Genomic DNA, 132,754 nt, shown 5'->3' with positions numbered 1-132,754 from the left:
CTTCCTTCCTTCCTTCCTTCCTTCCTTCCTTCCTTCCTTCCTTCCTTTTTTAACTTGAACTTTCTATATTAAAAGGAAACAGTTTGCCTCTTGTGGCTCTACTTTAGTAAATATAAAAAAAGTACAGAAAGAAAAGTTCAAAATTAAATTGTTTCTTGACAACATTGTTGAAAGCAATGGGTCGTCATTTTGGTGTATGCAATTGTAACTGGGCAGCTGATGCAGTTTGTTTTTTGGGTTTGTTTTTTTTTTGGGGGGGGGAAATTAGCTGAGAGTTCCTAGCAATCTACCAGTCCTCTTACACTTAAAAAAAAAAGATATCTGTATATGAAAGTTGATCGATTGATAATTTTTTAGTTAGCTAACTCATGATTCTGCCTGCATCCAATCCAGCTGCCAGGCAGTGCATGTATTATAGAAATGTAACTGAAGGATTCTGCTGAGTAAATGTAGAAATAAAATATAATAGCATAAATATACATTCAATTATTGCAAAAAAGTATCCAGCTATGCATGTGATTATTTTTGCGCTTTTAACATTCATTGTAATCAATTTATAAATTGATTTTTTTAATGGGTCTTTGATCTCTAACAGAATGTTAAGAGTCAAATTTAGCTTTTTTTGTTACTGTAGGGAGTGCCATGTAATACACCATCCGTGTATGTGGTCCCATCTGTTGTTTTGTCTTGTACTTTCCTTTCAAAGACCTTCTGAGATATGTCTTCTAGGAGTCATGCTAAGAACTGGATTTTGACCAGCTATCATCTATAGCCTGTTTGGGCTTTCAAAGAAATCCACATAACAGAGCACTCCCTCAGGATGAGTGATGAGAGCTGCACAGTGTGTAACTAAGTCACAGAGACTTTCTAATGCAATGTGATGTTAAAATTATCCTCAGAGGAAAACCAAGGAAAATTTCTTGCTTATTAGTGCCTACTGAAGAAGGAGAATACTCTCTATGTAATTCCGCAGAGCACCTTTCAGGGATGTGGGTACCTGAATTTATTTTCCCTTTACTATTGTGAGTATTTTGGAAGTGAGAAGAGTGATTGACTTCATAAAAGCATGCATATTTAGCAGTCAAATTTTCAGGTGTGCAACACTATGGCACATTATAAAATGGCACGTTTATGAGTACATGGTACCTATGGGTGTTTATGGTATCTGTTGCAGACCATTAGGCTCTTTACTGGCAGTTCTGCATGGAGGGACTGATTTTAACTTTTCGTTTTGCTTATGTGTATTGTTCTAGTAGTGTCTAGCAAAGTGTTTAATGGTAAGATTTTGAAGACATAACAGAAGAGACAGAACTGATTTGATTTCAAAAAATGGAACAGAAATGGTAAAAAGCTTTTCACAGAAAAAAAAAAAAAAAACCAAAAAACCCACAACAGTTCTGCTCTCAAAACACTTCTGAGAAAATACTGATGAAAGACTGGGAAGAAAAATGATTCACCACTATTTGGGAAAGAGAAAAATGAACTAGACAACAAATATTTGGAACAGAAAAGTAAAATGAAGAAGAATATTATTAATAAAATTAATTGTAAATAGAAATTGGAGAAAAATTTCAAACAGATAGCTGAAGAAATAAAAATAAATTGAAAGAATTCGCTTATTATGGCATACATATTTGGTCTGTTATTTATTTACAAAGTGACCACAGAGAAAAAGCTCCATTTTTTGTAATCCACAAGCACAGCCAATCTGCTGGAGAGATCCAAGAACTGTATCTCATCTATGATATTAAATACAGCAAGATTTTAAACATTTTCACTTGTACCTATTGTTTCATTATTATACCTTCAAAGTGGGCTCACAGATAATTTCACTGCAAAGGAGAAAGAAGTCCTGAAGAGTTCCTTTGCTTTCTTGCCTCTTACCTGTAGAAAGTGCTGGTATAGAGCTTTGAAGGTCACTGATGATACCATGTGAGAGTGTGCACTGATTCTACACACGCCACATAAGAAAGCTCTCTGTTTGGCAAAGGGAGAAAAGAAAATGTGAATAAATGTACTTTGCAGTGCTGTGCAAAGAAAAGCTTTGAGTGTCCCAAGCAGCATTTGTAGAGGCTATTTCCAGCAATATCAACCCACTGCACAGTCAACCATACAAACTGCTGCTTCCCTTCCTCTACACATATTTGGTTGGACATGCCACCACTCTCCTTTTGGTTTCCCAGGCTTGAGCCAGTAAACCCCATCCTGAGAGTAGAAAAGGATCAGTCCTCGCAGTGTTAACACCCACCACTTGCCCTCCCTTGCAACATGTGGAAATCTGCTCCATGCAGCCCAAATAGGTAATACCAAATGAACAGCAAGTTCCCAACCTGCAGTAAAATGTCTGATGGCAGAAATGCTATTAAACATTCATGAATGCATCTGGAGTATTAAGCAGCATAGCTGTATGAAAATGTGATAAGAAGTTGCGTAAACGTGGGGTAGGTGATGTGGTCAGCCATACAAGGTGGGCCAGGCACAGCAGGAACTCTGTACACCAAGTGTACCTTGTCTCACTAAGTATACCAATTTCATTTGACAGATAAGTTTTTACATACATTTCCTGCAACAGTCATTTCTCATGTTTATAGGTATGTTTTTGTTTACAGTGAGTTAAACATACACCAGCATGGTAAGGGCCCTCTGGCCATGCCCATCAATGATTATAGCTGACTAAGATTCAGTAGTGTTTGAAATAAATTTTGTTCAATATCATAAAAGTCTTCTTAAAATAACTGATGCTATTACTTCAAAATATACTACTGGAGTAACTTACTATTCATGCAAATACAGTTCTGACTTTCCTTCCCGTGATATTCTCTGTATTGGGTATATCCAAATGTCCTACATAAATAGTGTTGTATACAACCCGTGCCTGTGGAATACTGTGGGATATGGAGGTAGTTTTTCAGCTTTCTGTCTTCTTTGCCTTGAGAACTTTTATTCACAGCCCCAGCCCAAGAAAGGGGAAAAAATATCTTTGTTCATGCATTGTTCATGGAAAAAACTCTGAAGTAAAACAATTAATCTGAAAAAAAAAAATAAAAAAATTATTATTAGTGCTCTCACAGACAAGTTATAACTATCACACAGCTTCAGTGGAAAGATTATCCAGTTATGCCATAAATTTTCACAAACAGACAAGCACTATAAATGGAAAGCCAAGATTAAAAAAAAAAAAAAAGAAGAAGAAGAAGAAGAAGAAGAAAAGTTGTCCTTGCAACCCCTTTGTTTTGGTCTATCATCTGTCCTTGGTATATCAGCCAGCAGAGACCTCTAGAGGCTGCTCATGGCTTCAACCTCCTGAACATTGGCATCCATCATACAAGAGATGCGTCTAAGTACTCCACCATCTGTGGGACAGCCATTTGTTCCCATGGTGTGTACATGAAAGCCCCACAGCTTTCCCATTTCAGGACCATATGCCGCTCTCATTTATATCCCATGGATTTGGAACTGAAGCATAATGTAAATGGGAAAGCCTAGTTATCAGGATCTGCTGTTTAATTTATGCAAAACTGGGGCACTGTCATCCTGCAAATCATATGGTGCACATTTTAGGAATTCATCATTTACATAAAGATGGGGGTGTCCTAAATATGATTCGGAACGTATGGAGGCACACATCTGAATCACAGAATTCATACTCAGTTTTCTATTACTACCTCATCTACTGTCTCTGTGATATTCTGATTCTAGCATTTAGGTCAGATCTTTGCAGTCACGAAGATGAAATCTGCATCTGCCTAGGTTTCCAAATGCCTTCTACATTTAGTTGCATCTGCACTTTTCAGTCAACCACTCTTTATTAGAGAAAAACAAACAAACAAACAAAAAAAAAAAAAAAAAAAACACTTATTTTCCTCAAAGTTTTATGAAGAATCTTCTTTATAGTTTTAAGAAGTGAATTTATGATTGCTTGGTTAAGGAAACACATGGCTGCCCATTCCAACTTGAGGTTAGCTATGCTGCGTATCTCATAAAGCTCCACTGTTGCTTCACTGTAGAAACTGGGAGTCCAATAGCATGTTGCTGTCTCATGACAGTGCAGAATTTAGTGTTAGGGCACAACTGGTTGTCATGGTTTTATGATTTTTGGTTTTCGGTATTCCACATCATAACATCATGTGGGGCACTGGGAGTTTAACTGTCAATGCTCAAGTCCTGGGTACCTGCCCAGAAGAGAAGAAGAGCTAAATTCCCCAGGGGACTTTGCAGTCACAGAGAGGAGATAGAACTCCTGACAAGGTCACCTGATGTGCTCTTTTTCGTCTGCTTTTCTTTGTCACTCTCCCCCATCTCCCTGCTGCTCAACTGGACTGCGCATCTCACCTCAGCTTTATGGTGAGGCCCATCCACCTTTTGGACATTCTTTCTCTCATTATATTTGATTTATTAGTTTCAATTCTAATTATATTGCATTATGGTGTGTTATCTTGCATTCCGATACTATACTTAGTAAATTAATTTGTTTATCCTCAGATTGTTGTCGCTGTTTTTAATTATTCTGAGGTCCACTGTTTCCCTTTTTTTTCTGGAGGCGCGGATTTTGTGAAATCCCTCCGCCCCGCTGGTCACGGAACTGGGCCGAACCAGCCCATAAACCATTGACACTGGTGCTTACTGAGTTTCTGGAAAGAAGTAAATAGAATGAAGGATGATCTAGGCAGGTTTCATTTGTTGTTTAGTGATGCCACCATCTGGTGAGCTATCATTTTTCACAGCAGATTGTCATGAGATTCTCCAATAGCTAAGCAACCACTTCAGTGGCTATGTCTGGAGCCCAGCTCAACCATGCCCCTCTGGTCAGGACAGATCTTGTAGGATCTACAAAGGTGTGTGAAGGAAAGGAGGTACTTCAGAGGCAAGCAGAAGAGCTGCATGCCAATTAGGCTCTGTCTAGGAGTGTTCAGTGCTTCTTTTCAGTTTTCTCTTAACCTGCTGGGGTCAATTTTGTGAGAGTGGATAGCCACCCAAGACTTAATACTGTATTGAAAGTTCTTGCATAGCATGAAGATCTTACTTATATGGAAAAAGGAATACAAAGGGAACACTCTGACAAATATTAGCCCAAATTATTATACAGCTATCTGAAGTACAAGTAAAATTCAGTGGCACTTAATGAAATATGACTCCAGAAAGTCTGTACTTGCTCTGTTTGTACTTGTTTCACACTTGTTGTGTGAAATGAACCTTCTGTACTGTGGTTGTATCTCTTTATCTCTCCCTCTAATAAGAGCTTGAGACCAAATTTTCCCTTCTATTTTGTTAAAATATCAAGGACTAATTTTTAAGCAATTTGATCTTCAGAGAGGAACAAACAGAAAGATTATCTTTTTTTTAACAGACAAGACCAGTCTCATAGAGTACCTATTGCTGTATGATAGATAAAAGAACTAGAGAAACGTTACAAAGCTTTTCCAGTGATACATATCATAGCCAATTTGCTTCTTGAGTCTTGTTGATTTTAAGAGGCTAGTACTTCCCTAATACCAAATATCTATTATTTTTTATTCTAATCACATTTCCCAGGCTGTATGTTATGCAGGACCTCCTAAATGCCTGATTTCTATTCTCTTCTTCTTCGTTCACATACTTGGTCAGAGAACTTAGCATCACTAGGCATATTCAAGTTCTGTAATCATCCACCTGCACTGTGTGTTACGAACTTTGCATATCTAAATGCCAGCTGTCAGGTAATGATCAACAATATGGGACTGATCATTGACTTTCATGAGAACTGTGAAGATTATAGATGATAAAATCTGTTAAATTTAATGATGAATGTTAGTCAAGAATAGACTTGATGCTGATTACAGTGGCCTTTTTGGAGTAATATGAAATGCTTAGAGTAAAATGAACCTCATTCTTTAAATATTTCATGAGTGCACAGAAAAGATACAGGTAGCAGGAATAAGTAGAAGGAGGCAAGACCTTGTGCCATGCTGAAATTCTTCAGTATCTGTGTTCTCCAATCTGTATTCCACCATGAAAATTCTCACATAAGTTTCTAAATCCTAAGGAAGTAATTTGCTCATAATGGCTTAACTTGATAACAAAATACTTGAGTTTCTTAAAACGATGTTGCTTAATAGTCATCTTTTCTTCTATTTACTTTTGTTTTGTTGGTTTTGGTTGCTGATATCAACTGCTTTCATCCTGAATGATGGTTGTCGACTTTATTTCTGGGAGTGAGTTTTGTGGTTCTCTGTCAGTAGCTAGTGACATCACTAACATTTAAATCATCATGAACAATCTAACCTCATTCTCTGCTTTAGATATTAGGACTAACAGCAGCTACTGCAGGAAATAATAAAGAATCACAATCCTGGCATATGAAAATGTAAAATAAGGACGAACAGCATCATCAGCTATTTAACTCTTTAATGTGATTACACTTGCTAATGTGATTATATATTATTTACCTGTTCAACATACTGGCTTCTGGCAATGTCACTGACTATATACACTTTTTGTTGTTGTTTTTGTTGTTGTTTTTGAGGTTGTGTGTGTGTAAAAATGAGTGAGAGGTGCACAGAAGCATAACAGGAATGTGAAGTATGTGGGGGTCAAACTAAAGCAAATTCTTTCTGCTTAGCTTGGACCTCATCGTTAACATGAATTCCTCCCTGAGAGAAAAGAAGGGCTTAGCCAGGCCTCCTGCAGCATTTGTTGTTTTTACCTCCAGTTTGTAAAACACTGCTTTTCTCGCATGACAAGGTATTGTGAGAGTAGATAGCTGGCAGAAACAGTTCAAATCCAGAGACAGAATTCAAATATTTTTATTTTCAATCTCACATTTTCAAATGGATCTTGTGGATCTGTTTGTCACCTGTATTAGGAGGGCTGAAAAGACAAAGTGTATTTGCAGGATTTGGAGGAATAGAGAAACCAGCCACTGCCGTACTTTAAGTGCTCTTTTCAACAGCTATTTCAAAATGTCACAAGGCAAACAGATATCTTAATAATCTAGAAGTCCCTTGGCAGGGAAGTTACAAGCATGTAAATCCAAAAGTCCACACCAGCATGAGAAGCCTTTCACAATGTTTCTTGATTAATATTTACCACTGGGAGAAAGAATGACACTATGTGAAAACAAGATCCTGTGCTCCCTCCTTGGCTTTCTTGCCCTTACTCTAGTCTATGGGCTGAGGCCTGACTCTGGGCTGGGTGCTGCCTGGGGATGCCCAGACACACACCATGCTCTCCTGTATTCCTCCCTGCCCCTCTGCTCCATGCCTTCCATAGAAGAAAAGCACAGACTGCAGCTGGAAGCCAGCTTAACCACAGCTTCCATTTCTTTGGAATTCCATGTGTGTCTCTTTGGAATGCGGTGAGGATAAGTGCGTCAACTGTGATAGGGCAATGTAATGGACATGAATGTAAGCTGCAATATGATACTCCGTAAAATAATATCTGGCTGTTTCAGATCAGTAACTGATTTGTCTAGGTATCTCTTGAAGGTTCCAACAAACATAAGGAAGAACTTCCTTATGGTAAGGGTGACAGAATACTGGAACAGGCTGCCAGAGAGTTTGTGGAGACTCCTGTGGAGATATTCAAGACCTGTCTGGATGCCTTCCAGTTTGACCTATTGTAGGGAACCTGCCTTGACAGAGGCACTGGATTCAGTGATCTCCTGAGATCCATTCTGACACCTGCAATTCTGTGATTTTGTGATTAGCAAGGATTTCATCTCAAGGGCCAAGACATTAAAATGGGAATGAAGAGAGGTAAAATAATATGAGAATATGCAGAAAAACAACCTTCCTAGACCAAAAATGACTATCTCAAGTTTTATTCAAACATTCCCGTCCCCTTGAAAAGGAAAGTCTTGCAATACAAGCTTGATGAAACATGAGTTATTGTCCTCTCGAGTCTGGCCTTGTGCTGCAAAAATTATTTTTTGATGAGGTGTAGCCAAGCCTCTGACTGGATTTCTAGTATCAAGTTTTGTTTTGAAAAAGTCTACGCCCAAAACTTATTTATTTAAATGCTACAAACTTGGAATGAAAATGGGAAATTACAGTTGCTGTTGAGCAAGTAAATAAGATGGCTGCAAAATGCCACTCAAATTCTGTATCATTGAAAATCTCTTCAAACACTTGTTACCATGAATCAATCTATTTTATAACACAGATTTTGTATGTTTTAAGAATGTAGAATTGTTTTATTATACAGTAAGTATCATCAGTATACCTTCACTTGGCTGCAGCAGTGAACGTGAAGAATATCCTCTACTATCCTTGTAGAGTTTAATGATTGTACTGACATCTACTGGTATGACAGTATTTATAACTAATATCTGTCATACATGTGGTAAGAAATAACAAACCCGTTAGTTGAGGTATAATACTTTCAGTCCCTGCAAGTCCCAGCTCACCCCTCCATCCCCTGCCTCTCCCTCCCTCCACACACACACACATACGCACACACACACACACACACACTTTTTTTGCACTAAAGAACTGTGCTAGTATGCAGGCTTCCTGCTACCAGTGAGGTGTGTTTTCAAGAGCTGCATTTTCACCGTAATGAAGTATACTATCATCAAGTTGCAGTTTGGGTATTTTCATTGTTATTTGGGTTGGTTGAAGAGACTGAGGATTTCGCAGGATAACTCATTACTAAACAGAAGTCACTGTAATGGCATAAAAAGGATAGACTATGAAATTAAAGACAGACAAAAGTTTTCTGTGTCAGGATTTAAATAACCCTACTATTATGTCAGAACTGCTGTGTTATCACTCTGACAGCACAGACATCCTGCAATACAACATTTGCATAAGCATAGAAAGACATCCATCTGTCATGCGTAGTCACCTCCCACTAAATCTATTTTGACAATTCTTGGAGGAATTTTTCATTTATAATGGGCCAAGAACATCATGAAATGAAGTAGAATCCTATCAGAAATTAAATGCTGATGGGCAGGGACTACACACGTGAATTACTGCCCTTCACAAATCGTGTATTTAAAAAAGAAAAAAAAAGAACAAGGTGGAACTTTTAAATGTAATAAAAGTTCAACTTAAATGTATTCTTAGCAATTTAACACCCTGGATGGAGACTACGTCAGTCTTTTTTTGAAACTTTGGACTGAAAGTTTATAATAGATGTCTTTTATGTTTTTCCTTAAAACAGGAGGAAGAGAAAGTAGGCAAAGTACTGCCTTAAAATATTGTTTCATCTTTACATAATGCTTTGTTGCTAGTTTTCAAGTTACATTTCACAAAAGATTCTATCCTAGAAATGTTCTCTCCAAATTTGACTAGGAGTGCACTGACTGCAGAATAAAGACATTTTTAATCTTGACAAACTAGAGAGATACAATAGGCAATGGGCATTATGCCAGGACTGGTGAAAAAAAAGAAAAAAGAAAAAAGAAAAACAAAAAGACTGAGAAATTAGATCGTCTAAGATTTAATATGAAATTTGCATATTTTCTCTTTCGAAGGGTATTTGAAATGCTTTGTAGAACAGTCCATTTAAAAATTTTGTTGCAAGGTATGCATAGCAGCTGTTCCTTTATTCTGGGCTATGATCATCATTAAATCTACTTCATTAACTTGTTGTGCAAAACATCAACACTACACACTAATGTTAAGATTTAACTGTGCAAACCTTGAAGATGATTTCTTTTTGTTTACCTGCAGTCAGACAGGAAACACAGTGTTATATATTTCTTAAATGCGATTGTATTTTTTATATCAGATTTGGGACTTTTCAAAACAGTGAAAAAATATGAAATTTGTATTGGAGGAGCATCAGTCATGATAAGTGATTAGTAAGTTAATGTGGAGGGTGAGAATACTGATGTGTATCTTGATTAGCAGTAGCTTTGGACACAAAGATATCTTGCAGATCTCTGATTTTTGTAAATTAAACATAAAAATTACATTATGTTAATCATTGTATCTATAAGGCATTATACAGAACTCACTGTAGTTTGCTAAGAAAAACTACTGAACAGTAGCTATGTTAAGTTCCTTTGCTTTACTGTTGTGATAAAAGCTTTCTAAAATACAAAATATCACAAGCATTTTGGCTCATGCTAACCACCTTGATGCGACATGTTCTCAGTGTGGCCTTACAGCAATTCATTTTAAATAAATGGTTTTTATTAAAAAATAATAAAGAGAATAATTAAAATAGTTTTTAAGGGCTATTTACTACAGAGAGTAACTATGGAAAGCAGATTTTAATTGAAGCCCTCCAACCACATACTCCACATAAGTTAGTTACAAAATATGGCTAGTTTGCAGTATTAATATTTGAGAAATAAATTATTTTTGCGAAACAAAATAATCTTTGCATACCATCTAATAAACACTAAGGTTGCAGTAATGGAAAATCTAAAGTGACACTGCAAGTAATGACTTCGTTTAAAATGCTGCTGTAACTTGTAAACCTAAATATTTGAAACAAGTACTTAAAAATATCCCTAAACAGGCTTAAAGCTTACCTTTTATTTTCAAACTGTCAGAACACTACAATAAAGTTTTCTTTTTGTAAAATGAGACAAAAGTGAGTGTGGGAATACAAAAAAAAAACTGTTCAGAGCAGAAGCTATGGAGCAAGATAAACAGCATGAGAACCAAGGACGCCTCTAGAAGAAGAAAGAACATCTCACGGGTCTGATAGGATAAGTGCCCGTGTGAACAGTTGAAGAGTGTTTTGTAGAATGCTCTGTTGGTATGTAAAGGTGGATGGGAAAGTTGTAGGGGTGGATGGGAAAGTTGTAGAGGTGGATGGGAAAGCTAGAAAAAGAAAACTTGTGAAGGTAGAGAAGTGATATGAGAACTTGTAATAAACAATTTCGATCATTCACATCCGAGCCCATGCACCAGACGCTGCAGATGAGGATACTGATAAAGTTGTTGCAGATGTTTTCAGAAACTTCGCATACAATGTGACATTATAGTTAAATATCTGTATGACTGAATTTTCAAGCTTCTGACTTACTGTAAAATTTTGCCACCTATGATATCTTGTTAAACTTGCTACATACTTCCTGGCAATAAACATGGCATCTACCTTAGAATGACTTGCCCTAAACTAAACAAGTATTCCAGAATGAACTTGTCAATTCACTGCTGTACTGATCATGAAGATAACCTCAGACAAGCCTGCTTACTTCCTCTGCAGTGTGGGTCATGAGGTTTTGCTTGCTTTTATCTTTAGCTAAGCTCATAGATATTGTAATGCTAGTCCACCTTCTACTTAGCTACTACACTTCTTCCAGGAAGGCATCCAAACGTTGACTGTTCCTAATGAAGATTATGAGAAAATTATGATTTTTTTATTTAATGAATATTTACTCTCTGTCTTACTGTTTCTCATATCTTCATATTTAAGTCTTAATTAGATTTTCTTCCATATATTTTTATAATATGATCATCTTCTATGATTCTATGATTCTATGATCTTTACATAACTCCATGTAAATTTCTATTATATAGATAAGAGTTCCACATGTTCTGAAAGATTTATCCCCTTCTGTTCTGATTAATACATTTTCGTTTAATTTGGGGTCTCTTAATTCTTATGCTAGGAGAAACTCTGAATATTTTTTTCCTTTTTCCTTCCTCTTTATATTTTCTGCTCTGTGGTGTGTCCCATGATCACTGCTGACTTCCTGCAAGCAAACAATGGGGTAGGTATTACTTCATCTATTGAAAGATAAAGTTTGGTGCTGCACAAGTGAACTAATTTCTGTCTTCTTGTCTAAAATGCTTGACTTCACTTTACCATATTGTAGGATAGTAGTGGCATATTAATTGTCTGCATGCAATATATTGATTATTCATTACAAGGATGCAGTTATTCCTTGTAATGCACTTTCAAAGTAATGTCTCCTATTACATTATGTTGACCCATGACATCACAAGCAGATGTTGGTGGTACGGCAGTAGAGGTTGAACCTTCCCATCACTACTCTGTTATATGTTGTTGCTGAGTGGCAGATGGCAACAGAGAAGCAGTCTGACAAAATGGCATCTGACGCAGGAGTGCGTATTGCTCATTGTTGGTGAAAATGCACAGCTTGTAGAGGTGACTGTGTTGAAACATAGCATTTTCTGGCTGACAGTTTGCTCTTTCAGGTACTGTTATTGTGCTCTTTGCAGCCGTTGTAGTCTCCATAGAAACTACACTTTTGGAGTGACCTATAATAATTCTGTGTGTCCACATGATGCAGTCACATGGGTTTCAAAAGCAGTATGGTCACACTAGCATAGTCCACCTGGGCTAATACGCTCTGCTTCCCATAACAAAAATCTGGATCACGCTATTTCACCAGTGCAGACTTTGTGTTTCTAGTATCCAAAACATTTCTGATCACCTGCGAGATATGTTGTCAATCTCTGCACAGCAGTGTATAATGCCACAGAGGCATACCTGAAGTAGCAATGACTGACAAAAAGTCAAGACTGGACTGCAGCTGCAGTCACCCTGGGGATCAGTTCTGCAGAGTAGCTACCAAAGACTAGCTGCCTTTCTTGATTTAAAAGCTAATAATAGGTTCAGCAAGTTGCAGTGATGAGGTACTGAGTTACACTGTATGCTTCTCTTCATCTAGCATTTGATAAAAATAGTCCTTAAATTTTTTACTTTCTCTAGGGTCTTCACCTGACTTATTTACAGTGCTGAAGAAAAATTAAGAAATTATTTTTAAGCTATATACTAAATTAATTTGAATTATAAATCTCCTTAGTTGATTCTCTCCAAGCTTCTACACTGGGGGTCTACCAGATTTAGCATTTTAATCTTTGGAGAAACACTTCTCGAATTTTAGCATGTGTTCTAATTCTTTAATCTCTAGTTTGCAATTCCTCTTCGGCCTTAATGTTTCCAGTACCTCTAGGTTACAAAACATTTATGTTCTCATAAAATATTTGATTTCTCAAATCTCACATCAGGGATGAACAATCATTTACCCCCTGCCAACTTTTAGGGAAAATAACCTTGTAAGAAATGTGTGACTGTTACTGCTGTATCTGGTACATACTCTCTTCTCTGACTGCTGACCAATGCTTTTGGCCTAATGGAAGCATGAGACAGCTGAAAGTTTTCAAGGTGAAATCGGTGTGTATATAGATATTTATATTTGTTGTTTTTTTTTCCCTCAAAATCTATTCATAGCTCAGTATAAACTTACTGTCCCTCAACCAGATTGCAGAGGCAAAGTAAGTCTTACTACACTGTTCTGAAAAGGAATTTGCCTGTTTTATGTATTTCAAGATTTTCTTATAATTCATACAAAAGGATTAAAATCAAGATGTTCCCAAATTCTAAGATTTAGGTTAATAAGAGACCTGTTTGGATCTTTTCTTGAGATAAAAACTAGAAGATAAGGAGTCTAAATCTCAGCTCAAAAACAGTGCGATTAGTCCAGCTTGGTACAGGCATGCAAATGTATTTTCATGCCCAATCCTTTTCATCGCTTTCAAGGCCTTGATGGAAGTACTGAGATAAGAGCAGAAAGTATTTGGAGTCTTACTGAAGGATGCTAGGCCAACAGCTGCCTTATCTATGAAGAATATAGACACGAGTATTTAAATTTTTCATCTTCTGGGATTGAGGTACTTTCTATCTTGTAAGATTTACAAATCATGAAGTACTCTGGATAGCTAACAGAAAAGCCTACTCAGTTTCATGTGTAGCAGAGATGCCATTTATGCATAGGACAATTCAGTGGGCAGACATTATAACCATTGTATAGCAGGCTTTAATCCAGTTTTCATTCCTCGAGTGTGTACTGAGCATTCTGGAGAAGAGAAAGCTTCAGGAAGACCTCACTGTGGCCTTTCAGTACTTGAAGGGAGCACATAAACAAGAGGGGGAATGGCTGTTTATGAGGGTGATAGTGATAGGACAAGGGAGAATGGTGTTAAACTGAGACAGGGGAGGTTTAGGTTAGATATTAGGAGGAAGTTTTTCACTCAGAGGGTGGTGACACACTGGAACAGGTTGCCCAAGCAGGCTGTGGAAGCCCCATCCCTGGATGCCTTCAATGCCAGTCTGCATGTGTCTCTGGGCAGCCTGGTCTAGTGGTTGGTGACCCTGCTTGTGGCAGGGGGGTTGAAACTAGATGATCATTATGCTCCTTTTCAACCCAGAACATTCTATGATTCTATGTTGATCTGCTTTCTTGACCAAAGACATTAGCGTGACATTGCTGGAGTGAGATAGATTAAAGACTACTGTTTCGAAATTTAAATAGTACTGTGTACGCAGACTGAAAATTGGAACAGTCTTAGTGTCAAAAGTCAGAATACACCTAACTCAGAATACTAATAGTTAGTACATTCTAGGTTACTTCTCTTTTGCAAGAAATGTGAGTTTAAATGCTTTCCAAGAGGAAAGCATTGACTGTTTTGACTAAATGCCTGATTCTCACTTTAAAACAGCTAAGGAGAAGCAGGATAATCCTTCGTCCACTCAGACATCTGGGAAAGAAGGTACATACTGGTTGAAAGTTCAGGATACTGTCCTCAAGGTTGGATAAAAATATGTTTGGTCTATGAATCCTAGCATGCCTTCCCAAGAGTGTACTATGAAACAGAACTATGTCTGTAAATGCAATGTCAAAACATAATGATGATGGATCTCAAGGTGTGAAGTCTCAAGAAAGAGATTTTGGAGAGACTGAGAGTTAGTTGTAAAATACCAGTACTCTTCTTCAAGTATTTGCATGTGTCTAGAGAAGAACATTTTGATCTCTCCAACTCCAGTACATTCTTTCGGTACTGATTCTCTCTAGTTTTCCTAGGATAGTTTCAATATCTAGTTCATAACAAAAGAATGAACAGTGGCATTATCAGAAAAAGCATCAACATAAGATTTCTGCAGTGAAGGGTGATTTTGTAAGAAAAGCTGCCTGAAGGCACCAGCAGGGCTTCTACAGTCTACAGTTTCAGGTCCCAGAGAGGAAGAAAAATGCAGTGACTTGGAGAAGGGAAGGAGAAAGACTTCTCGAAGCCACCTGAACTGGATGAGAGACTCTATATCGTTTGTTGGGAGGATTATATGACAGCTCATGGTCTAAGGAGAGACCCAGCTGATTTATGCAGAATGACACTTCAAACTACATGGGCTATTATGTTTCTATTGGTTTCCCTAAAGTTTTTCCTGTTGAAAAACATGCAAGGGGGAGAGGGAGAAATAGATTGTTCCTTTCTGCTGTTAAAGTAGCTTTGTATAAGGTAGATATTTTGGACCTTCAAAAATGTCTGTGTCTGTTAAAGTAATATAGAGCTATGAGATATAGCAGACTCAGTTTTTTCACGCCCTTTGCCTCTCCATGTTACTGGTGATACCTGGGCATTTATATTTGAAGCTTGAGCTCTCAAATGATATGAGTATGAAAAGAAGGCGGGAGGGAAAGGGTGATTTTTGTTTGGTTGTATTTTGTTTATTTTGTGAAATGATATTGTTATTTTTCATTCTTCCTGCATACAAATTAGATTCAAAGTTCAAATATTAGTAACAGCAGCTTTAAAATTCATTATTTTACAGTTGTTAAATCCATTTCCTCTTGGTTTGTCCCCTTGGCAACAAAAATTAAAAGGCAGCCATGTGATGAAAAAAAAAAAGGCAGTTCATCAGAGCCTGTCTTTGCATAACACACTGAGATTCTGACTGATTGCAGACTTGATGTTGGCTCATGCCAGAAGGGAGGAGGGAAGTTTATGAGTGCTTTGAGATCTTACTCTGTGGTATGGACAATATATTAATTCTTAAAAGTTGGAGGAAATGGAAGTATAGCTAATGGCAGTGTCAACACCATCTAGTTAGAAAATAAACAATTTTCTGCATGCAAAATTGAGAGTACTGAATGGCATTTTACTGCTGGAAGTGACGGTTTCAGCTTGCTACAGTTGTGTATTTCCACACTGAACATTCATTCTTATTGTTAATTATGATGTAGGTTCCTGGCACTTACTGAACAGCTAAGGGCAAAATTTCACATGCTACATATCAAAGTCTTGAGATCTCCTCTTAGCCATACCACTGTGAGAAGGGACCCTTACATATGAGAAGCAGATGACCAAACCAGAGAGGTGCACTTTAACAGAAGACAGGGATTTATGGAGTCAGCTTCATATAGTAACACAGCTTTTTTAATGCTACTGAGAGCACAGTTGGGCTAAATTCATATCCGCTTCATTTGCTAAAATGATTTTCACTTAACACGAAATTCCTACTTAAGAATGATGTAAAATTTACCTTCCAGTTCTCAGATACCCATATAGATGGGCCTATTCCAGAAACACCAACCTTTTAAAGTCTTTTAGTCAGTTAAAGTATCTTTCCATGTGGTGCTCTTTTTCATTTTTTCTTAGTACTTTTTTGGTAGTGTGCAGGAACCATTAACTTCCCTGCACTGAGTGTCCACAGGAAAGCAAGTCTGGTAAAAATCAAAGAAAACTCTACGAATTCTTACATCAACAAACCTGCCTCAGATCTTGAAAACTTACCCAGTAACAAACATGCTCTTTTATATGTGAGCAAAGTCTGCAACAATAGTTTCTTTTTCTCATCCTACTCACTGAATATGAGGTGCTTTCAACATGGGAAAGGTTCCCCACTCTGCTTGTCTTACAGGTGCTGATCTTGCTAGATAAATTAGCACAGGTATGTGATGACATGATAAGTGCTTTTGAACCCTTTTTCCGGGATATCCTCTTCAATGGACTATAACAATTTCCTTTGGAGATGTCAGCTGTCATCCTTAAACAATTGGGCTGATGTGAATGAGCAATATGCAGTTTTAAATTCCTAGGCAAGGGCATGTGAACTTAAAGTGTCTCAATTTTAAACTCTCCAAATCTCCATATCAACATCAACACTATTTTGGTATTTCCTGGTCTGTACTAGTCAGATATTCCATCCAACTAAGTATTAACAGCATTAGCTGCAGTTAATAATACCAGTAAAGATATTTTGGGTTAAACCAAAGTACAGCTACACTGAAAGCAAAATGAAAGAACATCAATGTATCTTTTGGCTTCTTCTCTGCATGTAACTTAAAACTGAGAAATTATGCAGAACCATGTGGAAAAATCCCTTTTGGAAAAGCACCCTCTGGAAGGACAGTTGTTTGCCAAGTTCCTCTGGCTTGGCTAGATGCAGAACTACTTGGCAAGCCTATCCACAAGTTCTATGGTCATTCATTGCCCGCCCTCATGCAAAGACTACAACACCAATGTTGGTTCTTGTCTCAGACCAGATGATCTCTTTTTGACAGTCCAGTAAGTAGAGAGCTCTTTATCCAAAATGAGTCATCATTGTTTCTGAGAACATAAGGCTCATGACTGAAAACGCAGACTTTCCCTGTGCCTTCAACTCTGAAAAATACTGAATTAAATCCAAACAGGAACACCTCTCCAAGTTCGCAGTTTGGATCAGAAGCAAAGAACTGCAGAAGACAAGTGCTAAAGTAGAATCTGAGACACTGATTATCTCAGCAGTCCATACAGAAGAGTATAGAAGCTGCTTAGGCAGTACCACATACAGGATGATCTTTCTGCATAGTAAACTGCAAGGGCATGTGATAAATCAATGTACTGCAATTGGTCAGCTTATATTAGTTCCACCTGTTCATCTTCAAGAGGATTTATTCCAAAAATAAACTAGCCACCAGGAGAAGTATTTTGTTATCTTCCTATAATAAGGATTCCCTCCCATCTAATATGCTGCAGTTTAGCTATCTGTAAAACTGGTTAATTTTGAAGCATTTTTTCAAAGAAATAAACTTTGTTGTTCTGATGCCCCAGTACTTAGTGAAGACAAACTACGATATTAGAGAATAATGTTAACATGATTAACTGAATACAAACTTCTAAACTGGTTAGGTCAGTTCTTCCCATTCTGATTTTAAAGCTCAAAGTATTCTCATATAATACATACCTATTTTTCTAATACACTTTTTTTTCAAAGATGTATCATCTTTTGTTTTCAAATACTGCATCAACTCTTGCATTAATGAGTACCGCTAGTGACAAGGTGCTCTGGAATTACAGAAACACAGAATTGTAGGGGTTGGAAGGGACCTCTAGAGATCATCAAGTCCAATCCCCTTGCCAAAGCAAGCTCCCTAGACTAGGTTGCACAGATGGTTGTCCAGATGAGCCCTGAACATCTCCAGAGAAAGAGACTACAAATTCTCTGGGCAGTCTGTTCCAGTGCTCTGTCACTTACTGTGCCCTTACTGTGAAGATGTTCTCATGCATATTTGTGTGGAACTTCCTATGCTCCAGTTTGTAGCCATTTCCCCTGGTCCTATCACCATGCACCACTGAAAAGAGTCTGGCCTCATCCTTTTGCTCCCCACACTTAGATATTTATTGTATTTGATCAGATCCCCTCTGCGTCTTCAATTCCCAATGCCGAACAGACCCAGGTTGCTCAGACTTTCCTCACATGAGAGGTGCTCCATGCCCTAGTAGCCATCTTTGTAACCCTCCACTGGACTCTTTCCAGCAGATCCTTGTCTTTTTTCTACCAGGGACCCCAGAACTGGACACAATACTCCAGGTGAGGTCTCACCAGAGCAGAGGAGGAGGGTTACCTCCATAGACTTGCTGGCCATTCTTTTTAATGCAACCCAGGATACCATTGGCCCTCCAGGGCACACTGCTGGCTCATGGGCAACCCATCATCTACCAGGACCCCCAGGTCCCTCTTCACAGAGCTCCTTTCCAGCAGTTCATCCCCCAACTTGTACTGGTGCATGCGGTTATTCTTCCCTAGAGGCAAGACTCTACACTTGCTCTTGTCAAAACTTATCTGGTTTCTCTCCACGCAACTGTCCAGTCTGTCCAGGTTTCACTGAATAGCAGGCAGCACAGCCTTCTGGTGTGTCAGCCATTCCTCCCAGCTTCATGCCATGAGCAAACCTGCAGAGGGTGGACACCATTCCCTCATTAAGATCATTGATGAAGATGTTGAACACAAGACCAGGCCCAGCACTGACCCCCAAGGAACGCCATAGACCTCCAACTGGACTCTGCATAGCTGATCACAGCCCTCTGAGCTCTGCTAGTCAGCCAGTACTCAACCTATCTCATCGACCACTCATCTATTCCACACTTCTTCAGCATTGTTATAAGGAGGCTGTGGGAGATAGTGCCAAATGCCTTGCTGAAATCAAGGTAGACTACGTGCACTGCTCAAACCGTGCTCCTTCAAGCATTTCTGAAAAAAGAAACTTCTAAGAAGTTACATTTTCTGCAAGTGGGGTCTGTCAAATACACAGTTACCACCTGCAGAACACATTAAACGAAAAAAAAAAACCACAAAAAAACCTTAATCTGAACAAACCAGACCCTCCTTATTGGTATTAAGTGTCTGAAAAATCTATGATAAGGCTAATATGCTTTGTCACTTACTTGGCTTAACTTCTCTGCTACGGGCAAGACCTGTGGTTTTAAACAATCCTGTTTGTGTGTAAATAAATGCTCTTTTAATTTGCCATAATTTCAAGTATTTTGTCTTGTAGTAATGAATAATTAGCATACCTTTTATGATTTTTTTTCACTCGGTGCTACCTTAAGGGGAATATTTTCTCTTCTATGCACATGTGTAACCTCCAATAGCAATAATAACAGTTATGAAGTATGGCCCCAAGGGAGACAATTTCCCTAAAACTTTTAAAATGTAAATCTATGCACCATTCTTGCCAGCATGCATGCTCCAGTAAGTGAAACTAATATTCTGTACTTGCCAGCATAATAATCCAAAAATTGAATAAATTCCAAGCACTAAACTTAAGAGAAAGTTCCTAATTTTAACTTTGCATAACAGCATGCTTGGTGTTACCTCCAACTGCTACTCACTTCTTGCTGTCTGGCTTCTGAAGTGGAAGTTTTATGTTGAGATGATGGAGGAGAAAAGTGTTAGGTTTAGTTCGATTGTGTACTTCTGCCAATATAATTTCTGGAAAATGTATTGTATTCTAGTCACCTCCATGAAAAATAACATTTATTTGGACAGATAAAGTTAGAAAGCATAACCACACACTTAATATATTTAGACTAGAAATTACAGCAATTGGGAACACAGTTACCTTTGATCTCATGATGGTTTTCTGCAGTCTAATTCTGTTTAATGCTACTGACTACTCTTGGTGTGCACATTTGGAAATAAGATTTGATCTATAATAATCCTTAACATTTTCTGACAAGAATGATTTTGAGTGGTGTTTAACCTAAATTTCATGTAAGTGCTCTGCTCAGAAGTGTAATATTGTGCCTGTGAATGAGTAAGTACATGTGCATAACCATTAACAAAAATATGCTGCAAGTACTGAAGACTAAGCATATAAAAGCAGAATGCATTCAACTCTTAATTAGGTTAGTGCTTATGAGAAAGATTTATCAGACTCTTGTCTATGTTTTAAGTTCAGAGTTGGAATTTTTCAAGCATAAGCAATTATAAATACATATATGAGTCCTCTTTCTCAGGAGAGACATATAGGCCCCTAAAATACGTGTTCTATGAATTCTGTAGGTAGGACATCCAACTGAAACTTCCATACAAAAATGCTGTGCAGTAAAAAAAAATACCCACATAGTATTCATACACAATTCAGTGTGATAAAACTATACAATTGCTTTCCTGAATACATTTTTTTTTTTTTTTTTTTTTGTGCTAGGAAATACATGAGTTGTGCCAAAAATGTTGTCAAAGAGGTTTTGTAGGAAATACCATTTTGCAGTGAAGTCAATGTTTATGACTGAGGTACAACAGGATCAGGAGCTTACTCTCATTTCATTTTTTAAATCCTGTATCCATTTCAGATTGGATTCTCAACAGTCCCCTAATGAGTGATTTAATGGACACAAAAAATGTCTTAGTTTTCTGTGAGGACTTTTCTTCTGAGTTTACTTCTCCTTCGTGTCTTCTAATAAATCTAAGCAGAGTCCTCTTAATTGCGCTAAAAGAATTCAGAGAGTAGACATCTCATGGAGTATTCACAATTCTACCAGCAGTATATTTTAGATTATCCTGAGAAATGAAGCACAGAATCGTAGGGGTTGTGTAGAATTGGAGGGAGCTCGAGATCACCAAGTCCAACCTCCTCCCTGATACAGCTGGCTCCCCACAGCAGGTCACACAGGAAAGTGTCCAGAAAGGTTTTGAGTATCTCCAAAGAAGGAGGCTCCACAACCTCCCTGGGCTGCCTGTTCCAGTACTCTTTCATTCTCATAATACATAAGTTAATATTACTGGAGACAATAATAGCAAGTGCTTGGCTGTGTTGTCACTGTTTTAAGGTCCCCTAAATCGTCTTTTTAATAAGTCTTCCTAACAGAATACAACATAATGGATTTTGTAGTAATGGTCTCTTGAGGAAGGCTTGCATTTTAAAAAGCTGTTTGCACTTTTATTTTAAAATCACGTGACAAATGTATGTAGATGTATGTAGATGTATGCATTCATTCAATAGCTTGCAAACTCATTTAAGCTTAAAATACGAGAGAGATTCTCTTCCTCCAGATTCTGAGGACAGCATCCACCAAAACTGCAAATATTAATGTTCTACTTATACTAACACAGCTACAATGCAATTTTAATGTTGTGCATTAGTCGCACAACATCAAGCCCATCCTGGGTACTTGTTAATAGCATAAGACCTCCTGTTTGCAGAAAAGTTCCAGAGAGGTAACATGGTTTCCTTACTGTGGAACCAGTAAAATTTATTTCTGGTAAAAACAAGAAACAAGTGAGTAATTATTGTTGCAATCTATCTAAAACTGTTAGCATGAATATGCTCCAGATCAGTAGTGTACTCCAAACCCAAACCCAGTTTTCTATGCTATTTGCTTGATCTGTTACTGGACAACTTGACTTCAATCATCAGCTATTGTAAGTGAAAACATTATTTTGCTGCAATGTATGTTTAAGGTATAGATGTGTTTTATGTTTACTGAGAAATCCACCTTTGCAAGTACAAGTATGTGAATACAACTAAGCCCACGCTAATACTTTCAGTACTGCCTATGGTAATGATCTGGAAGGTATATCCCACACAAACACAGGTTGTCCTGGGAGGGACTGTTACACAAGGGATATTGAGCATTAGGTGTAAAACACTATTACACCCAATTTTGACTTTTTAAACTCCAAATAAACTTCCTGACATCACCACATTTTATTTCAGTAAGCAATAGTTTAGAAAACAATTAAATATTTATATTGTTACATAAACAACTGTTTTATATATATACATATATGAATAAACAAAAAGAATAGCTATCTGACTTTGCATTTAGTGAATTCACTGTTGAATAATGACACACGCTGATGAATTTCTATTGAAGACTTTATTCTAGAGTCACTGAAGTCTGATGTAACATGGAATGCAGGTGACACAATTCATACAGTGTTCACAGCTCCAGATAAATCAAACACAACCTTAGTATTTGATTTGATGGGCAAGTGCTCATCAAAAGACATTGGATGGAATAGTGCAAACTGTGAGTTAAATACTGAAAATTATTAATTTTTTCAAAGTCATGAACTGGAAGAATGATTTTTAAACACTTGATTACACAACAGGTTTTAAAATGCAGCACAGTAAAAGGATCACTTGGAGTTCTGCTGGCTGTAATGAGAAATACTGCCTGGAGAGCCAGCTTTTTGCAAAGGGCGATCTATCAGATGGAATAACAAAAACACTAAATGTACAAAGAGGGGCGTTCCTTTAAATTTGCATGAAAAGTACTCGGCTTGTGAACGTGCAAGTACCCGGATCATTTTCACTGCAGGACAGCATTTCACCTCCAGCAGACATAGAATGGATCGGAAGAGGAAGACCGCAACCGCCCCCTCCCCGGGAGCCCCCCCACCGTCGCCTTGGGCAGGGCTCCCGCCCCCCAGCTCAGCTGCCAGCCGGGGCCCAGTCCAGCACGGACCTGAGCGCCTGCAGGGATGGGGCAACCAGAGCTTCTGTGGGCACAGAGAAACACATCAAACCTAAATCTCCCCTTCCCCAGTTTAAAACCGCTCCCTCTTGTCCTGTCGCTGACTCTTTAACCGTGCTGTTGTTTTCGTCTGAGGAACAGCTCTTTCCGAACGCATCCGCGCAACGGGCGAGCAAAGTAGAACAGCTCAGCCCACCCCGCCCCCCGAGATGCGCCGGGTGGTGCTGCAGGGCCGGCCCGGGGGGGCGGCGGGCAGGATTAGATTTCAGGCCGTCGGGGCGTGCCCGAGCGTGCTTCCCCGCGGCGCGGTGCCGTTACTCGGGGACGGGGAGGGCGACGGCGGAGAGCGGGGCCCGCGGAGCCGCCGGGTAAGCGGGGCGTAAGGGGCTGCGGGGAGAAGAGCTTGGAAAAGCGGCGCGCCGGCCGTGCGGAGTTGCGAGTCAGCTCTTTAAGTGTATTTATTCGCGAAGTTTTGTCGTCATGTTGTGGCTCGGCGGGCGGGGCGTTCTGGAGGAGGAGAAAGGCCGCGGGGGGGCGAGCCTGTTGCTCTCCGCTCCCGGGGCCGCGGCACGGCCTGCGGCGGGCGGGCTGCTGCGGGCCTGGTCGAGGCAGCCGTCCGCGCGTCACCGGCGGCCGCGGGAGGAAAGGTCCCTGAGCGCCTCCTTCTCTCGCTCTCCTTCCCCCCTTCCGGCGGGCAGTTCCCATCCCTGGAGGATGTCTCCTCCCCGCGGCCGCTCGCAGCCGCTGTGTTTCCCTTGAGTGGCCTCGTTCGAGGGGCGCGGTAGGCGCTCATGGGCTTCTCGGGGTCCTGCGCTTCCACTGCGGATACCGCTATCCGCGGGTGCCAGGCGCTTCTTGCAGTGCCGGAACCCGCTGCTGTTGGTCCCTGAGTGTGCGTTCGGGCACGGTCCTTTCAGCAGAGTGAGTGCGAGGCCTTAGTCTTGCCTTCTGATGTGTGAGGCTGTGTGAAGAAAAGGGTTTGCTGTATGGGATGCTTTCTGTCTAGGGTGGTTTTCCCTTCCGTTTCCAGTACGTTCCTGTGTTACTGGAAGGAATAATAGGCAAGAAAAGCTCTCGCAGAGCTGACCCTGTGAACTCTGTGTACTGCGTTTCATAAGATTGATTTGCAGCCTGGCTGAGCAGAGCTGCATATTTTTTCCCTTTCAGCTTCTAAAAACAGAATCTCATCATCCCTTTTGCTTCTTAGTACACGCAAGAGATTTTGTTAGCATAAGTTGCTGAAAAGAAAACGTTATTCCTAGCCATGGTACTGGAGGGGATAGGCGGAGTTCTTTGCCCAGCAGAGCAGCGGATGGGCCAAGTGAAAGGGCCTGGTTTCAGCTATTGTGGCAGCCTGTTGTGTAATGCCTTGTGGTTTCCATATCAGCAGGGCATTTTCCAAGGTAACAACTTTTAAGGAGCGAAGAGTCTAAACAAATACACGGAAAAGTAGTAAAATATGTCTGGGAAACGTCATTTCCCTACAAAAGTGGAAAGTAACATAGCACTAAGAGAACAAGAATGCAGAACAAAAATGCCTCAGGGCATATTGATGTAGGTGTTCAGTAGCAGTGCTTTAATGGCAGAGAACATCAGAGAAGCATTGTAGTTTTCAGCGTTCTACCCCAACAATGGGTAACAATTATTTCGTATCTCCATATTACACTAGCAGAGCACGTGTGTAACATTTACTGATTGCAGCCAATGTTTCTGATACAGCAGTGTTTCTGCTGGCTTCCTTTATGCTCTCAAGAAGCTTTTCTCTGGGAACTGGATACATTCTTTCTTCACGTAACAGTGCACTGGGAAAGCTAGATCAATTTCAGCACGGGAGAAAAAAAGAGCTGCGCTACTTACGTACTAATTGATGTTCTTTATTTTCAGTATGGCAGTGTCTGTGAATTCTGTGGAGCAATGAGTGCATTGAAAACCAAAATTAAAAATGTTTGAAATTATATGGTCTATATCTCATGCAAGAAAATTTTAAATTCTAAAGATGATATGCATTACACTCTCTAATTGGCTTTCCTGTGAACCACCCTACTGAAGCAGTTTCAGCAAATACGATTCCAAGCTGATAATGTAGTCTCTCATCATTGGTAAGGATATTTGTTTTGCCGTAGGCATTCTCAACGAGTCAGTGCATAAATATGTCATTTTGTTTTCAGTGCCCTCTTTTCACACAGAAATTGGTTTGGAGTATGGTTGGTTGGTGCTTGTGGAATAATGGCCTATATGGTTGCAGAGTGTTTCTTCAACTTTCTTTAACTGAGGCTTTTCAGACTCAGTTCTGGTATCCAAGCCACCTTGTATCATATTCTGGTTATGTGCTGTAATGACTTCCTGTGTGATTCTTCCATTATTTTCACAGTATATGATAGGAGTTCTGCAGCATTTTTGGTTTGTAAGAAAAATGATGACTCCTCATTGGCTTTACAGTGAGGCTTTTTTTCTTTCTTTTCTTTCTTTTTTTTTTTTTTTTTCTTTACCATTTACATATCCTGTTTTTACCTCTATGAGGAATCCAATGTATGTTAAGAGATGCAACTTCTGTGATGTAGAAACTGTGTTTAATTAAGTTCATCTAAATTTAATGAATTTGGTAATCAACTCTTTATATTGGAAAAGTGAGTAGGCAATATGAACCATGCCTAAGTTATTTAGAATGGCTTGGGATGTATAGTGTCACATATATTTTGTGTATGCTGAAAAGCTGCTTTTTTTTTAGTTTCTGAAGCTAATCCTGCATTTCTAATGTTTGAAGAAAATTATTTCAATTAATCTCAATTTATTTACTGCAATATTTCTTTTTTTTTGTGAACAGATCATCTGTTTATTATTTTCCCTAGTACACCAAAAAAAAAATTCCTCTGCCTTGTTGGCTTGTTTGTTTGTTCTTGTTTTGTTATGTTTGCAAAACTCTTTACCAGTCACTTGTAAATACTTTGCATCACGTATGTTTATCTGCAAATGAAAGTAATAGGTGTTGTTTAGGCCCACTTCTGGGTTACAGTTGTAACCTGCACATCAGCTAGCATAAAACATTCATGTAGAACTCTTGACTATTACAGAATATTATTAATTAAAGAGAAACAAAGAGATTGTACATTTATCTGAAAGCTTTGCAAGTTTTCTTAAAATGTTAGTGTGATGTGTGCAGAAGATAAAATAGTTGAATGTTCACAGTCTGGTTTTCATAGTTGTTTAGCTTTACTGCTATACTTTCCTCTGAGATACAGAGCTGCTGCTGTCACCTTTTACGAGTTTTTTATACGTTCAGTGTTTTTCTGAGTTTCAGGAGGCTAGCATTGTCAGTTTACAAACTGCTTATAGTCTCCATACAGCCTTTGTGTCAGTTTTGTGAACTGGCTTTTTGTTTCTGCCTTGAATGTTTTGGAACAGTTTTCCTTTAATATAGCTTTTACTAATCCTGTATTTCTAATGTTTTTCAGTGTATTTCAGACTTCTCATGCTTTCCTGTTACATTCCTGACAGTCAGTGGAGATCTTCTTTACTCTTTGTGGCACTTAATTTTGTTTATACGAAGCCCTCTCCAATAGATTTTACAGGTATTGTGTCAGTTCTCTTCTGTCATAGACAAGTGTGCAGTCCCTCTGCTGATGAAACAGGTGGATGAGGTTAATTCTGCCTATTCGTGTCTTGTGGAAACAAGCTAGCCTTTTTTTGTTATCTTAATTCTTTTCCACTGCTTGCTTCTTATTCCTCCTATTTTTCCCTTTTTTGTTTTCCTCCTCTGTGCTCAAGTATGTTTATCGCTGTCACTGTGAGTAGTGAAGGCTGTACTTGTCAGAATACAGTTGTTGAGCCTGTCTAATACTTCTGGGAGTCCTTGGAAGTGCTGTATGAACAGCAGAATTGCCTTTTGTAGCAGTGGAAAAATAGGAAGCATGAGATCTTTCAGATGAGCTTGAATGGTTTCAGATGTCTTTGTATTGCCAAGACGTTTTCCAGAAGTCCGAGGATCACTGTAATTTTCTTCAGGGATGTTATCCAGGGTGAGAGAGGTAGCTGGGTGAAACAGAAAAGCTCAGTGAAATTGAAAGCAATGCAGAAGGTCTCCTGGTAATCAGTGTCTTCTGTTTCCTATGTGGTTTGGTTTTCATTCTTCTGCCACGCAGAGCTAACACAGTATGCTGTTTGAGTGACAGCCAGAAAGCAGGGGAATAGAAAAGCATGGGATAAAAATAAAGTAAGAAAGGATACCTCTTTCCCAGCTAAATTCAGTCCTGGGTGCTGAAATTTAATTAGAATTTTTCAAATACTCTTCTTAGCATCTGCAGAGTATAAGCTTTGATTACCATGTTGCTATACTGAGTCAGATTTGATTTTAATCTCATGCAGCTCCTTGCCAAAGTTTGGACCTGGAGATTGCTTTTAGGATAGGCATTTCCTTTGTATTTTGAGCGCATATAAAGTAATGCAAGAGCTACAAGGCAAAGCCTATTACTCTGTTTTCTATCTTTGGAATCACATGTTTGCTAATCCAGTGCAGTGAGCATGAGTTTCCAAGGTATTATCTGAAATGGATTTGTGAAATTGTAGATGGAGCATGTGTAAATACAAAGGAGGAAGTTTGCTTGTGTAGGAATTACATGATCAGGTGTGAAAGAGCCATAACTAGAAGGAACTCATCTTTTCCTTTTTCACAAGTCTTCTGGGTATTCCGTTTAATAAGGTTTGCATGATTGCCATGAAAAGGAGGTATTGAGCATACATTTTGTGTCTATTTTTAAAATTCTTAAACCTATGGATTTGAGTGCTTTAGGCACGGGCACTACGAATCCAGGGCTGCAGCGTTTATCTGGCAGCTGTTCTATGAGAAGAGCAGCTGCAGTTGGGGAGAGATGCATATGAAACGCATTTTTGTGTGTTAGCACAGGAAGAGTCAAATTTTAGAAGTGCAAATGTATTAATGATTATATGATGAAGGGGATTATCTTTAGCTTTTGTGCAAGCTTAGTGGAAGATTAAGTTTCTCGTTGTGTATTTAGCTAAAACTACTTGTGAATTTTACTTTTTTTTTACTGTAAAACAGGAGTAAAGGGGTAAGGTGCCTATTTTTAAAAGTTATACCTGTGTCTTTGGAAACACTGAATTAATTTGCTGTTCATTTAGCAGTGTTTCTTCCAGTAGCGGATAAAAAAGTCTAAGTCAGTCAATGTTTTTATTACTGTGATGAGATTAGTGAACTTTAGCTCTAGAACACATAAATAGTTAAATCTGCTTTGAGCTCTTTGGATCAAGACTGGTGTTTGTGTCCTGTATAGAAGGGCAGGTTTTGGCTTTGGACTCCTGTGATACAGGCAGCCAGGAGTATAGAAAACGACATGATCAGAAACCGCCTCTCATTCATTCACGCGTCTAGAATTTGTGATGGTATTATAATAATATTCACTATAGCAAATGAAAGATTTACTTATTCCAACGCAGAGTTGTCTCCATATTTCTCTCTGGACAAGGTTTGCTCAGTGCATTATTACTGAAATTCCTAGAAGTGTGCTGTGTTAAAGACCAGGAGTTGTTGCTGTGGTGGGTGGGAGTGGTGACTATGGACACAGCTTGGGCAGCTGCACGCTTGCTTCCCTTGTACTGTGGCTAGGTTGATGTGCCACTAAACTGGTGCTGACAGATCCCAATTGTTAGCATGGATGTGGTGCAGCAGAAACAGAGTTGAGTGGGTTTTCACCATGCCAGAGTGTGCACAGAGCAAAGGGTATCATTTTGAACTATGATATATAAATACTGGTGTGCCTCGAGGCACTGCTTCTGCTTCAGTGGAAGTGTCCTGAAGGAAAGCATTCTGACAGCAGTTCCTCTCTTGATCCTTCCTTGAGCTGTGGTCGACAAAAGCATTAGATGGATCAGCTAAGGAGTCAATCCCTTCCAGTACAAAAACAAAACAAGGAGAGTTAAGGAGAAGTAAAATAAAGTGAGAGTTAAAAACTGAGTTACTGGCACTAAGATGGCTCTGGGGCAGTTTTCCTGCCTCTAATGCACGAGGTAAGTGAAAAGTGTATCGTGAGAGTCTTAGCAGTGCTCAGCAATTTTTTCATTGCAGATTAAGTAGGATCATCTCTATCTCTAGAATTATATACTTAGTGACTTCTGTTAATAAGTGTCTGTGTTGAGAATGCTTCAATTTCAGATCATCAGTGATGATTATTCTGGGGTTGCTCCAACACAGTGGTGACCCTGTCCATTTTATTGCTTGTAAACATTCCTTTCACAGCACATTAGAAATAGGCAAGTTGAATCATGATGTAACGTAATATCCACCAGCTCTAAAAGATATCTCCTCTTCTTGAGATTCTTAGAGGTCTGAAGCAGAAGGCCTGAGGTACAAATAACTTTGTTTTTGCTGGTTAGTTCCTCAACATTTGAGAGTTGAAGATATGATGGCTGTGTGCATGTACATGTGCTGGGTGATGGGACTGAAATGACTGAGTAGTAGTCTCCATATTTGTATCGTGCATTTTTCTGATTGGATCTAAAATGCAGCTGTATAAACATTTGTACAGATAGAAGTAGAAGGGTGAAACAGGAAAGAACTTCTTTAATTGGCACTGCCACCGAGAAAAAGACCTGTGAATACTACTTGTAAATGTCTCTACTTGTAAATAGGGGCTCTGAACTTACTGTGTGATAATAGTTTTTTCATTTGAAAGTAAAAGCTATTGGTGTTTAAGGTTAGGGGAAAACCACCTTATTTCATTAATTTTTTAGTAACTTCATACAGCCCTTCCTGTTAAATAGACAGTCTTACTTTGAAGGGTGAACAGGTGAAAACGCAAGATATTCTTTGGTTTTGTTTTCAGATCTGGTAGTTGTGTGCTGGGATTTACCTTGTTAAGTAAGAAAACAAACTCGTGAAGTATTATTTTATTAATTATTGATGTGCGTGTTTGTGTAACTTGTGTAATGGAAAAGGATTGAAAGGATTTGAATTTTATGCCTACTTCTAAGTAATATGTTGTCCTGAAAGTGATAATCAGTGTTTCTGTAGCACTGTATTTGTAAATCCATATGCCATAAATGTAAACTGATATGGAGCTTAAGGCATACTGAAAGTAGGGAAATCTGGCAGTAGAACTTGAAAGCATTTAAAAACCACTTGATTTGTTTTTTCTTTTCAGACTGCAAGCAAGTTTATGTTGACAACTTTTTTTCTTACTTTTCTTGTGGGGATTGATTATGCTTATCATGCTCAGCTTCTATGGCTAATGGCCCTTTTGAATTTTAGTTACTCTCTCGTACCCAGAGATCTGTCAACAGATCTGTCAACCTTTCTTTATTATCCTCTTTGAGGAAGAAAGTCATTTTTCCTGGGTGCTTAGCTCTTTCTGAGTGCTGTTTTCTGTATGATGCTTTCTTTACCAGATTCAAGTTGATTTACTATCTTAAACTACTTTCCTGTTACAAAGAAAACAAAAGTACTGTTGGGAAGGGTAAATAAATAAAAAAGCACATGTTGGTTCGTGCACCTACAATGGTATTTGGATTTCTCACTTCATTTACCTCCATCACAGTCTCCATCACAGCTGTGGATGGGCAGACTCTCCCACTCATACAAAAATCACAAATTTCTGAGCAATATTACAAAAACACCAAACAAGAAAAGAAAACCACTCAAATTCCCCAAGCTCACAAAATACTAATCAGTTTCAGATTCTTTGTAAGGTAGAGTTTCCTGCCTGTAAATTTGTGTTGGCAAAGATCATTCATCAACCATATCTGACTCTTAATACTGGCATATGTAAGTAGTGGAGGTTGTAGCATGAGTTCTGGACGTAGTAGTGTGAAAGTTCTGCAAATCTGATAGCAGTAATGCTTTGTGACTCATGGATTTCTTCTTAGGTTCATGCACCTGATATTGTCAACACAGAGCTTGAAAACTGAACCTGCAGGGAATGTTTTTATGAATCGCTGAAAGGGAAAGCAATGAAATGCTGTGAAGTCTCAGTGGCAGCTGTGATTCATACCTTCTGATTAAAGCATTGCAGGGCATGTTGTGCAACATTATGCAGACAGGATCTTTGATATGGAAATGCAGAAATAAATTACCTGAAGGAGATGTAGTTTTAGTGGGCTGTTGTTTTGAGGGCATGGCAGTTGGTTTCAGAAGTTAATTTTTTTTCATTCTGAGCTCTCTACTTTGTATTCTACATCTGACAGTTTCCCTGTGTTTCCTTTTTCAGGAAAAACCAGGACAATATTTGTATGTGCTTTCTGTGTTGGAATAGGAGCTGAGAAGCAGAAATAGAGAGCATGTTGGAAACAATTGGTAATTTTTTTTTTTTTTTTTTGCTTCATTATAATTTCTCACTGTATTTGTCAGATGTATTGTGTGTAATAGTTACAGGTTACTGGTGTATACAAATGAGGTGGGTTTTATGATAAATGCTTGGCAATTTTTTGTTTGTTTGTTTTAGAATTGTTTGTTTGTTTTAAAATTAGGAAACAAAAAGCTGTCATTTATGTAATTATTTTTTTTTTTCCCAGTTGTCTTTTTTTTTTTTTTCCTAGTCTTTCTTAAAAGACTAGAAAAAAAGACCTTTTAAAAGGTGTGTGTGGAAGAAGACATCTTTTTAGGGGTATTTTTGTTTGATTTTATTTGCAGTTGCCTATAGCCACAATTCCTGTACTGAATTTTAATGAAAAATTTTTACTTTCTTGCAACCTAGTAATTAATGGAAGAAAGAAAAAAGCCAACAAAAGTAACAGCCATCTTATTATTTGCCTTCTGCTTTGTGCTCTTCTCTGACTTCGTAATTCATTAAGACATGTTTGGTTCAGTTCTGAACAAAAACCCTTATAGACCTCTGTATTTTGAAAAAAAAGAGGTATTTAATAAAATTTATGTGCTTTCCGTATGGCTGTTCCTAAACTGCCACTGACTTGAGTGAATGTTGCTACAGATACACATCGGGCCCTCCAGGCTGTGGAACGCTTACAGGCAAAGCTTCGGGATCGAGGTGACATCGCAAATGAGGAAAAACTGAACTTACTGAAATCAGTGCTGCAGAGTCCGCTTTTTAATCAAATTCTCAGCCTTCAAACTTCCGTTCAACAGCTGAGAGATCAGGTAGGAAAAGTAGCCTCCCAGACACAAGAGAAAAGTATAAAAACTGTATGTCCTTTTGCATGGTGAATATTGAAGTCAAGTAGCCTTAATAAAGATCTGATTCAAAGCTTTGGAGAACAAAGGAGAACACACCCAGTTACATTTCTGGGCTTTTGTTATGTCCCATCAAACATAGAGTATGCATACATTTTTTTACGTACATGCTTGTAAGTTACTTTGTGCACTGGGGGGGGAAATGATGATATTGGGTAATAAGTTAAAGTATTGCCTACTGTCACTGTCTTTGAAAAGGAAGTAATGTGTTTTGTTTGTTCTTTCATTCATTCTTATGGAATACTGGCTTCAGAAGATGCATATGTATTTTTCTTTCTATACGAGATTGAAAAGAAACAAGATGTCCTACCTCCTTTCCAGTTGCTCAAGAATTGAAGTATCACTTTTCTGCCTTTCTTCAGAGGGGACATCTTATTTTTATTGGCATAATTATGTATTGTAGAATCAGTAAGATTGGAAAAGACCTCTAGAATCATGAAATCCAACCATAAGCTGATGATTATTTGTTATTGTTATAACCCTATAACTTGCTAACCTGCTTTTCACATACAGCCAACTCCCACAGAGCTATTCCTTATTCTTTAAGTATAGCCAGAAATGCTTCTTACGGGCTTCAGGTCAGTTTAGATGCTTTCAACAGCGTGAGGCAGGTGGAAAAAGAAACCTGTTTTTCTTTGCATATTGTATGTTCTCGTCACTCTCTGTTCTGAAGTGCCGTGTTCTGTAACAGTGGAATGTGCAACATTTGAGCTCCTAAAACATACCTCATGAAGGCACACGTAGTACATGTCGCTAGTAGGGAGAAATGGTGAAGCAGAAAGAGGGATACTCTGCATGTTGACCTTATTGAATAGTGAAGCTGCATCTTGTCTCTTGCTAGAGTGTATCTGGTGAGAGGAGCCTTTGTGCTCCTGAGGTTGCGACAGCTGCATGGCACTTTACTGTTCCCTGTAGATTATCTTGAATATCTATTTTACACTAACAAATATGGTATTTGTTATATAAATGGTAGAGTGGTGTCTGCAGTGCCATACATGACTATGTGTAGGGTTGGTTGTTTTTATTTTTTTAATTTTGCAGGTTTTTTTGTATGTGATGGCATTAAATTTGGAGTGATTAAAAAGGTCTTGGTGAAAAGCTCTTCTGAGAGGTTCTTTGAGGCTCTGTAGTTTGGGAACTGACATCCAAAAACACACAGTTAATTCTGTGGTAATGTTTGTGGGTTTGTACAGTCCAAAAACAAGATGTCCCTGAAACACTAGCATGTGTTTGCTGAAAAGGCAGATCAATTTTCACTTACCGACACTGTTTTTGTTGTTAAAAAATACTTGTTTTTCTAAATTCAACCACCTAAATGAGCCACTACCAATATTCCATAGTTAATTTCAGAAATGTATTAAAAAAAAAAAAAAATCATTTCAACTGCAGCCCTAAACTCGCAGGTTTTTTATCTGTGTAGTAAACTCAGTGGACCGCACACATACCCAGTCTAGCTGATAGAACTAGTTGTATGTGAATTTCTTTATGCTTGTATAAACATCTGAATATGCAATTACAAGTTTCCATTCTCAAATTTTTGTTCTCTCTTTAGAAAGTGTCCTTTTTTTTTTCCTGTTTTTTTTTTTTTCCCTACTGTATAACATGAAATTGTCTGTTTCTTCTCTGCTTTGTATAAATGCCTATAAATAATCCTGAAACAAGACAAAGAATAAAATAATGAAATAGTTATTTCAGAAGACTAACTTTGTTAGTGTTTTCAAAGTTGCGATTTGCTAAAGTTCAGGGCCACTCTTCAGTTTTCTTTTCATGGCTATAAAGGCATTGTGCTCTTGGAACTCTTAAGTTAGTGAAAACAGCAAGGCTTGTGAAATGGTGCTGAGTAGTGCAGTGGATGGTTGTTACAGTCTCTATCTGCTGCAGACTGAGGTCACTAAATTTCTTGCATGTGCAACAGGCTATTCTAAAAGTTGAGCCAGGGTCTGTCTGTTAAGGTGTATTGTAAGTGACAGTCTGTTAAATTGTTAATGTGCTTTTAATAAGTGTATGAGTTCTTAAAGAGCTCCAAGACTACTGCAAAATTCTCAGGAGAAAACCCTCTGTCAAGAAAGTATAGGTGTGAAAAAGAAGATGGGAGCAGAGAAGAAATGATGGCAATTAATTTTCTTAATTGAACTGATTAATTGTGAGTGTTCCAGCAGAGATTTGTGGGCTGATGGTGGTTTCATAAAATTGAGGGAAAGACATATTTCTGTCTTGAGGCACAGCATCTGGAATCAGAATCATTATGGTAAAAGACCACTAAGATGATGTAGTCTGACCATCGACCCATCACCACCAAGGCATATCTCTATCTCTAAGCCATATCTCTAGGTGCCACATGTAAATTTTTCTTAAACACCTCCAGACATGTGCACTTCTCTGGACAACCTATTTCAATGCCTTACTACACTTTCTAAGAAGAAATTTTTCCTAATGTCCAGCCTGGAAGGCATAAAGATAACTGTGAGATCATCTTCTGTTTGTTCAGATCTGGAAAATGACCTGGTGATTTTGTAAACATCTGTTATGTTTTCCTAAGATGTAAGTACAGAGTTCTAGCATTCAGATACAATGGTTGCTACTGCCATTTTTATAGTCTAAAGTGCTCGGATTCCTCCTTTGTTTTTTTTTTTTTCCCCTAGATAAGGGATCTTTTAAACATCTAGAGGGTATCTGAGAAATGACTATCTCTGTACAGACACTTCTTCAGATTTGCTCTCTTGTTTTTCCTTAAAGCTTCTGTGTGTTAATTGGGAACTGATTCCCTTAAGTATTGATGTGTGCTTAACAACAGCCTTTTGAGTTTGCGTTTTTGTTCAGTGGGGGAGTGTAGGCTGAGTGGTATGTTGCTTCATCTGTATGTTGCTGAGGCAAAATGCAGAAGTCAGCAAATCTGATGCTTTGCTGCCTATTGGCAGGTGTTTTAACAATATGGTGTTTTTTTTTTTTTTTCCTTAGATGAGCAAACAGGATTTATTTACTCTGCAGATTTATCTCTGCAGATTTAGAAACTTGAGTGGGAAAAATCTAGGAATGTTTAAAGAATATTTGATAGAGAATTGCTCTCCTGACTTCACCTGTCACTTGAGTTGAAGAGCACTGAAGCAGGGAGATTTTTTTCCTCTTTCTTAGTAACCATACTCTTCTGTGAATGTTTTCAGCTTTTGAAGAGCAGTCTTGCTGTTGGGAGTTGAGAAACTGACAAAGAGTAGCAGAAATGGTGGTATTTTGAATTTTCTAGGTCTTTCAACAGTATTTTCTATATAAAAGATATTAAAGAAAACAGTGCTGGCAAACGTTGTCTACCACCTCTTTTCCTTTCCGTCTCTTGCTCATCCACTGCCTCCTTTTCTCCTTCTCTCTCTACCAGAACAAAAAATCCTTTGGCTTGGCTACACTCCTCACATGCTTATTTTTTAAAAAAATTTATTGTTATTGTTTGCTTTATGCCCCTGTGAGGACAGAGCTCTGGGGGGTGAAGACACAGTTGCCAGGAGCGCTTCGAAGCGCTGCTGAGGAGTAGGGTTCTGCATGTATTACTGCTGCTTGTTTTGCAGGAAACTTAAAGGAGGTTTTGGTGCTGCTTTCACAGTGTTTTTGTGCATACTGCCCTCTCCTTTGGAGAAGAATTTGGGGCACTTCAGGAGCCTCCTTCAGGGAGCCTGCCAGCAGGTCCTCACCCGCCACTTCCTACACAGGGTTGCTGCGGGGCTAGCTTGTGCTCTGATGCTTCTGATATTGCTTTTGCTCTCACTGACTTTTTTGATGCTCAGCACACAGATGTATTCAGTGAAATGTATCCTCATTGTGTATGTAGTGACGTTAAAATGCAGATAATGAAGAATTTGTTCTTTTTTTTTTTTTTTTAGCAATGATGATTACATAGCTTTGAATGCTGATAAGGTAACAGGCATGACTGGAATAGTTTCATTTTTATTAAAAGCATTTTGAACGGCCAAATGTAAGTGCTGTTTGATTACATCCAGCATTTGTCTGCAGGATTATGATATGGACTTCATCGTGCTTAAAAATTTTATCCTTGTCATCTTTTTGCTTATGCCAAATTATGCCCATATATTGCAGATGTTATGCACAGCAAGGAGGAAACCAATCAGACAATTATCATTGGCCAAATTATAAAACAAAGCAATATTCTTTTGTACAGTACTTACATGATTGCATTTCCATAAAGCTATTTCTCCAGGGTAATATGGTGACTTTATTATTGCAAAGCAGTGCAGCTTACATTTTTTGAAAATTCTTTCTTGAAACTACAATAGCATTATCATCCTGAGATTTCAATGTGTGGCTTATTGCTCCCCTAGAAATGACCTATGCTTCAATGATTAGCAATAATATACACCAGTTCTTCCTAGCTGCTACAAGCTATAAGCCTATATCTGAAGGGAGAGGAGGGAGGAAAGTTTTTAATTTGTCTGAGGATTCTAATATTTTACCTCTTGAAGTCATTATAAATGTCATTTTATAATGGTAGTAATTTTAGAGCTTGTGTATGTATGTTTTAGAAGAGAAGATGAATCTAAAGTTTTTTTTCATGCATGCATACATACACAAAACTTCACTCTGTTAATGGCTTGGTAATTTTCTTAAAGTTTTCATCACAGTTCAGAAGCTTCCCTTGTTAACCCATCCTCCACTGAATGCATATTTCTTTAAAGGAAAAACAAGGTGAAAAAATGAAATTTACTGATAATTATTATAGAACAGGTGTACTACATTGTAGTTTGCTGTAGTCATAGTTTTACATGAATGTTTGAGATTAACTTTTTCGAATTTGTATTGAAATTGGTATTAAAGGTGTTCAGTATGTCAGCTGTCATGCAAATAGAAGCTATCCAGTGTCTTCAGAATCATTGAGTTAATAATTACTAATGGAAAAACATCTGAAAAAAAACATGAACAACTTCCATCTCAGCACTTGTTGGAAGGCAGAAGGAATACAGAAGTTCATTTAGTTCTCACACCTTTGCAGTAGTTTACTAGCTGGCTCATAAAGTGTACAGAAGAGACGGTGTGTCAGGCTGACAAAGTGAGCACTGTTTTGGTGATTTGAATGGGATTTTGTCTATGGAAACAAATGATATGGCTCTAAAATATGAATATTTGATCTGTTGCTACTTCTGTTCTAGCAACAGGATGTGAAAGTTTTCTACCAGAGAGAAAAAAAATTAATATATATCTGTGGAAAATTATGTGTTTTAATGAACACTGCACATGTAAGAACTCTTCAAAATTACTTAAAGTAGAAAACAGTGATACTAGTCATGTGTTTTAATGTGAGATAACATGGTCATCTTGACTGTTCTGCTGTTTGAACATTAGAAACAGAGAAGCTATCTACCTAAAGTGATACCCTGCTAAGCAGTTCTAGCAAAACCTTCATAGAACTTTGTGTGGGATGCACATGGAGTTCCTCTCTGTACTGAAGACTGTGTAGTACTGGATGCTGAATGGATGAGAAGGATTTCAGATTGAAAGAGAATATGTATTACAAATGGTAGCGAGGGGTACATATTTTACTTAATTTTTGAGGTGCAGCTCTATTTTTCTTTGCTGTTTATGCATGTAAGCAGGTAAGTGCTGTATTCTGTATCTGAGCAAGCTAATACCATAGTATCTTTTCACCATTCATATCTTGTTAAACTGTTTTATTTTAGTGTTGGGATAGAATTACTGAAGCTTTCTTGATTTATATGTTTATTTTGTACATGACATGATTTTTCCAGAATTGTGTATTTCTCACTACACTTGTATGTGTAAAGGAGCCTTCCAGAAACACAAAGGACATTACCATTCTATCCAGAGAGGGCTTTAACAGATTGGGATTGCTTTTATGCTAGTAGTGTGCAAATCATGGTAAAATGGAAAAGTTCTGAGAGAAATTAATGGAAAAATCTGGACTTACAGACAGTAAGGTTGGCATGGAATCACAGAATTGAAGGGTTGGAAGTTACCTCAAGAGGTTGTGTCCAACCCCTCTGCTAAAGCAGGCACCTTACAATAGGTCACAAAGATAGGCATCCAGACAGATCTTGAGTATCTTTGGAGCAGGAGACTCCATGACCTTTCTGGCAACCTGTTCCAGTGCTCTGTCAACCTTACTTTAAAGGTGTCCTTCCATGTGTTTGTATGGAACTTTCTGTGTTCAATTTTTAGGCCACTATTGTGTCCTATTGCTGGACACCACCAAGAAGAGCCTCCCACCTCCCTATAGATATTTATAAAGATTAATCAGATCTGCCCACAGTCTGCTTTTCCTCAAGCTAAAGAGACCTGGGCCTTTTCTGGCCTTTTCTTATACAAGAGATGCTCCAGGACCTTTATCATCTTTATAGCCCTCCATTGGATTCCTTCTAGGAAATGCCTGTCTTTTTTTGAACTGGGGAGTCCAAAGCTGAACCTAAATGAGTCCTAAATAGGGCAGAGTAGAGGAGAAGGATCACCTCCCTTGACCTGTTGGCCATGCTCTCTTTAATGCACTCCAGGATACCATTTTCCTACTTGGCCACAAGGACACACTGCTGGCTCATGGTGTCTCGTTTCGATTATCAATGAGAGAAGGTTCTATGATATATGTATACCCGATGTGAGATTAAGAAACATCAGGTCAAATCATAGCCCAATCAGTTTATTACAAGTCCTAGTCATTAAGGGAGATGGGGAAGGGAAAGCAATAGGAGGCAATAGGGCAATAGGAGAGATGGGCAATAAAAGCAAAGTCTACTGTCTCTGTAGGAAGCAAGGGGGAGATAGTTACCGTGATAGTCATTCTCTTCCAAATGCAAACAGCCCCAAAGAAATGCTTTGTCCACAAATGATGTTGACTGCCACCCAGCAACATCCACCTCTCATCTCCTAGATAAGTCAGGGTCTTGTCGCAAGAAATGCCTCAGATGGCAAACTTTGAGCCGAAAACAAAGAAGGATTCTCACATGTGGTCAACCTGTTGTCCCCCAGAACCTGAATCACAGAATCACAGAACTGTAGGGGTTGGAAGGGACTTCCAGAGATCATCGAGTCCAACCCCCCTGCCAAAGCAGGTTCCCTACACCAGGTCACACAAGTAGGTGTCCAGGCGGGTCTTAAATATCTGCAGAGAAGGAGACTCCACAACCTCCCTGGGCAGCCTGTTCCAGTGCTGCAGGCTCTTCTTCACAGAGCTCCTTCCCAACAGGTTGTTCTCTAAGTTGTCCAAGTGTGTGTGATTATTCTTGTTTATTCTTCCCCAAGTGCATGACTTTATACTTCCCTGAGCTGTGCATCCCTAAACCTCTAGGTGGGGACCGGGGTGGTCCGCCCCCCCACTGCGAGGACAGAGCAGGTCCAAGACCGCCTCATGAGACTGAATGTGCACAAGTCTATGGGGCCGGATGGCGTGCATCCCAGGGTTCTGAAGGAGCTGGCTGAGGTGGTTGCTGAGCCTCTCTCCATCATATTTGAAAAGTCGTGGCTGTCAGGTGAGGTTCCAGATGACTGGAGGAAGGGTCACATCACTCCCATTTACAAGAAAGGGAGCAAGGAGCACCCAGTGAACTACAAGCCAGTGAGCCTCACCTCTGTGCCTGGGAAGATCGTGGAACAGATCCTCCTGGATGACATGCTTGATCACATGAGGAATGAGCGTGTGATCTGAGACAGCCAGCACGGCTTCACCAGGGGAAGTCACGCTTGACCAATCTGGTGGCCTTGTATTATGGAGTGACAGCATTGGTGGGCAAGGGAAAGGCGACCGATGTCATTTACCTGGACTTGAGCAAGGCCTTTGATATGGTCCCCCACCACATCCTTATCTCCAACTTGGAGGGATGTGGATTTGATGGGTGGACCACTTGATGGATAAGAAACTGGTTGAAAGGCTGCAGACAGAAGGTGGTCATCAATGGCTCTATGTCCAGGTGGAGGCCAGTAATGAGCAAAATCCCCCAGGGTCTGTCTTGGGACTGGTGCTCTTTAATATCTTTATCAATGACATTGATGATGGAATTGAGTGCACCCTCAGCAAGTTTGCTGATGACACCAAGCAGAGTGGTGGTGTTGACACAGTGGAAGGAAGGGATGCCATTCAGAGGGACCTCAACAGGCTGGAAAGGTGGGCCCGGGTGAACCTGATGAGGTTCGACACGGCAAAGTGCAGAGTTTTGCACTTGGGCTGGAGGAATCCCAGGCGTTTATACAGACTGGAAGGAGCGGTCCTTGAGAGCAGCCCTGCACTTGGGGGTCCTGGTGGATAAAAAACTTAACATGAGCCAGCAGTGTGCTCATGTAGCTTGAAAAGCAAATAGTATCCTGGGCTATATCATTAGAAGGGTGGCCACTGCTGGCTCATGTTCAGCTGAGTGTTGACCAACACCCCCAAGTCTGTTTCCTCTACATGGTCTTCCAGCCACTCTGCCCCAAGCCAGTAGTGTTGCCTGGGGTTGTTGTGGCCAAAATGCAGGAGCCAGCATTTGGTCTTGTTGAACTTTGTCCCATTGGTCTACCGCAGCTATCCAGCCTGTCCAGATCACTCTGCTGGGCCTTCCTTCCCCCAGGCAGATCAACATTTTCTGCAGATTTGGTGCCATCTGCAAACTTGCTGAGGGTGCATCCAGGTTATCAAAGAAATTGAAGAAGACAGGCCTTAGGCACACCATTTGTGACTGTTTGCCAGCTGCATTTAATTTTCTTCACCACCTAGCCAGTTCTTTACCCATCAGAGTGTATCTGTCCAGGCCATGGGCTGCCAGCTGGAGAATACTGTGGGAGAAAGTGTGAAAGACTTTGCTGAAATCAGGCAGATTCATCCACCAGGCAGGTCACTCGCAGTGGAGATCAGGTTGGCCAAGTAGAACCTGTCTTTTATGAACCCATGCTGGCTAGGCCTGATCCTCTGGTTGTCCTGCACATGCCATGTGATCTCCCTAAAGATGGTCTGTTCCATAACCTTACCTGGTACTGAGGTCAGGCTGACAGGCCTGTAGTTCCCTGAATCCTTCTGGTAGATTGGAGTCACTTTGGCAAGCATCTAATCCTCTGGGACTTTTCCAGATGACCAGGAATGCTGATACATGATGGAAAGATGATAGGTGATTGTGATATTTCTTAACTTTTTGTTTGTTTGTTTGTTTGTTCGTTTACTTCTGGAGTCTATTTACTTCTAGAGTCAAATTTTGCTCTTAGAAGTCATTAAAAAAAAAAAAATCTTTCTTCTCCCTCTTTTGTCTGGGAAGATGACTATGCGCTCTGTTCAAAGCTGGTTTTCATGCACACATGGGTTTCACAGAACTGATGGCAATATCAGTGACCCTTCTTGCTGTTCTGGCAGGTGAAACTTCAAGTTTCTGCCACATTAAATGGGTGTCAAGACAGACTACTGTTGTGTTTAGAATTGTACTAAATGAAATCTAAGTATTTAATGTATTTTTCTGAAGGTTTAATCATGCCTACTGAAGCCTGCATAATATGAAATCACCACTCCAAAGTCTTCAAAGGGTTCATGGAGAGGTTTCATGAGCTGTCGCCTCTTCATGGAGAAGAATCATTTTGTTCACACAGTGCTGTTGCCTTGTTTAGACTAATGTTGCTTGCTTTCCTCATGAAGATGATGATTTCTCTTCTTACTCTTTCCACCAGACAAAATTTGAGGATGATAATTTTCAGCAGGATTGGTAGTTAAGTGCTTTTTTTGTTTTGTTTTTGTTTTTGTTTCTGCAATGAGCACAGAAATTTGGAAAATAAACACATACCTGACTGATCAAAACTTGTGATACCATGTCTCTGGGGTATGGCCCTTGAGTTTACAGGAAGCGGTTTGAATTTGTATCTCATTCACTCTAATTGCTGTGACAATTTGAAAATGTTTTTGAACAGAAATAGTATGAGGCATGCTAGTTACAATGGTATAAAATGTTTTTATAAATAATGATTGTCCCCATGACAACTGTATAGGAAGGAATATGGCAGGAGAATGTGTTAGTAGATTTGAAGGTGGAGGAGAGCAAAAACTAAGCATGTTAATTGGCCAAGTTCAGTGCAAACCTTTATACATGGAAGTCACTGACACTGGGAATGTGAAAGTGAATTAATCTGTAGCGTGGGCTCCAGCTGATGAGAAAACACAGTAAAGCACGGGCTTTCTTTGTTTTATATCCACACGTACAACCTAAGGGAGATCAGACTGTTCTTGAATGCACTTACTGTGGAACAAAATTTACCAGTCTGTTCTTTACAGGTTTGCAAAAATGACTGTATGCTTTTAAAGAAAGTTTATGTGTGTATGTTTTAAGTATTCTGATTTGTCTGAAATGTAACAAGTAGTTCTTCCTGAACTTGGCCAACAGAACATAGTCTCTGCAGTGAAAATCACTTGAGTTCAAAAGTACACTATTTTTCCATTTTGTTATGGCCAAGAAGGCTTGATGCTGTTGAGAGCTTTTCTTTCCAATGTTACCTTTTATTATTCTGTATCTTGATACTTATATCCAGACAGATAGGATATTCAACAAATGATCTTTGTTCTGATACATTTTCCTGAATCGCCTAGGTGAGAGGGAGATTTGTGGTGAAGAATTATACTGATAACTTCTGACCAGACCTTTAGGAGAAAGGTGTGATAAATTTAAAGGCAGTAGCCTAAACAGTTGAAACTGGTTTAGTGGCTATCTTAGATTACATTCTCAAATTGAGATTATTTTTCTTGATATTTGAAATTTACAAAGAAGGCTTTGAGGACAGAGAATCAATTTTCTCTCTGTTGTACAGATTGCTAGAGTTTTTGCACTGTGAGTCTATTAAAAGTACTTGAGGCCAAAGTAATGTGGCCCTAAAGTGAGGTTAGTATGTCACACATGCATGAAACTGATGTAAAGAACAGTCCCTGTTGATAGTAAACAAGAAAGTGAAACAATGGGTAACTGAGGGCTTCTTCTCCTGAGCTTTATGTATTTGTATAAAGTAGTATCTCTGTTCCCTCATTCCCAGACATTCATTGGATTGGCCATTTGAGAGCTGCATGAAATTAGGTTATTTACTAGGTCTGTGCAAGGTAGGTACTTCTCTTATTTTCTGCTGTAACAGAAAGGTATTGTCAGATCTGTGTGTATATGACTGGTTTTCAGATCAGCCTGGTGACATTGGAGTTGCTTGGTAATTTTGTTTGTAATTCTAAAGTGTGGAATGTCACGGAGGATGCCTTAGTATGTAATGGTGGAGAAACCCAGACTGGTGAAATTTCATTCAGATCATTGTTTCCTACATCACAGATTAGGTTTCTTTTCATTCATCAAAATGTGTATGCTTTTTTTTTCTTGTAAAGTAATTGAACAATTTGTTTTCCAAAAGCTTTGCAGCATAGAAAAAGCTTGTTCAGTTGTTTACCACCAGTGCAGTGTTAGTGTACTTCAGGCTGCTATTTTCACCTTCTGTCATGTTTTAGCTAATGATTTACAACAGTCATCAACTACAAATACATATTTTTTTTAATTTTTAAATAATATTTCTAAAGTCAGAAAATGGGATTTATAATATTTTTTAAAAGCTATTAACCAGTCATGATGCTTTATGGTAAGTAGGAGGAACTCTGGTATATCCTTAAATGTATTGTTATTAATCTTTTTCAGGTAAATATTACTCCTTCTGTACATTTCACTAGTGAATTCCCTCAGCTTCTCCACCACGGTGTGAATGCAGGGTCCTTACCGCATAATGAGTCATATTTGTTGGCTCAGCAGAATGGCAGCCCAGCTAATGTGTTAGAAGCATCAATCAGATCCATTACTCCACAGATTAATGGGAAATCCACTAGTGATGACTTTGAGCAACTGATCAGAAGTATGTCCCAGGTAACCATATTTTCTGCTAATCCTGAAATGTGGCAAAAGAGTAACATACTTCCTATAAAAAACAAAACAAAGGTAACCTTTTAATGTGAAAAGCAGTTGGTACATGAGAAAACAGTATTGGAAAAGTAGCCTTGATGTTGTTTCTGCTGATACTGTCTTTAGCTGGGCAGTATGACACTCATAGATCTGAATGCTGTTGTCTTTCTGTGGTCACTGATGCACATATGTAGGATATGCTTTGATATAGCATGCTCTTGTGTACATAACTAATTAAAGCTAATTATGTCATTGAAAATAAGATGAGAAATTCCTTTTTCCTTTCTGACCTTGCTGTGTGGTGTTCTGTAATCTTACTATGATTCTGTGGTAGGCAGAAGTTGTATGTGAATCAGGTTGTGGCTGAGAATGGCCATGCATCTGTTCTGGAATTTTTCTAATTAACCTTTGAAAGAGCTGGATATGGGAAGTCTTCTGATGTTCTAGAAAGCCTTTTGCACACTTATACTTTTTCCTTGAATTCCATCCTTTTATTTCTTGTCCTGCATCAAATTTGTCCTATACCCTCTGAGATTGTACAGATCTGAATATCCTAGTTTTGTCACTCTTGAACCTGAGCTCTATACTGAACTGATTTTTCCTGTTTTTTTCTCTTCTCTCTCAAATCCTTAGTAATAATTACCACGCTGATATGATAGTTACATTTCAGAACTGAATAACTGTGTTTCAGTTACTAACTTTATGTAACCTTGCCCAGTTGTAGAGGTCAGATTGAAAATTCATTTAACAAATTGTTTACCACATTCACTAATTCTGCTCTTTGACACTTTTAATATCTGTACCCTTTTATTTCTTCTGCTTAACAGGGTCGTCCTGTTGAGACAATTGAGCTTATTAAGCCTTTGAGTGGTGGCCTGGGGTTCAGTGTTGTGGGGCTCAAGAGTGAAAACAGAGGAGAATTAGGAATATTTGTGCAAGAAATCCAGGAGGGAAGTGTGGCACATAGGTAAGATGGCAACTGAAATATTCTACTGTGCCAGGTGTTAATGTCACACTACAATTGAGTTTATATATTTGTGGTATGAGCATGTGCTTCACTTGGCACCCTGAGCCATGCAGCCTAGCATTACTCACTATTACAGTTCTTACAGTCGTGATCAGAAAGATCAGAAAGGTCCTGGTAGTAATAAATATTTCAGACCCTCTGGCAAATAGTTCAAGTTCACAAGTAAAATATTATATGTTAAAGCCAAATAGCGTTTTTTTGTGAATGTTGTTGACTACTTGTAATATAGAAGCTGGTGTAATATGGATTCTTATGTGCAGTACTGCCCTTTGTTTTGTAAAGCACTGCCACTTTAGGATGCTGAAGACGTGGCCAGTGTCCCTGCTTGGGACACTGTGTTGTGAAACAGATAGAAGCAGTGAAGGAGTCAGAGGACAACTTGTCTGTGTAGGCTTTATGCAGTTCATTTGAAGTGGGTCTAGGGAAGGGCTTGGTATGTAGTTTTACAGTAGTGCTTCCTTTGTCAGAAAGTGAAGAATTATTGTATAATTTATTCATGCCTTTTTTTCTCGCTTAAAAGGGATCTATTTTATGATTTTTTTTTTTCCGTTTTTTCTCTGTGCACCTCCTTCCCCTCCTTTTTTTTTTTTTTTTTTTTTGTTTGTTTGTTTGTTTGTATGAAACAAAACTAGGTACCATAACATCTTGATGGAAATGTGTTCCAGTCGATGGTTTGATGAATATTCAGAATGGGTGCACTGAACAAAGTAGAGCAGTTGGTCTGTTAGGCAGGAGGCTCAAAGTTGGGAATATACATAAGTTCCCAGGCAATGGTTGGGAGTGACTTGAGATCTAATATGCTTAGTCTCGGATGGAGGTACAGGGAGAAGAAAGGTAGCTAGGGGGTAGGAGCCAGGGGAGAGTGGCAGAAGGATTAGCTTCAAAGGAAGCAATCACCAGGGTGCTGCATCAGCTCCTTTCAGCAGAACTGCAGGGAAAGATTAAAAAGTAGTTGAAATAGAGAAGAGGATATTGAAAGTACTGGAAAACTGTCAAAATATTATAATTGCTGTGGCAACACTTTTTTGATTTTTCTTGTTTGGTTGGTTTGTCACCCCCCTTCCCTGTTGATGCATATGTGACAGAGATGGAAAGCTGAAGGAAGCAGATCAAATCCTTGCTATTAATGGACAAGCCCTTGATCAGACAATTACACATCAACAGGCTATCAGCATCCTACAGAAAGCAAAAGATAATGTCCAGCTAGTTGTGGCCAGAGGCAGTTTTCCTCAGCTCATCAGTCCTGTAGTTTCTCGGTCTCCATCTGCTGCTAGCACAGTTTCAGCCCATTCCAACCCGGTGAGTATAACCCAGGTGTCTGTGTATTCACTTCTGGGTGTGTATTCCTTAGATCATCTAATATTTGGGGATTTTTTATTGTAACTTGCATGTATATTTTTTCATCTGCAGATTTTTCTTCCAGGTATCTTTATTGCACTTTGTCCCATGCAAAGAGTAGAAAATGCTTAGCCTTGCTGTGGGGATCTCAATGTTGGCCATACTCATTCCATCTGCCAAACTGTATCTTCAACATTGGAAATACAGCAGATTTACATTCCTGTATGAAGTTCTGTTTTAACATAGCAGTGAACAAGAGCTCTGTTTTCCTTTTGTGGGCAAAAATAAATTTCTGTGGAACTGCATACTAATCCGCACAACCAGCTCAGTGGATACTTCTCTGCTCCTTTGTTCTGTTATAAGAGTAGGTCTCAAATAAAGCAATAGAGGAAGCTATCAAAATGCTGTAGGTAGGGGCACACTTTAGGACGCACAGAAGTCAGCTCTTCTGCTTTTGAAAGCTTTTACACATCTAGATGAAGAGAAGATAAATCAGAAGAGCAGTAATGCTATACTTCTCTCTTCCTAGTATCTTCCTCATGTAATGGCTGATACATTTTTGCTTCCCCCCAGGGTTGTATTTTTGGATCTTACTGTTCATTCATCTGAGAGTCTTCTTCAGGGTAGTCTGTAACTAGAGGTATATGGAACGTTCTATCAACTATTTTAGTGTATTTTAACTACTAGCATAAAACATTTGGTAACAGAATTTCAGAAGCCTTGCCTTATTGTTTCCTTATGTGTGCAGAAATATTGCAGATCAGATAACCCTTTCCTGTCAGTGCACAGGATAGGCCTGCTTTCTTGCAGTATTTGTGTTGTGTACTTCTTTCTTTTTGTGATTACCTCTGTATTTCCCAAACGTCTTTTTGAAAAATGTTCCTTTAAAACATGCCATAGCTCATTCATTTTTTTTCTTATGCATGTTTTTTCTAGTCATTTCTAGTCATTTCCCTTAGTTTTCAATCGCTTCTGAAAAGTAGTTTTTTCTTGAAGCCCTCTTTTTTTGTTTGGGATTCGTTTTGTTGTCTTTGGTTTATGTTAAGGCTGTGGATACCAAGAAGTATCATGTGGCTTATATTTGCAGTATCTTGATTTATTCCAAAATAACACTTTATTTTTGAGGTCCTTCCTGATCGAACACCAGCTCTGGTTTTAAATTTTAAATGGGTTAATGATGTGTTTAGTGCAAGAACAAATCGATACCATGAACGTTCCAGTCATCTGTTCAGTACTGTACCGTGTGAACTACCGTTTGTCTTTCAGAGCAGTTACACTTCTGCTGCAAAATGAAGCCTACAATCAGAGTCATTTCAGTGCAATGCTGCAGACAACTCAGAAAGCTTTGTTCACTGCACAGGGAGAAATTCTGTTAATACATTACTTGCAATTTCTACTGCTGCATTTAGTCTTAGTCTTTGAATGGGGTTTATACTTTCTGATGTGTTTCGTGTGCCAGTGTGAATACGCACATATTTGAAGGTTTTGTTTTCCAATTCTGTGAGGTTTCCTAGAAGCAGCAGTATTATTTTCTCACGAACAAGGAAGTGGACAGTCATAGATAGTTGCATAAATTCTTTCAGCAATCATTTTCAGGAGTGGCTAGACCTTCTTAACTGATGACAGCCCACTTAACTGATGACAGGATGTGTGGCCGAGGCACAAAGCTATGCAGTGGGATGTTCACACTGGACATTAGAAACAATTCTTTACTGTGGAAGTGGTCAAACACTGGGACAAACTTCTTAGCAAGATACTTGATTCCTTGTGATCATTAGTGTTTATGACACAGTGGATAATGCCCACATTAATATGTGTTAACTTTTGCTTTGTAAGTCCCTTCCAACTGAACTGAACTTTTGGTTCTGTTGACTACCCTTCCTCCTACCTTTCTTTGTTTGAAACCATACTTGAGGAATAAGAGAAAATATTTATAAGTGTTAATATGTAAATCCTTATTTTTATCGTTTGCAAATTTAATGTTTTTTTCTTTGAGGTGTACTGGCAGCATGTGGAGACCATAGAGCTGGTGAATGATGGCTCAGGTTTGGGATTTGGGATAGTTGGTGGAAAGTCAACAGGAGTGATTGTTAAGACCATCCTCCCAGGAGGGGTAGCTGATCAGGTAAATTCAACCAACCTTTCTATTTATCGTTCAGTACAGTGTGAAGTTGCTCTTTACTTTTATACTCATACTAACTAGTGCTAGCTTTTTACTTTGAAGTGTAAGAAGGAGAGTATATGGTGAATCTTTTCCTTAGTAAAGGTTTATTTGGTGCTGGGAATCTGTGTGTTTGAATATAAAAGTTGAAGTAGTTTCCACATTGCTTTTTTACATCTACTGTAGGTTTGGTACTGATGCATTTAGACCTCTAATTCTTTCATGAATATACGAGTTGTAATTCAAGAAGGCAGTAATCATTTTGCCCCCTCTGCCCATGCAGGTAGAGAGAATGGCGATTATACATCTCTCCGTTAGGCTTTCTTAAAGTTAGTGCAAGCGTCAGCCTTCATAGGTCTGCTTTAGAACACAGGCTGTGTAGCTACCTATGTGAAAGTGGTCATCAGAACCCATTTTGAGCTCGACACTGAGCAAACAGACAAATTCATTTAGAGACACTTTAATACTTTCCTATGGGCTAAATTCTTATGAACATTGTTATTATTTAAATAGGAGAATAAACCTAAATAAATAGGAGTGGGAAACAGTATAACTAACTGAATCACACTAAGAGAGAAGTGTATTTTAAGTTTTGCTTAATTCTGAGAGCTGTTTTTTAAATAGAATCATTATGCTGAGTATACCTTTTTATGCTGTGTTTGGAAATGAAATCTGGAATTCTCTAAACAACTGTAACATATTAGCAGGTGGTAGTCATAACTATGTGCATTTTTTTCGTGCTTAGGTGACTGTGTAAATAAAGAATGTCCAAGATATTTTTTGAGAAATATCCAGCAAAATTGATGTGCCGTTAGGTAACACACTTGTCTTCTACCATGCTATGAGGATGTTGATTTGGTATTCAAATAGTCTCTAGTTCATATGCGTTACAGGTTACTAAAGCTGTACACAGCTTTATTATTTCCCAAATTTTATCATTCCCAAATTTTATTATTTATGGGAGAAATTGCAGGGTGGTTACTTCACTGTTTATTTTTCCCATCCAGCATGGGAGATTATGTAGTGGAGACCACATTTTGAAGATTGGTGATACTGACTTGACTGGAATGAGCAGTGAACAGGTGGCACAAGTTCTGAGGCAGTGTGGAAATCGAGTGAAACTGGTAATTGCAAGAGGTCCTGTTGAGGAACCACCTCCACCAGCAGTTCCACCAGGTACTCCAGTACCCATCCCGACACCAGAGAAACAAGTAAGCAACAGTAAATATACTTGTAGCATACCTATACTTCAAACATAATTTTATTTTGACTTCTATTTGAATGTCTCTCATGCTTATGTTCTCAAAAGTCAGCATTTTTATTCTCAGTAGCAGTGTTTTTATCTTACTCTCTGGGAGATTTTAAATGTCATCAGTCCACGTTGCAAGGAACCGCATGCTTAAATCTTTCCAAGATGCAGGGTTGGAAATAAAGATATAACCGGAATAACTTCTGGATTAATTAACCCTTGGACTTGCTTGTGATTTTGCAGTAATACTTTGGAAAGTATCCGTGTAATTTTTTCTTCAGAGCATGCTGTTTCTGTAACATTTCACAGTTCACTTATAATTTTTCTCTTCAGAATCATTTTTATTTCCATATCATCAGTTGACAGGCTGGAGAAGTGGGCACATGAGAACCTGATGAGGTTCAACAAGGCCAAGTAGAAGGTGCTGCACTTGGGTTGGGGCAATTCCAGGTATTTTTGCAAACCAGGAGAAGAAACCAGGAGATCTTGAGAGCAGCGCTGTGGAGAAGGACTTGGTGTCCTGGTAGACGAGAAGCTGGACATGAGCCAGCAGTGTGCGCTTGCAGCACGGAAGGCCAACTGTGTTTTGGGCTGCATTAAAAAAGGGGTGGAGAGGGAGGTGACAGTCAGAATAGTATCATCAGCAAACTTGATAAAAGCACCTTTTAGTCCTACCTCAAAGTCATTTATGAAGATGTTAAAGAGAATTGGCCTTTAAATGGAGCACTGGGGAACCCTGCTAGAGACTGGATGCCAGCCTGATGTAACTCTCTTTACTATAATTCTTTGGGCCCAACCTCTCAGCCTGTTGCTCACCCACCACATTAGGTTTTTGGCTAGCTATGTGCTGGGCATTTTGTTCAGTAGAATACTGTGAGAAACAGTATCAAAAGCTTTACTGAAATCCAAAAAGATACCAACTGGCTTCCCTTGGTCAGCTTGTCATAAAAGGAAATTAAGTTAGTTAAACAGAGCCTTCCCCTCATGAAACTGTGTTGGTTGTGACCAATGACCACGTTGTCATTTGGGTGTTCTTCAATAACTCCCAGCATAATTTTCTCCATAGTTTCACCAGGCACTGAAGTGACAGGCTTGTAGTTACTGGGGTCTTCTTTCTTGCCATTCTTGAAAACTGGAACAGTGTTTGCCACTTCCACTCAACCTCTTCCGTTTCCCAAGACCAGTGAAAAATAATTGAGAGAGGTCTTGTGATGATATTTGGTCTGCTCTCCGGGAATCCTGGTATGAATCCCATTGGGCTCCGTGGATTTATATGCGTCCGATTCAAAATGGCCTGGGAGTTGATTGTTACCACAGTCACAGTCCTCCAAAATGGGGCATCTGCGGTCCCAGAGCCCACTATCGGTGTTACAGAAGCAGAGAAGGCATCAAATATCTGTGCTTCATCTTCATCTCTCCCTTTTTTAAGGTGACAATTCTCATCAAGAAATGAACCAATGTTCTCTCTGCTCCTCCTTTTGTTGTTAACATATTTTAAAAACCCCTCTGTATTGTCCACTACAGTATTGGCCAGCTTCAACTCAAACTGAGCTTTAGCTGCACAAATTTTCTCCCTGCAAAGGCAAACAGCATCTCTGTAGTCTTCTCATGTGGCCATACACTTTCTGCCTAAGCTCTAGAAGAAGCCCCCTGTTTCAGGCCTTCTGCCCTGCCTCCTTAACTTCTGATGTTTTGGAATTGCCTATTTCTTAGCTCTCAGGAGGTGGTACTTCAAAAGTGGCCAGCACTGATGGGCTCCAGTGCCTTCAAAATGAATATCCTAGGGTAGCTTCCTAACTAGTTCCCAGAGCAGTCTGGAATCTGCTCTCCACAAGTCTGGGGTTGAGGTTTTATGGCAGTTTTCCTCCTATCACCAAAAAATTTAGATTTGACTACATCATGGTCACTTGGTCAAGATAGCCAGCAGTGAGGTCTTCTGTGTTCACAAGCAACAAATCTAGGAGGGCACCTTTCCTCCCTGGCTCCCTTAGTACCTGTACTAGAAAGGTGTTTTAGAAATCTCCTGGACTTGCTTGTATGAGATGTGTGGTGTCCTAATTAATGTCCATCAAATTGAAGCCCTCCATAAGGACAAGGGCAGAGGGCTCTCTTAGTTTCTTAGAAGAAATTCATCAGTATTACCTTCCTGCCTGGGTGGTCTGTAGAGGATTCTCACAGCAGTATCGTCTTTATTTGCTTGTCTCTTAGTCCTTACCAGGTACTTCAATTATTTGTGAAAAGATATCTATGAAATTAATATTTGACTTGAAAAAGTCATTACCAAAGGCTCTCGACTGTATGTAATCACTAGCTGACAACTCTATACAGTCCAGCCTCTGCATTACATACGGCAGCACCACTCTGCTTCTCCTCCTCTGCCTGTCTCTTCGGAGAAGCCTGTAATTGTTCAGAGCACACCGGTCACAGGACTTTTCCCACTAGATTTCACTTACAGCAGTGACATCATAGCTCTGGACTGACCCAAGGCTTCTCTCTCTTTTTAACTGTTCCATAGGTTGCATTCACTGGTGTAGAAGCATTTCGAACGTGCTTCATTGTATCCAGTGCCCTGTGTATTAGACTGAAGCATCTCACTAGAATGCAGCCCTTCTGATTGTGGCGTGCCATCTGATAGGTTATCACCAACATTGTAGGTGGACTTCAGCTGCTCTACTGGTCTCACACACAACTCCAGCCTGTAGGCTCATCTCTCAACAGCTGGGTTTTATCCTCTTCCTACTTCAAATCTAGTTTAAAGCCCTTAATGTTTTGTCACATAATTATATGTAATTATAATCAGATACAATTAAATGTGAATATGTGGAATATATGAGACAAAAAGGTGCCTCTGAGCCTACATATAGATAAAATTTATGCTTTGAAAAGAATTTTCCATTTTACTTTTTCCTGTTGTTCTTTAGATATATTCTCGCTAGCTACAAATTGCTTTTCAGATACATCAAAATTAAAAAGCCTTCTTTAATAAATCCTTACATAACTGCCATTGTTTTACATTCTGTTTGTTGTAATGGGATCTGTGGAAAAAAACAGGTATAACCACAACAGTCTGGATGAGTATAAGGTTAACTAAGATAGTTAATCTTAACATGCACACTTTCAGTCATTCTGGAGTCTCTTAAGAGGAGAGAGTGATGTCTCTGCTGCTGTCTCTGAAGCACTGAGGCATTAGACCATGGCTTTCCTGTAGATAAAATGAATAATATATGACCTATTAGTTATCTGTAAAGTGACAATTTGAGAAAGGAAGCTGAATTTTATAATTCATCTGTATATATTTTTGAGCATTTGCTTTTCTGTGGTTACAGAATGAGGCCATTTGCAGGATATGTAGAATTTGATATACTGAAAAAAAAAGCTGTGAGCCTCCAAGAGGCCTCATTTGTTTGCCTCCTTCGTTTCCTTTGCTTTTAATACCTAGTACACCATTCCTGTCAGGAGCAGACTGTTTTAAAACTGCTTTTGCCTGCACAGAGGCTTCTTGGAGGAGGGAACACTCAATGATGCTGCAATCCTCAGCAAATTGAATCTGGGTATTAAACGTCAGTGAAATGAAGGTGATGATGAAACACCTTTTCTTGGTTTGTCTGCTTCCTTACAAAAACATAGTGGCCTAAGTCTGCATGATGCTCTTGTGAGAGCATATTGTTCTTCCAAAACTGTAAAGGGTAGTTAAAGCACTAGAATGTTATTTTTCCTCTGATTGTGTTTTTAGATGGAGTTTTTCAGATAAATAGCTGAAATCAGAAGTCAGATTCTCTTTTAGCAAATAGTATCATAGCTCTCCTGAAGTGTCTTTTTCTTTTTGGAGGGGTGAGGGGTGGGAAGGAAGAGAGAAGCAGGACAGCCTGTCTTACCATGCAAGAGGCAACATGAAATAGGAGTACAGCGGGTTCATTATAGATTTTTACTGTACTTGAAATAGCTATTTGTAAGTACTGATGTCTGTATAAACACTTAGCCATGCACTGACACTTGTCAGCTATGGAAGTGGATAGTAAATACACACTTCAGACAGCTGAAAGACTGAAGTTTCTGAAAAAAAAGTGTTTTTTAATGTTGACATTAAGATTTTTAAATGGTATTTTTTTTCTGTTAATATTAAAGCATTACTACTGAAATGTGAATTTGATATACATTCTCCTGTAATGGATACTTTTATTAACAAAAAGTAAATGAATTATTTGCCATGATATTCTTTGTTGTGGACGTCTGGAGGGATGCAGTAGGTCTTAGTGGACATTGTCATTATTTAGCTAAGTGGAACTTCAATTGCTACTGTCTAAAAAAATTTTTTTACGTCTTCCAAAGAACAAGAAAAATAATTGCCTCAGTTAAATAGCTTTAATTCTGTTTTAAACTTGTATGCATAGGAAAAAATAGTTGCAGCTATTGAACAGGAATTTATACAAATAGGAGAAGAATGTATTTTTAAGATGAGAGTCTAAGATTGATTTTTAGGAAGTTCCAGAAAATCTGTAAGCTACATCATATGGTATTTAAAAACAGTTTCTGTAACTTAGTGTAGAAGAGGTTTGTTGTTCAGTTTTTAAAATTCTAGTCATTTTTACTCATCAAATGATTTTATAGCCTGAAGAGTAATATCCTAGAGGCAAGAGTTGGAGAAGGCATGATTTGTGTTGCTTTATGGTTAAACATGTTACCTATGCTGCACTTCTCTGTTTTTATGAGCGAAAATAAAGTTTGTACCTTTTTTTTTTTCTCTTCATGTCTATGTTTAATATTGCATGCTTTCTTAATATTTTTCTTATTAGACAGACGCTTCTGTTGATAGTTGTGAAGAAGGAGAGAAGTTTAATGTGGAACTCACTAAAAATATCCAAGGATTAGGAATAACTATTGCTGGTTACATTGGAGACAAAACATCAGGTAATTATAGATTCCTACAGTCTTACAACTTACCATGTAGTAAGGTGTAGCTGCATTAAATTTTGATGCATGTGTCTTTACTCTGTGGATAACATTTCTTAAAAATCCTTAATCATCTAATACCTTTTTAAAGAAAATGGAATTATTTTCCTTTTGTAAGAGATTCAGTTTAGAAGTAATCAGTTTTTGTTACAAAAACCCAAATTGTTTTTTGTATTTTTATAATTAGGTTTTAAATTCACTCTCAGCTTAAGCTTGTGCTGATTGTGTTGTCAAAAAATATTACCAAGATGGATCGAGTCACTTTTACAAGTGCTGGTTGGACTTTTAAAATCAGATTTTCAGTTTTAAAGACAAGCTAACACATTAACATTCTGATGCATTTCAGGAAGTGTTACTATATATATATATATTTAAGCAGCATGTATAATATTAACTAGCAGATCAAAAATTCCTTTCAGTGACCTCTGGCTATACTCAGAGTTTGTTGATCCCTTGGATTGTTACAGATTTAGGTTACCTTACTCATTGGCTCCCAAATTCACACTGTGAATAAGTAAGTGCATCAGTGTTCATGTACAGTTGTGTATTTTTTCTATGTAATTTCAATTACAATTTTCAGAATAATGATTCAGAACTCTCTGGTGCCTCCCTAGAAGGATATGGCAAATAAAACACAGTCAAGGAGGCACAGTTTTCAAATATTCCTTAAACCTTCTCAAAATACTGTGCTTATGACTCTTACTCGTATACATGTTAGGAAACCTTATGGGTAGATATATTGCATATTATTGGCATAATTAACTGTCTTTGAGAAGCTGAAGCAATTTAAGCAAACTGTTCTGTAAGTTAGAATAGTCACGGTTGATTTAAGTGTGCTCTTTAGTATCTTCCAGTAAAACCTTCAAAAGGCAAATAAAATCATAGAACGTGTGATAGATGTCACAGCATGTTTTCGCTGAATGGATTTTAAATTATTATGCTATGTGTGACTGCATTACAGTATCTTCATGCCTTAGTTGCTAATTGAGCATCCTTAGTTTTATGACATAACAATTAGGTAAAGAACAATTTCATCTGACAAATAAATCAGCAATAAAACTGTTGGACAATGAGGACTCTACTTAAATCTTTCTTTAACCTGACAAATAACATCTTACTATGCAGTTGTTACAGGATATAAAAATACTTGGAAACTAGGAAGATGAGCCATTTAAATATTCTCAAAACCTAGGAAAAAAAACTAATAAAAACCAGAAAACAATTGTCATTCTCATAATTTAAATATACTTGTTGTCTTTTCGTAAGTTGAGTACAGTAATTAGAGCAAACCAGAAATCTGACCATCCTCTTTGCTAAATTTTGTCATACTGAGGTTAAATAAGACAAGTCTTTTGGTCTTTGAAGGCACTGGTATATCTTGACAGCTGTTAAAACCCTTTTACAGGGCTGTGACCATGATTTCGTACCAGTTCATACTAATGTTGTTTTGTATATAATACTGCAGTCATCCATGTAGGACGTCTAGATATTCTCTCTTCACTGAGATGAAGTTGTTTTGCATTTTTCTGTGTTTTTTTTTTTCTGAAACTGATTCTTTTTTCAAAATTGCTGTTGGGATTTTTTTTTTATTAGACTTTCCATAGTTACTTTGTGTATCTAACTTTTTCTTCTGATTCAAAGTGATTAATTGTCTAAGCTGGATTTATTTTGAGGTTTGGATTTTTTTCTGCTTTTCTCTCATCTTTTTTTTTTTTTAATTGGATCAAATAGTGCTTTACTGGAAAGCTGGTTCGAGCAAACATTTTAGTCCTTGTTTGTAACATTCTGCATTTGTTTACCCAAGCACACAGTTTTTTAAGCATACTGAGCATACAGAAAATACAGATTTCACCAGATTAGTGTACCCAAACCAAATTTTCTGCTTTTCAATTCTAAATCTAACCAAGAAAAATAGAAAAATAGATGCTTTTTAAAATTTATTTATTTATTTTTTTTGGCCAGTGTTGATTTTTTGTTGAAACCAGTGGGAATTTGGAGTTGCAAAATCTTGAGTAAAATCGTGTCCAGTGCAAGCATATGAGACTCATCTTTTAGAAAAATAATATTACATATGTTTTATTTAAAACATATACGTTCTTGATTTTTTTTGCTTATCTTGCTTGTAGATTGTAATTTGTTTTTTGTCTCTCTTCGCTGATGATATTAGTGGTAATTATTTACATTATTGAAACTGTTTCTTTAATTTATTAGTTAATGTAAATTGCTCTGTTTTTTCATACCAGAGCCTTCTGGCATCTTTGTGAAAAGCATTACAAAAGGCAGCGCTGTTGAACAAGATGGCAGAATCCATGTGGGAGATCAAATTATAGTTGTAAGTAAGCAAAGAGATGAAAAGCTTGCAAAGCTCTATTCTTATATGAGTTGTTAAAACACGCTTGTAAAATACTTGCTTAAAACATTTAAGATTGTCACTGAAGTGGTCAATCCTTTTTAACTGAGCCTTTAATTACATTAGCTTTCTGATTATGCTACATATAACTCACGTGTAACTTAATTTCTTAAGGAAATCTGCTACTGTGCACTTATCAGTAGGACCATTGAAACTGGTTCATAAAGGCAGAGTTTCAAAGTTTGATACAAATTATGGAACTATTTTCAAAATGATTTTTAACGTATGTTATTAAAATGTTATTAGGAATTTTGACTTTCTGAAAAAATATTTTCATACCTTACATCTGGTCTTGCAGATAGAGAAGGGGAAAAATGTGGTTTACTTAGATGTAGGGAACATTAAATAGTCACAGGTTATTTTTCATAATCTAACATCTAGAAGGATGCCAGAGTTGGAAGTAGTTCAGAAAAGCAAGAAAATGATTAAAGGTGAAAGTGGAACTGTTCTTTTTTCAGGAGCAGTTACAATAATGGAGTGTATATGTCAGATAGTCCCAAACAGTTACTGGAGTAAGGAGTTGTTATGCTCCTGGAAGGTAGTTCAGAAATTACTGGTTTGGAAGTGTGAGATTTGAGTTTACAGTAAGAAGAACAAAAAATTGTGTATGCTGGGGACAGTGGGATGAAATTGAGCAACTCTGGAGTATTCAGAAAACAAAACTGAATTAATGAGGTAAAATATCTAAAACTGTAGTCATTAAAATACTGGACTATAAATGACAACTGGGCAGCTGGTACAGTGCTTGATAGGGCAATTAAACTTCATTGTGTTCAGTAGCAGACTTCCCTGTGTCTGAGATTATTTGAGCCTAGAGCTGTGCTCTGTACTTCTTCCTGTTACAGTGAATGACTGTGTTCCTCCTCACCCCACTCTAGCTAGTTGTCCTGACCATGGCTCTATTTGTTTTGTTTATGTATTACTTATTTGTTCATAAAACTTTTTTTTTCCCCCCAAGTAGTTCCTACTTGAAGGTGGGGGTGTTGGAGTAATCAGGCAGGCTGTATGGGGCACCTTGAACAGTGCTTCCTGACTCTTCAGCTCTTCATGGCCTTGTTGTGACGGGCACCCAGAATACTTCTCCCCACTTTGCTATAGTGTTGACTCGTAGCTAGCTAATGTAGCTACCTAATGAGTGTTCAAGTGAAAGTGGTTAGTGTATTTAACCTTTGTTATGTCTTGCAGGTTTTTGTTCTGCTTGCTTTGTATTCTGATGCTGAGCACTGGAAGTATTGCTTTACTCTGGACACTTTATATCTTTCTGCTAATAAGCTATTTCATTCTGCAGGTGGATGGAACAAATCTTCAGGGTTTTACTAACCAACAAGCAGTAGATGTTTTGCGACACACCGGACAAACAGTTCAGCTCACTTTGGTCAGAAGAGGGCTTAAGCAGGAGAATTGTATTCAACCCCAGGAGGACTTGAATTCTGCTGTTGAAAGGGACTTAATGTTACAAACAGTGGACAGTAGCACAGCCAAAGGTAATTAAAATTGGCTTTACTTTAAATTTGGCTTGGAATATTTTTCTTCTTAATTACGAACTGGGAATAAAGTTGACTAAATTCTTGGTTGTGGGAAGACACAGCAGAAGCTGTGGAGCAAGATAAACAGCATGAGAACCAAGGACACCTCTAGGAGAAGAAAGAACGTCTAACGGGTCTGATAGGATAAGCACCTGTGTGAAGTTGAAGAGCTGTGTCGAGGTTGAAGAGTGTTTTGTAGAATGTCCTGTTGATATGTAAAGATGGATGGGAAAGTTGTAGGAGTGGATGGGAAAGCTAGAAAAGGAAAACTTGTGAAGGTAGAGAAGTGATATGAGAACTTGTAATAAACAATTTTGATCATTCACATCCGAGTCTGTGCATCAGACGCTGCACTCGGTTGCTGTTCCTGGTGCTCTAAATGAGTGAAAATTTGATCTGTTGCAGATTCATTAATCTTTTAGAAGCAGTGATATTATTTGTTACATTTTCAGAGTAAATATTGAAAGCTCTGCACTTCGCTATGAGCTGAAGTTCTTTAAGGCTTAGATCCTGTAAATCTTTGAATAGTAAGTAGGAAGGTAGTGTTTTATTCATGTGAAAAGGTGGTAGCAGTGTTGGAAAGAAAGCAGAGATACTCTCCACATTGGGAAAAATGAGTCATGTTTCCTTTTACTCTTCCATGTCTGTGTAAGAATCTTAGTTATGACAGGAGTGGCTTATACTTAAAAGTTATTAATAATCTGATAGGTCATTAATTATGTCTGTGTACAAAGTTCAGAAGGCATGGCAAATACTATTTTTGCTCATGATGAGATGTAATTTGTGAAGTTTAATCTTACACTGTGCGTATCTTGAAGTACAGGTGCCAGATCATGAAAGTCCATGTGTTCGAATAGAGTATCTACATGGAGGCTGGATGATAAATGGCTTCTTTTCAGCTACTTACACTGGGGGATGATATCAGTAGACATATACTACAACTCATAATCTGAAGCATAATACACAACTTGCATAAGGTTTTGAAAGATCTATTAATGTATTCTTTGTGTGGCATCTGCTCGTTCCTACCTTTAGCAGAAATTAGAGAGGAAATGCTTAGAAAGTGCTGTTTCTCTAGTCCAGAAGTTGTTCAAGACAGCTGACAGACAGCAGCATACCTAACAGAATTCTATAGCAGGAGAGATTTTTTAAAAGTGAGAACATTGTCAGCTGTGAAGTATTACATTCCTCAAGTCTATACCATTTTAATTTTTCAGTATCAGCTTCCTGTGCTTCATGAGAGAAAGGAGAGAAACAAACAAAAAACAACATAGGGTGGTAGAAAGGGACACAAAGAGAAGGCAAAAGATGAACAAAAGATAAAATACCTTTAAAATACAGTATTCCTTCTGGGCCCTTCATGCCATGTTCTGTTTGCAGACAGTGGATTCTCTGGTCCGGAGTCACTGCCCTGGGCATATCCATGAAAGTGATGAATGCATAAAATAGCTCAAAATTCCTTCTCTTCTTTTTCCAGATAACAGTGAAACAGAGCAGGGATCTCCATCGCAGCCATGCAGTGGCAGTGCAGTAAACATCAAAGAGGACATAAAAGAGCAAGAAACAGGTTCCCAGTGTTTGGTATTTTGTTCTGTAAAAATGCACTTGACTATACTTATATTAAGACCCAGTGTTCTGTGTGTCTTTTTGGCATGCATGCTATGAAACTGAGCGTGTACGTCTAGAAATTAACCACACACGAAAATGTGTACTGCTTGTGTGCTCTTGAGTGCCGTAAGTCAAATGCTTTGACAACTGCTACTACATATGTCTGAAAACAATGACATTTATCAAAAATTGTCACCTGAAACATTCTGCTTTTGCTACATATTTATCTCTTGTTTTAGTCTATTTGTATGTTTCTACTTGAACTTCTTCATTCATCTTTTTCACTTATTCCCTAAAATGCCTTTTGGAGACTTTATCCTCTTCTGTTAAGTTTGCATCTCACAGAGTCCCAAGCTTGTATTCATTTCAATCTATGTTCAGTGATAGCATTTAAATTCAGTCAGTTCTGAAGTACTGATAAGCTTTTTCCCATACCTTTTGTGGAAGTTCTTATTTTGTAGTGCTACTTTCTTTTCACAGTTAAGGCACTTTGCTGCATTTCACTTGGGGGCATATGTTTTTCAGATTGAGACAGCTGTGATGTACTTTCTAACATTTTCTTATATCCAGAACTTTGAGAGAAGCTGAAAAACATCCACCCATATGATTTTTTTAGTAGATATTTTTTGTGTATCTTCCTATAACTTCTGCTTTCCATTTTTCTAGGTAGCTGAAGAATTTGTTTTTAAGGCCTTTTCTTAGATACTTCAAGGTCTCTGCTTTGGAGGAAGTACTGTCATATGTAGCACCTATGCAGCTGGCTTTATTTTTATTAATATTCCTGAGCTCTGTTTAGATTTATGACACTGAGGCTGTTAATCACTTCAAATTCTTATGGAAAGTCACTGTGACTTCAGACCTTAATCTTTTAATGAAGATTCTAGTCTTTGTTTCCGGTGAGCATTCAGCCCTAAAGAGTTTGACTGCTTGACTGTATGCACAGCATGGGCTGAGGACTGTGAATGTGTAGAGTTCCATTGAATCTGCTGTACTGCTTAATCTAAATACTGGCTCTTGTTTGTCTGTTTCTTTGCTTATTTCCTGCCGTAGAATATAAGCAGTTTGAATGAGGAAAAAATGAGCAGGAGAAAATAATTTCCCTGTTTTTTCAGCTTGCAGATAAACTTTCATTCAGTTTAAGAGCTGCTGCATTGTTCTGTTTAGCCTGTCACTATATTTTTGGTAGCATGGTGATTCTTCTCTCCTCCTTCCATTCCAGTAGTGATTTCATTGTTGCTCTTTAGTGAATACTTAGCTAGTTACTTATTTTCATATGGGTGGTCCTAAGTGAATGTAATGAAAAAAATAATAAAAGCTGCCACATCTTCTTTCACTGCACTCTAAGGCCTACATGTTTAAAAGATCTTTAAGAGTCATGCTTACACTTCTGAAAATAACAGATTTTGTTTGAAAACTTCTTCCTTGGTTACTCTGTATAAAACATAGGGTCTGTCCGAAAGGAACAGGATTTAGTATCACATCTGTAAATATTTCAGCCATCCCACTGAATCGGTCTGATCAGCCCACATAAAGTCTGACTGAACAAATGTTTGAGGCATGTGTGTAACTTTCATTTACTTTGTGTCTGCTTGTCTTTCTGAACACTGGGGTTAATTTCAATGTTTCCTTTCTTCCCAGCCATTTAAGACAAATGTTTTGGTTGAATTTCCTCTTTCAAATTACATTCAGTTTTGGGGGCTGGGATGTTGCAAGTTGTGCATGTTGCAAATTATTTGCCACAGTTCTGCAAGTTTTCCCACTGGCAAGCCTAAACTCGATGAGACAAAGCATGTCAAGATTTTAGTGATATTTAGGAGAGTGCTGGCATCATGGATTCATTGTGCAGTCTTGCATGGTGCTTTATCTGTCTGCCTTAGCAGTGATTGAAATAAACAGAACATTTTAGTTTTTGTCTTAGTAATCTGAAATATAACTTATAGATTTCCAGCTGAGTGCTACAGAAGAAGCAGCTATGAAGGCAAAATGGCAGAGGATAATGGGGTCAAATTATGAAATAGTGGTAAGTAAACTGTAATTGTTATTAACTGTCCTTGTTAATATGTGTATAATGTATTCCTTTTAAAAAAATTATACACATGTCCCTTAATCTGTAAAGATGCTTTTATTTTCCATATATATATATTTTTTTTTCTATAGTGATGTTAGTAAAGTAATGTTTTGGTTTAACAGGTGACTGAGCACCACACAGCTGTTTACTTGTACCCCTCTGCCCCCTTCCCAGTATAATGTGGGAGATAACTGAAAAAGCAAAGTAGAACTCATGGATTGAGAAAAATAAACTATTTGCTAAGATAGAGAAAAGGAAAAGGATAATAATTGTGACAATTATATAAATGTATATAACAAGTGATACGCAAGCAATTGCTCACACTCCCTCACCAATGCCCAGCTAGCCGCAAAGCAGCAGAAGAGAGATGAATTCCCACTCCCTTCAAAACTCCTTCTGCATGAAATCATGTGGTACAGAATACCCCTTTGACCAGATTAAGTCAGCAGTCCTAATTCTGTTCCCTTCCAGCTCCTTTGGCTGTTTTCTCAGGATGGCCTTGGCTCTGTACAATGCTGCTTAGCAAATTATAAGCATTGGTGTGTTATCAACATTGTTTTTCTCCTAGAACCAAAAGATAGCATGGTATCAGACACTGAAGAAAACACTTCTGCCCCAGCTGGAACTAAGACAAATAATCACAAGTATCTTAGGTTACAATGCCTATTGTTTCACACATTTCCTGCCTTCGTGAGGGTAATGTGTATTAGACAAAAAGCAGTATTGGAGGTAAATTTCAATGCTTCCTTGATCAGCCAAAATTCAAACTAGATCTTGAAATCTCCTAGCCAGTTCTTCATCATGAATGAATTGTTCAGTATAATGATATAAATAATGCCTAGGATATTTGTTGCACGTACAGCTGGAACACAGTATCTGAGTTTAGAACTTAATCACGTCAGCGTATAATTTTGAAGTAGTCTCTGCAAAAATATGTACAATTAGATACTTTGTTGTTGCATACACTTGCATGTGCTGAAGTAATGTATGTGATTAAAGCTGCAGTTTTTACTGCAGGACTCTCATTTGATCCAAGCGTTTTTCCTATTATTATATAAATGCAAATTTGAGTATGCAGAGCCTCTTCCTGTTTTTCATGAATCACATTGAATTGGACTCTCTTTCAATTTGTATTCTTTTGTTTTTTTCTTGTAATTTTTGCCTCAGAATCTAAATCACCACCTAAAGGCAGGTTAAAGAATGGGTCTGTGGTGCTCACTTCTTATCCACACATTAGGCAATGTAGTTATTTTATGCCAAATAGGTTTTTATTTGTCATGATTCCTGGATTACACTCTGTGAATGTATAATGATAGTTTGCTTACCACAGTAGTCTAGTAGCTTGTGACTGCATAAACGTTCACTGAATGTGGCCTATAGATTTTAATTTTAATCTTGTGGATTTTTTTTGCCCTCTCAGTGCTTTTATTGTATTGGAAAGTATAATTTGGATTCTTTCTTTTAATCTGTTTCTACTGTTTTTCAACAGTGTTGTTGAAAGACCTAAGCTAAGAAGCATACATGTTCTTGCAGTCTAAAAGTCTGCATTAAAAATTGCAATATTTCTAGTTTCTCTTTTCTGAAGTAATGATTTCCCTGTATGTAAACAGCATCTGAAAGTTATGGATGTAGCTGCAAATTTGTCCAAAGCAACCTTTTCTTTTTTTTAATCTTAGGTTGCTGTGGTTAGCAAATTCAGTGAAAGCAGTGGACTAGGAATAAGCCTTGAAGCTACAGTGGGACATCATTTCATTAGATCAATCTTACCAGAGGGGCCAGTTGGACGAAGTGGCAAACTGTTCAGTGGTGATGAGCTTCTGGAAGTAAGAAAAAATTCTACTTTTTCTTGGTCTGCTTTTAGTAGGATTTTTGAGAAATTATTTGCTTCTCACTGGTTACAAGTTTGGGAATGTAGCACATTTACACTTCATACCAGCCATAACCAGAGTTGTTTCAGCAGTTACTTCACATGTTCTTATGCATCTTATTTTACATGTGCTTAGTTGCATATCTCAGCTCACAGCTGATTTTTTTCAGATTAAATTGAAGGCCAAGAAAGGAGAATATCTAGCAAAAACATTTAAGCTTACTAGAAATATCCCTTTACAGTGAAGAGAGTAAAACAGTGGTTTGTTTCCTTTTCTAAATTATTTTCTTAGAATGAAGATGTGAGTTTGCGTTGCGTGACTGGGAGAAATCAACATGATCCGTATGTTTTCGTGGTTAATATACCTGTTTTCATGCAAGTCAGCTAGTGTTGTTTGTTTTCATGTGTGTATGTTACATGCTTTACTCAGGTTCTATGAAGTGACAGAGTATGTGGTGTTTGTAAGATGGCATCCCACAATTTATAAGCCTCTCCAGCTCAAAACGTGTCTTGGTGGCTTGTTCTGAACTCCAAACTGAGTAGACGCTGAGGGTTGAAAATGTCCATTTGAGCTTTTTGTAAAAAATGTGTATGAATAATTTTAAAATAATCAGGTCATTGGTTTATGTTTTTCTGTTTTTTTTCATGTTTTTTCTCTGTACTTCTACTAAACACTGTGCATTCTTCATTTCTTGAGGTGAATGAGATCTCTTTGCTTGGAGAAAACCACAAGGATGTAGTCAATATCTTGAAAGAACTGCCAATTAAGGTGACAATGGTGTGCTGCCGGCCAGTGGCTCCCTCTGTCAGTCACACAGAAGTACTGGAGAGTCTAAGTCTATCTGAGGTTCAGCTTGCAGAAAAGGTATTTAAAAAAAGAGAAAAAAAAAAAAAATCCTAAGAGAAAGACTGTTTCCTTGAAGAAAAGCATGAGGAGGTCTTTTGTAAGATTAGAAATACCTCTTTAATATTTTAGGTCTTGGAACCAAATAAATAGAAAAAAGCAAACTGTATGTTTGGTCAGCCAGAAGATGTACATACTGGTAGGCCATGTGCAGAAGCCATTAAGGACACAGAGCTATCTACCCAGGTTACTTGGATTTCTTTCTACGGATGGGCTTTTTTAGAGTCTGATTACATTTCATCTGGTTTTGAACTCAACACAAGTTCTGGGTTGTGTTGAGTAGAAATGAACGTGCACTTCATGGCTGGCAAGCTTCTGTCACTCGTAAGTTAAAAGCTCTACACAATTTGATGTGATAAACATGTAGAAACAGCTTTCAGTATAACAAAACAACAAAACTGATGTGAAGGAAAGGCAGAAATTCTGACTTCTGGACAAGTCAAAACATTCAGTTGGTTTTTGCAGAGCTTTGTTATGAAATCAAAGGAAGATGTATATACATGTGTGTATGTATATACATGTGTTTCCGTGTATGTCCTTTTTTTTTTGCAAATGTTCTCACTCAGTGCTACTGCGTTTTGGTTGAAGCCTGTTTATAGGCATATCATTTAATAACAGATATTTTCTTTGTATTTGAGCCCGTATGTACTAACAAGATTTTCTGAATTTATTTGACAGAAATTCCATTTTGTAAATAATTTTACTGGGGAGTCCTGTCATATATTTGCAGCATCGATAATTTGTTTCAAAAGTATTCATTCTGTGCTAGACATAATCAGGCTTGTTTTCTTACTCTACGGAATGTTTGTACTTTCTCATTGTTTTGAGAAAAGTTATCTTCTTTCTCTGTGAATGTTTTCAGCAAGTTCACAGTTGTGTAATGTTCACTGTATTTTAACAGGCTCATATAGATCTTGAATTCACTGGCTCTTCGAACACAGAAGAAACAGCTTTGGAAACTTCTACAGCTCAGAGTATAGAAGAAATGCAGAACTCTTCTTTCACAATGTGGGAAGCAGAAGTACAGCATACTGAGCTGGAGAAAGGAAGCACGGGACTTGGATTTAGCATATTGGACTACCAGGTAACTTTTATACCTTTTTCTTTGAGTATGAAACAAAATATATTATTTGTGTCTCACAGTATGATGTAAACAAGTGTTTTAGTGGTAAATGTTAATGGAAATCAATACAGTAAAGCTAAATTGCTGTCCCTACTGGCAAGCATCTTACTAGCTACATTGCTTATTTCTTTTATTGTATTACAACTAATGATGGAGTTCATCTGACTAAGTCTGGAAAAACTTTTCCAACAAGCTGGCCAAAGTTATAAGGAGAGCTTTGATTTTGAAAAATAATGAGAGTTTTGAGTAACAGGGAGTTGCCAGGGGCTGCTGAGGAATTAGGAATCAGCAGAGTAATGTGTAAAGTGACTCAAATGAGTTAGGAAAAAAAAGGAAACAGTCAGTAGTGCAGATGAAGTGCCTCCATACCAATGCATGTAGTATAGGTGAAGAGCAGGAGGAATTTGAAGCTGCTGTGCAGTTAGAAAGCTATCATCTAATCGTGATCACTGGAAGTTGGTGGAGTGGGTCACACGATGGCAGCATTGTTTTCAATGGCTATAAACTGTTCAGGATAGGCAAGGAAAGAAGGAGAGGTGGGGGTTTTGCCCTCTGCGTTAAAAATGGATTGACTGCACAGAGTTGTCTTTGAAGAACAGATATGAGCTTGTTGAGAAGCTGTGAATAAATATTAGGGGCAAATCCAAACAAGGAGACTGCATAGTTGGAGTTTGCTACACACAGCCTGATCAAGTGGAGTCTGCTGGTGAAGCATAGTTAATCAGCTGCAGGAGGCATTGTGCTTGCAGGCTCTGATCCTGCGATAGTACCTCGGTCACTCTGATATCTGCTGGAAAAGCAGTACAGCCGGCTGTTGAGCAGTCTAGGAGACTCTCGGATAGCTTCTTAAGCCAAGTGATATATGGCCCCATCAGGGGTGCAGCTCTACTAGACCTGAAGCTTACCGATGCAGATGAAATAAAGAGGTGAGGGTAGGTGACTGCTTGGGCTGCAGCGATCATGCCCTTGTGGAATTCATGATCCTGAGAGATACGGGCCAGGTGAAGAGTAAAATGAAGATCTTGAATTTTAGGAGTGAATTTCCATCTGTCTAAAAAATCGGTTTATAGGAGTCCCTGGGAAATGAACTGCCCTCAGGGATAAAGGAGAGCAGGACAGGCAGCTCCCTAAGAAAAAGAGGTCTTAATCCCCATGTGTAGGAAATGCACAGAACACCAACATAGCTAAGTCTTCCTGGCTTCTTCACAGTCTCTGGTGAAGTTTTATTGTGGCTTCACCACAATACAGAGACTTTTTAGCAGGATATACACTGAAAGTGTCTACTGTTTCAGTGTGAAAGAAGGTGGAACTAGATTGACTGTAAGGGAAGAAATTTTTCATGAGAGTGCTATGACTCTGGAACAGGTTGACTAAAGAAGTTGTGGATACTTCATCATTGCAAGTGTAAAAAGTCAGATTTGATGAGTCTTTGGGCAACTGAAGTGTCCATTTTTCCAGTGGAAAAAGTCCCTGCTGGGGAATAGAACTAGGTGGTTTTTAAGAGTTCCTTCCAACCCAAACCAGTGTATGACTTTATGATTTTACAGGTTCAAATGGTAATGATTTATCCTGAAAAATAAATGAGTAAAATACTAGCATCTTGAGAAAGTTGACCCTTTGATGTGCTTCAGTTGTGATGATGTCTTAGAATATTCAGGCATCTTGCCATGAATTTTGCATCTGCAGTGAGGGTGCCCTTGCTTAGAGTAAGATCCAATAAAGGACTTAAATGCTTAAAGCAGGATTTACTAAAATATAGGACTGTAATTCTGAAATCCCACGCTTAGCTGCTGTCTATCTAGGATGTGCCTAGGTGTCCTCATTAGTTTTGTGTTTGACTTCAAAATTCCCAGTCGTCTCAAGCTGTGATTCTTATATCCCTGTATCAGAACAGCTGCATGTCTGTCTCCTGTTTGCATGTGGTCAGGTTCCAACAAATGTCTCACCTCTGTTTCCGTTGTCACTGTGAATATTTTTTAATTTCTCAGCAGAGTTAAGTAACTTTTCTTCTGGCCAGGGTAGGCTTTTGCCAGGGTGTTTTATGTTCTAACAGGTCTCTGCTGGGTCTTGTAATTGATGAAAAGCACAATGTGAGATCACTAGTAGGTAGAAGTTATTCCTATGGTGCACTCCTTAGAAAACTATAGTTTAAACATAGCTTAAACTATGCCTCATCAATATTTTGCATTTGCATGCAGGTAAATGTGAAGAACGAGAGTTTTCTTAATTTGAAATATGTAGGAATTGTCACGTATCTAAGTATATGGAGGTTATGGTTTAGTGTGTTATTCTTAATGCTCTGCAGCGAGACTCCATAGCTGAGCTGAGTATTTGGAATGTGTATCAGCACAAAGCAAAACATGCTTTTGCTTCAGACTCTTCTGAAGTATAGGCACAAACTGTCATTGCCTGTGTGGTTATTATAAAGGTTGTTGGATATACCTTAAGTTGTACATATTTTGCATGTTTGAGTTTTATTATATCATACAGGACTCCATGGCTTTCTGAAACATACTTACCTTCGTTTTTTGTCTATTTATAATAGCTGTGATTTATCCTGTGTTCTCACCTGTGAGATGTAGTTTCATCTTTCATTTCAGTTTGTCAGTGAAAGTTCTGTTTCCATCTAATAGTGTGAACAATAAGCTAAATTAGCAGTAAGGTTTCTGTTTATTTTTTGCTTTATCCATCACATATTTTTAATAAATTTTCAATGGATGTTGACTTTAATCAGGGCTATATTTATGCTCATATATTTATCATGTTTTATACAACGACAGGCCTTTGGGAAAGTTTACATTCTTTATGCCAGGAAGAACTTGAGGGGTGTAAGAATCAGAAAAGAAACAATGGAAATTTTTCTTGTTTGTTTTTTCAAAAAATATGATGTGCAATGTCATCTCAAATTGCATTAGAGGTAGTCTTTAAAGTGTAGATGAATCTATCAGTGTTCAAGTCCAAACATAATATCTACTTGTATATCAACTTATAAAGCATTTCATTACGCCATGGTATTTTCCTTACTGCATTAATTGCCCCAAATTATCAGGGGTGGTCTTAGCTTCCTTCCCTCCAGACCACCCTTGCTTCCATCCTTCACTTTCTCTTTCACTTTTGCTTTCAGCAGTTTCTAAATTCTGCAGTTTGGGATGCTGCTTTTATGGTGTGTGTCCTTTTTGGAATTGGCATTTTGGCGTGGAAAATTACTGCAGTTGCTTCCCCGTTTGTGGGTGTTTGCTTTTCTCTTTCCTTTGCTATCAGTAAAGCTTGTACAGTATTACATTTCTCACGGCTTTTCTGTGCCTGCAACTGAATTGTTTGAAGCAGTGGAAGTTATCTGCATACCAGTGGAAGTTGCCTGCTTTGACTTCAGCAAGGCTTTGGATACTGTTCTACAACATTCTGGTGTCAAAGCTGAGAAAGTGTGGGATAGATGAGTGGGCGGTGAGATGGGCTGAGAACTGGATTCTATGATCTCTAGAGGTCCCTTCCAACCCCTACAATTCTGTGATTCTGTGAAGTTTTAACAGCTACTGGTTTTCCTTGTCAATGTAATTCTATAACAATTACATACGTTTCTGCACCTGTTATAATTGTTATATCAGAATCATACCTTCACATTATTAGAGCTCAGTGTTAGTTTGTAAAAAAAACGTGCATTGGAGGATGGGAATTTTAATAAAGGTTGTGGGTTTTTGTTTTGGTTTGGTTTTTGCTTTGTTTTTTGGATAGAGAGCTTCACTTTGTTTTAGGTGTGCACAAGCACTTTAGTCCTTAGAAGTGCTTTTCCAGCTGATTGAGATCTGGTGCAGTGAAATACAAGGTGATTTTTGAAATGAGCCCTTTGTTCCACTAAAGAGCATATGTGAACATTTCCCCAGTTTGCACTGTATTGCTGTATTTACAGACAGCTGGGTATAAGAGAGAATGAAATCTGCAGTGTCATTGCAATAGGAATTATTTGCATTTTTAGGTTTGATTACTTGTTGCAGTGCAGGCTGCACTCTGTGATGAAACAGCACCTAGAAAAAAGTAATAGCTTTCATAATTAAGAATGGTAAGTAAGAGGAGGCATGAATGTATAGGTAGCATGGACTGAGGTCTGTACTTCTGCAGAGGGTTAATCTAGAGCAGAGATGTGCTGGCAGTCATTAAGAATACATGCATAGGAATTGTCTTACCGAGACAAAAAGGATTAAATAAAATGAAATGTCTTCCTTTTTACTTCATTAGGATCCTGTTGACCCTTCAAAAACTGTAATTCTAATTCGCTCATTAGTTCCTGGTGGTGTGGCTGAGCAAGATGGCAGACTTTCTCCTGGAGATCGACTTATGTTTGTCAATGATATCAGCTTGGAAAATGGCAGCCTAGAAGAAGCAGTACAAGCGCTGAAAGGAGCCCCAGCAGGAACAGTTAAAATAGGAGTTGCCAAACCTCTGCCTGTAAGAATTTGGGAATTTTATGGGTACTTTTCCTGTCATTTAAGCTGGTATATAATGATCCTGTTTTCTGTATACACTTGGTGTGCTTTGGAATACAGCTGGATGACGCAGAAAAATGCAGATTCTTTTTTTTTTTTCCTGCAGTTAGGACTGGCCTGTGTAGTTTATGGATGGTATGGTGAAGCAGGACCTAGTATGTGGGGTCTTCTAGCTAATAAAACTGTGAAGCATCTTATAATCAGCACAGTCTTTTAGGGCTGCTATTTGCTAGGCAGAATTTTGTGTTCATTACTGGGTTTTCTAAATGTGTGATGATATAAAGTCACTTCTGTTGTTTTCTGGAATTTGGTTTCTGTACTACATCACAAGTTTTGGCCTGCTACAGATATACAGGCTGTACACTTTGTATACAGAGAAAGATGAATACTTTTCAGATGCTTCAGAGCCTACTGGATAGCTTGGTACAGGTATAAATAATTCCGGTATTGGTTTTGAAAAGTTGTCTCTAGCAGTTTGAAGAGTGACACTGAGTAACTGCTTTCCTTCAGCCATTCTGAGGCAAAAATACCTAATGAGTTTTAAGAGGAGATGATTAACCTTAAGATTTGGATTGTGTGTTGTTTTTTCAGTGGTAAAAAGGATTATATCTAGAGACCTATGCTTACTAAGGCAGCATGTCAGTAAGAATGCTGGGCAATTATACATCCAGGCATTTTGATAATTCAGCTTTTACTTTCTGTCCAGCCTAGAGACCTCATTTTTCCTCCATACATAAGTCTTCATATCCTTTCAGATCTGGAGGTGTCACATTTTATAAATGAACAAATGAACAAATTTACAAATGAAGGAGAATGTGGAGGATTGCTGGGATAGTAAACATCTAGTTCTAGATTATATAGGGACGCCTGGTACTTACTAAACTCTGTAACAGTGAAATCTCACGTCATTAAATTAAAAATCTACTGGGCTACCATCTTATCTTCCTGAATTATCTATAGTAAACTCAACTGAAGTTGAGTAGTGTCTCTGCTGTACTGAATTCAAATCAGTAGAATGGCATTGATTATAACTGATCATTACCAGAAGCAAAAATTTTTCTTACTGTGATGTGCAAATGTAACTTCATTGTAAAAGCAGAGAGGGAAAAAAAGGGCTAACAGTGAGTCAATAGGTAGTTACTGAGGTGCATGTGTTTGGGGCTTATGTGGTGTGAAGGTTACAGATAGCCTGGCTGATTAAATTGCTTCTGTTGTTAGGTGGACTCCAGCGGAGCTGGTCTGGCTGTTGAACCCATCTTTGAATCTCAGTTTGCTACGGAGAATTTAATATTTCTGCCTTCATCACCAGTTACGTCTGGCAGCTTCTGTAGTGAGGATTTCAACTTCAGGTTCCCTTTTTCAACGTCAACTCCCAAGGTAAAAAGGAATATGGTTTTATCTTGCTTACGAATGTAGAAAGGCTCAGTGTTCCTCTGTGCCACTGTATTACTAAACATGAATGCTTCGTGTTGTTCCAATTCCATCTGCACCAACATTTGTTATAAGTTTAAAGTCTAGCTTTCTTCAAAATAGTATTTGAGTCTTTTGGTGTTGTCTGTATGGGAGAGAAGCAGTGGAAGGTTGAAAACTGGGGCTGAGCTTTGTATAACCAGATAAAGTACTGTGAGATATTTGTAATGTTAAAGCTGCAGTGATCGGTCTTCTGCGGAAACATAATTGGTATTTTTTGAAAGCATATTAAAGAATGATAAAATAAAACACTTGCATAATTCTGCAGTATTTTAGATATAAAAAGATTAAATTTTTGTCCTAAACTTTGCTTTTTTACTGCCCAATAATTAGATATTTACTAATTAATTTACCGTGTTCTTGAATGAATTATTATTTTACTATATTTAAATAAAAGCCATATCAAAATTCTGACTGCTGATCATTTATATTTCAACTTAATAAATGAAGTTAAGGTTCTTAAGACTATTACTGTCTTTATTCCTGTTGGTCACATACCCATGTGATTGTTTGTATCAGAATTGGCTTTATTTCTCTTAGTAGCTTTTCATTCTCCTTTCTCTTTTCAATCTGTAGATTTACTTCTGTAATCCAGAGTCTTCTGAGTCGTTTTTCTTAGCACTGATGGTCTTTGAAAGCAACGCTGTAGGAATTTCTTCTAGGTTTTGCAGTCAGTGGTCTTGAACAGAGTAGTTTCTGCTTTTACCTTCATGCCTCTGCTACAGTATCTTCCTTTATCCCTTACCCTGAGTATATTCATCCCTTGCAACGCTCTGATTGAAAAGCTAAATTCATCTTCTAATGGCTTCTTCCAATCTACAGAAGAGCACATCTCTGCTGTGCCAGTGAGGCAGATTGTGCTGTTAACCCTGTAATTGTTACTTAAATGGATTATGCATTTTTCATGCTGAGAAGCATTTAATAACATAGGCGCTCGGTTTACATAATATATCATGTTGAGACTTTACCAAGTCTGAATTAATTTTTGATATTGACTTAAAGAAGGATTTGGTTTCCATTTCTTTCTTCTTCTTCTTCTTCTTTTTTTTTTTTTTTTTTTTTTTTTAAGATTAGAGTCCTGAATTTCCACAGTTCTCTTTGCACCAGTAAGAAGAGTTTGTTCTCTTCAAGTAAGATTTAATAGTGTGCAATTATGAAGTGCTTCAGAAAGTGAACACAGTAAGGAAATCAATTTGTAAAAGAAGAGTTTGGAAGCAGTAAAATGTAGTAAAAAAAAAAAAAAAAAAAAAGGTGCCATTGGATGCTATGACGAATACTGAGATATTTGAGCTATTTCTAACTTGAGGGGCAGTTGAAGTACAGATTATGAATGCCTTTACCATCAATTTAAAGATAGCTGACAAGAAACAATTTTAGGTCAAAGTAATGCTCTTATGGGGTCATGTGCAGCTGTTGCTACAAATTCCTGACATTTTGTTTGTCTTCAAAATTAAAAGCATTGGCTTTTCTTTAAATGAAATAAATTTTAAAAGGTTATATGTTGCTACTTTAATATGCACGTATGACATAAGGAAAAAATGTTGAAAACTGTCTGAGTCTTTGCAGTGAATATACTCTCAGTGATCTAAAAACAGATCTGAAACAGAGTTAAAGGTGTATGTCCTTGGCTGTCTTTGAAGCCTTATGAGTTCATTTAAATAGATATAGTTCTGATGTTCTGATTATCAAAAAGTAGGAAACTTCATTGATTACATCGTGCAGATCAGTAGTATTTAGGCCTTGCTCAGTTATTTTTTCAGATGTTACTTAAACCAGTTGTGTTATTTACAAATGGTCCATTTTTGGTCTGGTCTAGGGACAGTGTAAGCATGTAGGTATTCTGTCAAAGAAAAAAATTCCAGGGCTGTGGGAGAAAAACAATACAAAATATCCCCAAATCCTGTGAATTTTGATTTAATGTATTCTGGAAAACAAACTGGAGAATCATGTTTTTCTCACTTTATGGAAATGTAATAGAGGACTTAAACGGATCAGTGGATAAAATAGTTAGACAGATAAAGGTAGAGATTCTTGTGACTACGTTTGCTGTATTTCTGAGAAGAATATGTAACAGTGACGTAGAGCCTTTGCATATAACCTCTTAATCCTTAATGCATCTTCTTAATATGTAATGGCCTATGTGTTTTTAAAATTAATTACTTTGGAAACTAAGGAGGATTTGAGTATTTTTTCAGAAGCTTGTGATTATTGAAATCCTTTAAAAATACTTGAAATGGGAGATCAAGTAATCTTGAAAGTCTAAGCAAGTTTGATGTAGAGAACTTAGTCTTGGTATGGCTGTTTTGGATAATGACACTAGCAATATGTACTGACTGCTAAACTTCTGTAACTATGTCATTTCATTTCAGAGCTGTCACACTTCAAAACTTCAAAACTTAAGTGTTCATTCATTTGCTGAGATTTAACTGAGTTTTTACTATTCCCTCCTTGTACAGAAGGGACATTAAAACAAACAAACAAACAAACATAAAAACATTTCTTCTCAGTTACATGGATAATCAGACTGTATGATTGTTCTATAAATTGTTTGAAGTTGCTTTTAATTGGAAAGTGATTTGAGAATAAAAACTTTGGTCTTGCAAATTTTTTCTACCTGAGAAAAGACAGCTGTACTCTCATTTTAGATTGCTGAAGCTTGTTAAGTCTCATTTGAGAGTAAGTTGACATTTCTTTGCTGAGTTTGTGAAGATTTACTGACTGACACATCAATAGAATTTCAGCAGTAACTTCGTCTTCATTGATTCGTGGTATTATAAAATGGAATAATTTGTCCCAGAAATCAGATAAATTCTGTAGTAAACTGTGTTTAGAAATCTGCTGAGAGTACTCATGTTAGAACTAATATGTTTAAATTGTGAGATTAGATTCTGTGAGATTAGTTTCTATTTAAGATTCACATTTTAGTGTACTCAAAAGAATGTTGATCATTTATTGCCTCCTGTTTTCAACAGATTACTGGAGAGGCATATTTGAGTTCTGCAGATGATAGTCATATGTCTACCGAGAGTACGTACAATATGGATGTGACTGAGAGAGAACAAAATACTACAGAGACAGACGGAAGCACGGAAACTACAGCTACTTTTGCTGATGAGACTTTTCCGACTGAGTGTACTTTTGAGGTCAAACATGTGAGTGTTCATTTTCAAAATATAAGTGAGAACATAACAGTTTGAACTGAATCTCTGACAACAGAAGAATTTGCAAAAATACTAACACACAGCTTGATGCCACTGGAAAAGTAAAGATTTCTTTTTTTTTTTTTTTTTTTAAACCCAGAAAAACTGGGTTTTGGAAAGGCATTATGAAACCATTGAATGTCCTTCTGAAATTGACACTGATCAGCAACAACTTGTGGCTCTTTGACTGTAAATGTGGAAGCTCGCATCCAAAACTTAGGAATTTAGTAGGCTTAGCCAAAGAGATAATTTATAGCTTCAAAAAAGTAATCTCCCAGAGACTGGAGATAACGCGTGTATTTAAGTCTGTTCATACCTTGCGGCACTAGTCAATGCTGAAGCGTAGTGTTGGGCAGACTGGGGATCCAGGGCAGGGCTTTCTGTTAAGTTCCACAAAGAAATGGGCATATAGAGGAGGTTCATAGCTGAAAACCAGGTGTGGAAAACCAGTGGGAAGTGGTGTGAAAGTCTTACATCCAGGTGCTCATGCAGAGTTGCGCAGTTCATCTCATACACGGTCTAAGGCTGTGCAAGTAGTGTTCCCTTATAAGACAGTCACTATTCAATTCCATTTCAATTCTTTCCCTTCGGTGTTTAAAGCAGTCTTAAAAGAGTTATAGTTTTGTATTAACTTCATTACTTTAGTATTAGCGAATTCTCAGGTGTCTCAAATGTATGAGTCAGAAAGCCACTGAATTCATCCCACTAGTTTTAAGAGAGTAAATTGTGTCCCTAAATGAGCAATGTACTTTGCAATAGATTTGCTTTATCCCACAGTGAAAACACATACGTCAGTTTGATCTTTAATGGAGTGACCATATAGGGAATCTGTATTAATTATATTCATAGCTTTGGTAAAAGGTAAGATGAACTGAAGTCTGTGTCCATGCATACTCTTATGTCTGTATTATGAACTGACGTTATTTTCCTTTGTGTTAGGATAAAAGAACGTTCGTGGAATCTAGCCTTTTACTGCCTGTGGAAGAAGTTTTCAGAATCGTAAATCCAGTGAAAAACATGTATGAGGAGACCATCACTATTGCAAAAGGCAATTCAAGTCTAGGTAAAATAACTTTCATGTTTTTTAACCTTTTAAGAACATGGGATCCTTCCTTTCTCTTTCCTTCTCTTATATTTCCCATTCTAATAGTAAAGACTAAACATTTTCATTTTAAACGGAAAGCATAACATAGTATTTCTCTTTGCTGCTTTTGTTCTCTTTGGCTATGATGGCAGTGAATCCACTTGCTGTCATCTTTAACAGAAAATAGAGTGCTGTTCTCACTGATAATTTTTTTTTTTCCATGAAGGAATTTGGTTGATCCTAAATATTAATAATACAGTTTTAATACATTGTCATTTAATACAAAACCATTAATACATTTGATACAACTGTCAATGCTCAAGTCCTGGGTACCTGCCCAGAAGAAAAGAAGAACTACATCCCCCGGGGGACTTTGCTGTCACAGAGAGGAGATAGAACTCCTGGCAAGGTCACCTTATGCACTCTTTTTCGCCTGCCCTTCGTCGTGGGCGCTGCTCCCATCTCCCTGCTGCTCAACTGCACTGATAGGCCAGGCAAAACAGACAGCTGCTTAACACCTTCTGTGTCTACAGCAGCTATTCCAAAAGCCCATCGATATGCTTTGGGATCCTTAAAGTATCCCTGTCTGAGGTAATCAATACCAAGTATACTTGGAGCCCCCGGGCCAGTTGCAATAGGGTGCTTTTGCCAGTCTTTACCAGTGAGGCTGATTTCGGCCTCCAACATAGTCAGCTCTTGGGAACCCCCAGTCACTCCATGAATATACATTGATTCTGTCCCTGGGTGACTCGAGGGCATTGAAGTGCACTGTGCACCAGTGTCCACTCTGTTACCACCATGGATCCATCAGCATCAGGCACGGTAGACAGTTTGTCTATCATTATATCTTCTTGTTTGCTCTCCATTCTGTTCAGCTTTTCAGCTACCTTTGCAGTGACTGAAACACAAGCTCATAGAGGGCTTAAATGTAACTCAAAGTCTTGAAGTTTATTAATCAGTTCAATTATAAGGGGTCTTCTTTCCCCTCTGCCATACATTGCTGCAAATGTACCGGTGCACCTTTCTGGTGCAGTCTTGTGAATGTATGCCACATGTTTGGTGTATACCTGACTCTCTCAGGATCATGCTTTTGGTCTGGCTCATCAGGAATGAAATCGGGGCTATGCAGTGTTTCCACCACAGCATGTTCTCTCAAATAACAGATGCCTTTTTCTATATCAGCCCATTTCTTTTTCTCAGGCATCAGATCGTCTTTCAAGGGGTAACTTTTTTTTACAGCTAACAACATCCTCTTCCAGAGGGTGAAGGCCTGGTTCTGGCATGTACCAATGCCTCTGTCAATGGCTGAGTCCCTAGCAATGCCACCCAGTTGGTGAGCTTCTCTACTATCTAGCCACACACTGTTGGCCCCATTGTCCCAACATCGAAGTAACCAAGTGGCAATAGGCTCATTTGGGTGACGTGAGAAGTCTTTTCTCAGACTTCGAATTTCATTCATTTTCAGAGATCGATCAACAATGATAACGATATCTTGTTCACCTCTTACTCTTTCAGGTCTTCTTGTTACCCTCGTAGGCATTGGTGACCATGGTCTTACTGAGGTCCCTTCCCCTGGACTCCGGGGTGCTTCTCCTGGATCTCGGAGCCACTCCTCTGGACCTATTTCCTCCTTTTTCTTCTGTTCTGAGTTGAGATTCATTTTATTTTCCGTCCTCTTACAGGAGCAACTGACATCACTTGTGGTGCCTCCTGTGGTTGGTCAGGTTGGTCAGTTCTGATGCTCTCATCCTCTAGCTCCGCTTGGAGTCTGTCTTGTTCAATTATGAGAGTATTCAGTTCAGATTGGAGGGTGTCTCACTCAGTTTGGAGGGTGTCGAGTTTGGATTGGAGAGAGTCTCACTCGGATTTGAAAGTACCTCATCGAGATTGGAGATTCCTTCTCTCAGCTTGGAGATTCTCTCCTTCTGCTTGGAGTCTTTCTTTCTCAGCTCAGAGACACTCTTGCCAGGTTTTGAGATTCTCTCTCCTGGCTAGGAGACTCTCTTTCTTAACCCGGATATTTTCTGTCGCCTTGGAGACTCTTTCTTTGGATTTGGAGACTGTTTCTCAACTAGGAGACTCTCTGGACGTGGAGATTCTTCCTCTCGGCTTGGAGTCTCTGCTGGAAACTCTCCTTTTCAGCCTGGACACTCTCTCTTTGGGATTGCAGGGAGTCTGTCTCGATTTGGAGGGCATCTCTCTCGGATTGAGGATATCCCTCTCAGATTGGAGGTCTTTTCTCTCAACCAGGAGACTCTCTTTCTCAGCCTGGAGATTCTCCCTCTCAGCTCTCAGACATTCTCTTTCAATTTCACAAACTCTCTCCCTCTCTGGGATACTATTGAATAAGGCCCGACAAGCATTAGCCAGGCCCCAAATCATTTGTGCCTCCTCAGATCTGCTTGAGCCGCAACATCCATGTCTCAAATAAATGTTTAAGCTCTCAGGGTCTTTCAGGTGTTCAGGAGTAAAATTCCATGACACCAAAGATGTCCATCTCTCTAAAGTCTCTCCCAAGCCTTTCCACGCTCCCTGCCACTCAATATCCTCTGGTTTTGGGAAAGACTTCCTCAGAATACAATAAATGCAAATACTGACTGAAATGATGTAGATTCAGGGAGATTAACAATGCAATCAGGTGAGCATTCAGAACCTGCATAAAGGATTTAAAGGAGAGACTGGGAGCCCGCTTAAAAATCCCAAGTTGTGTGAAATTAGCAGCTCCCTCTGCAAACAGGTTTAAAAGAGAAAGCAGAATCTTTTTTTCTCTCTTTATAGAAGCAAGATAGCAGTGCTCAAAGTTTACAAATATCCCAGAATATTGGCAGTCCACCTGGACTTTCATGGTCAAGCTTCCAGTGAGCACCGGTGAAAAAGATAAACTTTCCCAACGAAGCTCTCTGAGAGCAGAGAGAGATTCTAAAAAGCTAAAGCAGCTGTTGCCTGCATTCTCCACCAAGAATGTAAAAGGTTTACGGGCTGGTTCAGCCCTGTTCCACGATCAGCGGGGCGGAGGGATCCGCAGATCCATGCCTCCGGAAAAATGGAAACAGTGGACCCCAAAATAATTAAAAAAACAGCGGCAACGATCTGAGGAGAAACAAACTAATTTTCTAAATATAGGTGGCAGAACATTTAAGCATTGGGAGAAGCATTTGGCAAAAGCCACCTGATTGGTCAGTGCTAGAAGATCGATCAATCGAGGTGGTGCTGGTAGCTCCCTAAATACTGTCAGGGGACATAAAGTCCCTGTAGTACATGTAAAGAACATGTTGGGAAAAGCGGTTTGGGCCTTTCCAGCTTGTGGGAAGGGTAAACCTCTTCGTGGAACTGTTTTTGCCCAGGAACCTGGGTCCACTTGGTGAGTGATGCAGAGAGACGGGGATGTTCAATGTGTACCCCAAGGGAATTTGACGTTGGGGGAGTGCAGTCAGGCTCTGCAGATCCCTCCACCCCCCTGGTTGTGGAACCGGGCTGAACCAGCCTGTAAACCTTTAATATTCTCTGGAGTTGTATACCACATTGTATGCAGGTACCAAGTACATATTTCTATCAGTGTTTTCAATTGATTGTATATACCTATTGGTCCAGAGGGGTTTGGCCTCTTCTCCCAGGCAACAAACAGGACCCAAGGAAATGGCCACAAGTTGTGCCACAGGAGGTTTAGATTAGACATAAGGAAAAGCTTTTTCTCTGAGTGAGTGGTCAGGCACTGGAATGGCTGCCCAGGGAAGTGGTGGAGTTGTTGTCCCTGGCAGTGTTCAAGAGGCGCCTGGATGAGGAGCTACGAGGTATGGTTCAGTTTGTGGTAGCGATGGTGATGGGAGGACAGTTGGACTAGTAGGTCCTTTCCAACCTTGTGATTCTGTGATTCTGTGATTCTTTGATCTACAGTGGAAAGGCACAAGATGGGGCCAGTAAATACTGTATTTTGAGATGAAAAAGCTTTGATCAAAGAGCTTTATATTCATATGTAAACATGAAATCATCTTGTTTTCTGAGTATAGTCAAAATTAAGCAAGCTGTTCAATTTCTTTCCACTGATTTTCACTTTATCTTAAGTTTCAGTATTTCTGAAAAGATCCGATAATGAATATATTTATCTATAGTGTTTTTAATTCAAAAATACCATTTTGTGGAGAATCTGCCATTTTTAAAGATTTGCAATCTGCATCTCCCTGAACATACTGATCAAAGGTGTATTGTGGTATTGATAGGTTCAGTAGGTTGAAGCAGTTTTTGCTGTCCTCTTCAGGTTCCTGTAGTGGCTGTGGAGGCAGCGAGGGTTGGGTGGGCATAAGCACAGGAATCTCATAGCCAGTCAGTGGAAGGTTTGGGGCAGGAGACAATGCTTCTCCCCTCCTGACTTAGGCCAGAGTGTTTGTTTTGTTTCAGAGTACAGGTGCTTTTCCTTCTCGGAAGACTTTCTGGCTTTGTCAGAGTGAAACATAGTTTAAGTGTTGGCTATTTGCAGTGGCTTTAAATATACTCAGAGATGTACTGTCTGCAGAAAGCACCCTGACAGAAGCCCTTGAGCCCTTTTCCATAAATTGCCATGGTTCTGAATTTCCTTACCTTCTTTTGCTGAGGTGGATGATATGTCATGGTACTGTAATACTGCGAGCACTTTTGCATAGAACTTGTCACAGTTGACAGTCCCTGGCAAATCATAAATTTTAAACTCCAGTCATTTGAAACACCATGTTCTTGCATCTGTTTAATAAAGTCCCATCATGAAAGTGGTTTTGTAGTTTTTCAGTTTTTCCAAAAGATAAAACATGATTCTACATACCGAAATAGAGAGACATGTATATTCCTTTGTCTAAGAAGCTTTTGGGGTAGTTTTTTGATAGCGGGGCCACCTTCTTATAGCTTGGATAACAATGTTGATCTCAACTGTAAGTAAACATGAGGAACCAGCACTATTCAGAGAGTTTATATTTATGGAAATCTAAAAAGCATAAGTGAAAATCTTGTTTAGTTTCGTTCTTTAAAAGCTAGCAGTACTTTTATTTTTTTTTTTTTTTCCTCTGAGACAGTTGTGTAGGCAGATGTTTACTTGGTTTGCTGAGCCTGGATAGTCTCTAGGTTGCAGTTGTTTTCTAAACTTTTCAGCCAGTTCCTGTTCTGTAGTCTGTCTCCCAAGGTCTACATTCCTGGAGTCAAGTGGTCAGTCTTCTGTAGCCATGTTTGTATATAAATGATCAGAATTTTCTCTTATCAGTATCTTTGGAAGGTTTGCTGTGGTTAACTGTTGCTTTGGAGATGATCTTCCTTCCAGTCAATCTAGACAAGATGGTAAGGAATTGCAAAAATAGAATTGCCCTCCCATTACTTACTAACTTGTGGTTTACATCAAAAGCCAGGAGAACCCAAGAGGAGTGCTCACTGCATCTTCCTTCAGCAAATTCTGCTCTAAAAGGCACTTTTCCTTCAGTATCTTTTTCTCGTAAGGAAAAGCTTTCAACATTCATCAATGCACACGAAAGAATAAGAAAAGCTTCTTAGCGTTAAGAGTGGTAAGCCCACAGTAATATAAAGGGAGAGAAATCTGTTTTGGGTCTTAAGGTACCTTTTGCCTTTGTGAAGAGCAGTTGTTTGGTTTGTTTGTTTTTTTTTAGAAGTGTCATCATGAGTACCAGCTGCCCTGTAGGCAGTTTTTGTCTTACTTCCCCTTAGTGAAAAGAATGCAGAGTTAAATGATGCATGTAAATCAAGAGACATAACATCTTGCTGCTGCACCACAGGCAGGGTTGTCATGTACACAGAATAAAGGACTGTATCTATTAATAGTAAACAGGCTATTGCAGAAGTTAGGATGCTCTTCTGGGCCTAAGCAACTGGCTGCTTAAATTTTTGAAGAAAATTAAGAATTGTATTGCCCCATGCTTATAATTAATTTTTTTTTTCTTTTCTTTCTTTTTTTCTGAAAAGAGCCATCAGAAAACTGAGATGTGGCAAATGAACTTGAGGAACCACCCAGAGGGGTTACAAGCTTAACTGTTTTAGGAGCGATTTTATTGCTTTTATGAGATCTATTTGATTTTTGGTTTATTTTCTGCTTAAATATTCCACTGCTTTTTACTTTTTTATATTCAACTTGATATATGAAATTACATAAGGTAAAGTGAAGATATTGTGAATGTGATTTTTAACTCTTGTCTCCCTTTGGAAAGATGGGAACACAAGGAGAATAAGGACAGTGTTGGGCTTGTTGAGGTTGGCAGGTCATGTGGCTGTCTTATGCCTTCCCAGTCTGCTATCACTTCACTTTCCCTTGTCACCCAGAGTTAGGGCTGGAAGAAGATACTAACGCTCACCTGTCTCACGCCTTTCTCACTCTAGGGATGACAGTAAGCTCTGACAAAGATGGCACAGGAATGATAGTTCGTAGTGTCATCCATGGAGGATCAATAAGTCGTGATGGACGGATTAACGTGGGAGACTGCATCTTGTCCATTAATGAAGAATCAAGCACTAACTTAACCAATGCAGAAGCCCGAGCTATGCTAAGGAGACATTCACTCGTTGGACAAGAAATGAAGTAGGTACAGCCAGAATATTGACTCTAGTAGGAAAAGGCTAATAATCAAAATTTGTCTAGATTCATGCATATTTTCTAAATCCGTTTTTTTTGTTGTTTTTACAGTGTGCATTTAAGTTACCATTTCAGCAAATTATTTGCTATGAAATTACAGCTTCATGAATTTGAAAGTTAAAATCACTTGTATAGTTTGGGTGTTCTTTAAAAAATTAATTCTGTGATTAATTAACCATCTTCATTACTACCTTTGCGTGGCTTTATTGAAGTAGTAGGATTTGTTAGAGTTTTGCATTTACAATATGGCACTGCTAAACAAATCAAGCATTTCCTCAGATATATTTTTGCTTCTGAAATGTCAGCTATCTTGGCCATTGCACAGATGTCTCCATCTGATGGAAATGATGCTTGTAGTGGATTTTGGTTTTGGCTGCCAAACAGAAACTATAAAACCCAATCTTAATGTGGAAAAGCAATATTAAAAAAAACATTAGTACATCTGTGATTAAAAAGTGTGTTTTGTGAAGTCTCTTCCAAGTTCTCATTAGTACATATGAAGGAACTGTTTCTTGAATGCTTTAATTTTTTTCTCTGGAGTGCTGCTGCTTAAAATTTGAAATATTTAATAGGCTTAAAAATCCACGTGCTTAATATGAAAGAACTACACTTAACTTTCCAGTAAAAAAATGAACTTTGCAAGAAAGTTTTTTTACTGGAAAGTTAAGTGTAGTTCTTCGTAGATGTCACAACTGCCCAACATCTAAATATGAAGTGTTCCTGGGCTTATGGGTGGTACTCCAGACCAATGAGTGCTGAGTTTACAGCTCAAATAAACAAACTAACAGTTGTTTTTCTGAAATCCATGATAACGTGGGCTGGGTCAGATCTGCTAATAAAATTCTTTGAGCTCTTGTTAATAGAAGTCTCTAATTATTTAAGGAGGCAGCTCTGAAAGCGGTCGGTACAATCCCAGTGTGGTGGCAGGTAACTAGTTTCTATCCATTCAGAAAGGGCTGCACACTAAAAGATAGGGCTTTTCTTTCTTCTTGGGAAGTATGTGCTGGCTTTAAATAGTGGTGTCATTCCGAGAGCAAGTACATAAAACATGGAGTGGTACATTCAATTGTCTGCATGTAGTACTAGGATTTTATGCTAGCTTGCTTAAATACTAAGTCCTGCTTATATAATTCATTACCTTTACTGACAGTGCTGTTGCGAATATGAGGGAATCAGCATTGATAGAACATGATATTGGTTATTTTTATAAGATTTCAACCATTATAATTCCAACTTCCATGACCAAAATCAGTTAGCATGTATGTGTCTGTATGTCTGCTTGAATATCCAAGTTCTACAGCATGATTTTTTTCTGTGGAGTCTTTTGTTAATGCCATAGTTATGTGATGAAACAAAGATGTGTTCATGTTTTGTGTTTATCCTTTTAAAGTTGCTCCATTTTTGCTGTGTGATTTTAATTTTTCCTTTATAGTCTTAGTCATTTTCCAGATACATTTGTAATATCAAATCTCATACTAGATGTGAACATTCAGATGTCACAGAGAAAAGTGCTTCACCTCCTTCTGCAGGAACTCCTGAGCCATTCATGTTCTGACTTCACGTTTTTGGCTTTCATTTTATGTTTATGTTCTTCCTATGACAAGAGTTTAAAGTGAAGCCAATGTTTGCACTTCAAGCAAGTAAAAGACCAAGTGCTTTCTCAGCTTCGAAAGAGCTCTTGCAGGAGGAAGGACAGGGCTACATAATTATGATACAAATCTACTCTGTAAGCATAATTAAGCTTTTCAGTAATTTACTCTTAAGGGAGAAGATCTTGGAAAAACATTATGATACAAATGGGTGAAAATGCCCTGAATCAGGAATTTAGACATAGGAGAGCACTGTATCATGGTAATTCTTCCTGTTTTCTTAGAGAAGTTCAAAGCTAAACAAACTTCAGGGCTTTTCAGGGCTTTTTTTTCAGGGCTTTTCATTATTTCAGGGCTGATGTGGTACACCGTCATGCAGGTTTTGTGATCTGTGCCAGCCTTTCAATTAAGCAAGCGCTGAATCTTTTTTATCAGCCTTGGAAAAAAAAAAAGATGTACAGCCTCTCAGTTGTGCTTGTATGATTGTTTTTTCTACACAGGACTGCAAAGTGAATACCTAAACTATTAGGCGGAACTATTTTTGAGTACCAGAGTGGCCCTTAAAAGTGATTTGTGCAGGAATGTTTTCATTTCAAAGCTATATTTCAAAGACAAAAAGTATTTCTCCTTCTACCCTGTGGTGGTGAAACCTTTCGTGGTGGAGTACTGCATCTGAATATGGAGTCCTCAATACAGGAGAGACATGGATTAGAGCACATCCAGAGGAGGGCCACACAAATGATGCAAGGGATGAAACACCTCCCCTGTGAGGACAGGCTGAGAGAGCTGGGGTTGTTTTGTCTGGAGAAGGCTCCAGGGAGAGGGGAGAGATAGCGGCCTTTCCATAGCTAAGGAAGGGCTATAAGAAAGTATGGGACAGAATCTTCATCAGGGTCTGTTGTGATAGGACAAGAGGAAATGGCTTCACACTAGAAGATAGGAGGTTCAAACTGGATATAAGGAATGAGTTTTTTACAATAAGGGTAGTGAAACACTGGTACAGGTTGCCCAGAGATGTGGTGGGTGCACCATCCCTGGAGGCATTCAGGGTCAGGCTTGACCAGGCTCTGAGCAACCTGATCTAGCTGTGCATATCCCTGTTCATTACCAGGAGCTTGGACTGGATAATCTTTATGGGTCCTTTCCAACTCAAACAGTTCTGAGCTTTCTGTGATAATACATGAAACCATTCTTATGTGCTATGTTTTGTTTCATTCAAGAATGTTCGGGAATAAGCAATCTGAGTTCCATATTAAGATATTCTTTTTCCTTTTATTTGTGAAAAAACAGATGTGTGGCCTTACCATGATACATTCCTTTTCACTTCTCACTCCACCTTGCTAGGAGCTCTTATATTTCTGGAATAATAATGTTGTTTTTTTCCAGCAGCAGCTGCTTGTAACATCTGTCAGATGATTCAAATGATTACAAATCTGAATCAGAGTTTGCCTGTCTTAACCTAAAGCATGGGGATGAATTCCTGGTCAAGGAATAGAAGATAATTACAATTCCATTTTCCATGTTTGTTAGTAATCACTGCTATAGACTCCAATAAAGATGAAATGATTTCTGAAGCAGGTATAAATGATGTGGAGGTCTAATAATACAAAAGAAAATGGGAGAGACAAAAAAGAAAGAAAAAATAAGCAGCTCATACTTTTAACTACTTAAGTATACATCTCACATTCAGCATGAGACATTGACATTTGTTAACACCGTTGTAAAACAATGCTGCATCATATGCTTCGCATTCTAGATCTTCTCCAGCACCTTCTGATGATCAGGCCCTCTTTTATGTGTGAGTATTGGTGATTCAGAAACTCATCATGATTCTGTGTTGCAACTTGTCTCTAAAATCATTCCATGCTTTTATTACATCCATAGTAATGTCAGGGATATATCCACATATCGGTGCATATTCTGTCTCTCTTTGTGTGTGCATGTGCACTTGTGCCTGCATGTGTGGGTGTATATATATACATGAAAGTGTATGTGTGTCCTTCAATTTTTATACGTATTTTTATCCTAAAACTTGAAGATTGGAGCATACTTCCTAAGACTAGAATGAAAACACCTGTATTCTAAAAGATGACTGCTAATGCAGCCACGTGTGTGGTTTGTGTACTTGTGTGTTTGTACAGGGTCCACTGCTAGAGTACAGTGTACAGATATCTGGATTAATCTCAGTGTCATATTTTCTGTGGCACTTCTTTCTCCATGTGTAAAAAGATTCAAATTAGACCTAAATTCGTAATGCCAGTAATTTGTTGTGACTATTGTTCGTACGTTGTTATTTGGTTTGTTGGTCTTTCAAGGTTTTGTGAGGTTGTTCAGTCAAGCATGTAATCAATGTTCCTCTGTTCTGCATGCATTGTTGTGTTTACACATGTTTTCATTTGTACACCATTTGGTGTTTCCATTGTCACTGCTGTCATTGCTAGTGCATATCTTGGTGTTGGGGGTGGTATCTCAAGAAGGGAAGCCAGAACGTGTTCTCCTAAAAGCTGTACAGCTATGAAAGCAAGGAAATTATTAATCTCCACATATACTTTTTCTTGAAATTGTTGAACCTCAATTTGTCTTGCAGATAGTAATGCATTTAATCATTTCCCATCTTCTATATCTTCATACCTGTTTCATAGCACTTGTGAAGCTATGAAGAAATAGAAGCTTACCTACCTAAGAGATTTTTTACAAGATGTTTGTAAGTAGTGTGTAAGGATGTTTGAGAGCATCCTTTAAGCTGCACTTTCAGAATGACCCAGGATAAGTTAGTTAGTTATTCAAGTAATTAAAATCTACAAGGTATCCTGGAAGTTGTAGCACATCTGGTTTGCTCACCCTGTTAGCTGACCCGTAATGCTGATGTTGCACCAAAATAGAAAGTAGCAACCTTTACTACCTTTTGACTTTAGGAACTTGCACAATTTTGCTTTGTGCTCCCTGTGCAAAAGGGCTGGACAAGAGATGTAAAATTTCGTACTGTGTGTAATTGATGATCACTCCCTGCTGTCTGCATTGCACTTAATCTGGACATTTGTATTTCCTTTTTAGGGACTCTCCATTCTCCTCTCTGTACTGTGAACAACAGCTTCTTACTGCATTTTAGTGTCAAAAAGATTGCCCAGATGTTCTAAATAGTACAAACACTTCTTGCAATTCTAGTTTCTTTAATGCAGCTGCCTTTCAAGGGAAAGTACATTATTTCCTACTTATTTTTGTAGAGTAAAATTCGTTGAATTTGCTTGGGTTGAAATTGATGAATGTAACTGGATTAGTGACGCATTTTCTTTCACTGAAACACAGCTTCCATATGTTTTGGCTTTTATAGTGGCAGAGGATTCTTACGGGCTTACTAAGATAGAGCTTCCACAGCAGCATTTGCCCTGTGGGAGTTTTGTGACTATAGTATTTGTACGTTGCTGTAACTTATCACATCTAGAGTTGGAGATGGCTGAGAAGTAGTTGTGATTATTTGCAGAAATCAAAGAACTTCTGAAATAGTAATTCTTATTCTTTTCCCCCTTTCCTCTTCATTTCACTGCTAGACTTCATGGAATAACTGTTCTATGTCTTGCTTCTTTCTTTCTGCTCAGGGAACTCAGATAATCAGTAATCTTCCACTGAATGCTTGTTTTCCACTGAATGTATGCTCCTCAGCATTTCAGAATGAAAACACACTTTCTGTCAAGTGCATATCGCTTGAAAAAAAAAAAAAAGCCAAGGCAGATAAATTAATTGATTAATAGAAGGAGAAAAGGAGCAAGTGATAGTACAGACAATTTAGAAATTTCATTCAGAAGAACTAGAGAGTTGTTCCTTTTAAGCGTCCGTATTGTGGATGGTAGGACATCCTTTTGTGAATGTATTCTTTTTCCATCAGACTTAGATCTTGTCATACTTTGATCTGATAGCTAAGCTGCTTGTGGGACAGCAGCTTAGTGGGACATGACAAAGCCTGGTTATAGCAGGGCTATGTCCTTTGTTTGAATAGGCCTGTTTAGATCATAGTGTCCCTTTACCCGCAGAGAAAATTTTTTCAGAGAGATTTTTCATGCCTTAATCTTCTTCTTTGTCCCTGCCTCAACAGTCTCTCTTGCCGTTTCTCTTTCTGGCATTCAAACCTGGCTGAGTTATAGCAGGGCTTCAGAAGTCTGCATGTCATTTGGCTGATAGAACACGACTGACTATTGAGCTGACTGGATGTGCATGGTGATGTGGAAGGAGTTAGGCAGAGGATTACACCCTGCAGGTTACCTGATGTATTATAGCACATTTATATGTCCAAACCCATGCAGTATTTTTAACTAAAAGTATGGAAACCTAAAACACCTAGAGAACCTCTTTTGAAAGCAAAAAACCTTCTGCAAACTAGCTTCCAGAAGCATATTCAAACAGCATATTCAAATAATGGCAATGATACTTCATTCTTCACAAATCTTTTATTATTTATCTTTGCACGAGGCATCTGTTTTGACTGAAACAGAATTATCTCTGTTACATACCTATTGCTCTTAAAACACCATTTACTTAAATGTAGTAACTCTCGATAGAATCAAGAGAGTTCAGCTGTCTAATTTGATCACATATGCTTATTTTTCACAAGGCACAAAAACTAGTAATTCTTTATTTTCAACATAGCAGTTTTGGTGATTTTGAAATCAATGCATACATTAAGTGATCTTTAGTAATTTCCTCATATCCATTCTTCACACCAAGCAAAGATTTGACTGGAAGTCCTCATACTACTTCAATCATGTCTGTTTTATTGCAGTATTACATATGTGATAGCAGAAAACTTACCGAAGTACAGAGCCTATTTGAAGCAAGAGTCAGAGGAAGATCTGACAGTATTTTCTTCCTTACAGTCTGCTTCGTGAGTTCAAAAGACCTTTTGTTTTCTCCTGTAGAAATCTCAGATCTAACTCTTTGTATACACTTTGCTTAATTCCAGATGCTAAATTTTATTTCATAATTTATATTTTATTTTATATTTAGAGCTGAAAGATAGTGATTTTCCTTCAGACTAGCCACCATTTAAATAAAAAGTTGCTCACGACAGAGTTTTGGCTTTGGCTAGCAAATTTTTTCTGACTATTAAATAGACTGTTTTACCGGTATTTGTTTCTTCCTGTAAAGAGTCTGTGTGCTGTCCAGTCCTAAATTTCTTTTAAATGCAGTGCAATTTGACTTAGGTATTGCCACAGGTACTCAGTGCTTCTGGCCTGAGAATTTGACATTGATATTCTATCCAAAATATATACTGCAGAGAACTAATTTTGCTGTTGTTTTTGTTGCTTTTAAAAATTCATTTGTTACAAGCCAAAATATTCAGTGTCTAGTTATTTTTTTAAAAAATATCCAAAAGCAATAACAGCTTTTGAATTCTGGTCTTATTATTTTGTAAAAAGTAATAATAATAATTAATGATTAATTGTTGAGTATTAACAGTAAGTAATTCAGCTTTGATTTAGTTCTAGTTTCAACATACAGGTTCTGCAGTTGTTGGCTGGTTGGTAGAACTTCATAATAGAGATAAATGCTTTGGGAATCCCTGTGTACTATATGTTTTCTAACAGGTTTCTCATAAGGAAATTCTAGGTACTGATTGGAATTCTAGTAAAAGTAGATTTTTGGAAGAAGTACAGTGCTGACAGTGTCCAGTACCTGAATTTTTGCATAGGAATACAGTAATTTTTTGGATTTTTCAAAATGAATTTCATGTTCCTGTTAAATCAGGGAAGTCCCAGAGCTTCCAGAGCGTGAAGAGGGGGAAGGAGAAGAAAGTGAACTTCAAAATGCATCTTTCAGTAACTGGAACCAGCCCAGAAAGTAAGTATAGATCTTGCACAATAGATAATCTAATCTGAAATCCAAAAATTTTGAAACCTCTGATACAGTTTAAAAGAAAGAAGAAAATAGAAGTACTGCAGTTAGTGTGTATTGTGCATCACAGATGTAATTCACTGCTGATTTTCATACTGCCATTTGGCTAAATCTCTGCAATCTAATGGTTATTTAATTGTTTTGTTAAATTTATCTTTATAGGCTTACTGTTTGCGTGCCAATATGAGGAGTTGAAGAGAAGTTTTAATTAGAAGCCAAAGTAAATGGAAGCAATAGCAGTTACAACTTTCTGAGCAACCAAATAGATAAAATAGATAACTCTCACTGAAAAAAAAAAAAAAAAATGTTTTTAAATGATCATGCCAATCTGGGGTTCTTCAGTGGTTGGCACTGTCATATTTTAGGCTTCATTTATTTTGCTCCTTTTTTTATCACAACAGGGTTGAACTTTGGAGAGAGCCTGGCAAGTCATTGGGGATCAGCATTGTTGGAGGACGAGGGATGGGGAGCCGCCTGAGCAGTGGGGAAGTGATGAGAGGGATCTTTATCAAACATATCCTGGAAGACAGCCCAGCTGGCAAAAATGGGACACTGAAAACTGGAGATCGGATTGTCGAGGTACCAACCAAGTGCCTTTCAGTTGCAGTACCCCCAGCGTCTCAAGAGTCGCTGAAATAGATGTTTGCTCCTGGTCTGACCACTCTGCAATTCATCCAGCTGGCGCTGCTTGAGCTTTACAAACACAGCAGCGCCATCTACTGATATTTATGTGCCGACAGTTTGAAGTTGTATTTACAACCTGAAGCATGAACGGCTGGCTGTGTGAGTAGGGGTACAAAGCTGGTAGTTCCACCTACATTTCATAGAACGTGTAGGAAGAAGTTTGGTAAGCTAGAAAGTTTTACGTTTGCATACTGGATAGCAACAGATGTCCAATGAACAAAATATCATTAAAATAAATGCTATAATTTATCTCCCTCTAAAGTCTTACACAGGCCTCATCCTTCTTGTGCTTTTCAGGAGTTAGGGAAGACACTGTTTTCTTCCTGATGACATGCAGAAAGATGAATTTGATACAGAGATATTGCAGGGAAGTTGAGAGTATTGTGTTTATGCGGTGTTGCAGAGAAGAGTTCATCTAGATTCATCTTCTCCTGCTTACATAGTCCCTGCTTATGCAATGATTTCTGCATTCCTGCTCAATAATTTTGAAGAGTCTTTTCTGCAATAGTTATCAGTAAATTAGACATTAACATGTTTCCAGTGTCATGCCTTTGGGAGCTACACTCCTTTTCACCCACTTATTTCTTACCCACTCATATTAAGACTAGTGATATGTGGCTGCTACTAGATCCAAACAAAAAACATTGAAATAATACAGGAACATAGGACAAGATGGAAGATTTTTTTTTAGTATGAAACAAGTTAGGAAGTGGTATTTTACTTGGTGGCCACAAAATTAATCATTATTCCTTGTAACTGACTATCTGGAGTTTTATGAATGCAGTAATTGTCTCTGAGAATGGTACTTGTAGAATGTGATGTGGGTGAGCAAAATTAGTACTTAGTGTATTCATGCAACTGTTTGTGAATGGATGGTTACATTTTTTTGAGTCGAGGCGTTTTTTAGGCTTTCCTTTCTACCAGTGCATGTACTATTTCAGACATAGAAAATTGCAGATCTGTAGTGATGCTTCTAATTACTCATGGGTTTAGAATATTTTCTCTTTCTTTTTTCTTTCTCTATGTTTTCAAGATGGTGTTAGTTAGAGGCAGGGGTAATTCTCATTGTGTAACATTTTTTGTGCAAAAATTGCCACTAACAAAAGACCTATCTGCATTAGCTTCTAGCTAATGGTCATCATGAGAATGCTTTACTGATGCTAACTTTACCATAACATATTCTTAGCTGGATGGCAAAACTGTTATACACGATACATCTGAAAACAAGAAAAGAAAGACCAAACAAACATTTTAAAGAGAAATGGCTCTTTAGCTCTGACCTAAAAATTTAGCTTCTAGTGAAATGTCTTACAGCTGAACACATTTTTACATTAGTGGTGGTGTTAATGATCATTTAAAAAATAAAATAAAATAAAAAAGGCTGAAAAGAAAAAAATATGCTATTATGCTATTCTGACATAATGCCTCATAATGAAAGTTTCCAGCGCTTAAAACTTTCAGTTTGTAAATCTTATTAGGTACTGGGAAAATAGGTTGTTGTCAGATAGAATTTATTGAAAGTGGTATTTAACAAATACTGCCACTCTGTTCATAGTACTGTATTTCTTTTATTACCTTGCCTGAGGGAAAGCGTAACAAGCCTGAACCATGATTGCTGAAATTCTTCCCTTCTCCTCCCTTTTGTTTTAAACCATGGAGAACATATATTTGATGTCATTTCACTGATCTTGGAAACCTCAAGCCCATGTGTAAGGGACATGAGGTGAAGTTGTTAGAAACCTTTCCATTAATAGCAGGGATTTGGGCTTAAGTTTTACTTAAAAGTTCTCTGATCGGAACCCAGAGCTGTTTCATGACTCTTGTAGCTTCTTGTAATGCTAAGATGAGGCCTTCCAATTACAGGTGGATGGAATTGACCTCAGAGATGCCAGCCATGAACAAGCTGTGGAAGCCATACGGAAGGCAGGCAATCCTGTAGTCTTTATGGTACAGAGCATTATAAGCAGACCAAGGGTAAGCATAAAAAATAGGAAAAGAGATATGATATGTAGTAATAGATGAATTGAATGTTCAAGATGGTGGTGTTTGGGAGTGGGATATTTAATCCTGAAAGTTCCATCTTAGCTATTTCAGGAACAGAGATTTGATTTAAATATTATTTCCGTTTAGAATGAAATCGATTTGGATTTGGAATTGCCCTCCAGCACGCCGCCCTCAAACTATTTTGAAAAGCCTCAAGAATGATAATTTGTTGGGGGGCAGAGTAGGAATCTTAACTAAAATCAACTCTTAGAGATTGACAGCATGTCAGAGGAGCGCATGCAGAAATACAACATCTGTTAAAATATTCATTGGACATTAATAAAAGGACATAGAAGTACACGGAAGGTTTCTGTCACTAAGCTGCATGGACATTGCAGACAAATGCTAATAAACTTTAATATAGTTGATTTCATCACTAGAAACTAAAATTCCTCTTTGTAGAGAGTCTGTGTAAGTTGCATGTTTATTTACTAGTTGTCTCACAACTCTTGTTCCCCAGCCAGAGTCTCTTTATAGGCTTTCATCAGCTTCTGCTCTCTGTGAGCAGAAAACTACTAACCCATTTTATCGTCAGTCATCTAAGGTAAAGTTGCATGAAAAAGATCTGTTGAATGTTGACTACTGATACTCAAGATATTAAAGTAAGGCTTTTGCATTTGCTGTGATGTGAACGAAATGGCCACCGCTGAATGTTTAGGCCATTGTTTGGGTTGGGAGCTATGCCATTACTTTATCACCACTTTTCGTGTTTAGAGAATGCTCTGTTTTTTATTGCAGTTATTTATTTTTTTCTTTGTTGGTTGTTTTCTTGAATGTTTATTAACAAACCTTTGTTTCTCTGTGAGCAGAAACATTGCAAACACTCTCTGCTGTACACAGGCTTTGCATTGTGATCTTTTGTTAAAAGCATTATATACTTACTGTCTTCATTGCTGAAACGTGCATCTGTACTTCATAATAAGATCTTAAAGGAAATTTCCTGCCTTCATTCATGCGCAGTTACCCAGATAGCTAACTGCCTGCACACAGCAACTATATTTAGTACAGTGCTGTAAGGCAGTCATTTTCAAGTGATGTTGGTAGTGAGTCATATTTGTCCCTTTTTGGTTTTTCTTATTTCATTTAGGCTGCTGTAGAAGTTAAAGAGGTCTGAAGCAGACTGTATAGTGTCTCAAATAGTGCAAGTGGATTGTGAGAAGCTAATTCAGTAATTTTGCTTGCAAGCAGTTATCTATGAAATCTGTTTCATATTTATCCTGCAGTGTGTACTTCTTAGTAAGAGTTAATCTGCCACCTTGATTATGGTCCCAGCCATTCTGTTATGTTACAGCATTATGCTTTACAGTATTCACATCTGATATCTCAGCATCCTGGGTATATTAATAAACAGAACACTAATTAAAAAAAAAAAAAATCATTTATCCTGTTATTTTTTGTCTTATTTTGAAAAGAAAAAAAAAAAGAAAAGTATTTGGTATTTTAGTATGTGTTTTACTTGCTGTAGACTGTGGAAGAAGACATGCTTTATGTGCATTATTTAAAATGTAACTGTGTAGACAAACTCAAGTGCTCCAAATTTTATCCTTGTGAGCAGTCAATACAATTAATACAACACAGTTGCATAGATTAGAATTAGAACTAGCAATTATATTTTAGGTGCTCTGTCATCATGAAAAAGATATAAAAGGCATAATTTTGAATTATTGTGGCTAATCTGTTTCCTGTTTTACTAAGACTGGTGTTTGAAAACAAAGCCTTCATGATGTTTATTTTAGCTGCATAAAATTAAAAAAGATACAGTTGATAATTCTTTGCAGTGGCTGATGTAATGTTGAAACTGTAATAGAACCATTGCACTGATAAATTGTTCTTCCCAAACTTCTCTTTACAAAAGATGACATCTAAGTGTGAGTTACACGTATAAACAGAAAATAATTTACTGTAGGGCAACTGCTTTTTTACTGTGAGGGGCTTGTCAATGAAGAGAGCTTGTTCATACAGATCTGTACCTTCTCTGTGCTGAAGACACTGTAGAACCAAGATGTGCTGTCTTATCAAATTACATTACATTTTGCTTTGCAAAGTAATATTTGAGGATAAATGCTTAGAAGAATATTTTTAGAAATGGTGAACAGATCTATGTACTTTGAGAAAATTTTGTAACTGCAACGTATATCTGGATTAAATTACCATGATGTTAAACTGTTAGTTGTTGCTGCAAGCCTTTCACATTCCCTGTAGTACATTTCTTTTTTCCAGCAACATGAAGCTTATAGCAACCAATTATTTAGACCACAAACAGATGGATGCACCTATTATAGAAATTACTTTTAAGTACACATTGGACTGTTTTCTCTTTCTGATCTTAAAGTAGAATACAATACTAGAACTGCATAGGGAGTATAAGTGATGAAGTTACATCCTTTGATTTTATTGACATAGGAAATGATTTAGTTTGTTAAATAAGTAACTACCTTACCTTGTATTGTTTAACAAGAAGACCAACTTGTTACAGTACAAGTCAGTAAATCACACATACATCTGCATAGATGCAAAGTGAGGTGTAAAGTCAGAGATGTCTAATAGTACTAAGCCTTATATTTTGCAAAGGGCGCTGTGAATACATTACCTTGATACATAAATCAAATAGCGAGAATTTGCGTGGTTTGCAAAATAAAACTTGTCCTAGATTTATACTGTGTTATTAATACAAATTGCATTTATTCTCATCTAGGAATTCGCAACTCTATGATTAAGTAACTGAGGTTGAAGTTTATCCCATATACTGAGATACCTAGGCAAAATTGTACAAATGCCACAGCAAGTAAATGTTACATTGTTTATGCTACTGAATACTACACGGATTTTGTGGGCTAGAACACATTGGAAGATCAGTATTTTCTTCTGATCTCTGCTAATCATAGCTGATCATCTTGAGCATACAAGTTGAAAATACAGAGCAAGTGCAGTTTATCTACCTTTATGTGTCTGTACAGCAGTATATTAGTAAGATCTTGCTTGGTTAGCACAAACTACAAAATAAATACATTTTGTTTAATGAGTCACAGAGGGTTCACTTAAAAATGTTTTTGTTCAGTTTCTGTTATGTTTTTCTTTTAGAACTCTTCCCTGCCTTTCCCGCAGAACTATCTTTTCTGTAGGCCAACTATCTTCAGCAGCACTAACCCATTTGCTGATTCTTCTCAGTTCATCGCTAACAAGGTTGGGTGATGATTAACTATCTGCTTTTGACTCACCAAACATGATACGTGTGCTTTTTTTGCCATTAGTATGTCTCTGAATTTAAATTCTTCTGTACTGTATTTGTATAAAATACTGTGCTGATGAAGATGGAAATTCTGTGTAGTGAATTAAAATGGCCCAGACACATACATGCATGCATATACAAGTGGAGAAAAGTTTTTGGATAAGAAAAGCCAGGTCCATTAGCTGTAATTACCAAATTTGAATTAATCAAAGCTATCAAAGGAGCAAGTTCTCAATTAGAAAATCAGTTCCTGTGATGTTTGTTTAAAAACTCTACCAGAGTGAAAATCTGTCATCAGTGTATAGTGTTTTGCTGCTATGTATTTTGCTATGGCATCTTTGCTGTCTCTTTTTTTTTCCCCCGATGAAAGCCCAAGAAATATTGGCTGCTTTGTTTAATGGTGCTGAAAATACTTTCACTTTTCTTGTTGAAAATTCTTTTAGTGTACCATGGACAAGATACCTACATCTTTGAAAATCTGAAAAAAGTTGGATTTTTTTTTTTTTTTTTTTTTTTTTTTTTTTCAGATTAGTGCTTACAGCATGTTATTCATGTTGGAGACAGAATTAACCTAACACAGTAATAAATAAAGGTTTAATTCATTTGTGCATGCATTTCTGATTTAAAACAGTAAGTGACTGGGAGTGGCACTATCCTCTTATTTTTCCACGTTGCAGTCTGTTGGCTCTCTCAAATGTAAAATGAATTTCTATGATATGTGACATATAATTGCATGTATGTTTTTGAAATCTCTATTTGTTCCAGTGGGAGTGGAATAATAAATGATGGCTTGTGTTTTCTGTATTTTCAAAAACATTTCTGAAAAAAGTGTATGTATTTAGAGAAAAAACTGTTTTTGTAGTTTATGCACTGAGATAAGAATGCTTTTTTGTCATCTCTGTCAGCTGCTTACAGGTTTGTGTTCAGTAAGAAAGCTTGCAAAAGCAAGGCCCTTAACAACTCCTGGAATAGTTTGTTTTGTTGATTTAATACATTTGCAGCAGTTAGTAATGAAATTGAGTTGTTCGTTAGTAACACTACATGTTGCCAAAGGTACTGTAACATATGGGTTGCTGTTTTCTGTTGCTATAGGAGGTATCGAATCCAATTAGGGTTACCTTCCGTTGTTCCCCAACTAACCCTTTTGCTCCCACACCATTCAAGGTTTGTCTTGTTTCTAGTGAGCAGGTGATACTGTGTGTGCTGTGCATTTGTACCTGTCCTGTGATACCTTCCAGAATCCTGCTTATTCCTCCACCTGTGCCTCCTCTGTTGAAAGTGGTACCGCTCCAACTGCCATTTTTAATATTTGCTTGGCTGTGATCAGTGACCCTGATAGCCAGATGGGTTTGTGTACCGTGTGATGCTTTGCATTTTGAATAACATAATATGAAATACTGTGCTATGGCACATAACAAGTATTTCATGAGTTAAAGCATTTTAGTTTTTCGTGTGTGTATGGCCTGATTCAGAGAGCAAAAGTCTTATGTGTGCTGAGGGGCCAGCTCCAGCTGTTAGAGACACTTGTGTAACAGGCTGAGTTTAGAAGGCAGAAGGTGGTCCCCTGTGTCTGAATTGCATAGTAACATCCTTCTTAGCCTTTTCCTTCATCTCTTCACAAAGAAAAATTTGCAATGCATCTGAAACTCCTCTCTTTTTCATCTCTGGTTTTCAGCTCTGCTGAGGTAGAAGACTGTCACCAATTTTTCTCTATGTTGGATACATGAACTTTTCGTTAGAAAAAAGCACTTTTGCTGTTAATGACTGGCGTTTTCACCATTCTGTCATTCTGATGGATAAAAAATTTCTTTGTTTTAATTTTGCTGCATCAATTGAGGCTTATGTTTTAGAGTATAATTTGCAAAAATTGTAAATATTTCTGTAATGCATTGCCTTAGAATGCCTTGGCTTTCAAGCACAGGCATGGCATTTTTAATGAAATTTAAAGCCAAACTGTTGGCATGGGTGCCTTTGTAACATTCTTAAATCTTTCTTAAATCTCAGTGTCACAAAGTTGTTAACTTTCCAGTCTTTTCAACACCTTGATTTGAAAGTGTATTAAAGTTGTCCAAGGTTTATGTTGTTATTCTGTTTCTTTGAGCTCTGATAAAGCATTTCAGTGCTTCTGGCTTCTGTAGACATTATCTGTGATGTTATTTTCAAGCTTTGTATTGGAGGACAGTGAAAACTGAAATTACAAGAATAGAGCTACGAAGCTAGTACTGAACACTTTCTTGAAAATACACTTACCAACAGCTGATGGGCGTGGATAACTTCAGAATAATTATATAACTTCACCACCCCTATGAGGATAGGCTGAAAGAGCTGGGGCTGTTCAGCCTGGAAAAGAGAATGCTCCAGGGAGACCTGATAGTGGTCTTTGAGTATCTAAGAGGCTACAAGAAAGAAGGGGACAAACTCTTTAGCAGGGTCTGTGGTGACAGCACAAGGAGAAATAAATGGTTTCCCACTAAAAGATGAGAGATTTAGATTGGATATAAGGAATAAGTTTTTTACAGTAGGGGTAGTGAAGCACTGAAACAGATTCCTCAGGGATGCAGTGGAGGCCTCATTTCTGGAGACATTCAAGGTCAAGCTGCACAGACTACTTTTTTCTGACCTATAAAGTGGCACATAAAACTTTACTGAATTGGGCTTTAATTGTCTGTTCTATTTGCTTCTGAATTCATTTTGGAGTGAGGTTATCTCTTACGTTGCCTAGTGCTTGTTTCCATCTTTGATCTCTTGCAGCTTTTCTGTGCTGTATTATACATTTAGAGTTCCAGCTACTTGGTATTTAAACTTCAAAGCCATAGTCATTGCCTTTTTGATGTTTTTGTATGCTGTCTTGCTGTACACATAAGTCTGCATTTGCTTAGCCATTACATTTTTCTTATTCTCCACAGGCTTTCAGTCAATCCGATTCAGAGCCAGAAAAGACTTCATCTTGTAACCTGCCTCTGCCTCCTCCTTCTGCATTTTCAGGAATAAGCTGTGATGTTCCACAGTCATCATCCAGCCAAGTTGTAGAAGATGTAGAGAAGGATGATGAGTTTGGTTACAGCTGGAGTAAGCTTATCTTTCGTGATAATTTTTCAAATATTTATTGCTGAAATAGTATTGTCAGAAAAGATACGAGGTATCCAGTCTGAACTACTTCATTCTCATGAGTTTTTTTGAGTCTTAAGTGTTGCTGTCAGCTTTCACTTGTGGTTGTCAGAGGCACATAGTGAAACACAAAAATGATTCTTCTAAATTACATATCAATCGTTGTTTCTCCATGGTCCAGAGTCACAGTTTCGTACTCAGGACTACTTGCGGAATTTCAGTTACTGTAGGTAACTGATGGCTGTGATATGTAATGTTATGATTCCTGTTAGCTGAAAGTATTATTGGGGTACAGATTATTGCTTTTATATGCTTAGTCTTTTTTTCTTTAAGTTTTAATGTTTTCCTAAGTTAGAAAGAAAACAAAGAACTAGAGATCACCAAAGACTTAGCTGGAATGAAAATGTGGAGTACAGTTGTGACTTTGTCATCCAGTTTACATTTTACTGTCAGATACTGTCCATTGGACAATAATCTTAACTCTGCAACTAGTTTGTGAGCCTATAATGCAAATTCAACTTTGTTTCCCATACCTTTACATTTAGAAAAGATTTCACAGCGCTATGGAAGTCTACCAGGCGAACTGCACATGATTGAGCTAGAAAAAGGAAGGACAGGTCTGGGACTTAGTCTTGCTGGTAACAAAGACCGATCCAGGATGAGTGTCTTTATAGTGGGAATTGATCCGAATGGTGCAGCTGGCAAAGACGGCAGGTTACAGATTGCAGATGAGTTGCTAGAGGTAAGTTCTTGCGATTTTTATAGAAACTAAAACATATTGACTTAAAATGCACTAAATATTAGATCATTGCTGGTGTTCTTTAATGGACCTTGGAATAGAGGACACAGCAATTTCTGCATCATAGATTGTGAATTGTAGAAAACAAAAGGCCCTTAGGCAATCCATCTGTGGAGTGCTCCGGAGTTTCTCATTATTTCCCTGTCTCACACTAGAAGTGTGAGAATACCAAAAAGCTTATGTAACATAAAAGAGAAATCAAGGGGTATCAGGGGTAACAGAAACGGATTTGTTTGTATCATGGACTCTCTTGCCATATTTGGGCTCAATTCTAGTGGCTTTTTGAAGAGAACAAATGGCTTAATATGCAGGTAACATTCTCAGTATGTTTATGAATGTGTTGTTTATGTTACTGCAATTCAACTGATTTTGCTTGTGGATATATTTTCTGCTGTGGCTCTCCTCAGGTTAGTAGTGATAGTTAACATTACCCTCACAGAACCATTTTTTTTGTAACGTCGAAACTGCTATGTTGCAGCGTCTAACACTACAGTGAGGAAATTGTTCAGTTCCGCCATTCCTTCCCAGCACCAAGTGTGAGGATGACACTGAAGGCATATAGGCTGGCAGGGGAAGACTGGGAGAGAATGCAGAGTATTTGTGATACTGTGGATCTACTCTCATGCTTGTCATTTGCAATAAGTCCAGTGTTGTGTGCTAGACGGTTCTCTTGAATCCGTTAAAGTTTTTAAAGTTTTAAAACCTTAGTATTGCAAATGCATGGTATCCTTAAAACACATTGAAATACCTCTGTCTGAGTCAGCTCTCCTATAAAGTCAGAGACCAACACAGTTAATAAAACGTTAGCAAATTATGGCCTTATTCTGCAAGTTCACACTTAAATCTCATGAATCTCAAGGACTTCGTGAGCTTTCAGTGAGTCTTTTCTGCCAAATGAAGATGGCAATTATGAGGTCAAATCTTTATAGATTATAAATGCACCAACATTCAAATTTCTTTGTAGAAGGTACATTGCTCAGAGCTGAGATTCAATAAATAGTAGTAATCTTGTTGTTGGCTTTATGTATTTATTTACTTTGGTTAGAATTTCTCATGGCCTCACTGTATTGCTCCATCAGTTACAAAGTGAAACTAGATAATGTGCTAAGACAACACAGTGTAATCCAGAGAATGACACTTTTAGCATTGTGACAGTGTTAGATCAAAATTAGAATCATAGAATCACCAAGGTTGGAAAAGACCCACGGGATCATCCAGTCCAACCATCCACCCATCACCAATAGTTCTCACTAAACCATGTCCCTCAGCACAGCACCTAAAGGTTCTTCGAACACCTCCAGGGTCAGCGACTCCACCACCTGCCTGGGCAGCCCATTCCACTGCCTGACTTTTCTTTCAGAAAAGCAGTATTTCCTAACATCCAGCCTGAATCTCATCCGGTGCAACTTGAGGCCATTCCCTCCAGTCCTATCACCAGTTACATGAGAGAACAGGCTGACCCGCAGCTCACTACAACCTCCCTTGAGGTGGTTGTAGAGAGATGTAAGGTCTCCCCTGAGCCTCTTCTTCTCCAGACTGAACAATCGCAGCTCCCTCAGCAGTTCCTCATAAGGCCTGTGCTCCAGACCCCTCACCAGCTTCATTGCCTTTCTCTGGACACACACCAGGGCCTCAATGTTTTTCTTGCAGTGAGGGCACAAGATTGAACACAGTACTGAAGGTGTGGCCTCACCAGTGCTGATTAAACTGAACTTAATTGAAATTAAATTGCAATAAATTTTTTATTGAAAAAGGAAGTGAGAGCAGGACGCAATGTACTCCATAATTGTAACAAAATTGTTGCTTTAGCCATGATGTGGTATTTCAGATTTTTTATTTGAAAAATAATTACTGCTTTCTTCTATGTAGATAAATGGGCAAATACTCTATGGAAGGACTCACCAGAATGCTTCATTCATAATCAAATGTGCTCCGTCTAAAGTGAAAATAATCTTCATCAGGTAAGTTCTTATTTAAAAAAAAAAAAATGCATTTTAATATACTCAGGTTCTTGCACCAATAGTACTTCTATTTTATTTTTAATTTTGGGAAGATTGGTATGCTTTTAAGCTCAGTTTGTACGAATTGTTAAATATACATTGTATTTCTGTTTTGATATTTGCATTGATAATACCAAAAATAACGCAGAAGAAAGAAAGAGCTAGAGTTAAATGTGCTCCAATTAAGATGGTGTTATTTTACTATGTTTTATAACTGAATCTCTTGTAGAAATAAAGATGCAATAAATCAGATGGCTGTTTGCCCTGCAAAATCAGTAGAGGCTTTACCTTGTGCTTCAGAGAAACTTCAAAATCAAGAGGTTAAGTAAATTTTGTTTTTTTCTCATTTGACTGAGATTCTGACATTGCTCTGGGTAGATGGGTACCCTGTATACTCAGCAAATATTGCACTAAGTAAAGCAATCCAGTGGAAAAATAGAACAGATTTCTTACCAGTGCTACATTTACTGTACCTAGATCTGTTTTACTTTATGTTCATCTGAACTAAGAAGTAAATCTAGTGTTCCTGTGAAGAGGGTTATAGCAGTTTAAATGGATCCATAACATGATCAGATCCACTTTTTGTTAAAAATGTTAATGATGAAAGTAGCTGCTCACAGTTGTGTTTTCTTTATTAGGTTGATACTACTGCAGACTCTGGTATTTCACCTGACTTCAGTTCATATAAAAATATTCAGTATGTGGAACTTCCTAAGGTATGTGCTGAGAATTAAATTCACACCAGCCATGTTTGTATTCACCGGCTTGTTTTTTTATAGTGGAATCCCTCAAAGCAAACAAATGTTGTCCCTTACTTACTGGCCGTCAGACTGGAGATTTCTAGAGTCCTTTTATTCTTCCTTTCTGTTGAGTGAGCCAAAAACTTTCCTGATGTTATACCTTCCATGAAAACCTGAGGAAGTTTTTTAACATCATGTATATTTGCCAAATGCTCTTTGTGTCTGGAAGAAGTCGTTTTTGATCTAATTTTAAAATTTGCAGTAACTAGCTGTTTGGTTGAACACAGAGAGGTTTTATTATGCTGTATCAGTTAAATCATTGCCTGAGTAGTTTCCAAATGTTTTTGCTAAAAAGGCTAATGGTATGCCAGTCTGCATTAGGCAAAGTAGGTCAAGAGAGATTATCCTTCCCCTCTAGCTGGTTTTGATCAGGCTGCTCATGGAGTAATGTGTCAAGCTTTGGATCCTTTGATATGACAAAAACATGGATATACTGGAAAGAATCCAACAGAGGACCACCAAAATGATCAAGGAAATGGAGGAGAAGCTCGGAGACCTGACACTGCTCATCTGAAATGAGTCCAGGAGGGAACTTATCAATTTGTATAAATACCCATAGGGAGAGTAAAAGGAGTCAGGCCCTTTCAATGGTTCCCAGTCCCAGGACAAGATACAGTGGGCACAAACAGGAACCCAGGTGGTTCAATTTGAACATCAGGAAGCACTTTTGTACTGTGCAGATGAAAGAGCACTGGAACAGATTAGGTTGTTCAGAGTGGTAGTGGAGTCTCTTTTCTGGGGTATCTCTGAAAGCTACCTGGATATGTTTCTGGGCAGTCTGCTCTAGTTAGTCATACTTAAGCAAAAGGTTGGACAGGAGCCTCCAGAGGTCCCTTCCAATCTCAACCATTCTGTGATTCTGTAATTGTTCTTCCTATTTATGAATTCAACAACTGAATCATAGCTGAACTTCAAGTTTCAGAAGAAAGGGGTTTGAATTTAAAATACCTTCAGATTTATCTTGGTAAGCAATATACTATTAATAGACGGGGAAAATCTGCTATTTCAGACTTAGTTTAGTTTGAAGTAAAGCATTGATGCATTGGGAAGACCCAAACTTCTGTTATTTCTGCAATCTGCACTAGTCTTTTGTGAATGTATTGTAACATTTTGATAAATACAGTACCTAACCATTTGCGTATTTCTGTTTATCCCAGGATGAAGGAGGTTTGGGAATTGCCATTAGTGAAGAAGACACAGTCAATGGAGTAGTTATTAAGAGCTTAACAGATCATGGTGCAGCAGCAAAGGTGTGAAAATATTTTAAATCCATATGAAAAAAAATATATATACTTTTACTAGCACCCAGTTTATATTTCTTTTTCTATTTTATTTCCAGGATGGAAGAATCAAAATTGGGAGTCAGATCCTGGCAGTGGATGATGAAATTGTTGTGGGCTATCCAATAGAAAAGGTGCTTCTGAATTGTCTGGAATACTGTAGAAATAACACCACTAAGTTTAGGAGATGATGTCTCAAACAAACTTGTGAGATTTTGGTGACTCTAACTGCTTTTTCAAAGTTAGCCTAAGAACCAAAGATACACAAGTTTTGTCTGGATAAAAAAATTACTGCACAGTAAGCTAAAGCCAACATAAATAAGTAATCTTTCGCTTTACTACGGATATGATTTTTTTTTTCCTGTTTCGCATCTAATGAGTAAGAAGCACCTAGTGCTGGGATAAGAGGTATGAACTATAACTCAATCTTGTCTCTTCGTAACTGCACCACTTTAAAAGTGTAGGAAACAATGAAATTGATATGTCTGTATTTCAAACTAGTAAGTTGCTTCAGTGCTAAATCAGGTCATGAACTGAGCTTATATACATGGGGAGTATGTGGAACAAACATCTAGTCTCCAGCCTGATATTTCAGCCCTCTGGCAAAAGCTATTTCCATTCCTAAATATTGATATTTATTGTTGATAGATAGATTTTACTAACTTCCAGCTCACCAAACTCAGTTAAGGCTTTGTAATGAATTAAGGAGGGAACATTTTTTAGTATCTGCCTTGTTACCCAGAAAAGTGATTCTTTTGGTGCAAGATCACTACTGATTTGTTAAAAAGCAATTAGCAGAGTATCCATCTTATTCTCTGAGAGCACTGTTGTGTTTCAAGCAGTAAATACTTAAGCAATAATGAAATTGTTTGCAGGGAAGTGGAAAAGGCTTGAAAAAAAGGAGGAACAGACTGAGTAAGGTTTCATTTCTAAAACAAAAAAATAATTATAATTATATTGAAATGCTTGGAAGGATTTTATGCCTGTGAGACAGTAGCAAACTTTTTTCACCATATCCTGAAACTACAGCATGAGTTTGATCCCATTTTGTGTTACATTTCAGTATTATCCTTTTCCTCCTGTAGTTCAGATAATATTTTCAATTTTTCCTTTCACCTGTGTTTCTGGTTAAGGAGGTTGTATGGCACTACTGTGCTTTGATAGAAAACTTCAGATTTCCTGACGTTGATTTTTTGTGAGATCATAACTGGGTTCCACATTAAGAGACAACACTAGTTTTCTACTTTCTACTAATAGTTTACTAAATACTTACTTTCTTCTACTAATAGTCTACTAAATACTTTCTACTAATCTTTCTACTGATAGCTATAAATATAATACTTTTTCCAGAGAAACTGCTCATAGGTAACAATATTACCATGTTGTATATTTTGGCAGACTTCTATAGAAGGTAATTGAATAACGTTATCCAGGTCAGGCCCTCAATGTCAATGTTTGTGATTGTTAATTGACAATAAAATCTCCAGAATAGTGGCTTCAGTTTGGAGAGCAGTTCGTTTGCCTTATTTTTCTTTTACAATGGGAAGTCCAACTACATTCTTCACCATCTTTTCTTTATACCATTCAGTTTATCAATCTCCTGAAGTCATCCAAAAATTCAGTGAAGCTTACAATCAACTCAGCAGAGCCAGATAGCCAAACCATAGCACCAGTCCTTTCCAGCACCGCATCAGCAGAGAGAAGGAGTATCCAGCCACCAACAGCTGTTTGCTCTTCGAACTCACCAGAACCAGAAGCAGTCAAAAGTAAGGTTCTTATGTATCTTGTTTCACAACAATTACAAGATAAAGATGAGGACCCAGCTAGTAAACAAGCTCTGGGTTTTTTTGTATGCATGTGACTCTCGGCTGAGCTTCACTTCCTAGTACTTCCAGGTTGAAGAGCAATCTAAATAAAGCAGTGAGACTCCACAGTGAAGACTTACCTCTTGCCTTCCCATTTGCCTATCTGTAGAAGTGGAGTGATGAAGGAATTTCCTCTTTTGTCTCAAAGCCTGTGCATCAAATGCTCAGGTCATGGTTGTCTAGAATGAAGTGGGAGTATTGTCCTTTAAATCAGAGAGAAATTCACATAATCTTTCCTAGAACAGAGGAATGAGTGATGCTTTCCAAGTGCTAAATACTAGCCAAGTTTGAATGTCTCCCTCTTGACAAGAAATGCCACTGATTGATGATGACACATCACTAAGAAGCTAGTAGAAGTTTAATTAAATTATGAACATACTGAAGGCAATGTATATGTACATCACAAAGTATTACTGAGTCCTATTTCTGTTGTTTGTTATTAGCAGTAATACTGATACAGAGTTACATCACTGGTAAGGACACACTACACAGCTGAAGTCTTTCACTCTGTACAAGTCTATTCCCTCTTTCTCCAGTCTTCCACACCATATCTTATGGACAAACTACTGATGGAGGCGTTATCAGTGCCCCCTCCATTATCCTTGGGTTGCGATTGAAACTTGATTTCACCAGTCTGTAGGGATATACAGTACATCTCTTGAAAGATCTTTTTCCTCTTCATCCTCGAGCTGATTGTATAACTTACTTCCCAGTTTTCTTCCACCAAGTCTATCTTTTCCCTGCAAACAAGGGAGCACTGGTACAGATTGACTAAAGAGTTTGTGGAGTCTCCCTCGAAGATCTTCAAAAGCCACCTGAACACAGTCCTGGGTAGCTTTCTCTGGGTATTCCTTCCTGAACAGGGGTGTTGGACTAGGTGACCTCCAGAAGTCCCTTCCAATCTCAACCATTCTGTGCTTCTGTAACAGTTTCTTACTGTACAACAAACAGCTTGCATAACAGAACAGCTTGCGTAGAAGCTTTAACCTTGAATAGTCAAGAGTGCTCTTCTACTTCCCTTCAGAGGCCAGACCAACTTGTTTTGAAGCTTAGTGTTCCTACTGAATTATTTGCTCATGCAATACCTAAATGTTTGTGTACTAGAAATGCTTATTTTTGAATGATCAAACCTTCTTCTAGTTTCAGTGGTACTTCTTTCAATCAGTCTTTAAAATGTCTAAAAAAGGACTTACATACTTGATTTTAAATTCTGAAAAACTGTGTTTTTGATGTCTCTTTAAAGCCCATGAGACATCAGTGATAGAGATGATGTTAACATCCCAGATGCTCTGATTGCGCTTCCTTCCCTTTAATTAAATTATTGCACAATATATCCTTGTAGCACACTTAGGTTGTTTGCTTGTTTTAACTTTAAAAGATACAGAACTGACCAAAAAACAAAAACAAAAAAAACAAAAAAAACCTGAAGCAAAGATCAATTTGTGTCATACTATCACAGATAATTGCTATTTCAGGTTATAAGTTGACCAAAGACTGCTGGACTACCACTGTAGTTGACTCATGCTTCATATTCTTTCTCACGGTACAAGTCTGAGTCTGATAGAATACTTAGATTAACCTTGACTTGACCCCTTGTAAAAGGATTGGGCTGACATCTTTGTATTCATATGTGTAGTAGATAGTATGCATTCCATCTATGACAGAGTTTAAGTTGAATTATCTTCTTTAACTATCCCAACTGTGAGAATGAAGTAGTACAAATACAGTACATTTTATATGATCCTATCTAAGTTAAGTCAAAACAGTGGTCCATGTACTTAATGGCGTAGAAATTGGACAACTGCTACTAAAACCATTGGACAGTGCTTGAGAAGAAGGGAGAATGGCATTATGTGGTCATTTTGAAACTAGGATGTTATCAGTAGATCAACTGTTGGGCTTTTACTGTTGAGCTATTGGTCAACTCTCAAAATGATATGGTAAATTCACTTTTCTGATACCTAGCCATCCTACTGTAACGAGGATGTTATATTGTTGTTTTAGATACGAGCAGGTCTTCAACTCCAGCCACACTAGCTTCTGACCCGGCTACTTGTCCCATTATTCCTGGATGTGAAACAACCATTGATATCTCCAAAGGATGGACTGGTCTTGGTCTAAGTATAGTTGGAGGAGCGGACACTTTGTTGGTGGGTTGGAAAAATATATATAATTCACATGAATTAGTAATAATGAAATTAAAAGAGGTTTTATCTTCCTTTCTTTTTGTAGCATTTATAAAAAGATACTAAAGCTAGCCTTTTAGGGAAAAAAAAAAAAACATATATATATATATATGTTTGAGATTGGAAGTAAATTAACTTCTTAAATATTTTGGTAATTTTTTCATCATTCTTCTGGCTCTTCATCACTGTTCATCACTACTGAATTTTAGAAGAAATTTTCCATTGGTCTTGCTTCACAGTTTGGGGAATTTTCTTCCAGCATGCAGCATATTTTTGTTGTTTATCTGCAGGGAGCAATCATTATCCATGAAGTATATGATGAAGGAGCAGCTTCAAAAGATGGGAGACTCTGGGCTGGGGATCAGATATTAGAGGTACAGTGGTTGATTTTATCTCTGTTTATTGTCATTTGCTATCTAGATATATTTTATTTGTCTGTTGGACAGTCCTTCATAGTTTACCAATGTATGCTTTCATTGTAGGTGAATGGAATTGACCTCAGGAGTGCCACACATGATGAAGCAATTAATGTTCTCCGCCAGACTCCCCAGAAAGTTCGTCTGACTGTGTACAGAGATGAGGCACAGTACAAGGAGGAGGACATGTATGATGTACTCACCATAGAGCTCCAAAAGAAGCCTGGCAAAGGCCTTGGGCTGAGTATAGTTGGGAAAAGGTATGAATGTACAAGGACAGTCAATGTCTGGAACTTGTTAGGCGTGCTTGGTTTTTTTTTGGTGTGCATTGCTCAGATCCTTTGGGCTTTATTGGCAGTACATGTCATTTTTATGCTTTTCCTAGAGGAAGTAGCCTAAAAAAGTAAGATGATGTTCAATGCATTCCCAATTACAAGCCAATAAAATCACCCTTAAACAGTGTTGTAATACAGAACGTATGTGTTTTTACAGAAATGATACGGGGGTGTTCGTGTCAGACATCGTCAAAGGTGGAATAGCAGATACAGATGGGAGATTGATGCAAGGAGATCAAATATTAACAGTGAATGGAGAAGATGTTCGAAACGCTAACCAGGAAGCTGTTGCAGCTTTGCTAAAGGTATCAAGAAAACAGGAGGTGGTTAAAAGTGAAGAGCTGAAATCCAGATTTTTTGAAAGCTTGAATTTTATTCAGTCCATATTCAGACTCTTCCTGCAGTGTCAGTGGGAATGAACTTTGGATCTGAATTTAATTTCCTGAAGGCTAGAGCGGTCATATTTTCATAGTTTGTCTGATGAAAATGGGAATAGTGGTAGTAGAGATTCTTATACACTTACAAGGCAATAAAAGGCCATTAGTTAGATACAGCATTAAGTTTTAGTTTGCTCTTTTTTCTCAAAAAAAAATCACATTTGTTTAGCTTTCTCACATTTTTAAAAACTTATTCAGAATTGATTTTAAATGATAGAGAAGTCGTTAGAGTAGTTATATCAAAAGGTGATTACTTACAAAGTTAATGTTCTTTTATTTTTCCCTACTTACGTCTATTGTAACCTTACATCAACTAAATGTTATAATGCCTTTCTCAGCGGGAAGGGCATCTAGCATAAGAAACTGCTTTGCCACCAAAATAACTGAAGTAACCTCTCGTCTGCTGCTCTCAGAACCAGAATTTCTGTTCTCAGCAAATTCTTCTTATCTGATCTCCGCTCTCTACTTCAAAATCAGAATGAAGTCATATATGCAACATTTTCTGTGGTTTAGCTGGATGTTCAGCTGGTAGCCAACTTATCTGTCTTCTGTTTAGAGTTTTGAGACATTCCTGCTTTATATCAAGATTCCATTTCCATTCATCATTTTCCAATGAAAATGTTAACTTTAAAAATTTTAACAGCCACTATTCATAGCTAACTGTTTGGTACACAGACACGATTATGCTTGTTCACATTACATGCACAGCTAAATTTTTCCAGATCTTTAACGTTTCTCATCTTTTTTAAGTTTTTTTTTTTTTTTTTTTTTTTTTGTAGTCCTGTGAAATGTGACTTTCAAAATATTTCATGTATATAATTATTAACAGTTCTATTTATTTCACAAAGTACAAATGGAATAAACTCACAGATAGGCAATCTTTTTTAGTTTAGGTATCCATTCTGCTTCCATTCACATGAGTTAGATCTACAGAGAACTGTCTTGTATTGCCTAATATATATTTTTGGTTAAGTTATTTACAATCTTTAGAAAACCTAAAAGTACTTCAGCTCATATAAAACCATATACTTCAGCTCATATAAAATGTCCTTAAGCTGAAAATGCATCCTGTTCTAACAGTGTTGTTTAGTTTTGTTTTCTAAGTATCCCTAAAATGTGTGAAAATTTGATAGTTTTGCTTCCTCATTTGACTGAAGGGTTTGTCAGATAGAGGACTCCAGGAAAAAAGGCTAAGCCATAAAAGACTGTGAATTCACTTAATCACAAGTTCAGGTGGAAAGTGTTACCTCTTACCTTCACACATAATAATTTTTAAACCTCATTTGTAGGTTTGCATTTTATGTGAGGATGTGGCTATTGTAGGTATATAGGTTACTGGCTCAGTTTTCTGTGTGGTTTAATGTGAGCCAATTCAAACAATCAGGAAAGACTGCTTTAGCATATGACTGATCAAGTCTTTTCCAGGACATATAAATCACTGAATCATAGAATTGCCTGGGTTGAAAAGGATCATTGAGCTTCAGCCCCACTGCTATTTGCAGGGTGACCAACCACTAGACCAAACAGCATTATTTGGAAAAAAAAAAAAAAAAAAAAAAAAAAAAAAAAAGACAATTTAGTAATAAATCTCTTTTAATGTCACCTCTGAGAAAATATTTATAAGATATGCTAGCTACAGTAATGTTGCAGAAGTGCTAAATCACAGCCTGAAACAGTGATTGAGCAGTTGTTGGGAAGGCAGGGCTAATCAGGGGAGCACAGGTGCATGTTCAGGTGCACCTGAGTGACTGGAAGGCATGAGTCAGGATCCACATCTTCTCAGACCTCATGTGAGGGATGTCAGTGGAGGTGAGGGCATCTCTCACTGGAGATTCCTACCTATCTGAGGCCCTCCAGAGATAGGCAGCTCCTTTCCTTCATTTCTTTGTCTGTAGCCAAAGACTTTGCCACCCCACTGTTAACGTGGTACTTTTCATCCCATTATAGCGTTACAAGTAGTTTGGAAATTCTGTTAGAATGGGTATGTTCTGTTGTTAATTTTCATATATTGACCTATTTATTGCTGTGAATTTTCTGACATATTTATAATCCTTTCATAGGGTAATACAAGTAACCCATGTTAAATAAAGGCAGACTTCTGTGACAGAAAGTTATTTGGCTCCATAGATACAGGGATTCATAGTAAGAACTTCCCCACTAAAAGAAAGAGGGAAAAGCAAAATAGCAAAAATTTCTATATTTGATTATACTTCAAGTAGATAGTTTTTGATGATACTTGTACCATTTGGGAAGTCCAGTTTTCTGATGTTTTTTTGAGATACCCCTTTGCTTATGTGTTATCAAAGTCTTGGTTTCTAAATGGTTGTTTGCATAGTGAATTTTGTTCTGAGCTATGCATTCCATGCAGATGTATGAACACTCAGTTGTACATTTAAAAACTCAGTGCCTAACAGTAGGATTTTGCGATGTACAAACAATTTGTATCACTGTAGTCCCTGACAGGAGTCAGATGTAGAAAGTCATTTGAATTGCATGTGGGTATTTGAAAAACTGCCTGCCCGACCTGCTGGTCAAATTGAAGGCCAAGAAGAAAATGCCTCAGTCTTCTCTGATAATTTCTCACCCCACAGCCCTTAAACATTTGCAGTGGTAGGAGAGGATCAGGGTAGCAACTGTCCCTCTCACTGTAAGTAGAAATCAAGTTCCTGACCAACTGAGGGGACCTAAATCAAATCTATGGGTGCCAATGAGGTTCATCCCAGCCACTCTATGACATCTGAAAAGTCATGGCAATCAGGTGAAGTCCCCGGTGACTGCAAAAAAGGCCTTCCAGAATTTAAAGGAGAGATACAGAGAAGAAGGGGGCAGACTCTTTAGCAGGGTTTCTGGTGACTTTCACCGTGGCAACCTGATCCAGCTGTGAATGTCCCTGTTTATTACAGGGGAGATGGAACAAGTGGCCTTCAGAGGTCTTTTCCAACTCTGGTCTTGTATAATTCTATGATTCTGTATCAACAGAAATATTAATCAATACTTTGAGGTTTTGTAATGCTGCTGTACTTATTGTGAAAGTACTCCACTATTATAATTCTTTGAAAAACATCACCTTGAAGATGCTTGTTGATGTTACTACTTAGAAGCCAGAATTACTTATTAAGGAAAAGGTAACAGAAATGCACTTCTTGTATAGTCTTTGTGTCTATATTGGAATGGTATACTACCAATAATATCATTCAATCACAGTTGGTATGATTCTGATTCTTCCATGATCTTTGTACAGTTCTCATTATATAGAGTTGTTAACCTTATATTTTACCCTCTGTCCCTATTTTTTCTTCTACCAAGTAAATATTGTCATAAGCTTTAATGTTTTGGGTACTAGGGATTAATCTTAATTTTTTTTTTTTAGTGTTCATTAGGTACAGTAAGACTAGAGGTTGGAAGAATAAAAGCTGGTCCATTCCACTCTGAGAGGAGAACATCCCAGAGCAGCCAGGTTTGTAACTGTGCAACCACTTCGTTTGGAAGAAATAAAATGTGGTGGAATAATGAAAGCAAATAAAAGGAACTGATTTTATGATGACAGTGATTTTCCACACACAAAATGAATAAAAGTAGTAAATTCAGGTTTAGGTTAGATGTTGGAGGAAAATTTTTCTTTCTGAGGGTGGTGAGGTGCTGAAACAGGTTGACCAGGAAAGTTGTGGATCTCCCATCCCTGGAGACGTTCAAGGCTAGGCTGGATGGGGCCCTGGGCAGCCTGTTCTATATGCCTGCTGTATATTTAGAGGTTGGCAACCCTGCCCATAGCAAGGGGTTGGAAGTAGTTGACTAGTAGCTGACTGAGTAGGTCCTTTCCAACCCAAGCCATTTTATGGTTCTGCATACTTTGCAGATTTTTTTTTTACCTCTTTTGTATGTTCATTTTAGTTTGTTATCTGTTAAGTACATTATCCAGCCTAGAGTTTACTCCAAAAATAACTCTTCTGTTTTGTCTAGTGTGACTTTTAGGACTCTTGTTTGTGAAGCAGAGTCAACTGTTAGTGTCATCAGTACTAGAACAAATTTAAGTGGGCACTGAATCTGTTTGATACCTTAGTAGTAGAGTGGAGTGTTGTTCCAGTAAACTGCACTCTTTTCATTAGACTTGTCCTATGTTTATTCATTTTTTCATTGGTTAACTGTAGAGCATTACAGCTCACATCAGTTTCTGCATCTGAGTGCATGTTTCATGGGATAGCAGGACACTGTGATTCTTTGCAGAACTTTCCATCAGGATTTCCAGTATGAGCAATTTCTGAAAACTCGCTAGTTACCTTAGAACTTTTTGTTGTTATAAATTGAGTATGCAGATGAATGGCTGAATATGAATATAATTAAACAGGAACTTTTTTTTAAGTTTGAAGTGAGGAGGTTAACACTGGATAAGGACTGAAATGTCTTTCTTCAAAAAGGGATAATCCCAATCCACTTGAAAACAGGCAGGTTCTGAGTGGTCTTAATTTAAGCTGTTGGGTAAGAGAAGGCTTAACCATATTGAATGTTTTGAAGAGTCTGTAGGATTGAGATATGTTGTTCCTTTATGTTATCCTGCAGGTATAGTGAAAATCTTTCAGGAAATGCGTAGGTGAACCTGAATGGAGAGCATAGTTTTAGCTGATGGAGTGTCTGGAAGAATGTGAGATAGGCATGCGGATGCATAAAGTTCTGTCTTATGTATTGTTTCCCAACCGTAATAATAGTGGCTATCTTTTTTTTGCCAGATGGTCTCCTGAACTGATAGAATAGGGGTACAGTCTGGTCCTTGAAAGTAGACTGTTATGTGGGGCTGCAGTCATGCAATCTATGTTGTCCTAATTGTATTTCAAACAAGGAGCTATCTATTGTTCAAGAGGTATATGGAGGTTTGGTGTGTCAGCTTTAGCTGTGCACAGAAAAAGTAGCAGTAAAATGCAGTAAAATACACTGAATGCAGTGGCATATAATTTTACTTCTATCAAACTGGGAGTCTGAGGCAACTCAGTAATCCTAGTTTAACATTATATTTAGGTCAGTGAAGGAAGTGGCAGTCTCTCATCCTTCAGCATTCCAGCTTCTACTTCCAGCACACCTGAGGTCTTTGAAAGTGGTCTGAAGAAGAATACTGGTAAGTTTTCTTTGTTCCTTCCTCTAATTTATATCTGTGAATTGGTAAATGAGATGTTCTCTAACACTTTGTTGTTATATACTGCAGACTTAACAGTACCAGTCATTGAAGTGCCACAGGAGTTGTTATTGTACTGTACATTGTATATCTCTTCAAATTACTTGTAAAAAAAATTAAAGTTGTTACACCAGCAGATTAGATGATGAGAGTCTAAATTTACCCAGAAATCTTATTTAGTCTGAGAATATTGAATAATTACTCTCTCTGTCTCATTTTTGGGAAATATGTGGTCAGTTCTGGATACTGTGTAGTTTAATTATTTAGGTCACTCCAAAAATAATGCCTCCTATTTTTTCCATGGAAACTACAACAGATATAAGGAATATAGTAACACTATTTGATAGAGCAAATTCTGAGCTACAAAACATTATTTTTCAACATAATTATCTACATTAATAGACTAGTAAAGTAAAAATCTGCACCAGTGTAAGTGACCCACTATTTCACAGCAGCTATGACTGTGTTATCACTAGTTGCTCGTGCAGCCCATTTTCACTGGCCCAAACAGATGGAAATCAGAAGGCACCAAATTTGGGTTGTATGATGGAACAGTCCAGCCAAGACTGAAAACATTCTCTGTAGTCTTCAAACTGGTGTCAGGCCTGGCACTGTCATGTTATAGGAGAAAATTTGTCTTCTCTGGCCTTACTGTGGAAGTTTGAGCTTTCAGGTTAATCAGCATTGTGATGGAGCTGTCAGAGTCGATGATATGTCTGGATTGTAGGAAATTCAGAAGGATCTCCCCTTTTCTACTCCAACAGAAAGTCCACATCATCTTACCCACCAAAGATTGTGTCTTAATTTTTTTTTTCCAGTGGAGAATATATGTGTTGCCATTCCATGGGCTGCCACTTCTTGTCACCTGTAATGTTGTGATCCAGGAAACTGTCACCTTCATTGTTGTATTGGTTCCATACATCCTGACAAATTTGCATACTGTTTTTTTTCTATTCCTGTGAGCATTTATGGGACCCGCCTGGTGTAAACTTTGTGATATTGCAGCATTGTCACCATACCTTCCAACACAGTGAAACTGATATTCAGCTCCATACACAGTTCCGTGGTTGTAATTGGCCAGTTAGTATGGATAAGCTGATCAACTTTTTCTGATGCGAAAACTGTGCGTGATTACCCGGAACACAGCTTATCTTTCACATTGCAGTCATGACTGCTGAAGTGCTCTACCCACTGCCTCACTGTGCTCACATCCACTGTTTGGTCTCCACAAACACTCAGTGAACATCGATTTTGTCATTGGGTGCCTTTTTTTCTGCGTTAGCCCCATGTTTTATTCTGGCGCATTTTCGTGTCAGACGCCATTTTGTCAACTGCCCCTTTGCTGCTGTCTGTCTAAGGACAAGAGAACATAATGGAATATTGACTTCCAGTTTGACCTCTATTTCCATACCACCACCATCTGCCTCTGATATTGTGGGCCAACATAATAAAATATTAGCAGCTCTTGTAGAATAGATGTGGAATAGATCTCCAGAGATCAGACAGTAAAGTGATTCCTGAGCCAAGTATTACTATCAAATAATAATTTTTCTATTATATTTGGGAGTTACCTAGTTGATATTAATCTAAACATCTTTAGAACTGAGAGAAAGAATGGCTTTCTGAACTATTCTAGAAGTATTTCAATCTTATTAATAGTATTTAAATCCTATTAACAAGTAATTTCAAAAATTTTAAAAACATAAAATAAAATAGTAGAAAGCTGGAATCATTGTAGTGGTTTGGACAACTCATAGAAAAATTTTCTTAAGATGATAGTTCACCTTTTTTTTTTTTTAATCTATTTGACAGCAGCTTCTGAAATACAGGGACTAAGAACAGTTGAAATAAAAAAGGTAAGTTACAGGAGTTGGTGTGGTAATATTTAATTTTTTTACAGTGTGATTTCCAATGCTTTTATCTTTATGTAAAATAAGTTGTGACTTATGCCAACAAATTTAAAACAGAGGGAAAGACAATTATGGTATGAGGTAATGGGACCTAGTTCTACTTTTATCAAATGGAGTTAAATCCAGACTGAGTTTTAGTGAAGACGTGGGAACTATACCAAATGTTAAAGTCTATTCTTTTGGATTTCACATTTGTCTTGATGCGTATTTTTAATGGGTAGGCTTTTACATGACAGCTCCTAGCTTTTCAACTGAAGTTCAGTTGACTTCTGTTATTTATAGGAGCACGAGTGCTAAGCTGCAGACTATTTCTGATTGTCTAAAACACACATTTCATTTGATTTTGCCTGGTTATCTGTTTTTCTTGGTAGCAGGATTGTGTTTAGCAATTCTCTTCATACAGCATAATCTGTTAATTCATGATAGCGTTTCTGGTGATCAGGTAGTCCAGTGTTCTGCAGTGGTGAATAGCTAGTTTTGTTCTGATCTGTAGGAGGCCAATAGAAGAAGATTAATGATAAAGGACAATCAGTCTTGTGTGTAATGTTTTCTTTGCCCAGATATGCCAACTTCTGTAAGTATTCAGTTTGGCAAGGAAAAGCTACAGATGAGACAGCAGATCATCAACTGCCACTAAATACTGTGTTCTTTGTGCTTTCCTCAAATGTATTAACTTCAAAAAATGGCTTGAGGTAAAGTCATTCTGATTTTCATGAGATAGGATTTGTAAGACAAGCCTGCAATTCTGTATATATTCTTCCTTCCAGAAAAAAAGTATTTATCTATCTGTCTATCTATCTATCTATCTATTTATTTATTTTCATGACAATAACAGGGCCCAGCAGATTCTCTAGGAGTGAGCATTGCTGGAGGTGTAGGAAGTCCTCTTGGAGATATTCCTATATTTATTGCCATGATGCATCCCAATGGAGTTGCGGCTCAGACTCAGAAACTCAGAGTAAGTTAATTATTAGTGTTGTGGTTTCAGTGCAGGAGGGATGATTCATGGTGTTGGATTATTGCATGCTGCAGCCATTTCTGGCTCCATCAGAATTCGTTCTTCTTTAAATGGTTCTTATTGTAGTACTGGTGATTAGGTATATAACAACCATAATAATTACTACATGCAGTATTATGTAGCAGTTAGCATCATACAACTCAAATTATTGGCTGTTCTCACCCAGCATCAAATCTATTCGAGGTGCACAATGGATATCTCCATCCTTCTACATTACCCACCAAATGCATCCAAGTCCTTGAGCAAAAGCAGTCCCACAAATGGGCATCCACTGCTTTCAGCATAGTCTTTAACAGTCCATTCTGCTGTTAGATTTTAGCAGGGCTGGTAGGGGATGCAATATACCCCCTCAAAGCCATGCTCTTTGGTTCAAATGTTTACAAGGTTGTTTCAGAAATGAGTCCTGTTTTCTGATTCAGTTCTGTCTGGGATGCCATGTCTCCACAAGACTTTCTTTTCAAGATCCAGATTAGTATTTCAGATGGTGGAATGGGACATAGGATTCTTCCAGCCGTCCTGTGGTTGCTTCCATTATAAGCACACGGCATTTGCTGTTGTAAGTTTGTGAGGGTGTGATACAATCCACCTACCAGGCCTCCCTGGTATTTATATTTCAGCCATTGTTCTCCATACCAGAGAGGCTTTGTCTGCTTGGCTTCCTTAACTGCAGCAAGTTTTACGTTCGTAGATAATCTGTTCAGTAGTGTCCATTGTGAAATGTACCTCTTGATCTTGAGCCCATCTGTAGTTGCATCTCTTTCTTGATGGCTTGAGGTGTCATGGGCACACTGAACTAGAAATTAGTCACCCATATGTTGCCAGTCCAGATTTACCTGAGCCACTTCAATTCTAGGAGCCTTATCCTCCTGTTTTTCAGTGGCCTGGTTCTAGGCTACATGGACATCTACCTGACAAACTTTTACAGCCATGTTGTCTACCAGGCAGCAAAATCTTTCCTTGATGCAGCAGCCCAGATGGGCTTGCCTCTGTGCTGCCAGTTGTTATGCTTCGATTGCTGTGACCATCCTCAGGGCATTTGCCACCTCCCAGGAGCAACTGCCAATTCTTCTGCTTAGCAATATCTACAGCCTTCACTTCTGCAAATTGACTCAGTTCACTTTTTCACTCACTGAGTAGGGCTCCAAAGGATAGCCTTCCACCTCTGATGCCTTCCCACGTTACGACAGGGCTTATAAGTGAACAAGGCATATTTCTCCTCATCTTCTGGCAATTTATAATGTAGTGGAATCTCTTCAGCATGCATCACCTTCTCCTCTGGTGATATTCTGAAATCTTTGCTTTCACCCTGGTCCAAAATAATTTCTAAGATTCCTTGAATTCCTTATTTGAGCCGATTGTGTGACCAGTGTCAGACACGGCAGTTGTTTAATTGATCACATCCATACAGTCTGACGACATCCATCTTGCCATTTTATTCCTAAGAACTGGATCTCCTGTGCAGGCCCCTTGACTTTTGCTTTGTGGCAAAATTGGCTTTCACTAGGATTTTAATTATTTTCTTCTCTTTCTTAAAAACTTCTGTGTTGCCCCACACTATTTGTCAGTGATTGGTAGTAACCAACATGGCTTCATCACAGACTGATCATGCCCTGACAAACTTTGTGGTGGAGTTGCAGTGTCAGTGGGTAAATGAAGGGCAGCTGATATAATCTATCTGGACTTGTGCAAAGTGTTTGGCACTGTCCTGCACAACATTCTGGTCACCACATTGGAGAAAAATGAATTTGATAGATGACCACTTGCTGGATGAGGAACTGGTTGTATAGTCACACACAGAGAGTTGCAGTCAAGAACTCAATGTCCAAGTGGAGGCTGGTGACAAGTGGAGTTCCTTAGGGATTGGTGCTGGGACTGGTGCTGTTTAACATCTTTGTAGGTAACATGGGCAGTGGGATTGAGTAGCACCTTCAGCAGGTTTGCAGGTGATGCCAAGCTAAGTAGTGCAGTTGACACTAGAGGGAAGGGATGCCATACAAAGGAACTTGATCAGGCTTGAGAGGTGGACCCATGCCAACATCATGAAACTCAACAAGGCCAAGTGCAATGTCCTGCACCTGGGTCATGGTAATCCCAAGCACAAATACAGGCTGGAGAATTGCTTGAGAACAGCCTTGAGGAGAAGGATTTTTGAGGATGTCAGTTGATAAAAGACTCAGCATGAGCTGTCAGTGTGTGCTTGCAGTCCAGAAGTCCAATTGTATCCAGAGTTGCATCAACAGAAGAGTGACCAGCAGGTCGAGGGAGGTGATTCTGCCCCTCTACTCTGCTCTCATGAGACCCCAGCTGGAATACTGCTTCCATTTCCCCCCAGTGCAAGAAGGACATTGAGCTGTTGGAGTGTGTCTAGAGAAGGGCCAGGAGGATGATTAGAGGGCTTAAGCACCTCGTTTGTGGGGACAGTCTGAGGGAGCCAGGGCTCTTCAGCATGGAGAAGAGAAAGCTCCAGGGGATCTTACAGTGGCCTTCCAGTCCCTGAAGGGAGCTGGAAAACAGGAAAGCTGAGGGATGTTTTATAAGGGCATGTAGTGACAGGATGAAGAGGAATGGCTTTCAACTGAAAGAGGGTAGATTTGCACTAGATGTTAGGAAGAAATTATATACTGTGAGGGTGGTGAGACACTGGAGCAGCTTGCCCAAACCAAAGGGGGTTGTGAGAACCCCCTTCTTGGAGGTTAGCAAGAGGATTGGAACTAGATGATTCCTTCTAATCCCAACTGTTCAATGTTTCTGTGATTATATCGTCAATGCACTGCAGACATTCAGTAGCTTTGCCTCTGGTCCAGTCAGTCTGGATCAGCCCATGGCAAATGACAAGGCTGTGTTTCCAGCTCTGGGGGAGTTGTTTACTGATGCACTGGATGCCCTTCCAGGTGAAAGTTAATTGTGGCCTGCACTCTACCACCAAAGGGATTGAGGAAAACACATCATCAATTTCAGTTGTGCTATACCACTCGGCTGCCTTTGTTTCCCATTGATATTGAAGTTGTAGCATGTCTGGCACTGCAGCACATAGCAGTGATGTGACTTCATTCAGGCCACAATACTCCATTGTGAAATTCTGTGATGAAGAGTGGAGGCTAACACTGTCCTTATGGGACTATTGATGGATGGCTGAATCTTGCTGGTGCTGAATCTTCTTGGTTCTCCAGCTGATGAATGGAAATCATGTGAAAAAGTGTGTTTAAAGCCAGAAGGCTCATTGTTAACCTCAGAAGTAAGGTCAGACCATCTACTCTGATTAGAGATCTGCCCATTGGAAACCAGAGCTGTCATTTTTGGGGAGAACCCTCTCATGTGTTTTCCCATGCAACTCATGTATCCATGCCTCCAGAATCGACGCAGGTTTTCCATCCCACTTCCTCTCTGTGATGATATAGGTAAAACCACAGAATAGCATGTGGTGTGTACCCACTATCCTTTTCCTGATTAGAGGAATACTTCTAATGGGTGAGATGTTGGTTTGTTTCACCACTGAACCAGTTTGTTTTCCTGAAGCTGTTGAATCAGTTGAACCATATCTGAGACACAGGTCCCTGGGGAGAAAAAGAGATTATCTTGATTTCGTAAAAGTAGGCAAGCCACTTCATCTATCCACCATTCTTTTGTTATCTTTCCAGTTTGCTCCTGCCAGGATTCTGGCAGACAACGATGGTGCATTCCATGTAGCACTCCACCACATACATTATGTACATGTGATGTCATCTGGATCTTGGAATAGAGCATTATCATCCAAGCTAATATCATACATCATCTTTACCACAGCACTTTCCGTCAAGTACTTTCATCATGGTGATCCTTTTGCCTGAGTAACATTCCTTGAAGGGAATGTCTTTCTTTCCCAGCTGACAAGAGTCACTGCCGTAAAGTGAAAGACTGTATATCTTTTCCACCTGCTTTGTCTGTGCTACTTTTCCTAGAAGGAGATCCCAGCTGCTGGCCTTTGCTGCTTGCTAAGTCCAGGCTGTTGACTCCACTGTCTCAGCACCAGAGCAGCTGTATAGGATCTGCCTGGCTGATGGCCATGATTTTTTCACGTATAGAATCATAGACTATGAACTAAATCATGTTGGTAGCTTGGTAAAAGGTAGCTGGTGAAAAATACTAACTTCGGAAATGAGTCTTAAGGCAATCTTGGATCACAGAAGTGGTGAGCTTTTAAAAATTCATGATGGGGAAACTGATTCAGAATCCTGCAAGTGAACTACAGAGATGAGTTATTTGTGTAACTGCATCTATGCAATTTTCTTCACACCTCATGTTTTCTGCTTATCTAAAAATAAGAGCAGTTTTTTTTTTTTTTTTTTTTTTTTTTTTATGCTGGGTTAAAGCAGGAGGTTTCGACTCGCACAGTGCTTACGTATGTAGTGTACTAGAAATTGTGGAATTAAACTACTGCTGTTTGGAGAATGTACAGTGTTGGTTCAGGATGAATTTAAACATATGTTCTCTTGTGATAATCTGTCACTTCAACCTATCTATATTCAGGTGATGTGCTATATGATTCTGTATGATTCATCTATCCTGTAAATTACTTTTTACTCTGAACACACTACAACTAAGCAATAATTTGCAAGTTTTTATGTCAGATTTTCTACCTTTGTGTCACTTCATTATGTGACTCAATGATACTATGTCTTTGAGAGAGAATGTACCAAAAAGAGTTGCTGATTTCTTTCTTTCTGCTATGTGTCACTAGATACAGTGATAATTTCTAGCTAAATCCAGATACTCAAATCTGCTGTTATCAAAAGAAAATGCTAAATATATATATGCAGCTAAACCTCTTAGTGGTAGTTATATTATCAAGGTTTTCTTCTACAGGTTGGGGACAGGATTGTTAGCATCTGTGGAACATCTACTGAGGGCATGACTCACTCCCAAGCTGTTGGCATATTAAAAAATGCTTCAGGCACTATTGAGTTGCAGGTAAAAAAAATCTTTAGTATTATCTGGAATATTTTTTAAATGTTATTTTGCCAGTTGTTATGGTGAATTATTTTAGTATCACCATTCTCATTTTACAGACTTTTTTTAATTCACTTTACTGAACTCTCTCCTTAGGTGGTTGCTGGAGGAGATGTGAGCGTCATAACTGGTCAGCAGCAGGATCCACCTACATCCGGTCTTTCACTTGCAGGACTAACTGCAACAAGCATTTTTCAGGATGATCTAGGGTCAGTAACTATATAATACACAACCTTGGTAGCCTTTTACTTCAGGTGAAACTTGGCATAAAATGTGTACTAATTCCGTCAGATGACTGATGAATTGTTTGACTTAATCACCTTTGATATATTTGGCACCTTGTAGGTCCCATTCTGCATTTTTCCATGGTGCAATTCACTGCTGCTTTTTTTCTTGTCTACTTTGGAACTAAAATGTGACTTCATTTTTTTCTCTTTAAATAAATTCTTTATTGAGTTTTGGCAGCTCAGATTAGTTGATTTGCCCAAAATGACTGTTCTCAGGCTTAAATAGCCAAGTCCTTTCTACAGTGGTACTTTCCTTCATGTGCTTTCTAACACTAGAATATCAAGAGACACTGAACTTTTCATGTGTACATGGTATACCACTACTGGTAGACTACAAAAGCCAGCAGTGTAAAGAAGAGTTGCCTCAATGTAGGTTATCAATTTGAGACATTTTTATAAGCACAGGAAGAGAGAACAAGATTCTTTAGCTCCACAGAAGTATGAAGGCTGCCCTAAAAGTAATGCCTCCTATTTTTTTTTTATTTTGGCCCAGAACATCAGGGGCAGATTTTGGTGGTATGGCAGTAGAAGTTGAATGTCCCTGCCAATATTGGTTACATTTTGTCATTATGTGACTGATGGCAGCATTGGGTAATCTGGCAAAATGGTGTCTGACATAGAAGTCGGTATGAGAGAAAGGTGTCCTTGAATTCCTCCATGTGGAATAAATGGCACCCACTGACATTCAGTGATGCTGAATGTTTATGGAAGCCTAACAGTGATGTAAGCACAGTGAGACAGTGGGTGATGCAATTCAATAGTGGTGACAGTGGGTCATCTCTACTAGTGCAGATTTTTACATGTGCAGCATGCAGACTCACTGCTGGCAAAAATGCATGGTTAGTGGTAGTGACCATGTGGAAAAACAGTATTTTGTAGCTGAGAATTTGCTCTGTCAGATAGTATTGTTGTGCTCCTTGCTGTAGTTTCCACAGAAATAAGTAGGAGATATTACTTTTGGAGCAGCCTACACTCTTCAAAAGATAGAACTTCAAATGTTTATGTAGTCAGAGTATATGTTTGGAGATGTACTATAAATTGTCTGTATGAACACATACACAAATGCACAATCAGGTATCAAAGAAGGAGAAAAGCAATTAAACCTTGCAACATAACTGTGAGTCAAATTTTGGGTTACAGGTTTTTTAAAGTATGTGATCATTAGGAACATTTGAGATAATTGTATCAGATCTCTGTGTACCCGCTAAGCACTATTAGTGCAACATTGCAGCAGTAACCATCTTCTGAGCTGGGTGAAAACACTATGAAACAAGTATTTGAAATAACTCACTTAAATGGGGGCATTAGACTGAATTAGTGTTCTGCATTAACAAAAATAATCATAAAGTTCATATTTACAGCGGAAAAGAAGAGAAAGGAAGATATATTGCTTAGCTAGAAAGGTGAAATGCTTTTTGTTGACAACATTCTAATGTAAATAATTTATTTAGACAGCATAGCAATATTGTTTTCTGTTTCATTAGACCTCCTCAGTACAAGACCATTACTCTGGAGAGAGGGCCAGATGGCCTAGGCTTTAGCATTGTGGGGGGATATGGCAGTCCCCATGGAGACTTACCCATTTATGTGAAGACAGTATTTGCAAAGGTAAGAGTATGTTTGTTCAATTGATCCATTTATTAGTTCACAGTAAGTAGTTTCTTAAAATACGAGTTTGAGACTAAAGGATTACAAACAGTTTTTCTTCACAGCTTTTCTTGCCCAGTGCAAGTTCGGTTCAAAAAGATCTTGCAGCTTTTGAAGTTATAGGAAGATTCAAAATTTCCAAATGCATGTGACAGCGTATGGCAGAATCTTTTTCAACTCTAAAAATAGGAAATGTTCAGATACTTTTTCTTCAAGTAATAAAAGGAACCAATGTATTTATTTTCGGTGAGAGTCTGAAAACTAGACTAACATATAATAACTGAACTCATTCTGGGCCTTTGTAGAAATTCAGGTACTGACTCAGCTTTGAACTTTGGCCTGCCATTTGGAAGAGCCCCAAGTCATCAAAAACTGTAGTCAGGAATCCCAAACATTTGTGGTTAGTCAAAGTACAGTACTGGGTTTTGACTATGAGATTTCTAATACCAGTTGCTTAAAGATTTTTCAGGTATTGAAATCTTACTGTGTTAGAGTTTTAAAGTTATATAGGTAGATTGTCAGGGTTAAAGAAATATAAAAAATCACATAGGTCCAGCTTCTAAGTGTTGTGACAACTAGAGAATGCAGAACATACTGCAGTACTAGTAGGTTAATCTGGGATTGATTGTAGTTGAATAATTGACAACCGTAAAAGGTTTAAGGGGATTTGTACAGTGAACTCATCTTATTCAGACCATATTGAATGTGTAGGAGGAAGAAAAATAAATGGATGAGTCTACAATTACATGTTGTATTGTTTCAGGGTGCAGCAGCAGAAGATGGACGCCTGAAGAGGGGGGATCAAATCATTGCTGTGAATGGGCAGAGTTTAGAAGGGGTGACTCATGAGGAAGCAGTTGCTATTTTGAAAAGAACAAAAGGAACGGTCACTTTGACTGTTCTTTCATGAGCTGGCTCCCCAAAGGTGTAGTGTCAACAAGATTATATTATTTTTATTCCACATAGCAAGGAAAACCAAAATGTTTATATAACCTTCTTGCTCTTCCAACTTGTCAGAACTGTGTTACGTCACTGAAGAGAAATAACATTTAATGATATTTTTGTATGCAGTAGAAGTATTACTCATATTGTCGAACAACTGTGATGGAGTAAGTTATCTGTGGCAAAGACATGGATATTTTGCCTAGTAGCACTATAGTGAAAACTTGTAAGCAAAATTGGTGCTTTGAATGTTTGAAATACAGAACAAAAATTACAAAATCACTGAGTTGAAAGGGGTATGACATGAAGAGAAGTAATCAGAAAACAATAAGTTTGGAGAAAAAAAACATTACTAAAATACAGAATTTGAAAAAAGGATGAAAAGTGATCTATGTGAAGGTAGACAGTTGAATATAGGTGGTTATTTGTATTACTGATATAGAAGGAGTTGGGAATGGGGATTGCTGTTCTATTGTTTTTTCCTTCTTTCTGTTTTCTATTTTCCTATTTCCTAAGCCTTGCTGTATCCATAAAGAAAAAGAAAAAAACTCACTTTTTTTGTATGACTTACTGTTGAGAATTGGTTGTTCTATTTTTGTGTTTGTCTGATGGTTTGTTTTTGAGGAGGGGGAAGTGTTCAATTTGGGTGAAGCGCGTTTGTGCTCAGGGCTCAGTGAAAAATCCACTGGCTAGTAGAAATTTACCCTCTTTAAGCAGAGTCCCCAGAAACTGTACTATGGGAAGGATTAGAGTTTTTTCTCCTAGCAATACTGATAACCAAAAATCATAAAACCATGACATTCCACTCATTATTCCACATCACTACATCATGCTTAATATATACAAACAAACCTAATTACCAAACATTAAACACATGCACACACATACATATACAAGAAATTACTGGTCAACATCACATTCCCTTGTGGTACACATTGAACATCCTCATTTTTCTGCATCACCCACCAAGTGGACCCAGATCCTTGAGCAAAAATAGTTTCACAGAGAGAAACACAGCCCTTTCCAGAAGCTGGAAGAACCCAAACCAGTTTCCCAACATGCTCTTTACATGTACTAGAGGGACCTTATCTCCCTCTACAGTATGCATGGAGTTAGATTGGGCAGGACCATCACAATTGATAAATCCTTGAGTATTCACCAACCAGGTGGCTTCTGCCAAATTCTCCCAGTATTTATTTAACTGTTCTACCACCCATTGCTTTCAACATAGTTCTTAAAAACCCACTGTATCAATCGATTTTACCAGAAGCTAGTGCATGACAGGGGGTATAATAAATCCACTAAATGCTGTGATTTTTGGCCCAAGAATTTACAAGGAAATTCCTTAAATGAGTCCCATTATCAGCCTCAATTATCAACTCAATCTCAAAATGAGTGCCATGTCACCACAGGACTTGCTTCTCGAGACCCAGTATGGTGTTTTGGGTGGTAGCCTGGGGTACTGCATATGTTTCAAGCCACCCAGAGGTTGCTTCCAGCATGGTAAGCACATAAAATCACTGCGAGATTGTGGTAAGGTGACATAATCAACCTGCCATGCCTCCCCATATTTATACTTTTGCCATAGCCCTTCCCCCCAGAGAGCTTCATCCTCTTGGCTTGTTTAATTGTGGCGCATGTGTCACAGTCATGAATAACCTGTGCAATAGCGTCCATCCCTCAGTCTCTAGTCCATTTGTATGTTGCCTCTCTTCCTTGATGGCCTGAGGTCTCATGGGCCCACTGAATTAGAAATAATTCACCCATGTGTTGCCAGTGCAGGTCTATTTGAGCCACCTCAATTCTGGCAGCTCGGTTTACCTGATGGTTGTTTTGCTGTTCTTCAGTAGCCCGACTCTTCACATGAGCATCTACATGGCGCACCTTTACAACCATATTCTTTATTCGGGCAGCCTTTCCACAGTTCAGCAGCCCAAATAGATTTACCCCTTCTTTGCCAGTTATTTTGCTCCCACTGCTGTAACCACCCCCATAAGGCATTTGCCACCCATCCATGAATCAGTGTAATGATAGAGCATTGGCCACCTCTCCCGTTAGCACCATCTAAGGCCAGTGGACAGCCTTCACCTCTACAAATTGGCTTGATTCTGCTTTCACTTCAGTGGCCTCTGCAACTTGTTGTGCAGGGCTCCACACAGCAGATTTCCATCTGCAATGCTTCCCCACAGCATTATATGATCCATCTACGAACAGGGTATATTTCTTCTCATTTTCTGGTAGTTCATTGTATGGTGGGGCTTCTAGCATGCAATATCTGTTCTGGTGATGTTCCAAACATTTTGCTTTCAGGCAGTCCATGATCATCTCTAGGATTCTTGGATGGCTGAGGTTCCTCATGCAAGCTCATTGCATAATCCACGCAATTCAGGTGGCATCAGTTGCAGGACGGGTGGAGGGAACATTTCCCTCGAACATCCAGTTCAGCACTGGCTGGTGCCAGAAAGAGCTGTGTTTCAGTACTGACTGTTTCAGAAGCAGCCCAAACCCCCTCATACGCAGATACGATCTCCTTCTCAGTTGGAGTGTAGTGCTCTTCAGAACCTCTGTACACCCGACTCCAAAATCCCAGGGGTCGGCCTCGGGTCTCTCCTGAGGCTCTTTGCCACAAACTCCAAGTGGGACCTTTCTCTCCAGCAGCAGTGTTGAGGATGTCCTTCGCATTCTCTCCCATCCATACTGGCCCCAAAGCCACAGCATGGGCTACCTCTTGCTTAATCTGCTCAAAAGACTGCTGCTGCTCAGGATTGCATGTAAACTCATTCTTCATTCACGTCACATGATAAACTGGGCTTATGATGAGGCTGTAGTTTGGAACATGCATTCTACAAAACCCACTACGCCCAGAAACAATTGTGTCTCTTCCTTATTAGTGGTTGGAGACATGGCAGTGATTTTGTCGATCACATCTGTTGGGATGTGATGACGGCCATCTTTCCACTTTATACCTAGGAACTGAATTTCCTGGGCAGGTCCTTTCACTTTGCTTCGCTTAATAGTGAAACCAGCACGGAGAAGGATCTGGATTATTTGCTCTCCTTTCTCAAAACTTCCTTTGCTGTGTTGTCCCACACAATGATGTCATCAATGTACTGTAAGTGCTCAGGAGCACCTCCCTGTTCCAGTGCACATTGGATCAGCCCATGGCAAATGGTCGGGCTGTGTTTCCACCCCTGGGGCAAATGATTCCAGGTATACTGAATGCCCCTCCAGGTAAAAGCAAACTGTGGCTTACATTCTTTGGCCAAAGGAATGGAAAAGAAGGCATTAGCAATCTCAGTGGTGGCATACCATTTGGCCGCTTTTGACTCCAGTTCATACTGGAGTTCTAACATGTCCGGCACAGCAGCACTCAGTGGGGGCGTGACTTCATTCAGGCCACGGTAGTCCACCGTCAGCCTCCATTCTCCACTGGCTTTACACACTGGCCATATGGCACTGTTAAAAGGTGAGTGATTTTTGCTGATCACTCCCTGACTCTCTAGCTGACAAAACAGCTTATGAATGGGGAGCAAGGAATCTCTGTTGGTGTGGTACTGCCATCTGTGCACTGTTTTTGTAGCAATCGGTACCTGTTGCTCTTTTACTCATAGCAACCCCACAACAGATGGATCTTCTGACAGTCCAGGCAAAACAGACAATTGCTTAACACCTTCTGTGTCTACAGCAGCTATTCTAAAGGCCCACTGATACCCCTTGGGATCCTTAAATATACCCTTCTGAGGTAATGAATACCAGGTATATATGGAGCCCCTGGGCTCCACAATAGGTTTCTTTTGCCAGTCTTTCCTAGTGAGGCTTATTTCAGCCTCCAGCATAGTCAACTCTTGGAAATCCCAGTCACCCCAGAAACATAAATTTATTTTATCCCTTTGTAACTCGAGGGCATTAGAGTGCTTTATGCACCAGCATGCACCAATGCCTTATATTTCAGTAGTTCTGATGTGCCAGGCCATCTAATCCACACAGTACAATATGCTCTTTTGTCCCTTTCCCTCTGCTGGCTGGGGCAGGGCCCCTCTATTTGTTTCCTCTATCATTCTTCTTCCATGAGTCATGATCAGGGTCCTTACCACTTTTGCCGTGTACCACAGAAACTGGAGCAGTCACCTTGTTGGAGAAGTTCATCTTGGTGGTTGATCTGTCTTGAAATTACTTTGCTTGTGCCTGTAGTACAGGAGTGGTTTTTTTATACCACATCTTCACATCTTCTCCATGGTCACATAGGTAACGCCAAAAGGCAATATGCAGCACAGTCTTACTGTTGTCACTTGCTCGAGCAGGAGGACACCTTCATTTAATAGCTGAGACATTGGATGGTGGAGGTTGGGAATAAGCCAATTTGATCAGCCCTTCCAGTAGGCTGTTTTGAGAATCCTGATCTCCATCAGGTGTCTCTGATATCACCAAGGATTTGTCCATTTCATCACAATAAAGCACAGTAGGCAGTTTGTCCATTATATCTTCTTGTTTGCTCTCCATTCTGTGAAATTTTTCAGTTATTTTTTCAGTGGCTGAAACAGAAGCTCACATAGGGGTTAAATGTAATTCAAAGTCATGAAGTCTGTTGATTAGTTCATTTAAAAGAGGTATTGTTTCCCCTCTGCCTTACATTGCTCCAGATGTACTGGTGTACCTTTCTGGTGCAGTCTTTGTGAATATACACCACATACTTGGTATACACCTGACTCTCTCAGGATCATGCTCTTTGTTTGGATTGTCAGGAATAAATGTACAATCATGCAGCATTTCCACCACAATGCATTCTCTCTAATAATGGATGCCTTTTTCCACAGCAGTTCATTTTTTTATCTCAGGCATCAGATTGTCTTTGAACAGATATTTTTCCTTTATGGCTAACAGTATCCACTTCCAGGGGGTGAACACCTCATCCTGACATCCACTTCAATGGCTGAGTCCCTAGCAATGCCACCCAGTTGATGATCTTCTTTAATATCTAGTGACACACTTTTGGCCCCATTGTCCCAACATTGAAGTAATCAGGTGACAGTAGGCTCATTTGGGTGGCATGAAAAGTCTTTTCCTGGAATTTCAGTCAGTTTCAGAGGTCGAGTAGTAATGGTGATGATATCTTCCTCACCTTCTTGTCTTTCAGGACTTGTTGTTGCTCTCCTGGTCATTGGTGACCATGATCTTGCTGGGGGTCTAAGCCCTCTCTCTGGTTCCTCTGCATCTTGGACCACTATGGGCCTCTTTCCTCCTCCTGTGGTCTTCTTCCTCTACTTCCTCCTCCTTCTCCTCTTTCTTCTATTCTAAATTAGGTGATGCTCATTTCATTTTCTGTCCCCTTACAGGGGCAACTGACATCGATGCTGGTACCTCTGTGATTAATCAGGTTGCTCAATTTCAATGCTCCTACTCTCCAGCTCAGTTCAGAGTCTGTCTTGTTCAGTTAGCAGGAAGTCTCTTTGAGACTGAAGTTTGACTTGTTCAGTTTGGAGACTGTTAATTTGGATTGCCAGATGTCTCATTCAGCTTGGAGACTGTCAAGCTTGGACTGGAAGGTGTCTCACTCAGATTGGAAGTTTTTTCTCTTGGATTGGAGATTCTTATTCTCAGATGGGTGACTTTCCTTCTCAGCTTGGAGACTCTGTCTCAGTATGGAGATTCTGCTTCTTGGCTAAAAGATTCTCTCTGAAGGTGGAGATTCTCCCTTTCGGCTCAGACTCTTTCCTGGGTTCTCTGTCTTTTGATTTGGAGACACTGTTTCTCGACTAGGAGGCTCTCTTTCTGGACTTGGAAGTTCTCCTTCTTGGCTCAGAGACGCTCTCTTTGAGTTTGGAGACTCTGTTTCTCAATTTCAGAGACTCTCTTCCTCTCTGAATAAGGCCCAATAAATATAAGCCAGGCCTCAAATAATTTGTGCTTCCTCAGATCTGCCTGAGCCACAGCATCTCTGTCTCAAATATCTGCTCAGGCTTTCAGGATCTTGCAGTTGTTCAGGAGTAAAGTTCAGGACTAAAAAGTCATAAAAAACATGACAACAGGTGTCCAGCCTTTTGTCTTGCCTGGACTACATTTAGTGAACAGAAGTTGTCTTGGGCTACATGTATGTAGGTTGTTCCAAACATGCTTCCTATTTATTTCCATGGAAATGAAAGAGCACAATATCACTATTTGATAGAGCAAATTCTCAGCTACAAAACAGTCTTTGTCAACATATTCACTGCCATTAGCTATGCATTTTTGCCAGCGATAAACAACAGCCTGCATGCTGTGCTTGTGACAGTCTGATCCACTGTCACCACCAATATCTGCCCTTGATGTTATGGGCCAAGTTAGTATGATGGGACATAAAAAGAAGAGGAAAGAACAAGAACGTATTTGCCCGTGTGAAACTAACATACCAGTACAATGTGGTGATAGTGGTTATAATTTTTAGTGAGACTTCATCAGATCATTTTTTCTTATGGAATTTTACTCTCTCTGGACTTCATCCTTGACAGTAATTGTTTAAAATGTGCATACTGCCAAAAAGTGATAACATGAGTAAGGTATGATTGGGCAGCGAAGGATATTTTTCTGTGCTAAAACAGGGATTAGGAAAATCTGATGAAGTGACATAATCAGATTTTTGAATTGAATATCTGATTGAAACTCTATATACTCCATTTGAAAAACTGCAGGTCATGTATTTATATAATCTGAAAATGGTCTCACAAATGTAGGTGTCCCTGTTCATTGCAGGGGAGATAAAATGGATCACAGAATCACAGAACTGTAGGGGTTGGAAGGGACCTCCAGAGATCATCGAGTCCAACCCCCCTGCCAAAGCAGGTTCCCTACCGTAGGTCGCACAGGTAGGCATCCAGGCAGGTCTTGAACATCTCCAGAGAAGGAGACTCCACCACCTCCCTGGGCAGCCTGTTCCAGTGCTCCGTCACCTCACTGTAAAGAAGTTCTTGCGCATGTTTGTGCAGAACTTCCTATGCTGCAGTTTCCAGCCGTTTCCCCTTGTCCTGTCTCCACTCACCACTGAAAAGAGTCTGGCCTCGCCATTCTGCCCCCCACACCTTAGATATTTATAGACCTGGATC

General features: G+C 38.4%; 1 protein-coding gene across 9 annotated transcripts; it reads left to right on the top strand.

The window, feature by feature from the left end:
• The first annotated feature begins 23,224 nt into the window (after positions 1 to 23,224).
• On the top strand, positions 23,225 to 126,244 carry MPDZ (multiple PDZ domain crumbs cell polarity complex component). 9 transcript variants are annotated; one of them, XM_042877427.1, is made up of 47 exons: positions 23,225 to 23,299; positions 26,384 to 26,500; positions 31,148 to 31,233; positions 31,868 to 32,034; positions 43,746 to 43,967; positions 44,831 to 44,970; positions 46,116 to 46,329; positions 48,365 to 48,493; positions 49,537 to 49,740; positions 54,572 to 54,686; positions 56,972 to 57,060; positions 58,427 to 58,622; positions 60,142 to 60,231; positions 62,213 to 62,292; positions 64,017 to 64,163; positions 64,905 to 65,072; positions 66,013 to 66,195; positions 70,468 to 70,677; positions 71,934 to 72,092; positions 75,158 to 75,337; positions 76,325 to 76,448; positions 82,815 to 83,013; positions 86,413 to 86,454; positions 89,431 to 89,532; positions 90,396 to 90,488; positions 90,944 to 91,121; positions 93,090 to 93,200; positions 99,405 to 99,567; positions 100,152 to 100,348; positions 102,275 to 102,366; positions 102,635 to 102,725; positions 103,044 to 103,121; positions 104,363 to 104,455; positions 104,545 to 104,619; positions 106,074 to 106,251; positions 108,355 to 108,500; positions 108,827 to 108,910; positions 109,019 to 109,212; positions 109,445 to 109,592; positions 113,095 to 113,181; positions 114,735 to 114,831; positions 116,701 to 116,744; positions 117,634 to 117,756; positions 122,659 to 122,763; positions 122,899 to 123,011; positions 124,574 to 124,697; positions 125,500 to 126,244. In XM_042877427.1, exons 3-47 carry the CDS (start codon positions 31,218 to 31,220, stop codon positions 125,644 to 125,646), a joined length of 5,937 nt encoding a protein of 1,978 aa, XP_042733361.1. In that variant the 5' UTR covers positions 23,225 to 23,299; positions 26,384 to 26,500; positions 31,148 to 31,217; the 3' UTR covers positions 125,647 to 126,244. The 9 variants fall into 9 exon arrangements, with proteins under 9 accessions (XP_042733361.1, XP_042733367.1, XP_042733364.1 ...); XM_042877433.1 differs by lacking the exon at positions 26,384 to 26,500 and having other exon boundaries at positions 23,232 to 23,299; positions 43,911 to 43,967; XM_042877430.1 differs by lacking the exon at positions 26,384 to 26,500 and having other exon boundaries at positions 23,232 to 23,299; positions 43,857 to 43,967.
• The last annotated feature ends 6,510 nt before the right edge of the window (positions 126,245 to 132,754 follow it).

This window comes from Lagopus leucura, unplaced genomic scaffold, assembly GCF_019238085.1.
Source record: "Lagopus leucura isolate 7727_CA_CO unplaced genomic scaffold, USGS_WTPT01 Super-Scaffold_100018, whole genome shotgun sequence".
Taxonomy (NCBI): domain Eukaryota; kingdom Metazoa; phylum Chordata; class Aves; order Galliformes; family Phasianidae; genus Lagopus; species Lagopus leucura.
Note: the sequence above shows the minus strand (reverse complement) of the source record. Positions and strands in the feature narration are given on the sequence as shown.

What these genes read in the sequence shown, in the direction of transcription:
- MPDZ (XM_042877427.1), top strand. An exon ending in CTCGTTGGACAAGAAATGAA is followed by an intron (nt 83,014 to 86,412) that starts GTAGGTACAGCC and finishes TTCGCATTCTAG; the next exon opens with ATCTTCTCCAGCACCTTCTG. An exon ending in TGAAGACAGTATTTGCAAAG is followed by an intron (nt 124,698 to 125,499) that starts GTAAGAGTATGT and finishes GTATTGTTTCAG; the next exon opens with GGTGCAGCAGCAGAAGATGG.